Below are 122,755 nucleotides of genomic sequence, written 5' to 3'. Positions count from 1 at the left end.
CAGTATGAATCATTTGAAACCGAATGTTGTACCAATTCAGATTCACGATAGCATGTGGTCATATTTTTGATCGATTAACAGATTTGTGTAATTTGGGATAGGCTTTGAATTTTTAAAATTGATAAATTAAAATGCAAACTTCAAAATTAGATCAAAACTCCAAAATGAAGTTCAATGACTTCATAAACTAGTTTAAAAGAAATATTTGAATATCATAGTTTTAGTATATATAGTTATGAGATTTTCAACTGCTGACTTTCTGGATGGAAAGAGATTACGGTGTGGCTCATGGGATTACGGTGTAAGAAACGATGCAAAAGTGCTTGGAATTAGACAATGGACCCTCGTGACAAAGAACTAAGTAAATTATGAGATTATAGGTAGAATAATCCAATGAAATTTTGATACTTCAATTATTTAATGCACGAGATCAAGACCAAAAAGATGCATTGAGCTAGATTATATTGAGAATGATCCATTTCTTGAAATGCAACATGAACATTTACTAAGCGAACTATAAGATTACCTTACGAATAAAACATTGCCTGTATGGAGTTGAGAGTATCACGGTGTATTAACTAAAATTCGAAATGGGAGACCAAAGGACTAAATATATTTAAAACTTTGATTTAAAAATCGATATTTTGGTCAACCATAAAAAGTCAAATGTGTTCAAATGAACATAAAGCATTTTTAAAACTAAACAATTGAATACAAAACTGCAAAATAGAGTTTAAAACTGCAAGAGTGATTTAAAAACCTCGAAGAAATAAGGCACATGTTAAGGAGTAAACTCAAAAATTCAGCATGCCCAGTTATATTTGGTGACTATACTCATAGGCTCATTCAGGTGAGTATGGTTATTGTTCATTAGGGAACTGCAAGAATATTCAACAAAACAGCGCTTCATACAACATCATATGACAATCATCAAACTAAACCTTATCTTTCTTCATTTCCTCAGTGTAACATAAGCTAACATGATTAATAACAGAGTTAAAAAAAGTTAAGAGAATAAGGAAAGAAAGTAGTAAAGATACGCGTAATATAGGCGCAACCAAACCACATCAATGAAAAAATAATCAAACAATCAATTTGCAATATGATATATCTACCAATCATCAAACAAAAGTGAAGAATTTTTATTTTATTTAAATAGTGAAATTTTTGTCATCTTTTTGTTCCTCCTGTTTATATCACAACTTGCTTGATGACACGCAGGTTAATCGCTGATGTTTGTGTGCTTTCATTCATTTTGCTATTCCGCACACTTCATGATTTATTTTTTATATTTTGTTCATTTCTTCTACATATGTCTATGTCTATTTGCGCAATGAATGGCAAAATTTCACCGCACACGTTGACGTATTCGTACCTTTATAAAAAAAAATTAAAATTTCTCTAACATTCATAGACTTTACAATTCATCAAAAGAACTAATTATGTTTACCCGTTGACTGGCTGATTTTTGTTGATGTTATGAGCTCTTCAAACAAGTCTCACTTAATCTGATAAGTTCGTAGCTTTTTTTTCTGTCAAGTGTGTTGTATTAAAAAAAAAGTTTAAACGCTTAACTTCCCACATATGATTATATTCGATTATTATCATTTTGTTTACTCTTGCCTTGACTGTGGCTGAGTGTCATTTTTCAGGTCTTTTTTCCTAGCACATCCCAATATGAAAGTTAATGCTTTATTATTAATAGAAAGGAATGTTGGCTTTTAATCATTTATCATTGAAAGTTGTGCAACTTTGTAGGTATGTGCATTTCTGGTTGATATGACAGCAATACAGGTTCTCGGTCAACAAACTTAGGTTACTCTACTGGCATTCAAACGTTAATCAATTATTACAGGTTCTGCTTTCCTGCCACAAAAATCAATTTATTTTAGAAAATATCGATTGCCATTTCTGGTCTCTTTTATACATAAATATTCAATTATCTTTACACCTTTTGATCCATCCACCCATCAAATATCGAATTTGTTTCGCAAAAGCAACGCTAAATAGCTATTTAAAAAGTCACAGAAAAAGTACGATTATATCACGTAAATATTGTTGATGTTAATCTTACGATGATGGTCTTGTATGCAATAAGCTATTCCAATTGGCAATAAGATGATATCGAGAAAGCAACGAAAAGCATCCTTCTTGCTATTTCCAATTGAAGACTTAATATGCTGTGTGAAATCTTTCATTGATTTTTGAAGTGTTTTGAGATTGCGTCTTTTGTCGATTTCGGTTCCATTGATGTTCGGATATGTTGATGAATTGAAATTTTTACTTCTATATTGAATAGAAGCTGCATATACAGTTGATGAATTGCTTCCAGTTTGGTCCAAAAATGGTAATGAAATTTCAACTTCATTGACACGCAATGCTGTGCAATTATTTTGTTCATTTACAGTCTTAATACTCTTAATCCATGAATTCAATTCATTTCCTTTCCATTCGATTACTGGCTTTACACAACACCTTAATTGATCATTAAAATAATTTGTCAGATGGTTTTCATTCATGACTTTATCTTCACATTGATGCTCATGTGCATGATAAAATTTTGAGGACTTTATTAATGAATATTCCATGGTTGAATTTGAGTCATAAATTCGGATTACACTCTGAACATCTGCACTTTTGATGATTATAAGAAATGATAATAAATTTATTACTTTGCACAAGCAATGTCGCGCTATTCTGACTTTCATGACTTCTGTGACAATAATGAATGCAATTATTATCGCGTTTTTAATTCTTTATTTCTTCTATTGCATTGTATGCATGTCATCTAGTCATCTATCTACAGCTTATTGTGGGATTGAATAGTTGAAATAGTTGGCTGAAATGTTGTTTTCTGCTTTGTTGCTCTGTCTACATAGTTGTTGCCAGAGCTCGAAGTCGGTTTGGATTTTGAAATTGACTCAACTGCTTACAATATTCAAGTCGACTTCTTGCTCTGATTGCTGTAATGTGTTACAAATTGTTAGGGCTTCTGTACTTATGACCCCATCTTCATTGAACTCCTTAGAATTCGTTGAATTGCTAACTTCGATAGAGTCAGAGAGATATGAGTTTGATTTTAACCTACTTACGTAGGTTTTGTAGGTTACGCTAATCACACGACGTTCCAGGGTCTCAGACCCTAACAGACATTGAGCATTCTCACGTAAATGAGCGTTCTTATGAGTAAACCCAATCAACATAATTGAACATGCTCAATATTGTGAGAATACCCATGAGTATTCTACCTGTCTGTTCGAGAGAAAACACGGTGTGCTGATCGGGTCTGTCCATTAACAAAAAAAATTTACAATTTTGATACAAAATCAACAAATTTTTGCCACTCAATTCACATTTTGCAACCACATTCCAAGTGAATAAAGTTCTCACGTATCTTATACTACATAATGGTTATCAAATATATAAATAAGTATGAGTTATAACTTGCAATGAGTTATCACGTTCCAGCGTCATAACACAAGTCGCTCTAATGCTAATGCATAGATACATATCACATAATAATAATCTCAGCATTTCGAACTTTTTTGTCGTATTTCTATGCATTTTCCTGTGGAAAAACTCAAGTCGTGATCAATTATTATTGCATCAAGCAAGTATGCTGCTGTAAAATTAATTTATTTTAATTTTCATGTCTATTAGACTGTTTTTTTCTGTTATTGTTTTTTAGGGCACTATGTGGGTGCATTGATAAATTGACAATATGACATTCCAACCATGCATCATGTTCCTAATTATGTCTGTTAGTGTCTGCAACATTTCAGCATATTTATATTTATTTATTTTTTCAATTTTAATTTTTCCATTCATATGATTTATTTATGGTGAAAGAATTATCGATAAGAAGGTCAAATGATTTGTTAAATTGCATAACTTTCGCAAATGCCTTCAGTAATGAACTCAAATTTATTACAAACTATATCTATAACACAGATTTATATGCTTGGTCATTATATAAAACAAAAATATACTTTTACCCCTAGGGAATAAAGTTGAAAAATGTAGTATAATTTTTATATTATATCAAAAGCCTTACTCGGCATATTTTAGTGTACAACTTATTCAACTTGAGAGGAAGTTATTGAAATTTTACTCTGTTTGTAAACACCCCAAGGAATTAATTTTGTCTGTTTTCGGACCAATTTTATCGTGATATTTTAATCAAAAATTTAATAAATAATTTATTTGAAAATTTTTTTCATTCAATAATTTATGGCGTGAGAATATCTTTTCGTGTAGATAATTATCATTAAAGACTAGAAATACGATTGAGTGTCAGTTTTGAGTTACTGGATTAGTTTTTACTTTGTAGTAACCGAGAAACACGAATGAAGAAGGCTAAGGTCTTTTATTGACATCAAATGGAAGCTGAATCTATTTAGCAGCTGTATAGAAGCCTCATGGCGGCTGCTTCCATTTAGTATTAATGAATGAGCTTTCGTTAAGACTTAAAAGATTCTTAAAAGCTCCATGGTGGAGCTTTATTCATTTATAACGCTCGGGGAAGTTAATTTGAGGGATATTTTGCTAACTTTACAATCAAAGAGTGTGCTCTCAAGTCCAGAGTAAGGTGAGATCAAAGCTCACGAGCATATCTATCTGGTATGTTTGAAGTGAACAAGGTCTCGAGAGCATGCTTTCTGTCTTTTAGGGTAATAATAATCGATTATTTGGAAAGTGATCTTACAAATACACATAATTTTTGAGACAAAAGTAATGCAGATTAAATGTTCTGGGAGTAATGTGCTTCTAAAGCTTGTTTAAGGGGACACATAGATGTTCTCAATCCATGCTAGAATGACTAGATTATACTCTAATTTTTAATTCATAAATTGCCAACAAACTGTTCCAAAGTGTTCCACCGTTCAATACATAACTGCAAATATTGCCAAAAAAAAACTAAGCTTAATCCACCCAAAACTGTCATTCGCTAAGATATCCCATAATTCAAAATCTGCAGACATCAGCAACACATCAACGACTGTCAACTTATGTCCCACGCATTTTGAGGATTTCCTGAAGATTATTACTTTTTCCATAAACTCTAAATCTATTCACTTTCTTACCAGAAATGCAAGATTTTCTCCTTTTCACTCTTAAAGATGACTTTATAGCCAATAATCATTACTGAACATCTTAAGCAAGTAACATTATTGAAAACATCTTTTATTGAGGCTTAATAAATTAATTATCTTTTGCAACTTTCACAAATTGCTGCTTATTAATGTAAATTATTGGCATTAATTGACGAACATCTTTAATGAAATATTTTTTATTGATTTTTAAATTTTCAGAATTATTTTTCGCTAAGCTCAACAACTTCATTATAAAGTTTGTTTAAATACAAAGTCGTACGATTCAATAAATTATTATTATGATATTTTAAAGTGGTTGTAATAACGGGGTATTCAGCCAGTATTCCGTGTAATTTAAAAACATAGAAGTTGAGATATATAATTAGTATCCAGCTAAATAGGCTAATTGACATTTTGGGGTGTGTTTCTTATCCTAAAGGTAGTTGAATTATAGATTAAACGATGCTATTGCGCTGGGATTTATGACTTGTTGTGTCATTTCTGATATTTGAGTTTCAGTATAGAGTATGATTGATTTTAATTTGTTTACTGTTAAGTTTTCTGACCTACGGCGTATATCAGTGTTTATAAGATGAATTCTGTTACAACAAATTAGATTGTTTGAAATTAAGACATTAAGGAGTCGTTCACTTACGGTCCATTCACTTATTACGGAATCCTCTTAAGAAATTGGTGAAAACGTAGATTTTTAGCGTTATATAAGTGAACGGCCCTATACTGCTTAAAGCCAAAAATTTGTAAGTCTGTCATCGACAGGGTCTATGACTGCTGTTGATCAAATCAGAATTGACAGGATTAGGGGAATTTTGACTTAAAAGGTCCAAAAGGCGGACAAGACTAATTCGGACTCCAGCAAAATCGCTTCCACAATAAATTCCTGAAGACAGTGAAAAAGTTGCACTGACGAAATGGTCTACCGACCTTAACATCCCGGGTTTGCTTCCAGGAAAAGTATAGTCTGATTTGAGTGTTCTTTTGCTGATTCTAGTTACACTACGTGCATTGCATCTGCAAAAACCTGCCATTTCTTGATCAAATACTCAATTTGAAGACTTCTCAAGACCAAAGGCGTAGCCACAAAATTAAATAAATACTAGAGCCTCTCTTGACTACACCTTTATCATAATGTAACCCTTGATATCACCAAATAAGATTGACGCGACCGTTTTACGTGCTTGGATTGCAATAAATAATAATAAGTGTTACTCCTTCAAATTCATGCTGAATTTTAAAAAATACTAAATATTTTAAGCAAAATTCTTGTACTAACGCTGAGTAATTATGACCAACGATGTGTGAAATATGTAATAAGGTGTGGAAAATTAGAGGGTAGTAAGCATGCCAGCAGTTGTTGAATTACATGTCAATATTTATCATAAATATCTAATACAAGCTACATTTATGCTGGTACAAGAAAGGTATAGAATAATTCGACCGAGGCTATACAGAAAGAATTTTTTTTTGGATTTTTTTAGATTGTCTTGGAATTGCCAACATTTAAGAGCAAGTCCACTTGACCAACTGAAGAAACAATTTATAATTTCATGTTTAATGCAAAAAATCGAGTCTATAAAAAGTCAAATGTCATTACAAGGAAACTCAAGTCACAACTAGACTCAATTTGTTAATAGGAAATTGACACCAAAGCTCGCTACGTGAAGTATATGTAACTGTGAAATTTATAAAGATTACTTTTTAAAACTGACATGATGAAATTTTCACCATATGATCTTATAGCTTAATTTGAGAGGTGCTTAAAATTGCCCAAGAACTCCTCATGATATTATAAAATATCATGTACAGTAATGACAATTATCTCTCACCCATCAGATTTATTAAAGAAATTCGATCATGAATTTTGAGTACAGAATTCATAAGCTAATAAGCTTCTTAAGCAACCGAAACCCTTTATGTCAATCGATTTGCTGTGGTTCAGTGAACATGGTGTAATTTCTTTAAAATATAAATTATTAAAGACCCACTCGTGAATCAATAATAATAATTTATATTTTATGTTATGAAGAATTTCTTAATAGTAAAATTAGCATAGCACATAATATAGGGTTCGATCAAATGACCATAATAACGTGATTATTTACCTTAAATATTTCGTAAAACCAAAAAAAATTCCATCACGAACTCGAGCGGACGAGAAAGAATGCAACAGAGAAAAATCGTGTATTGATAATGGCAAAATGTCAAATCAATGGGCAATAAAATGCTGACTTTAAATTTTTATTTTTCTTGTGAAACACTGAGAGAATATGGGGCATGGCACTCTTGGGTTTGTGTTTAAGATTCTCGAACTGATTCGAAAATTGATTTGCTGCTATACTGGATTGTTAATGGATTGTTACTCTGAGAATTATGTTGATTGTGAAGAAGGCATCCTGTGGTTGAGATATCTCATTTCTTAGAATAACTTCTTTGTGTGACTCTGACCTTGTATCGAATTTCAGGCAGATTCTGACTCTGGAGTGGTGTCGCATTTTGAAACGATTGCCAAATTGTGGTTATCAGTCTAAACTTGATTAGCCTGTTGTCATCAGACAAAAAGCATGCTTTCATGGTACATTGGTACAGAGCTCGAAGTCTACTGAGATATTAAATGGCGTCAAGTTGACTTTTCCATAAAAAATGTAAGTCGACTTCGAGCTATGCCTTGGTTGCATCACGGTGCCATGTTAGTATGTTCCCGGTAGTTACACGGCCTTAAAAAAGCGAAAAATCTGGTCTCGTGTCGGAGTTTGGCTGGATTAAGCTGAATATAGCCACAAACCAGTATAATAATAGCCAGTTGCGTGCTTTTTCACCGTTTCTAGCATAAATTAGTTGATTAACTTATTATATAAATGAAAAGCTAGAAGTTAAGTTAACTCTTAAGTTCCCATCCCTTGCAAAATATCAAAAGCCAAAGTTCACCATTTTTGTTCACTCGTGTCTATTGTAAAAGCAACTACTGATGTAGTTCACTTTTTTTTCTAATAAATCCAAGCTCTATATACAGTACACAAAGTAAATCCATAAAAGAGGTGATCATAAGTCGAGTAGAAGGCGGTACTATTAGAAGCAAATTGCGACACTTGGCATAAATGGATTTTAATATGAAATGAGTGAGTGGAAATATAGTTGAAGTTAGTCACTCATAAGACTGATTATTGACCAAGAAAGTAAGTTAGTAAGTGAAATAGTTTAATGTACGGTACGCGGTGCGTATGGACAGTTAAAAAAATGTGAATTTAATGAGCACAATTTTTTATTTGCTTATAAACAAATTGAATAAAATTGCATTGATATAAATGCTTGTATTATGGCACCTATAATTTTTCCATTTATTGCAACCGCCTCAATTTGCATATATACTTACATGTTGCTTGATGCATGTTTAATTGCTTTCCATGCTCGATTGAAATGAAATAAATATCTTTTTTTTCTCTCTCTCTCTCTATACAGTCAGCATATATGCTTTTTTAAATTGAATTTAGATCGAAATCTCAAATGTGTACATAGATAGTTAAAATACTACATACTCTATGCTCCATAAGTAACAATTTTTTTTTTTGTGAAGAAATATTGCGTAAAATATTTCCATACCTTCGATTTTTAATTAGATGATATTTCACTTGATATGAATTTTATTCAATGGATAATGGCCATAGTTAGGACATTTATGCTTGATTTAAAATCAGATTCAAAATTTAGAGAAATTCAAATCTTCAAAATCCGTTAAAATTTGAATTTAAATTTTCAAAAATCATTAAATTTGAATTCTCAAAATCCGTTTAAATTTGAATTTAAACATCCAATTACATTTTAATTTTAGACATTCCGTTGAGATCTCTTAAACCCTTAAAAACATTTGAATTTTTAATTTAAAAATCCATTAAAAAACCGTAAAATTAAAAATTCACAAAATCCGTTAGATTTGAACTCTTGAAAGTTGCTAAATTTTGAATTTTAAAAACCGATTAGATTTGAATTTTCAAAAGCCGTTAAAATTTGAAGTACCAAAATTTGTTCTGTAATCTATTAGATTTGAATTTTTAAAATCCGTAAAATTTTGAATTTTAATTCAATTTTCTATCAAAATTTCCAAACCTTGAATCAAATTTACGATAATTTCATGTCTCAATTCAAAAGGAAATATTTATTTATTTTTGTTAACTTATCAGAAAGTACTTAATCAATTATTTATTTATGTATATTCAACTCATTATCGATCTACTGTAAATGTAACTATTTTTTATTCAAGCCTATAAATATGTGTATTTGCCAAACTCTATTAAATTGCTTTTTAACAGAGAAGAAAAAAAAATTTGCATAATGATTTTATAAACAACTGAGAGATTATCTCAGTCTAGCTCTTTTTTACTGCTTTTTAAGTTCATTGTCAATTCATACGCTGAAGTTTATCATTATAATCTCCTCATTTATTGATTCTTTTATTAAATGAAAAGATATTGCAGAAAAATTACAATGCATACATTTATTTAATGACCCGTTCGTAAGGTATTTAATACAAACAATAAAAATTGGAATAACGACAATGTTTTGAGCGCATTTTGTTATGTAGCATAAGTATTTTAAAGGTTTTTTATTACTAGGACGATCACTTGGCTGACCTAAGAGCTTTTAGAAGGATGCTGTGGATAGAGACAGTATTGAACACAGTATGGGTAAAAGATAGACGAAAGTCAACGATAGAACCAGCTTTAGGGGTCATCTTAGAGAAGTCATGGATCACAATTGATCTGTAAGACTAGCAAAGGATGCAAACAAGTTCTGGTTCAAAATGAAAGTATAATTAGCCTTGGTAAAGTGTCTTAGATGCTGTCAAATTTATTCAAAAATGTTTCAATTCTCTAAAGCATGACACAGCTAAGGCTCTAAGTTAGAGGCTCTGACATCCTTTCCGGATTAAAAAATTTCACTTTCTTTACAATCATTTTATCTTGTCGATGAAAATTAGACAAACATCTGATTGACTTTTGAGTTTTGGATACAACAAGCAAACTAGATTTCACATCCTATATGTAATGACGCAGCAATTTAGGGTGAGAGGTTAAGAGAGCAAGAAATACAAGATTTAGCTTACATACATGCTTTGTTGAATGTATAGATCGATTGTGATCCATGACCTTCCTTATATGACGCCTAGATCTGGCAATCATTTGACAAACTGCTTTCCAGTCTACTCTAAATTTGAAATTTGAATGAAATAGTCGACTTCAAATGAAATTCAAGCCAAATTCAAGCTCTACTGTCTCAAAGAATTCCTGGATTGGATGTGTTACACTAAAGTCCCTAATATCCCGAACTAGCAGAAGGTTTCGAAGGATAGAGCTGTCTTTAGGCATTCCCTACGTGCGACATGGAGCCCTCGTGCGCCCAGCCAAGGAAGTAAGTTAGTGTCTCTAAAAGAAATAAAAGAATTGCTTCAAATTAACGTAACATCCAAACGATTTACCGAAATCTTCACAATTTGGAAATAAATCCTGGAAAGTTTCTTCAACTCCAAAAAGTTGTGGTGGGACAACAACAAATCATAGCACTTGTATTGATCGCATTCAATAATATATTTCACAAATCAAGTTAGTTGCTTGGTCATTGAACTCAAACATCAACTTACGTGAATAAAAGCATTATAGAGGTAGTCATAAAGTATGACCAGACTGACAGACAAAATGTTATTTAAAAATTTCATCAAAACATAAAAAATACATAAAAACATATGCAACAAAAAACTTAATAATCCACGTGTTCACTATTATTATGGTTTCAATATAAAATGTTTTCATTCTGCTCTCGTTTTTTTAAGAATGACAATATACATTGAATAATATGTAATTTTGCATTATCGTATTGAGTTGATTTAATTGTGCGTTAATGGAGCGAAATGTAAGTCCATATGATTAAAATAATTCATTTTTTAATAAGAAATAGGTAATGATTTTGATTAAATCTGCAAAATTCTTAAAATGTAGTTTGACTCATGTTTATTATAGTAAAATTATAACTTTCATGTCCCACTTTTAGCTTAAAAACAATATTTAATTCCAAAAAAAAACAGCTGCTTTAAGCATCGAATTTTCCATATTAAATGAAATATGTATTTACACACTTTATTCCATTTAATTAAATCAACATCTCTCTTTTTCTCCCTGATTTTTACGCAATAACTCATACAGTTGCTTATAACATTTCTGCACTTAATTTTGTGCTGAACTTTTTTTTTTCTCATGCAATACGCAAAAAACAAGATTTTTTGACCCAGATCATGTAATTTAATTATTAATGCGAGTGACTTATGGCGACAGTTGTTGATGCTGGAAAATTATCTATTCAAGTGAAATGCATAATGTCGCAGTGACTTTTCATGCAAAGAAATTGTAAATTTTAAACAACAAAATGTGTATGGTAAATAACATGAAAAATGTTATAGAGTTAATGTGATTTGCTGGAAATGTTTTGAACGCTCGTTCAGAGAAATTTAAATTAAGTTAAGGCTGAAAAACAAAGCAATTTGCGTAGTTTTTGGAATTAAATTGTGAATAAGGGGTTGAAATTGATTATTTAAGCTTAAATGATCATGTAACAAGGTTCGATTTAAATGACGTAATGTAAAGCGATGTGATAAGCTGAAAGCACTGCGATTCTGTCGGTGAAAGAATATTTTCAGACAAATTCTGTAAAAATTCTTAAATTGAAGTAAGGAGCTCCAGTATACTTACATACTTATTTCGGTAGCCGAACAGATCAATTGTGATTCATGATCTCCCATAGGTGTCGACTAAAACCAGCTCTATCGTAGGCTACCAATTATCAATTCCTAATTCTATGTGCATAACTGATTCTATTGAAAGTGTCATCGGAACTCCAGTATTTTGATGTCAAGACTTGGAAATGTTGGAATATATTCAAAGGTATTCCCAAAATATGTGCACGATTATTCACTGTATTTCAAAGTTTTCATGTCTGAATTGGATAGTGTCCAGTAAAATCGTTGCCGTTTTCAGCAGTTTTGAACTAAAAAGCTTCCGTCTATGTTCTGCAGGTTCAAATTAGGCATAAAAGTCTCTATGTTTCTTTGAGTATAAACAGTATTCCATTCTAAAATTTGTTTCGAACATTGAACCCGCATCTTCAAATGGGTGATATAGATAGGAGCTCGATTAGAGATCTCAGACACTCGATCATAGAGGTACTGACCAGTCATGACCAGCTTTAATCCCTCTTCACACTATTCAGATAATATAGATGCGAATGTCACCAAAGTAAATTAGATTAGGTGTTATATGATGTATCGGCGTAGCTCAAATTTGACGGATTCCATGCTGGACCATTTGTTGTTTTCCACTCTTAAATATTTACTAATTCATTCAGTATTACAGCTCAGATTATGAATCAGCTCTATTTACTCAAGATCTAACCTAAGGTGACACCTATTTAAATAAAAATTAAAAATGTCCCTTAATTAACAAAATCAAAAATTCAGTTAAGCTCCAGTTAATTGCTCATCAAAGCTTAATTTAGTCCATCATTCAGACTAGGTCATTTATTTACATGATTTAATTGTGAAAAATTAACAATTCTTCTTAATTTAATTTAATTATTATTATGATCTTCAAGCATTTATATTCCAATTGTCACAATTTTGTGTAAATGAAGGTCAGTGTCAAATTATTTATAACAATAGAGGCACGTACATACGAAAAAAAAAAAAAGAATTTAAAAAAATTATTAAGATTCCGTAACTGTCCTGAAAAATAATGACTATAATGGAATTTTCATCTGTAAACATTATGTTTTTTGTTAAGTTTGTTTATTTTCGTCTGCTTCTTTTCATTTTATTTTTCGTATTCCGTATAGACACTCAAGACAATTGACAATTAGTATGAATGATAAAAAATGATCAATGTCACGAAGCGTGGGACGTTCCATTCATTATTTTTTCTCAGTATCTCGGTACGCGAATAATGTTGACTCTTTAAATGATTGAAATTACAAAGAGCATCGAATAATTGTTTTTGACCGTTAAAAAAAAACGATTTGTTTGCAATTCTAATAACTCTTTTTTTTGTTTTGATAGAATAAGATGGATGTAGATGTAGCTGGTAAGTGATGTTGTTGGAATTGACAAGCTTAAGCGCATTATTGTGAAATATAATAAGCAAAGCTTAGTGTCTTTCTACTGCAATTAAGATTTCGAATACTTGAATTTAATTTTAGGCAGTACAACTGCTGAATACCGGTAACACATCCATTTAGGCATCGAGACTGAAATCTCAATTAACAAAAATGTTACATATTACTTGTTATGACTCTATAAGTACGATCTTAATGAATATTACAAATTCTGCTACATGTTTGGGTATTTGGACTGCATTATTGTAATTAGGAGCTGGTAATGGTGTTTATGGAACGGAAATTGAACTAGAAAAGGATGTTCCTATATAGTCATGTATGAGGAGTATACTCACAAAATTGAGCATGGTCAATTAAAGTAATTGAATAAATTCATGAGCAGGCTCATTCAGGTTAGTCTGTTCGACTAAATCACATCTTAAATATTGGACGCACAATGTTGCTGACCACTACTCGTACACCACAAATCAGCAAATCGATCAAAACTATAACCTCAGACCGACGTTACCCTATCTTGGTGGCAGTTTCGATTTAAATCCGACACCATGCCAGACTAACGTTAGCCTTGATTCGGATTTTGGATCGATCAACAGGCTTATGCTATTCGAACTTCATATGCTCGACATATGCATCGAAAATGACTCTCATGACAGACAGACAACTGAACCAATCAACATCATCCTTATTATTAAAGATAATCCACTAAAAGATTTTTGCGAATGCTCCACACGCTGATGTGAACAGAAATGACAAAAAAATTGAATGCTAATGTTATTATGGCATAAATTATAAATTAGCATGTTTTGAGGTTTAATCTTGTTATTTTCTCGCACGGGACACTTAGAGAGAATGGTTTAAGAGAACAATAGGATTAACATGTGTCTTTTCAACTACATAATGCTGGACCTTGAATTATAAAGCAAACATGCTTGATTTGTTATTACGTCTAGCAATAACATTGTTAGATTATATCCCATAATTGGAACTTATTAATGATTTTTTGTGTTTTTTATAGAAATGAACATTTTATGTCATTTTTGATACAGGCTTCATCATCATTACAGTCTTTTTGAGAGCATAATCATATCCATTCCATTGAAACCAAACGATTCCGCCTTTTGACAGGCTATCGATACTCGGACTTGGACCGTTTAATCCTCGACCACAACTCTTCCACCACCATCCACCCTGTAAATAGAAACAATAATCATAAATAATAATGCACAAGTAACTTGAAATGTATATTCAATGTGCAGCAATGCTGTATGATAATGACAAGTGTTCTCATTACAATCAGTCCTTGACGTTAAGCCTCGAAAAAAATGATTTAAGCCCTAAGCAAATAAACTTTGCTGTTGGCCCTAAAAATACTTTATATGCAAGTAGTTCTATCGACTATAAATCTGATTATATATATTGGTGACAGACAACCAGTAATTAATTCAACGGCAAAAATTCAATTCAATTTTATTAACAAACCTTGAGCATGCTGGCGCAATTCAGTGAACTTCTGTCATTATCTCGATTGTATGTGGAAAATGGGCTGTTATTTGAACCATGCCATGGGTCATTCAATGAGTCGCCGGCATTTCCTTCATATCCATCAATCTCGAGCTTGTAATAGTCGGCTTCTGGATAGACTTTGAAGTGCGAATATTGGGCATATCTGGAATGTTTTTTAATTAATAGACAGTTAATTAATAAAATGTGTCAAAATGCAGTTCGAGGTTAGACATTATTTAATCTGATTTAGTCAAATTAGTGGAATGTGAATGTGATATTGACCTCTTATTGCCCTCAAAGTCCTCTAGTTCAATGCGCAATGCATAATCTTCGTTATTTGTTAACATATAAATGTTTTCATTTCCCATCCAAAACTCCTTGGCCGGATCACCAAATCCATTTTTGTAATCAGCCCAATCTCGATTGAAATTCTCTCGTGGCTCGCCAAAATCATCACGACGTTGAATTACCTGCAAAAAATTATTAATAATCAGTTACTACTTTATCTCTGTTGTTTTGTTCAACATGATTGAAATGACCACAACTTTTCTTCTTACTCATTGTTGTGTACGGTCGTAAAAATACTAAAATAATTTCGTTTTCTTGCATGTCAATATGTCAAAAATGTATCATGTCAAATATTTAAAACTATTTAAAGCGAACTAAAGAAACTTTCATAATTATAAATAAGCAATAATGTTACATGACTACCATTTCGATAATATTCAGAGAATAAATGAAGGAAAGAAAGTCGGAAATGCGACAAATAACTCGACTTTAATAATTGACACCGAAAATAATGCCCAAAAGCATGCCGCAGCTATGTTACATTTTATGCAATTTCCCACACAAAATTTAATTTTTTTTCCTTACCGTCCATCCGCCATCAGCAATTTCTTGTTCACAAAAGACTTTCAAAAACCAATAAGTTGATCCACGGATCTGTAGATAATACACACCGGATTGTCGCATGCCTGCATTCAACAATTCCGTACATGAAAATCCCTGTAAAACATTTCATTGTTCAAAATAAAATTCCATTATGTCAATTCAATTTCTCTTGACTTAATCCCACTAATGTGCGTATAAAAAAAATGTTAATTAATCAAATTACTCACTTTAATGTCTTTATAAGACAGAGTATCACTTGTGAAGGTTGTATCAATATTTGATGGTTTATTTTTAATACTAGGAAATACAATTCCATCTTTACGTGAGACCATTTTCTCACTAAATTGTGATTTGAGTTCATCATCTCTAATAGGACTTAGTTAAGTTTGGAAGGTTGATGAACTATAATTTGAATCATCGATGTTCGTTCTTCTTGTTGGAGAATCCGCTGGAAAAACTGGTAATTTTATAATAGGCAAATTCTCATTCTCATTATTGTCTCCACTCAGTCTGTTCCTGACCATCCTCAATATTTCGTTAATCAACAATGAATGATCAAAAACACGTTCTTTCTTTTGCTGTTGTTGTTGTTGTTGCTGCTGAATCCGATGTTCATTTTGTTGTGTCAAAACACTGGAATTGTCGTTTTTCTTGTTATTCAAATGTTCTGCGATCGTCATTAATTCACCGTAGTTTTGCATTAGTAAATTTTTATTTTGTTGTATCTTTCTATTCATTTCCTCGATTGCGGTACTAAATCCGTTAAATCTTGTAATCATTTCTTCACTCGCGGCCTCGACAATCGAATTAACATTTCGGCTCTTTGTATCATCTTCACTTGTTTTATGGTTATTATTAAGTAATTTATCACCAATCATATCCACAAAATCATTCATTTTTAACTTTATATTGTTCATTTGTTGTTCAATTAATTCAATTTTACTCTCAATGCTTTCCGTTTCTGGTCGCGGCGTTCTGTTCGATGATGTCAAAATGTTTTCTTTAAACATCTTGTCGTGTAAGAGATTAACTTTATCATCCAATTTTGACATACGCTCCATCATGTTATTTTCAAGCATTTTGAACGACTGATCAAGTTTAAGGCCAAGAGATTGTATTGCCTCCGATATTATCTCACAATCGCTTTATTTTTGTTTTCATTTTTTTTAAATATACAAAAAAAAAAAACTTATCGATTAATAAATGAATGAAAATCAGGTATACGTTAGGTTGTTCAATCGCTAAGTTCTCTTTAATGGCAAAAGTATTTCACGAATTGCGCATTTAGAATATCTCGAAGCAATTGAAGCACGTGTTAACCGATCGGCACATATTGAAATGTTTGCCACGAAGCGGCAGAATACTTTGTTCTACGTGGCAGCCTATTGGATAGATTTTATAGTTTTTGGGCAAAATTCTAATGTGTTCTGATCGGATTTAGATGCCTTGCCACGAGGCGACAGAATACCGTTATTGAAAACCCTATTATATTGTTTTTGTACAACATTTCAATGTGTGCTGATCGAGTAAAAATGGTTTATTCCCCAAAAATTAGAATTGAGATTCAAAGAGACTTAAGTGACATTACTGTAACCTCTGGAAGAATTATCTTAACAAGAATCATTTCTTGTCAAATAAACAAACAATTAAAGGTCAACATTGGACATCCATAGTCATCCAGAGATGACAAAAAACAAGGAAGATCAGATATTACTAAACAGGATTTTCCCCAGAATAATTCGCGCATTAGTAAGTCTTAATCGAACACATTTATCTATTTTTTTAATACAAATGCTAACCTGGTTGCTTTTGTTTGCTGTGGATTGCGTGCCTTTCGCAGTCTTAATGATGAAATATTATCCGCTACGCCGTCTTTGATGTTAAGTATCAGAATAAATAGATACATCATTTTTGATATCCAATAGAAGGGTTTCATACTTGACTTTATATATTTTATGACCCTTATCAAATTTTATTGCGAATTTTTTTATTATTGACGATTTAATGCTCTTTTGTCAATGCTACTCGCAGTCGTTCTGTCTATTTCTTCTCTTCTTGATAAAAAAAAAATTAACAAAAAGAACTGTTGTTTGCTATTCAAGATCAAATATCCAACTGGATTCCGAAAATTGACTCATTAAGCTTTTTGTATAAAGGAATATTCTATCAATTCTCTCTTTCTCTGTCTTTTTTTTTTGGCTCTTTTTGGATATCATCATCTCTAATGTTATGTGTTTCATGTTATTCATCTTTGAGATGTCTACAAAAAGGCGATAAATTTTATGACAATAAAAAAAATTTCAAGATTTTATTTATCATTTGTGTAGAAATCACATGCCATTATCTACAAAATAATTTACTACAATTAACATATAAAAATATTTATGCCTGATAGATTAGCAATGACTTTTTGTTAAATTTATTCATCTTAGCCAAGCGGATGTCTAAGACCATTTGCCATTATCTTACTTTTATTTGTAGTAACATTTCACTGCATTAATTTACGATTATTAAGTCATTTCAATTAAAATAAAATTTATCGGAATTCGCATCGTTCATATAAAGCGTTTTAAATCGAAATTTACAACCTGCATTATGACATAAATGTCGATTAATGCAAATCATTGACGAAAATGACTTTTAACTCGTAGCTAAGAAAAAAAATCTCTTTTTTAATTAAAGTTTTACAAATTAATTGACACCTTTATAATATAAAGTCATTTCCAAATCAGCAACAAAGTTTTCTTAATGAAATAAGTAAGGAAATTTTATGTAATTGGATTGAAGAGGCGTATTTTATTGATTTGATCTGCTTTACTTGATGAGAGTAAATACTGTGAACGGTAAACTATGATTACAGTGATTTACTTACTGTAATCATGTTCCTATGTAGAGCATAGGTTACAACAATATGCTTTCTAGCTATCGTTGCCTATAAATTTACTAAAATATATTTAATTTGTCTGCAATTTCTCAAAATTTAAAGCTTTGCTGTTTAATTAAACAACTATTTTCTATAGAACTAAGCCAAATTTAATCGATTTACCAATTTGTGCTATTTGGGATGTCTAATAATTAAATTAAAGTACAATAAATTGCTATTTACACTTTGACTGCTGAAATTCAACTAAATTTTGAAACAATAACAAAAGGGGCACCAACTATGCTAAGCTTATAAAATTCAAACATAATTTGACCGTTAATTTATTCAAAATGTTGTATCTTAAAATAAAAACACACTTAATGACTCAAAATGACCACAAGACTCCCAAAAATTCATGCTTTCAAAAGATTTATTTTCAAAAAAGAGTTTCGCGCGCTCCAAAATGTTGATCGATTGATTAGACATCATAAAAAGAAATTTTTGCAAAATCATTCATTAAATGTATATTGTTACACTTATGTTAACCTTCGCGGAATTTTTTCGGCAGATAAATCAGTTACATGGCGAAATTTTTAATGAAAATTATTCTCTTTAATGACTTTCGATGATATGGTTGTGTCCTCTACGACACATACAAAAAAATGTTCATTAACTGAAGCAGCATGTTAATGCCTTCTTGCCATAAACCCGAATAGCACAAGTAAGTTGATCGATTCAGAGTCCGGTGACTTTACGGCTTGACTCTGACATGATGCCAGATCTGATTTAAATTCAGTATCATCCCAAAGTCACGAGGCCCAGCTGTCGGATTTTAAATCGATTAGCCGACTTGTGCTTTTCGGGTAAGATTTAAGTTTAGATGTTTAAGAGAAATTAAGAAATTCGAGAGGTGTATCAATTCATGCCTCTTTTTATTATGTCAGAAGGTTCCGGTGGATTAAAAAATGTCTCTAAGGCCTCACGAAAGAGAAATGGTCACTAAAAATTTTTAAATTAAGAAAATAAATACCTAAAATTGAATAATTAAGTAACAAAAGTTCATGACATTAATTATTAATTGACTCCCTTGTTGCACTTCACCTAATAATGCTTAATTTGAGTTTGTTTGCCGAAAGCATGTTACATAAATGCTGACATCTTGATGACTGTGTTTAGGGCAGTGATGAGCAACCTGTGTGCTACGACACATCAGTTTATTATGTATTGACTTGTCATAAATGACGTTTTACTTTCTTCCAGCTATGCACAGGTGTATGGCCCAATGAATACGAATACAATATACCTAAGTTAGGTTACCTATTCAAAATTTGTTTATGGCGACTACAAAAACCGAATTGATATGACTTGAAACAGCGAAAAAGCTACAGGATCCGGCTATACTTTCCCAGGTCGTTTGAGTCGATAGGCCGATACTCTAACCACTATGCTTGTACTATTGAAAATGCCATGAAACATATGCCGCGTGCGATTTCAGAAGAAGCTTAGTTCCAAGTTGTGCCCCAAAAAACAAAAGGTTGATCATCACTGGCTTAAACAATTATGTAGGCATAAAAACTAAAATTGAAATATGTTGCTGAAGATGCGGAGGAGATGTATCATCTGCTGTGAATTTTAATTTATTTGCAAAGTCACGATAATCACTTCTCATCACATAATAAATGGATGAATGTCTGAAAATAAATTTATGGCATATCTGTCAAAATAAAATCAATGGGGTCGTTCATTTGTTATGTGACGCTCTTGTGAGAGGAGGGGGGTTGGATCAAGATTTTGTTACTGATCAGAACAATCAAGATCAAAAAGGTATAAGGGGATAAAGTTGATCATTGCGTTACTTGTTAAGTGAACTTCCCCCAAGATAGCAACATATATAATGTGCACCACGATGGTGTCGTTAATGTCGATGTTTAACGATAAAAATCACCTGAAATCTGTAATTTTTTGTTATTCTCTTTTGACGCCACTTCCTATTGAAGATGATTGTGGGTAATAAAAGTTTTCCTTTTAGTTTTTTTGCACAGAAAAAAAAGTTTTTATTTTTTGAATAATGACTTCTTTATTATTACCATCATTAAAAAATCTGATGTAAACAACCATTCAAAAACACACAAAAAAGTGAAAATGGAAACATTGATATTAAGTCATATAAAAAAAATTGTATAACTTATTTAGCTACAGTTTTTCGGTAAGGCGAACGTGCATACAAAAATAAAAATTAGTCAAGAAAATTTAATGATCTACTTCAGTGACTCAGCATCACTAATAGTATCTTGATTAAGTACTTTTGGTGTTGATGTTGCAATTTGGCTGACTGATTCAGTTGTCGAGGGCGATAAAGCTAGGTCATTTTTTGTATATTTTTCTTCTTCGCTACTTGATATTTTTTCAAAGTCAATAAAGTCTCTGTCGGTTGAATAAGTTACACTACTTGAGGCAGCAGCAGTAGCAATCAATGGAACTCTGTTAAATGCCTCTTCAACTTGTTCTAGACTGTCATTTATGGATAATAAGCGTTGTTCAATTTCAGAGTTTAATCTTTCACTTGTAGTCGGTGTGCTGCTATGTGTAATAATTTCTGATGATATTGGACCACTTGAACATTGCTCATATTCTGTACATTCAGTTATTGTCGATAAATTATGATCACGATCATTATCAAATTCATCATGCATTGTGTCACCAAGTGAAATTTCTAAATTTGGAAATGAAATGTTTTCAATCATTTGAATATTGTCTTCTTCCTGATCCATATCAGTAATTTGAATGACATGCGAAGTTGAAAGAGTGTCAGGCACCATTGATAATTCTTCAAACACTTCTGAATATTCATTCGATTCAATTGGTTCCGTGTTTAACATCTGAGATTCTTCCTCAATCATTTCAATTTCTTCCACTTCGGACATGGAAATTTTCTCAGTAATAATTTTGTCATCACGACTTTGACTCTCATTATTTGTCGTGTTTTGAACTTGAAAGGTCTTATCATTAACAACCGCAGCAGCAGTAATGAGTGAAGGTGCATTTAATGGCATGAAGTCATCTCTTGTTTGCTCGTTGTCTCGCTTATGGTCAACAAAAACTTTCATTTGATTCACCATGAGCTCTTGTAATTCATTATCATTTTCTGATTGTGTTGCTGTTTGCTCATTTGTATAGCTATTGGGATATTCCTCTTCTGTTTCAATATTTGCAATTGAATTCATCGTATCAGAGTGACTTAAAGCTTTTATCTCTTCCTCATCATTATTATCCAATTTCGTTTCATGTTTTGATAAAATTACAGATGTATCAAGTAATTTTTTCAAGTCACTTTCAAGAACCGCCTCTTTTGCATCTTCATAAAACTTTGCAATTTCTTGTTTTGTTAAATAATAAATTTCTTTGGACATGAATTTTTCCTCATTCAAACCTGTTAATCGATACCATAATTTATTCATCTTACGGCCAATTACATCAACTTTCTCATCTTCTTTTGCAATTACTTCACTGTCGAGTATTTTGATGCTTTTATCAATGGATTTAACCATTTCAAATGATGTATTTAAAACATCATGTGATGACTTCTTTCTTGGACTTTTCACAGGCTTGATTTTATTTGCATTCAATAATTCACGTTCCAATAATTTAAGCTTCTTCTCTTCATCATCCAATCGACGTTGCCAGTTAACAAGATGTTCTATTTTCTTACGACGTTGTATAATCTTTTGTTCACGTTGTTGTAAGATTCTGTGTAGGAAGAGAAATAATAAAAAATGATGATGATGAATAATGTCGACATTGAACTCAATGTTCAGTTAAATATTTACCTTTCAATACATTCTTTAACATCAGACTCATTACCAGTAACATCCATTGATGTTTCCAACTGTGCAACTGCCTGATCAATTAAATTATCATATTTTGATTGTACTAATGATTTTTCTGAATTTTCTTCACGCATTTTAATCCGTTCCTTTTCTAATCTTAACAAAATTGCACGCTGTTGCTTCTTTATTGTCGATACCTTCTCAACATGACCATGTTTCTTGAAATTAAGCTTCTGTAACTCGAGCCAAGCAATTTGACCACGTGTCCGTTCAATTAATGAACGTTCCCATGACTTTATCTCTGATGTTGACTTAATATAAAGCTAAGTTGGAAAGGAAAAGAGAAAAAAAATGTTATTTAATTAATTAGCGACTCACATTATGCACATGATAATTAGCATCGTACTGAGAAGTGAGATTTAAGAGATAAAAAAAAAGTACTTACATTATTTGCATCAGGCTGATCTGTTACGCTTTCAATAAATGATACTTCAGATTCACTCAGCCTAAACATACTTATAAGTTTACTTTCATTCAATGTATTTTCAAATTGATTTTTCCTTGAGTCGATTGTTGATTCTTGATAATTGTTATTTGTTTTCGTGATTGTGGTTGTAATTTTTGTTGTGCTGCTTGTTAATTCTTGAGGTTGATCTGAATGATATACAATTGGTGGGTCTTCAATTATTTCCGATTCAGCAATTAGTGTACGAATTGAGCTATTTTGATCACTATTATCTTCAATTATGTTTGCCTTTTGGTGCTCCTTTGTGTCTGCCTGTATCATATTTTCAATCATTTCGCTAATTTTTGACGATTTTTCACTCGATTCGATATTTTTTTCAAACGTACTCGAGTATTTATCTTGATCGGAATCTCTCTTTGAGCTCTCACTTAATTCGGCAAAACTTTTTCGTGATGATGATCGAACTGATGAAGAGGCATGCGATGATGTTGTGGATTTGCTTATAAGAGCATTTGAAAGCAAGTGATTCACCTCAACAACATGTGATAAGCTTTTATTAAATGCCAATAACATCTTCTTAAATTCTTCCTCTTTTTCTTCATTTACTTTATTATTATTGTCTAAATCGTTAAGCTCGACATTTGTTGGTGTTTCGGGTTTTTTGAAAATTATTTCCTCATTTTTGGAATTTTGATGAGTCGATGATAAAAAGTTGTTCTGTTTTTGGCTCGTGTTTGGTGAGATATTTTCAGGACCAAGTGATTGTAGCTTCTTATCGAATGATGCACGATCAAATTCACTATTTATGCTCTCGCGTTTCTTTCCCACAAAGTGATCATCGCTTATTGTATGGAAAATCGATTCACTAATTATCGTTTCATCATCATTTATACTAATCTTAACAATCGATTGTCTTTCAACACTTGGAGACTTTTCAGGCATAATATCAGACTTAATTGAGCTGATCTCGGATATTGTATTTGCCTCCGATGGTAATTCAATTCCTTCAGATTTGGTATTTGTGTCGGAATCGTTATCATCTTCAATTATCATGCTATGATGAAGCCTTCGAGCTTTAGATGTTTTCTTATTTTTCTTTATTTGTGGTGTTTCTAAATTATAATGCGTATATTGCTTATTCTTAATGCTGTCATTTTTCTGTTGTGATGTAATTGCTTCCAATTTTTTACGCACGGCCCATATAAAATTATATGGATATGGTTGAACGACTGAATTTTGCAGCCAGATAGGAATGTTGTTTGAAAGAGGCTTGACAAATGTTTGATTATGAGCTGTTGAGATATCTGATCTATTTAGTATTTGCTTTGTTGATGTATTAACCATGCTGAGCTTAACATCCGGAACTATTAAACGTAATTCGTCGTTGTTATCTGATTTTTTGTTTTCCTTTGCTGACGAAGGTCTTGTTGATGGCTGAGATGATTGACGTTTTACTTCTAAACTACGAATTGGTGAACTTTGTTGGATTGGAGATAGTTTCATTGGGCTGATACATGCTTGTGGCTGTTTAATCGGTGAGTTAGGTATATGTGTATTACTTTCAACTGGAATTTCTGTTTCATCTTCTGGTATCGTATCAATGTAAGCTGGCATTGGCTTTAACCGTAGTACTTTTATTTCCTTCATATTATTGTTGCTCATCGAATAATATGATGAATTAAAGTCTATAGGTTGAGATGGCTTTAATGGACTTTTTTTATTCTCAGGCTTTTTCACTAATGCATCTTTTGTATGTAGTCGTAGTTCCTCAAGGCGTTGTTTAATAACAAATGATTTGTCGATTTCCTTCTTTACTTCCATCTTTCTCTTTTCACGTTGCTTCTTCATAAATTTTCTTGCTTCGCTTCGTACACCTTCATCCATTTTTGATTTATTCACAACTGACGATTGCACTGATGGTGCTGCTGCTTGCTTCTGTATCTGCAAATTCAAGGTCTTCTTTTCAATAACTGCTTTTGGTATATTTACACGTTCAAGTTCAATGTCTTGCTTCTTCATCAATTGATCGGCATCATCGATTTTATTTTGACCATTCGTAAATAAATTTGCTAGCGGCTGTACTGGCAATACTGATATTTCAGATGCTTTTGACTCTTTCTGTTGATTGTTTTTAATCGGACTTTTTGCTTTTGACTGAACTGGTTTCGGCTTTAAAACGAGTTTTGCTACTTTAAATTGATTTACTGGCGATTCCTTTATCAATGATGTTGGTTCTATTAGCAAGTAATCAAAAGGGAAATTTCTAGATTGTAGAACAAGATAGCACGTACAATTTAATTATTCTTTACCTTTATAGACTGGCTGCGGTCTGGTGATTTGAACTGTAAAAAATCATAAAATTAAATATTTAAATTAAGCCAAATTCAAATGACAGGCAAAAATTAACCTGCAGTAAAGTATTTAGGTGTTTCAGGCGAATTAAAATCTTTAATATCCATTACCGGCTTCCGTCAGTGTCTCTTTTTATTGTCATTTATTTTTGGATCTGTAAAAAAAGAAAGAAAGACAGGGAATTAATACAATAATTTATTACTGCAATTAAGGTCATTTATCGTAACCGAAATAATAAAAAATTTAAATCGAAATGTTTTTGGAATTAAAATTGAGTTCCTTTTTACTTCTCATTAAAGTTAATTAAAAACGATGAGAAATGTCAGTAGAAAATGAAAAATAAAAAAAAACATGCAGCACGATTACTGCCTAAAAAATTACATTAAAATGAGAGACAAAATTCTCGTGATGGAATCTCGAAGAAAAAGTTGCAATTGCAGGTTGCATTATTACATTCATTACGGCAATCAAAACGACCTGAGAAAATTTGATTGATCTTGCAGCATTTCAATAAAGAAAAAAATAACGATATCTGTAATGACTCCAAAAAGGGTTTGCATGAAATTTTTTCTCTTGAATTGAATAAGAGTTTTGCACTTTTCTCTTGAGATAGTTTTGGGGATCATTTCTAAATGATGTGTATCGAGAAATGAGAATTTGGGACACTAAGCTGGCCTGAAGCTGACAACGTAATGTCATATTTGTTGGCTTCTTTACGCAATATGTAAAAGTTTGAAGAAATGCTTCCAGACAGTATGACTCTAGATTGGGATCCAATTTTGTAAAACCCGACCAAGCCAGAGTCAACTTGACCTGAGAATATTAATTTTTGAGTTCAGCTTTAGATCCAGGAGACAACAATTCCGAATAGCACACATTGAGCACACATCAGTTAAAATTCGGATCCTTTGTGACTGTGACTTGAAGTCTGATTAAGTTTAAATCTGGCACCATGTCAAACCCTCGACGGCCTGGTACCGGATTTTAGACCATTGACATCAGTTGTGCACAAACCCATGTATTGGCAATTTTGATTTTCAGACCATTTATATTTTTCCCAACTTTTGCATTCACAATTTTCCCAATGTGCAAGTGTGTTTTGTGAGCTTTTTTGTATGAAATGTAATATTGATCACGTTTTGCTTGATTGTTTTATATGTAAGTAGTTCTAGTCTTACTCAAAGCTCGTGATTTGACGAAGAATATTAAGTATATATTCATTATGTTATCTAATTTGAATTATATAAGAATTTTGAAAATTTTGAGAAATGCTTTCTCAATAAGTGGGGTTGGATGGCTTCAATAAGTATTGCAATGTCTGAGCTCATCGTTTCATGATTTCAGTAGAGTTGCCAAATTTGTTAATTAGCATGAAAGTTGATGTAATTCAGAGCATGCACCAATACATCTAATTGCAAGATGACTCAATTAAGGTTTCACTAGACCGACACTGACCTATACCATGACTTACTAAAAAGAGTTTCCTTGTAGTTTCTTCATCGGTCCAGGTTTTGGTCAAGGTTCCAAAATCAAGACAGTGGAAAACCCATGCCTCAATCTTAAGTATGCTGGCTGACTGCACGACAATTATATTGCACTGGTAGCATTTTTAAAGACAAAAGCTTCAAGTTTTCTCTAAGTCCATTCAAAATTTATCTTTTTAATCCACAAGCCCCAAAAATTTAAATAGATCATTTCATCAAATGTCAAAAAACACAAAAGCCATACCTTCAAAAATAAGATATATAAACATATTCTTTATGTCTTAATAGTGTCTATAATTCTTTTTATTATCAGTAATAATTATTTTTTCTCATAAAGCCTGCATATAATTCATATTTTCATTCAAATTTTTAGTCACTACAGCCACTGTTTATTGCGAAGATTACGTAAGATTTTCTCAAATCTAACAGTTAAGAGTAGAAACAAAATGTGTAATAATGCAGCTGTTGCGGTTGATATAACTCAATTTTTACTTGCTATTTTCATAAATGGTTAAAGCTCGTCCAATAAATCTCGAACATTTTTTTTTCACTTTTTTTTCGCATGACGCTGGATTATAAATTTTGATTTCTTTCATTTTTTTTCGTGTCAGACATTCATAAAAGGAAGTATTAGGGAAGATTTTGGATGTGGAAATGTCTTGTTAAGATTTACTTTTGAATCCATGTCACATTATCATATTTTGAATGAAAAAAAAAAATCAGTAATATCTAAATGATTATTGTGTCAATTCATCAAATTCATATTGACGTATGACATAACGGCATATCAATCTATCTACGTGCATGTAAGCTTCTCAAATGTCATTTTAATCTCATTGTCACATAATTTTTTTAAAAGACAAAATAAATTCATATCAAAAAAATGTACAAGTATTTATTTTTAAATTGCATAACTTTTCACTTTGCACGATAAGATAGTAAGCGACGATAATTTCATACAACAAGAGAAGAAAATAATTGCAATGTGAAGAAAAAAAAAAACGATACAAGAGTGCAAGACACAACCTGTATGTATGTAAAAGGCAGAGCAAAAACGTAATCGACTTTATTGACCCAATTTTTGATATTATCAACAAGTCAAGAGAGACATTCAAATGGATAATAATTATCATAACTCGCTCACGGTTTTGAGATCATTAAGTTAAAAGTTGTGGCAAAAAAGTCAAGTAAAAAAATATAAGAGTTCATAATCACTTCTTGAATATCATGGGAGAAATAATATCGATATGCATAATTATTTGTCAGTTTAAAGCCTGATTCACGCGATATTAACTTAACGGGTGCATTACTTTTATTTTTTGGGACTTTTTGCACGCAATTTCTTTTATTGAGAAAGAAATGGAATGTTTCAATCAGCATGTCGTATGTCTCATTTCTTATGATAATCTGAAGTACTCGTGAGGGGTGTCTTAAGATTGCAGGGATACTCTTAAAGGTATTGCAAGTCTTATAACGGGATCGTTGAGTATTGAAGGACATTCTTGCTTGGAGTGACAACAAAGCGTCTTTAAAGTCTTGATAAGTGGACAAAATGAAGCTTAGATTGAGGTCTAGGTATTGATTGGATGATATGAGTCAGACTCAAGCAACTCATACAACAACTGAACTAAAATCCAGAGCTCGAAGTCGATTGAGGTCGGCTTTTCATATATAGTCGAGTTGACTTGAGTTTATCCCTAACAGGTTAAGAGCATGAACTTGAGAACAAACTCTGAATAAATATACTAGTTGAGCATACCCGCGATCGTTGCTCACAGCTAACTTTGCTCTTAAAAGCACTCTCTTTTTCTGCTAGGGTACTTCATCACATAAAGTTCATGTCGACTTCAAGCTCTGCTAAATTCAAACAGCATCTCCAGTATAGACACATCCATACAAACTCTCCAAACGATCAATACAATGGAACTAAGCAAATTAATGTCTCAATATTCTTCATTTGATTTATATAATTTCCCATAAAATTGCGTCGTAGAATTTTTAATTATAGCTTTACGTCCTCGCCTAAACAAGCATTCTGCACATCATCCACAATTGCAGACATTACAAACAAATACCAATTTTTAATGCTTCAATAGCTCGACACGTGCTTCATCAAATTGCAAATTGAAAGTAGTTTTTGCAGACGATAATAATCTACAGTTTCTTCTTGCTATTTAATTTCTGCATAAATAATATTATTTAAACTTGAATGCATTGAATACAATCGATTAATGTAAATATGGAAACATAATGTATTCGTCGCGGAAATCAATTTGTTTTTTGGGGAGTGTACATGCCCACGATGAAAAATCATTGGGATTATAAACATCACATGTTAATTGATTCATAAAGGAGACGAGACATAAGAACTCAATCTTTTTTCAATCAAATTGAATAGGGAATTTAAAATTAAATCAATATTAAAATGTAAAGCTCTTGTCAATATCTTTTTCAACACCATACTATTATCATGCTAATTTATTGAATTAAATTACAAATTTTCTCTTAATATCAGACAGAAATTAGTTATCATATTTCACATTTTATAATGGGTAAACAACGATCAAGTCGCAACATCTTTTGTATATTATTATAATCTGTCAAATATCGCGTTCACTCGTGCCTTTTGTTATCATACAATTTGACATCTGTACAGCAATCGATTTTTGATAAGGTTATGCAATAAATTGAGATTCATGTCACCTTTTTTTCTTCAACGTTAAACTTCCAGTTTGTGAGACTTGCCATGTGACCATATCGTATGCTTTGGGGTCAACAGATCAAGCGATTAACTAATGCCAATTTAAGAGATATATCATTATATTTTTGGATATTGTGAAAATTGAGTTTTGGAGGTATTGATGTGGTGAAATTGAGCGCATTAGTGGATGTTTTTTGGTGATGTTGGTATTTAGTGGTTTAAGGTTAGAAGCTCTGAGATATAGAAGCTGAGAATTCATCCAAATAGCCCAGTGATGACCCCAAATCGACCCTAACAGAAAGCTTACTCATCTTAAATATGCAAGATGAGCATAGCATGCAATTGAGCGTTGCCCTGAGCTTACTCTACTCTTAAGATCATACCATTTGCTTGCTAGGGGGAGGGCACAGATGAAGTAGCCTAAAGTCCATGATATAAATCTATGAATATCATTAGAATGTGAAAAATCACAAAATCAATTAAAATCATATCAAAGTCAAGAATATCAACTAAACTTCATGTCAGCCAGCAAGACAAAATTAACCTCAAAATAATTTTAGCACAAAATAAAGCCTCTGCATAAAATTTTTTTCACACTGGTATCGAATGGTACGAAATGCTTTAAAGCTGTAGAAATCAATTTAAAAGAATGTTTTGTGAAGAAGTTTATACATTTTCTCATAGCAATAACAATAGCAATAATATGCTTATTATGTGGTTTTTCGATAGATCTGCGGCAGTTTTTGAAACTCAATCATATTTTTGCAATCCCATATGGCGTGTGTGTATCTAAGTCTCTGTTTTTTACGATTTTTTTTTGTATTGAAACTGTATTATTTTTTCTTCTTTTCAAAATTTCGCACGCGTTCAAAAAAAGGCAGTATTCCATCATATGTATAATATGATAGCGATTTAATGGATATTAATGTCGTTGAATTAGCTAAGCCAATAAGTGAGCAAACAAGCAGCTTGCATTCACCAATTGTGGCAAATATAGTATATTGTATCTTCACATACTGTATTATGTCGTATGTATGATTATTATGGAAAGTTGCTCTTACAAATTCAAACCGAGTCGGGTCAGTTTTTCCTTCATTTTATTACATTATACAGTGGTCAGCAGTTTGGGAGGCATTGGGGATTTAAAGAGCATTTTGTCTTGGCTGGATGGATTTTGAGTTACCAATCTTAAGCAACAAATCAATGAAGACAGCTTGTAAACAATGGAAAATGCGCCTTGTACCATGAAACTCAGTGACTTTCTTACTTGCTTCTTCAGTGATATGTTTCTCATTTTTCTTCGTTTAATTTGCAATTATTTTTATATTTTTTTTGAATTTTATTTCATGAATTTTTTATTTCATACACAGCATGACATACATCACAAATAAGTCTATTGCGGTATAATTTATTTTGATAAAAATTGGTTATGCGACCTGCCTAATAATCTGTTGATATTGATCAATCGAATGAATAAATTGTAAATCAGATTTTTTTTTCTCACAGCTGATAATCTCAAAAATTATCAAAACATTTATGGAAATTTTATTTCACTTTTTTGCATTTTTCTTCTTTTATTTTAACTCATAAAATTTTTTTTATTGAACATTTTTGGTTAAATGTCGGTAAAAAAAATTAAATAAAGTACAATATTTCATCTTTATGACACTATTCGACCTAAAATCATAACAAGATTATAACATACACAAAAACCATCTGATGTCACCAATTCTGTTTCAAATGAACTTTCAAATTTATTCATCAATGAATTGTGTCATAAATTCATTTAATAATACATATATATAAAATGTTGTGAGGTGTGTGAAAGAGATGAGAGAAAAATTAAGAAAGGTAAGAAATCTTCACTCTTTTGTCGCTGTTGTTGCATTTTTTGGCTTCCGTGCGAAAGTATAGAGCAGTGTTGTCTAAACTTTATTGGACCATGACACACTTAGTTATATGCTATGGCCGAAATCGTTCTAGTGGGTCGCGTTACACAGCTTGGACAATACTGGCATAGTGGATTATTGACTGTTTTAGGGATAAAGGGTATCTTTAGTGGATCCATATTAAGAGAATCTAGAATAATTTTATGATTTAATCAATAATTGCTCATTATTTTAGCTTCACAATCTTTTTTGAGACTTAATTAGAAGAATTGGCAAATTTCGAGATACTTTTTCCAAAAAGACATAGATTGTCAGTCTCCAGGCTGAGAAACTAGACAGAAATGCCGCAATATCCATGCAAATACCGCAATATTAATGCAAATGCCGCCGATACCGTTTATTTTCTCAGCCTGAGTCAGACATGTCATAGGATGTATTCCTAGAATATTTGAAAATCATTCTTGATTATTGGCCACAAATCATGATTTGAGTATCTGGCCCATAAGGTGCACCTACCCGATTCTCATTAATATTCTCCAATTTCAGGTTAATATCTAACACAACATGGAAGCAACATGACGTAGAACGGTTCTAAGAGAATGTCAGTTAGATGTAAAAACGTAAGTAAGTCCAGTTAGTAAGTAACAACAGCATGGAAGTCCACACTCAATGTCCATCGTCTCAAAAAACATTTTGTTTTTGTTTCTATCGGCTTTTGTTTTTATGGCTACTGACATACGACATACATTTATGAGTATCAACAAATTGCGTAATAGTCTAATTTAACCTCAACAAGATATCATAAATTTTTAAGTCAGCAATAAATTTTAGATGTAGAAAAAAAAGGCGAATAGAAAAGAAGAGAAATACAGAAGTGCAAAGTGCTTTTATTGAATAATTGCTCATTGAACGGAGCATTTTTTTCCGGGAAATCGCGTGTAATTTATGGATCGATGACTGAATGAATAGCTAGTATTTTTCTTGACGGAGGAGAAAGCACACAAAAGACGAGTCGTAAAGAAGAAGGAAATTTTTTATGCACAATTGACTATTGCCAGTTGCGTTGCTTCTTTCTATTCATTATTACAATTTATGAAATATAGTCATCAGGTTGCATCTAGGTAGTTTAAAATAATTACCACAAAATGTTACTTTTCCTAATCAACAGCCATACACGTCGCTTGTTTGCCATCTTTTTTTTTCCACACAGTATCTGTCTTTCAATGCAAATGGTGAGAACATGTCGTTATGTCACATTCATTCATACTGTTTGAAGCCGCAATTCCAAAATTAGAAATGCTTTTTTATGCCATTTATGACATTTGGAAATTTCACCGCAAATTTCTTCTCTCTTCCTTCTTTCTTTTATATGAAACGTTTCTATCTTCTCAGTTTCTTTCTTGTGTCTTATGTTTCAGTTTTCATTTCTCTAGCCACGGCATTATTGCCTTTTAAAGTTATGATAACAACATTAGTGTTAGGTCACTTTTCACTTTTAAGGTAAAATTTAATTTAAAATCCATTAAAATGTTCAGAAAAAAATGTTGAAATGGTTCAGAGTGTGCCGGGAAATTAAATTTTTATTTTTATGTCTCATTTACACGATTTCGTTATACGGCGCATGAGCTATAAAATTATCGTGATGCGTGTTCCCTCAACCTAGTAATGCTGATAAGTTTATTTGAATATGAACAAATAAATTGAATTTTAAAACATTCAGACAATTTCCTACCATGTTCACGCATTCAAGTCTTTTGTAAACATCGTTATTGAACAGCTCGTAAAGCTTTTGTTTTCCTCATTCATTCTACTATCGAGCAAGAAAATTATTACTTAAACTTCAATCATCAATCTATATTGTATGCAATATAGAATTTGTATTTCAATATGCGGAAGGTATGTAGTCTCGTGTTGAACCCATTTACATCGATAATGAATGTTAATCAATTAATATTCATTCGAGTCACTCGTCGGAATCGGTTTTTGTTTCTTTCCAAAAACATTTTCGTGGATTGAATGGAGAATAACACGAACTGAATGCACAATTTTAAGAATTGAATTACAATTGATGGAAGTTTGATGATTTATGGGGTGCGTATTGTGGCAATACTACTAATTTATATCAGAATTCAGATAGAATACTTAAGTCCTTCAAGAAAATTATAAAAATCATCAGAAATAATAAGAACAATTTAACATTAACCACAAAAGTCAATGAGTCTAATATAATGACTCAGATGCCCCAATTTAGAAGCAATCTACTTAGCTACTGATCAATTAAGATAGTTCCACGCACAACATTACTGTTTAACACAACAAAGAATTAAAAATAATTCTAATAACAAGGAACAACTCAATTATACACTCATATATGTCAAGCGTTAATGTTACACAATTTTCAGTCTAATTTTATTGCCTGCTTATGATTTATATTAGGAATTGTTCATACAAATTCAATTTGTTTTGCATCTTGTAAAGTTAATGACAGCACTTAAATTTGTTCTGATTTTTTCAGAGTTGTTTGTTGTGGTTGTGTTGAGCTTTATGATGTTAAAATCGATTATTTTGATTTAAAATGCTGGTCATGTTCAGAAGGCGGGTAATTAAGTAAATCTGGGTTTATGCTAATCATACTAGAGAATATGAATACGATGCTCAAGCCCAGTGGACAAAGGAATCTTAGCAGGCAAAGAACTTGCCTTCATGAGCAGAGTGAGTAGAGAGCAACGCTCACGAGCATGCTCATCCAGTATATTTAATGTGACTCTTTGACTGTTAGAGTTGCATCGAATTTGTAATAAACATATGGTAGCCAGCTATAAAATCAGCTTCAAGCGCTAACTAGGATAGATCATGTGCAGATCAACGGTCAGCAGAGAAGTAGAAGAAGACTTATTATGATTGTTAATCTAAACTGTCGATAGAATTGCATTTGGAATAGGAAATTGTCAGACGGTAGCCAGCGGACTTTAGGCGACATCTGAAAGGGGTCATGAATCACAGTTGATCTGCGCGGCCAGCAAAGTAAGTAAGTCATTTATTAATCACAATTTGACAATTCAGACCAGATTGCATTCTTGTGTAGCAGGTTTCTTAGGCACACCTTAGCTAACCATATTCTAGTATAGCTGAGGAATGCTAAATTGCATACTTTAGAAATCAACTCTAAGTAATGCCGCATATATTACTAAATTATTTAATCAGTTCTTGTGGTTAATGGGTAGTTTAGTCACAAGATTAGCTATTAAAATACCTCCGCTAATTTATTTATTATACAAATAATTTAAATAATTATTTTTAATAGTTTCATTGAATAATGCTAATTCAGTTTATAGTAAATAATTATTATTTTATATATTCTCATTCATCTTCTTTAATTCACTTTATGCAATATCCATAAAAAATTTATTTAATGAGCTGAAAATTATTTAATTGACTGCGTTAAAAGAAAAAGGAGAACATTGAGTCAATATATGATGGGAATTAACTGTTTATTTTTCATTAATCCCATGCACGCTTCCATTAATTTTAATTTTATTAAATTCAAATTTATCAATTTGCAAAGAGATAAATCTTTCAACATATTTTAATCTCATGGATTCAAGAGAAATTCCTCTCTCTTTTTTAATTTAATCTCTCAACAATTGCCGTTGGTTTTTCACGTTGGAAATATGTAACGTTAATCGGCTTTACGTATACGCATTGCAATTCTTTTATTCATATATTTCATCGTCTCACATCTTTGTCTGGTTGATAGTGAAAGTAATTTTAAGGTAGATAGTCTCTCACTCTATCTCTGAGCTTTATTTTTTTCTCCAATCTCTCTGTGCCTTATTCATAACAGTAGACAGTAAGCAGACATTGTGTATGTATATCATAGAGCGTAATTGTATACAAATCAAAAAACTCTACAAAAAAAATTGGTATGTGCAATGTGAATAAGCATAAAAAATATCTCTCACGACACTCACACAGACAATAATGTTGTAATGATCAGCTTTGCTTAAAATTTTTTTTCTTCTTGTGTCTTTTTCAAAAGTTTTGCACGATTCGCTCGCAGACACGAGAAAACAGACTCATTCATAGTGATATTTTAACTACGAAACTGAACGGTCGTGTTTTAAGATATAATGCGATAAAATATAAAAATAATAAAAAAAATTGCAAAAATTTAGTCGATTTAAACGGTAACAAAATTGTGGATATTTTTTCTATCATTAATAAAGTGAAATTTTTCTTTAATTATATTTCTATTGTCGAAGAAAATTAGACAGTTGCAAATAATAATTGATTTTTAACTAATAGCACGTGTGTGCCGTAATTGATGTGTAATATTCAGTCATAACAGGATTAAAACGAAGAAAAAAACAAATTAAAAGCTTCTCGCAATCGATCTTTACTTTTTTTTTTTTTGCAAGCGAACATCTATACCGCCCTAAATTATATTATATGATGTGATGTAATCGAATAAAAAAAAATAATAATTATGAAAAATTTATTAATAATATGAGAAGCAATTAATGTCGTTAATGCAAAGTGCATGTCGCTTTTTATTTCGCGCGCACCATCAGAAGAGAAATAAGACACAAAAAAAAAATAAAATAAAATCATAAAGAGACCAGCAAGTGTTCCAATATTGTTAATTTATTGTTTTTTACAATTTTATCTCGAATTGTAATTCATGATTCGTGAATGTGAGGAGAACAAGAAAAAAAATTAAGTTCCATTTTTTTGCTTCAACCTTTCATCTGAGTGCTGAGTATAACAACAATAAAAAGACATTAAATACAGTGCACATTGGTTAACAGAGTAAAAAAAAAAATTATAAAATTCACTTTCAGTGATATTGAAAATAAGAGCAAAAAATATATAGAGATAAATCAAGGATTTTAAAAGTATTCGACAAGCGCGGTGTGTGCTATTGAAATTAAAATTAATTTTTCAAAAAATAAATATATATCACTTAAAAGTGTTTGTCGTAGGCATTTTTAATGTTCGATTTGCTTGAAGCTTTAATTAATATCTTTTTTAATTCCTTTTTTTTTTGATGTTTTATGCATTAAAAGGAGCAGAGATTTTTGATTTAATTTCACCATCATTAATGTTTATTTTAGTCTGAATTTAAAGAAATTTTTGACATTTTTGGACTTAGACTTTCAAAAAAATTCTCTGCAAGGTGAATTGTAAGGAATTTCATTTTACGTGCAATAGTTGAACGATCAAGACTCATTTAATATTTTCTTAAATTTTTTTCTAAGTTTGACTCAAGATTACTAATAAAGATTATCCTAGTTTTTAACCAAAGTTGTTCTTATTCCACTCTAAACTGTAAGTTTAAATTTAAGGACAGTGATTTAGCTAACATCCTCATTGGTGCTTTGACTGAACAAGTCACATTTTTTTGTACATCACGTTTGTACATAAAAGCATTTTAAAGCATTAAAATTCTCGAAATCGTGCTAAATAAAGTAACTCAACATAACACCGCAAATTTCATTTTTCACCGTAAAAATTGACCGAAAACGGCAATCACGGTGTCGTCAGGAAATTCTCAATAGCAATAGTCACGATTTTGACTACTTGCACAGGATTGCTAGTCGTGATTGGCTCTTACTTAGCTTAGAATCTTCAAGATCTGAACGGCTAAGCATTTTGTTCCTATTCACTACTGATTGTGAAAACCCAATAAGCATGCAATAGATAATTTTAGATTTAAAAGGTGCAATAAGAGTTCTCCTAACACTTCGTCTCTTCTATGAGATATTACAAAGTCACCTCAAATATGTTAATCGTTACATGAAATCGATTACATTCAGATTCTTTAAATCTATCTCATATTGCAATATTTGCTCATTCGCAAGATAGCACACACCGGGCACACAGAGTAATCGCAACAATATTGGACAGATTTCAATGAATAGCTCTAGAAACAATAAATCAATTAGTTCGTCAAAATTAAGTTATAGCAACTTATCCTACCAGGCAAAGAGGCCTTCATCTTACCCAAACGGTACCTAAACGCGGTCTCTTTACCTCTTAGGATTATTAAAAATCTACTAATTTTTCAAATTAACTCTTCAAAAAAAAGAAAAAAATCAGATCAATAATAATTGATTAAGTTGTTACAAAATTCGCGTGACTGTAATAATCATAACATTCTTTAGATAGTTTAATGCTGCCAATCGTTACAAATTTCAAAAATCCTATATCATAGCTTTCTATCAAAAACTTCATTAGAAATTTCTAAATTTCTCATATCAAACAACTGAAACTATCCCTCAATAATAATTTCACTTTACCCAAGTGCACACATGCTATTAAAAACAATCGAATGAAAATTAACCAGTAACAATATCGCGAGTGTATCAATGAAAATAACAAAATAGAAATTACACATTCGGCATGAACTGAATTGACCAGAAATCTATCTAATAATATTTCCAATATCTTTTCTCCCTTTTCCTTTAGTAAATAACGAAAAAAATATAGTAAAAATTCAATTCCAAGTTAGATATTGAATTCAATACAAAATGTTAGTTACGCTCAGCAGAGCGCTATATAGACATGTGAAGATTGAGATGAAAAAACAAGTTCTAATAATAATGTAGGAAATAATGCTACATTTATTTATATCCAAGTGACATTTTAAAAAGAAATATTTCATTGCGTAGCAAAGTGAATAAATAAAGTTTAAAAAAAATAAGAAGAAGAAGCAGCATAACGAAATAAATAAATTAAATTGATTTGTTAATATTTGTGCAATAAGAAAAGAAGAAATAAATATATAAATTAAGAGGTTGGAGAAGAAGAAGAAATTGCATAAGATACAGTGAGTGACTAAAGTAGAGTGACATAAGAAGAAAATACAGATAATAAGAAAATAGCAAAAGAATTCCATTTAAGTATTAAGAAGGAGTGAAAAAGAAACAAAAATAAGAGTTTTTAAAAAAAATTGCCCATTATGAAGGCCTTCTTGTTAGCAATCGTATTGCTTTCATATGCTATAAGCATATTTGCCGTGTCACCTGTACGGCCTGGCTCCGGCACTTCATCGGCTCGTTTGCCGCGAACTAGTGCAAGTCAATATCCAAAAAATATTACATCAAGGAGCACAACAACGAAGCCAGCTTTTCGAACGAGGTTAGTTGACCATTAGCGACTGCAACATTTTTTCTCAAGTCTGTTTCCCTCGACTTGCGACTTTAACATATTCCCGATATGACAATTATTTATAAAATATATATATTTACACAAAAATATATGTTCATATGCAGCATAACTGTGACATTCAACGGGGCAATTAAAAGTGAAAGAGACTTGACGGCGACAACACAGACAAAGATACAAAATAATTTAAATATTATGAACGACAGGACTAAAATGTTGTGAGAAGAGGAAGTTTTTGTAAATGATTTAATAAACACTAGTTAACATTAAGAAGCTCTTCGGGTGATAAAAAGTCAATTTATGTTGTAAAGACCAACATGAGTGCTTTCTTTTGGGACAGTATGATCAGAAGGAAATTTCATAATAATTGCTTAAGCTGCATGTCTTGTTTTTTGGGGGAAATGTTTTGAGAGAAAAGTGAATTGATGATGTCACTTTGGGTGACTTAATTTGTAGCACTAGCATTGAGCTTTAGTTTTGTGAATTCAGCACTGAAGCTTGATTTTAGGCTTTATTAAGTTAGATTTGAGTCCGACTGTTTAATTATCATGAGCGAATCCAGCTATAATAGCTGCCAGTTTTCATTCCTGTCTGAAATTTCCTTCAAGTTATCATTCTTCGATACTGACAAATTTTTGGGTGTGGGGTTATGAAAAAGGGTTTAATCAGGACAAGGTTATGCCATGTAGACACTATTAGGATAATAAGTGTCACAGACAGAATTGATCGACTGCTGTGCATTTAAAGTTTCAATCTGACCCACAAAAATTCATTGACATTCAAGTCCAAACCCCAAAAAAAAATCACAATCAACTTCCCCTTTAAAAAATGCGCACAAAATCATGTCCCGCAAATTAAAAAGACATTTCTCAATTCTTTCTTCTTACCGTAAACGAACAACATGAAATGTCCAATAATGCCGAAAAAAGAAGGAATGTCTATTGAATTGTTGTCTTCATTGAGCACAAGCAGATCATACCTCTCGGCCACAATGTGCCAATATATTTTCCTTTTATTTCGTAATGAAATATAATAATAATAAACACGACCAGCTGAGCCCATATACGATACACGGCTACAATACAGTAATGCAAAGAAGAAAAATTTAAATAAAAAATGTGCGTAGAAAGGAAAAACTTTATTGTATTAACCGTAGCTGTTTTTTTTTTTTGCAAAGTCATTGCCATTCTGTTACAATAGTGAGTAATAAGCCTAAAGCCATAAGCATGAGGTGCATTTTAAAATTAACAAAATGAAAATATAAAAATTTCTCTCATGTACGAATTGATAATAAGTAATAAAAAAATGAAACAATCGATAGCAATTTTGTTCGATATATGTAAGGCAAAACATAAAAAAAATATATATAAAATTAAAGATCATTGCTGATTTCTTGTGTGCTTTATTTCCTTCGAATTTCATTTCTACGACTTTCGATCTTACTTAAAACAATGATTAATTAATAAATTGTTGTATGCGCGTGAACGATATCACCTTTTATGCAGTATGTCTACCAATTTATCAATATATGGAGATAGAAGAAAAGTTTTTTTCGGACACAAAAATTATTGGTTCAAAAAAAGAGTTTCTTCTTATGTAAAGAAATCAATTTTTCTTATAAATTTCACAATTATTAAGTTAGGGTCGACCATTGATGATGTGTAGCTTAATTAATAAGAGATTATGGAGCTTTATGGTCATTCAATCCATATGACACAAAGAGGATAAGTCTGATACAGAGCTCGAAGTCGAATCGAAGCTTATATGGAGTCTAGCCGACTTGAGTTATACAAAATCCGAGTCGAAATCGAGCTAAGATCAGTAAAATCATAAATTTAGCTTGACATCACTTAAGAATAACCCCAAAAGGCATTAATGTCTCGAAAATTACATTTTGATGGACCCGAAAAAGCAGCTTAATTTACACCAAAATTAACCGATGTATCGATTTGTTTAGTTAGTCTCAATTCACATAATTACTTAATGCATACATGTTAAAAGATACAGAAATGCAGTGAGATGTATGCAAGACATAAGAAATTTCAAGTTATCAGACTGAAAAGAGCTTAAACGATTTTATTTTTTCTTTTCTTTTCTTTTCTTGTTCCTCCTCAGTTGAAGTTGCTTGCTGCTTGTTATAGACTATTGTGCCCATGTTTAAAAATTGATTTTCATTTCATTATAATGTTTCTTAATCAGCCGAGAAAATAAAGAAAAAAAATCAAATGGGCCATTGACTTGCGAATGCGAGATATTTGTCGAATATTAGTTTCGACTACGTATATGTGTATTTCGGGCTTGTAAGCATTTTCATGCTTTCATAAAATAAAAAAAAAATTATGTAAATAATAATGAAAACAAAGTATAAATGAGATAAAGAAAGAAGAAAAAAAAAATGCAAAAAGGCAATTTTAACATGTGTGTAAATCGTCAAGCAATTGCCATTTTGTGGCTTAAAGGGAAACTTTATTTTCGCTACATAACTTAAACTAGTGTAGAAGCAAAAAAAAATATTCAATTTTTATTCGATTAGTGAAAAGAGAAATATCTAATGGCATTCCTTAGACTCTTTTTGTGGCGAGACCTGTGATTATAGACGTGTCTTTAAAGAGAAATAAAAAGTAAATATTTTGTTCATATTATGGGAATTGAATGCCCAGCATGAATGAATAACTTAGTGAATGAAAAGCCATAAATGCTTTGGTTGGAAAGAAATCTGAAGAGGCTATGAATGAACGATATATCGATGGTTTGAGCGCTTTTTTTCTCACAAAGAATATTAGCTTATGAATGCTAATTCTCAATGGTGCAATAATGAAGGTAACAAAGAGTTGAGTGACATGTCACGTTTAAGAATTGAAAAGCTAATGACTTGTTATTGAAATTTGAAAAATGACTATAGAAAAGTACTTTGCATGCTTAATTTTTTATTTGGAGAGTTGTGAAAAAAAACTTCAGCAATTCATTTAGAATGTGAATTTTTAAAGGTTAAAATGTTTAAACCAGGATATAATTTCTAAAATAATGTGGATAGAATCTCTTGGAATAACTTGAAGCTAATTATTTTGCATTAAAGAAAAAAAATTTCGAGATTTTTGTAGATTGACAAAATGTTTGATGGTGAAAATCACTTAACCTTTATGGTGGAATTTTTGGGATTTAAAATGTTGAAAATCAATTTTAAGTCTTAATCAGAGTTTCAAAGCTCAAATTTTGTGGTATCTTTTGGACTTTAGAAGCCGGGGCTCTCAAAGTTCGGCCAACTCTGGTCTTAATTATAAACATCCTTGTCATACTATGAAGGATAACATCCATAATAGAGTCCTACTTAAAGCCAGCCCAAATTTGACAACTTTTACGCAAAAATCTTGACTACTCAAAGATATAAGCTGTACCATGTTTCACATTAGCCACAATTAAATCGATTATTTGTCAATTATTGTTTCTCACGGTACTAGAGGATGATAGGTTCAAGTGCCCTAGACTTCCCTCATAACACATAAAGACACTCAATTACTCAATAACAATCACTCTACTAAAGCATTAAATAAGTGCTCATGCAAATAAATTCGAGTAAAATGTAAATTACAAAAATTTAGTTAATTGAAAATTGACCCAAAAAAATATATCTAAGTTACTATAACAGGCTACTTAAGTGCAAAAACCATGAAGATTCAACCTTTTAATAGTAAAAATATTGACATGTACCCAGCAGAAATTGTGTACACAATACAGCACTTCATATTAGGAAAAATCAGCTGTAAATATTGTGTCATTTTACAAAAGAAAAGAAAAGACTTGAAAACCACATAATACAGATTTCAAGAAAGCGCAATATGTACACAGCAGCAACATATTCATGTGCAGAAAAAAATATGTACAAGTTATGCTCTAAATTATACCATTCATACACTTTTTTCTCCGTTTGACACATCTATCTCACTTGATGCAGTAGTTATGGATTATTGAACACAATTTTGCAATATAAAAACCAGTTGCGAATTATTTGAACTGCTGAACTACTTATTACTTACTGAATAAGCATCATTATTATCACAATTATTCATGCGAATAAACGATTTATGCAATTTAATGTGAATTTTATTTAATAATAATTCTTTTTTTTGCGCAAGTCAATTCATGCTTTCTTCATGAGCAGTTTTTTAGCTATAACATGCGTACAAAATCAATATTATGAGAGTTATGCACTCAATTATTCACTCAAAGTTTTTAACTCATTTCATTTACCGGAACAATAAATAAAGACCGAACACTGTGTAATTTGTTTGAATAAAAGAAGTAAGAAATTAAAGATTCAAAAGTGTTGCTGTTAATGCCTTCTTTTCTTTTTGTGTTTTCATACCTCATCATCATCATCATAGACGTATTAATCTTACTTCTTTTGTTTTTCATCGTTTCTATCTTGAATGGAAATTATTAGTGCGTGTTTCTGATTTGCAACATAATAGTTATACATTATGCATAATTATTGGAATGTTGGCAAGTTATGTTCAACTTTTAAATACGAATTTATTTGAGGCAAAGTAAATTGTAGTAAGAAATATTCTCACGATAAGTTACGTTATGATTATTAAATTGCTACTTTTATTGTTCACACATGAGCCTGTTATTATTTATGCCATAGATTTTTATGTTATTTTTGTTAAATTCCGGGGAATTATTCAATAATAATCAGTGCATTTGATGACTATTATGAATAAATGTATACTCCTTAATGCATACATAGTATATGCATCACTAAATTTCAAGTCACGATGGAACATTAGCAAATATAAAATGAAATTAAGCTCAATGCCCCCTAAACTCGCTAGTCATTTAATTATTGTTATTACATTAGCATTGTATTTTGCATACTGGACTTATTCAGGTTTTTGAGCGAGTTTTACAGCTAAATATGCTTTTATTCATACTTTGCATACTTTTTCTATTCAAATTGTATGTTTTCTAATATTCCAATTTTATTTCAAATTCATGGATACAATTTGGCATGCATTAATCTACAATAGAGTCTAGGACAAGCATTTACTGAAGATTAGAGCTCATTGTCATTTTGCTACTGGCTAAATCACTACTAAATCACACTTCATAACAGCCTAAACTAGCTGTAGTGTCAAATAACTATGATAAGTACATTAAGACATGCTAAAACTTCAATTTAATACCTCATTAACACTTTTAGTAAATTTTATTATGATGTCGCAATTAATTCAGTGTCAAAAATGAAAAGACGACACTGCTTTAGGGCATACCTTAGGGAACACGCCTCATTTTTTGGTACTTTGCATTACAAAAGGAAATTTTAGTACCATTAATGTAATTATTTAAAAATAAATATATTTAATAGGTTGTCTCCAGTTGGTTATGCAATTCCTTGAAAAAGGTATTGAATTTACTTAAATTAAATTATTAATGGGTCGTTTACTTAATAAATAACAGTAATTGATGAGATTTTAAACCATCTGTCAAACAACATATTCTTAACAAAATTCAAACCCGAGCGACTCAAATGACTATAGAAAGTCATACGGATGCCAAATGAATGCAGCTTCCATTTGGTATTAATGAAAGAGGTTTATAGAAGCCTTCTTAATTTGTGTCGCTCGGGAAAAGTTTAAGCAACTTTGCAACTTTGCAACTTTGTTAGTTGACAATGAAAGCTTGCTTTTTATTTATGTCTACATTTTCACCATGTAAAACGCAACTAGGAAAGCATAATTTCTCAAATTCCTAAATTAAAAAATTTAGCAACAATGTTTTAATCCAAAAATGCATCCAAAACACATGCAACAATTTTACCGACCGTATCAACTTCATAAACAATAAAATTAATGTTATACACTCAATATTTCACACTTTTTATACATAAATAATTTAATTCACAACTCATCTGCAAATTATGTCTTAAGAAACATGCAGTATGAGTCTAATTTCCGCATTATTAATATGCATAATATAAATAATAAGCATTACAAACATTGCAAAATAAAAATCATAAAAATGAATCGTGTCAAGCTTAAGGGCTCATTAAAATCTAGTTTTTTTTTTGCATCAACTCCCACAATGTTCGTGATTATTGTCAGTGACTTTACAAAGATTTTCCACTAACCAATTATTATAGTAATCTTAATCAAATAATAGTAAATAGCAATAATAATAATAAAATGATTTACATTGAACCAAAAAAGTAAGCATAATCTAGAGTGCCTCTCAACAGAGATTCGTGCCCCCCGACAAGCAGCAAACTCGTTGCAGAACGGGAATGGAAATGAAAGACAATAGTTAATTTTTTTTTTAAGTTTCAAAGAAGAAAACAGATCGACAAGAATAAACCTACATTATTTTCCTTCATTAATTATCTGATCATGTTAATGACTTTAAAGTTTTGCGCGAGCTCATTCAATATTTTTTTTTGTGTTTCGTATTTCGATATGTTTTAAATGATTTTATTTTATTCACCCAAGGTTTATCTACTTATTTTGAAAGTGCTGGCATTTTTTTTTTATCGTTCATAAAAAAAAAGTTTTTATTTTGCGGGCTTTTTTTGCTACACATTTTGATGCTGAGAAAGGAAATTAGCCGTTTTTTTTTGCCGCTTATTCATTAAAATTGAAAGTTTCACATTAGAAGCAATGAAAAATTGTACGGCTATGATAATCATATTATTGCTTACTTTTTATGAAGCCGTAATCATTATTTAGATTCAATAATAAACATAAATTATAGGACTTGGATCTATTAATCAAAATGCTGAAGACTAGGTCGTTAGGTAGAGTAAATGAGCGAAATAGAAATTGTTTTAGATTAATTTTTATGACTTAAAGTTGCGTTTGCAGGCAAATAAATTTAAATTGTGGAGATAATAAATTTTTTGTGTTGAAACTTTCAAGTTTAAAGCTTGTGTAAAGGATGTGATCTTAAAGTTTTATTGAATATTGAATATTTTTTATTAATTAGTACAATTTATTTACTTCTTAATATTGAAATTAATATGCAGAACTAGCAATGCTAGTAACTTATGTGTCTTAGATTAATTTATGGATACATTGAATTATGTTGAGTACATTAATTTAGGTTAAATGTTAGAATGCTTCTCAAATGAGCTATACACATACAATTTAGATCATAAACTGATCGAACTAAAGGTTTTGTTTATGACTGCTTGATTAATGTTTCCTCAAGAATATTAATTATATTGATCGTACATGCAGTGTTCTTAGAATTCAAATTCTCAGCATCAATTTAAATTGGAGCGAATCATTCAAATTAACGCTCACTTTTATGCCAGATCTAGAACTGTTTGAAACTCAGTGGTTCAAAATGTTTGATATTCAGACCTTCTCAGACATCATTTGTGAACGACTCTAATTTTGGTTTCTGTTTTGGATACATTTTAATGTCTTTATTATGCCATTCTCAAGGTTTCCTTATAATTGGGGGTTATGAAGTTCTTCAAAACAATTCCAACATCAATACCTTGTTATCTTTTCCTCATATTATTAAGTGATCAATTTTTAATGACATGAAATCAACGAAATATTTCAAAAATTCTTCAAACACCAAAATTTGGCTTTTCTTAGAAAAATAAATGATTTGGGAGTAATTAAAATGTTTCTTGTATCTTTCTGAGAAACACGAAGATTTTAAGGTTCTGCAACAGCTTTTTCATTAACACTAAATGGAAGCTGTCTCACTGTGGAGCCTCTCTTAAAAGCTACGCGGAACACTCTTCAATTGTGTCTTAAAGCACTGAAATCAAATTAAAAGTCTCAATAATATTTGATCAATTCATCACCTTTAGCCTGTCATTAGCACTTAATGCCTTCACATCCTACTTTCCCTTAAAAATCAACAAGTTTAAAAACCTTTTAATGGTCAAAATCAAGTACGTCTGTAGTTTATTTTTATAAACATATTCAATTAGTCGTGTCAACCCTTGTAGCCCTTACATCAATCTATACGAACTATGACCTAAATTGACATTCATCATGACTTTTATCTGCCAATGTTCAAAATATAATTGTTACCTAGTAATTGGCGCCTTCGCGTACAGTGTTAAATTTTAATGAGACATAAAGAATGGACAAAAAGAAATTCGATTCAGTTGTGGCATAAATGGAATTCGACCTATGTGGTATTTGGTCTGTTAAATTAAATGTATATTTAAACACATGTTAATTAAACAAAGTAATATAAGTCATTGCTTAACTGAGCTCAATATAAACTTTAGCTGAACATAATTCATATGATTTTGGTAAGACACATTCCTTCTGGATATATTTTGAACAGAAAAAATAAAAACAAAACAAAAATTATAAAAGAAACCGCAAAAAAAAAATTTTAGCGTGTGAATACGAACATAAACTGCTGATTTTTTTCTTCAGTTGCGACAAAAACAAAACCAAAACAGAAAACCTGTTTTGGATTAACTGCATTTTTTTTTTTGCTCACATTCATTGGCTCGCTCTGTATGTTGGTCTACTACTACTCTGCATTTTTTATTGTTGACATAAAGTATCGAATGTTTCATCACATATGAATGAATGAATGGACGGACATCTACACAAAATACCACTGAAATGATGTTAGGAAATCTCATCATTAGATATAATGACAAATTAATCCATTGCACATTTTTTTTCGCTTTTGCTCTTTAGGATTTATAAACATGTGTAGATAGATTTTTTTATCGCAAATTTATAATGTTGATATTTACTAAGGCATTGGAAAGGAGTTGACTTTGAACAAAAATCTTCAGAAATTTTAATTTTGATTGATTTTCAAATTTGATTCTTGAGTGATATTCAAATTATATTCAAGGAATGCAAATGATCAATCTGTTGTTTAGTTCATGATATAATTCTAGAAACGTCAAGTTGTATTACTAGGTCTTGAGATCATGATTGCTATGTCGACATTACAATACCACAGAAAACAGCTTGTATTGTGCTAAGCATTTCAGAATTCAATATGCTGTGAAATTAATTAAATTATTGAGCTAAATCTCAGCTAAACCGAACATATAAGCATGGAATTTGCAGTATTTCTAAATTAACTCTTAATTGTGGTATCTTGTGGTTGTCAAGAGACTAAATTCCCTCATACTCGAATGTTTCAAATTGCTTATAGAGCTTAAGATCCTGAAAGTCTAAGTTTCTAAGATTTTCTAGCTCCAATACCAATTATCATCTCAATTTTAGAGAATGTTAACTTCAAAAACGTTCCACAACCGCCTCATTACTCTCGCATCCATTCGAGACGAGTTCATCATCATCATCATCACAGTTTCTTCATAGAAATATCATAAAAGCATGAAGTGCATTAAAAGTCATACAAAATATCATACGAAAAATAAACAAAAGACACACATAATGATATGGTGTTGAGAGATATACGGCCTAGCGACCTTGTCATGTTCATGAAACGAGAAGAGAAGAAAAAAAATCACGAAACAATAAAACCGAGTAATTATTGGCATAGAATGCAAAACGATCAAGGCGCATTTGCAAGTTATCTTAATGTCGATGATCAAAATTCATAAAGAAGTAATAAAATTTGAAAACTCACAGAAGCAGAAACATTTTTTTTCCTACATCATACAATGTGTATAAAATTAGCATTCTCGTAAAATCAGGTGTTGATTTTAATAAATAACATTTTATTTACTCAATATTGAGATACGCTAGACTATTATTATTAATTTTCAATAGCCAAAATGAATAAATGAGTAGATTTGTTGTGCTGAACTCGGGGCAGAACTATAGCAAATAATTATAATAAATTTATGTTTCCACAATAGATCAAATTTAAAAATATAGAATATATTGAGGTAGATAGGGACTGTTGAAAATTAAGTCGGTCAGAAATTGGACTTGTTGACCCCCAACCGTTTCTTATTCACTTGATTCAGTGTTGTCCAAACTATTTTATGATTTAGCGCTAAAATTATTTCAATTATTGTACTACATCCGCTAAAGACTCAGTTCACATGTCTCTACTTAGTTAGTTGGTGACTACTTCTAATGATTTACATAATGATTAGTGTCATGCAGTCGTTAAAGATCACGCCTGTCCTATAATAAATGTCTAGTTGATGACTAAACAGTTTTTGGTCCACTCGGATTATTGTCAATCGCTACAGATCACACCCGCCCCCATAACAAATATCTACCGTCATTTATAAACAACCCCCCATTAATATAAAATTCAAAAAATTGAATATGAACAATGGAACAAACGGATAAATTTTGAGGATTACTACAATCACAGAAATAAATAAAAAATTTGAATCATTTTGCAATGTCATGATGGCTGGTCTGTGCCTTTTTCCATTGTTCATTTTTCAATAAATAGAAAATGCAGTCAAGAAGGAAGTAAATTTATTGCTATTATTAAATTTTTATTGCTTAAGTTGAAAAATTGAAAAAAGCATTTAAATGAAATTGTACTAAAACAAATTTTGCCAAGTGTATAACTGGAACATTAAAAAAATATATTTAAATTATGTAGAGCGCTTACCACAGGCTCGAAATTCATTAATCATGCATGAGTTGTGAACAATAAATGTTAGATTGAGATCGTGGAGGAAGGGAATTTTATTTTATGTTATTTATCATAAAATTGAAATCCTATTTGCCGTCAATCTTCTGACAACTCAATCCACTTGTCACAAAAAACTGAGTTACACCTGAATATTATGTAAATTGAGTAAATGTGAAATTATGTTTGAGCTGATTAAATTTGAGATGGATCTAATTTTGGGTTCAATTAGGTGATATCCTATTGGCATATTATGTGGATGAACTATCTAAGCTTCCGGTAAACAAAATTTCGAACCTCAATAGTTTAGAACGACTTCTTTAAATTTTTAACCCTGATAATTCGAAGACTTTTAAGATTTGGTATAGAAAAGAATACTCAAGTCAATTCAACTACTCATGACACTTAAATATATTTTTATATGAGTCAAATTTAAGCTAACTCGAATAGCACAAGTAGGTTAATCGATCTATCATCCGGTACTAGGCCAGTGTAACTTTTACATGTTTTTAAACCAAATCCGCTTCAAACCGGTTTGAAGTCAGATTTTGATCGATTATTCGATATGTGCTCTTCGGGTAATTCTTTGTCTAGATAATTCTTTGTCAATTATTCTACAAATGCATTTAAATGCTTTGTCAATGCCTACATTAATTCTTATACACAACCTTTGTTAAATTCTAGAGCAAAATACAAGAAACAAGTAACTCAATTCCTAATTTAGTCTTGATTTAGTCATCAAATACAACACAAATTTGACTAAATTACATTTGAAATTATTAAGGAAATCCAAAATTGTTTGAGAAATTGCCAATTTGTGCCAAATTTCTGCAAATCTTTTTTCACTTAATCAAATTTCAAATAAGATCAAAAATCAATAAAACGATCATACATTTTAGGTAAAATGCAATTCAGCATCTACTAACTACCAACAATCACTTGAATTTTTGGATCTTTTATATTATTCACGGTGGACCTACCTTGATTTTTATTTTTTACCCATTATCGCTTACTACTGAGATGAAGTTTTTTTGCATTTATCATCAACAAAGAAATGTTTATAAGATTTCAACACCTGTTAACATTTCATCTGATTTTCTCTCATTCCCTTTTTCACGCAAATGGAATTTTTTGTCTCTCCATTTGATATTTTTAGACATGCGGTCAAATCTATTGAATGCAATCTCGTGACATTGTATAAAATGTGCCTCGAATCAAGGATAAAAATCCAATTTCATTAATTTTGGATAAACAAGAAAATAAAGAAGCAAACTACTTATTTATGTATTTCAATCTATTTGATCAATAACAAGCACAACGAGTTGAACTTTTTTAGTATGCAACGCTTTGATAAAAGTCGTTCACATTTCAATATATAAAAAATTTTGTGAAATGTAAATGTCAATTGATTCGTATATCTATTAACAGAATGAAAAATTAATCTCTGAAATAGGCATAGACCGGCATGGAAAAAGTTTGCATGATCTTTGACTTAATTTAATAGACATTTGTGCATAAAATCAGCAATAGATCATTAAAAGAAGAAGAGTTTATGCAAAATACCAACATGATCTTTTGAATGACATTATTTAAATCATTTTAATTTCGAGACTACAAAATGCGGTTGGTAGCGTACGCATTGACATCCATAAATTTGATATTTATTTTCGGAAAAGTCAAAAACTATAGTTTTGCACAATTTGTTGATATTTTTATCGACAAGTTCATCCAAAATATTAAATAATTCAGATAAATAATGCCTTACCTCCAAAACTACTTTTTTATTTAAATTAAGTTATGTCTTCGATATAAAAACTGGGCTATGACTTGAATTTATAATCTGATTAACACGATTTGGCATTTCTAATGCTTCTTTTTTTCTTAGAAAGATGCGCGGAATATTTTATTAAATATATCATTGAGAATTTCGTTAATCCTCGGGTCATTCGATTGATTTAATTCAAAATTTTACGATTTTTTTGTACACCGACTATGACATTGACCCGTGCTAATATATTTTATTCATGAACAAAAATATTTTTGTTGATATTTTGCAATAAATTGTCGTATTTCATACAAATTTTTGAATAAAAGAGCCTTAATTGAATATTGATGAAATAAGCATAATATACAGCATATGATTGTATTTTTGAGGAAAAATGACGAAGTTTTTTTTCGAGTATTCGATCTTTATAGAACTGAACGTTCTTCTTGATTTTGAATTTTTCTAAGATTTTTGAAATTTTGAAGCATTTTTCTTCAATCAGATTCATCAAATCTGGATTTTTGTAAATTAAAATTTGAGAAAATGTCAATTTGAGACCAAAGTTTTGACAATATCACAACGAAGTGATGTCATCCTTGGTACAATGATATATCTCGTGGGGTCTATAAACGCCTCTAAAAATAGACATTTCATATTTTTATGGCCTAATATCAATAAAAAACCGGCAGTTATCAATGATTTAGTCTAGGTTCTTTGAAATATCAAAAATATGTTTAATACATCAGCTGACATTTTCAATTTTTTCTAATCCTTCTAACATCATTGATTTTTATTTGATATTTCATATCAAAATCTGAAGATTCATTAACATCTGCTGCAATATGCAGAGATTATTTTGACTTATTTTTTATCGTTTTTTTGTGTGACATTTTAAGTATGCCACGAATACGCAAAATAACATCAAGTTTATTAACAATCAAATCAGCCATATCTGCATTTATCATGGTGAAGTCAGAAGTCGTAAATATTAGTTCATATTTGCAATTTTATTGATCATTGATGAATTCGAATAGCTTAGCTAAATCTGCATTTACTATTCTTCTATTTTATGGATACACACTCTTGAATATAAATTCTATGGTATAGCAAGCACATTCCATTCTATGAGGAACTCTAGCCAAAAAAAATGCATAATCTTGTAGTAAAAATATGAATATATATTTTTATAAATCTCAGTAATTTAAAAGCTGCTAAATTGGAGTTTCCTATTTAATTAAAATTTTTATAACTTATAAGGAAGCAATTTGTCATTTTGAGAACTACTATTTTTTACATTTAATCATTTTGAGCGTGGAAACGATGAAATAGCATCATGAATATGCATCACATGGCGCCTATCACAGTTTATACTTATTAAATTAGGCATAATGATTTTTGCAAGGTAGATGGTAATCGAAGTATTTTATAAAACTAAGTGATTAAGGAAAGCCATAAAGTAACATAAACCATAAAAATTTGATACAAAATTGAGTCACGATTGTTAAAATTTTCTGTTTCTGAGAAGGAAATTAAAAGCTAATTTATGCTTAAAAGCTAATTATGCGTTTTTTAATATCTTTTATTTGTTAAAGAATCTCAAATTTTATCAGGAATATTAAACATCCTTAGCAGGCAAAGAGCATCCTCTCAAGAGAAGAGCAGGCAGAGAGGAACTCTCGCAAGCATGCTAATTTAGATTTGAGATAACCAAACTTTGGAGAGCACGCTCTTTCCCTGTTAGGACAATCCATGACAGTCCCTGACCTATCGTTTGCAACACTGTTCCATAAATTTTTAATGCGATTATTAATTTTCTTTGAACTTCTTTTGAAATCATCCATAAAATATATGCTAAATTTATTCGAAATTTCGGCAACATACAAAATTGTAAATCGATATGATCGCGTATTTATATTATCATAAGTTTGTTAAAGTAAGCATATAGGTCACTAATATATCATGTTTAAAGATCACACAAAAGTTGAAAAATATCAACAGTAATCATGTTCATAGTTATTAAAGAGGGATGATGAGAGTTAATATCCACAAGCTCTAAACGATAATGGACCGTGTCATAAAATTGAGTATCTTCAGTAATCTATGCAAGATAGAAATATGATTCGGTTGGATAGTAAATAAAAATTAATAATTTGTATGGACACACACGTTTTATATTGCTAAACATAACAGAAAAATCAGAAATAAAATATCATCAGCTTGTAAATTGAAGCCATCCAATTGATTATTGTACCATTACTCATCATAAATCTTTTTGTCTTCTTCATCTTCTTTTTAACGTCGGTAGACTTGTGTCGTAATAATTCACACAAGCTCCTCACGGTTTCTTCTTCCACATGCAGCATCTTTTGACACAGTTTCGGATCATAGCGTTAGCTTGCTGACTAATTCATTTAAGCTTATTCAGATACGATACATGAAATGCTAATTTGAACATGATTGAATAGAGCGCATTATTTATGATGTTATCTTTGATCTTCTAGATTGAATTTCTAGTTTTTAAGCTGTTTGTTATTTGAATTTTGAATGTAGATTGACATAAATCAAATATTTTTGAATGGAATCAGTTTCATGTGATCTTGAAGACATTGACTTGATGTCAATCATGGGAAGGAAACTAGATCATTAATGCCTTCCGTGAATATAAACCCCAAAGACCTATTGACAAAATAAAGTCAACCACAAACGTTTCCACTTCTTTAATTACGCTAAAAAACCAATTGATTGTTGACATCAACACGCTGAGAGACTCGAGACTAAAAATACACACAAATCATATTTGCTATTTTTGTGCACACACTGTGAACTCCACCGATATTGTTGCTTTTTTTTAAAAGCTATGAAACCATAATTGCAATGTTTCAAATTGCTTAATAATATCCATAATGAATGTATGCTAAGGTAGTAAATAGCAAGTACAAATAACACATTTGCCTTTCATGCGCATGTCACAATTAACACAAATGACAAATTGATGACGAATTAGACAGTCAATTTAATTAAGTACTTAAAATATTTTCACATTTAATTTTCCCTTTTTGATAATCTGTTAAGTGCTTCTAGTCTTTTTATTCAATTTCAAATTTTCTCTTTTTTTTCTTCCTCAATTTTATGTATTTTTTTCTTATATTTCAATATCATGAATTTTGAAATTATAGAGAACAGCAATTGCTGTCGATATTCGAAGCTGTAATTTCAACACTTGAGGGAAAATTACAGCGAATCGATAATCTGGATAAAGCTGTTGAGCATATGATGCGACGTGTCGAGTCATTGGACCATAAAGTGGCCGACAATATACTCAAAACAGATGCCATTATAACGAGATTAGGTGATTTAAATACAAGACTCTCTGATGAGGATCCATTAATGAGAGATAAAGTTGCCTCAAAAGCATCATCAGCGGTGCTAAATAATCGATTGTTGTCATTAGATCAGAAAGTGTCTGACATTGACACAAAATTAGTTAAAATTAAGACACAAATTGACAATAATTTCTTGTCAGTTGATGACATTAATGCTGAGGCAAGCGAGAAGAAGCCAATTCATATGAATGTAGCTGACATAACTAGAGCAATGAATAGTGAAGTTATGAGCCATGTAACTAAGGATTTAGATATATTGAGAAAAACCACTGAGGCCATTGACAAAAAGCTACAATTTCATGTAAATTTAGTGTCACAAAATGTTGGCAAGATGCTTAATTTAGTTCAAGATGTACACGAGGCAATTGTTGTTGAGCAAAATGTCAACGCTTATAACACGACGACAATACCGCCATATCTGAAGTCAAGTAAAATCGATTCATTAGTCCATCAAGTTAAACCAATTCTGTCAGTGTCGGAGAAAATGGATGAAGTGTGGAATGTTGTCGTTGGAACAAAAAGCTCCATTGATGATTTATTGCCAAAATCTGACAAATTGCTAACACAAACACAACGACAAGAGCGCGCAATTGGTCAAATACATCAAGATCTTCGCACAAAGACTAATTTAATCATTGAAAATCTCGATATGGTAGAAAGGAGACTAAAAAAGCAAGAGGATGATGTAACAAATCTCTCACAACGTCCAGTTCCAGCTGATTTGCTAATTGACCCAACAATAGATCGACTTGTTGAATACAATCCAAATAGATATTCAGTTTTTCAAGAATCAACTGAAAGTCAAACGACAACATCAACTGTTGCACCAACAACACAATCATCAGTAACGAATACGCAAGCAACAACCAATTCAGTTGCAGGAAGTGGCATAAATAATTTCATTAATTCAACATCAACGAATCAACCGAATTTGACGAAAAATGCGGCACCACGCAAAGGTGGCGTTATATTTCCAAGCATTAAAAATAAGCCATCAAAACTTAACACAACCTTCACAACTGATGCTCTCAGTTTTAAAGACGTTAAAGTGAGTAATTTAACTAATTAACTTTTTTATATGCACATTAGTGGGACTTTATCAAGTAAAATGGAATTGACATAATTAATAAATTTTCTTTTCTTTCACAGGGATTTTCATGTACGGAATTGATGAATGCAGGCATGCGACAATCAGGTGTCTATTATCTTCAGATTCGTGGCACAACTTATTGGTTTTTGAAAGTCTTTTGTGAACAAGAAATTGCTGATGGCGGATGGACGGTAAGGAAAAAAAATTAAATTTTGTGTGGGAAATTGCATAAAATGTAACATAGCTGCGGCATGCTTTTGGGCATTATTTTCGGTGTCAATTATTAAAGTCGAGTTATTTGTCGCATTTCCGACTTTCTTTCCTTCATTTATTTTCTGAATATTATCGAAATGGTAGTCATGTAACATTATTGCTTATTTATAATTATGAAAGTTTTCTTTAGTTCACTTTAAATAGTTTTAAATATTTGACATGATACATTTTTGACATATTGACATGCAAGAAAACGAAATTATTTTAGTATTTTTACGACCGTACACAACAATGAGTAAGAAGAAAAGTTGTGGTCATTTCAATCATGTTGAACAAAACAACAGAGATAAAGTAGTAACTGATTATTAATAATAATTTTTGCAGGTAATTCAACGTCGTGATGATTTTGGCGAGCCACGAGAGAATTTCAATCGCGATTGGGCTGATTATAAAAATGGATTTGGTGATCCGGCCAAGGAGTTTTGGATGGGAAATGAAAACATTTATATGCTAACAAATAACGAAGATTATGCATTGCGCATTGAACTAGAGGACTTTGAGGGCAATAAAAGGTCAATATCATATTCCACTTCATTAATTTATGTAAATAAGCTAGTTTCAAACCAAACAGAGTCAATTTGAATATTTATTGGCGTAGACTGAATTTTTGCAATTATCTTTAATCGATTTATAACAGTCTATAGAAACCTTTCATTAAAATAACGATGTTTTTTATTGTTTATTAACCTATTATAGATACGCTCAATATTCACACTTTAAAATTCACTCAGAAGCTGATTATTACAAGCTTGAGATTGATGGATATGAAGGAAATGCTGGTGATTCACTAAATGATCCATGGTATGGCTCAAACAACAGTCCATTCTCAACATACAACAGAGACAATGACAGAAGTTCGCTGAATTGCGCCAGTATGCTCAAGGTTTGTTAATGCTTACTTAAACTCAAATTATGATAATGAATATTTAATTTTCTATCTTTTTTTGTGAATAATTTCAATACAATAGGGTGGTTGGTGGTGGAAGAGTTGTGGACGAGGTCTTAATGGTCTCTACCTTCACGATCCACAAGACATAACAGCTCGACAAGGTATCGTCTGGTTCAGATGGAGAGGATGGGACTATACGCTTAAAAAAGCAACAATGATGATTAAGCCATTTGCGAAGCCGCTCAACACAGTAACAAATACAAATTCTTAGAGTGTACATAAAAGCTTTAAACAAAAAAAAGAAGAAGATGAATTCCGTTGAGAGACTTCCACTCGCTATTTCTTTAACTTTAACAATTGTTTGTCAAGGACACTATTTTATTTCTTTCCTTTTCAATTCTGTAACTAATTGAAAGATGCTTTTTGGATAAATGAATTCCAAAATTATTTATTCATCGACAAAAAGTCCTCCATTAACCATACTTCATGCACTTTAAAAATCAATTCATTTATTCGCATACAAAAAGAAATTATGGACTGATCTTTTTATGGAAATACTTCTCTATGTGGGGTCGATCACTTGTTGTGTAACTTGACTTCCTCTAGTAGAAGCTATGCGGGTTAATCGCAATTTAATTTAATGGGGATTCAGCGGGAGGAAGAGTCTGAAGCTGAGTTAGTGGCTCTGAGAAATTGAATTTCTTGCGTTACACAACCAAATGAATGACCCTCAATCATTTCTTTCATATTTTTTTTGGAGTAGAAAGATCTTTCACACAGTATGCGCCGCACTTTCATTAGAAATCAGTTTGTTTGCTTATCGTTACTTAAAAAATCTTTTCGTTTCACAAATTTAAATTTAATAATAAACTGATGACAAAAAAGGAATGTAACAATAATTTATATATTATGTTTGATAGTTAAATTAACTTTTTGAGTAGTTTTTTTTTTGTTATTTCTCGTTCAATGCTTTATTTCCCATGACTTTCAAAAACTTCAAGAACAAAAAATATTAGTTTTTGTGTTTTTATGAATTTTTCTTCTTGAAGTTTTTCAAAAAAATAACTTAAGTATTCATCAAAAAAAAAGTATAATTATTATATGACTGAATGCAAAAAAATAAAAAAAATCTATAGCTCTTTTGTAAATAAGATTTCATCCAAAAAAAACCACACACATTCACACATTTTCAAATGCAATTTTGGAGATTCCCATCATTCATCAATCATTTAATGTTTGTAAATATTCATTTTTTTTTTCGTTATATGATGATTTACGATAATTATTTTAAATAAAGATTATATTTTTATTAAGAAGAAAAAAAAGACTCACCGTTAAGATTTATTAATTTATTCAAATTTTTTTTTTGTTTTGTTTTGCAGAGAAACTTTGAATTTTTTTTTTTTTCGTTCACTTGTTAATGCTTTTACGCTCATCCATATTTTTTATTTTTATATCTTCATTCACGAGAGCTACTAAAGTGACACAAGCATGAAATTTTAAGCACTTAATTAACACTTTTCACTTCCAATTTCCTTATAATAATATTATTATATTAAACAAAACAACTTCACAGCAGTAAACAATACTTTTTTTACCGGTAGAAATGTGAATGCGGCTTAATATTCTGAGCGCGTTTAGAAGTTAATTCTTATAAGAATCGTTCTTATTGCCAAACAAAATGTTATTCAAATGATTCAATTTAAATAATATATGATGTAATAAAATTCAAGTTTTAATCCAGACAACAGCAATAAATTATTGATCTACCATAAAAGCTTCAAATCTAATCAGTTGTTGTCACATCATATCAATAATTACGGTTTTTATTGTAAAAAAATACATCAAAACTTTCGTTTAAGAAACAAAAAAAAAAACGAGAGAAACGACCGGTAAAGCAATGATTAAATGTCAAATATTAGATAGGGTAAATATGCTTTTCAAAATCCAATCAAGTCAAATAGTCACATTTATTGGTGGATTCGTGAATGAAAAAATCAGAAAAAAAAATGAAATGAGATAATAAAGTATAATAAAATGCAGAGTTGAGGCTGCTTAGCGTACTTGTTTAATGAATAATATGAGAATCTAGACTGATAATAGTTTCGAATATTCTTAATGGTATATACATTTTTTATGTACCTGGACTTGAAGTTTTGTGAAACTTTGCAAAAGTAACATTTATTTTGAGAAACTTAATGTCTTTGTATTAAACCAAAACTAGACTGCTGTTGTTCAAAATTTAGTAAACAAATTCCTAAATCATTCGAATTCATGCAATAATGCATTTGAGTCAAATAGCTTTAATTAGATTATTGATGATTACTTTAGGTCAGTGGTGGGCGACACTAGTATGCCGATGAAATTTTTGGAAACTTTATGAATCATATGACATGTGTGGTTTCGGTGGAGGTTTAAAACCAACCTGTGCCTCGAAAAAAGGTAGCCATCACAAACTTAGGCACCATTTGCAGTCTAAATGCTAAGCTATTGCCTAGACTAGGGATCAATCCTAAGATTCAGTAAATTTAAATTCCAGAATTGAAATCCCAAGGCCATTCTCAAACTTCAGTCCATTCATCGTCATCAACTCTGCCTAAATTACCGTATTCACAAGCTTATATATGAGACAATAAACGGATGATATCAAAAAATGTATGTCATTTCGGCCAGTCAAACAGAAATCCGTTCGTTCACACAATAGATACATCTCTATGAATGCTTGTAAATATTATTCATTTTAAACGCGATAATGACCTAAGATACGAAGATAATTTATGCCGAAAAAAAAGAAGAGTATACCTTATCATGATTTAATCAAGACATTTTGCGAATGCATTGGTCAACGCCGAGAGAAAAGATTCCATAGCAATTACGAAATTAAGCATCATCGAATGTGAAATTCCATTAAGTTGAGTTATTGGCAGTCTATTTGCTAATGGACTCTCTGTGTGTTGATATTTTAACCAACAGTGGCAAGAGCATACTAATGAAGCATTTAATTTTAAGCCTTGTTATTTTTGCTGTATTATTTTTTGGTTAATTCACAATAGGATTTCATTTTCAAGTAAAGTCAAGACGCATAGCTGTTTACTGATTCATGTAGCGATATTAAACCACTTTAATGAATAATAATAAATTATTCAAAAACTAAATATTTTCTTAAGAAGCTTCCTTAGATCTTTTTTTATGAATAATTACTTAATAATGATATTTTCATAATATAATAGCTAAGAATTCATCGAGAATTCTACTTGACGAAGTTTTTAGCGCGAAATTTTATTAAAATGAGTGCTCTTGTGAATAATATTTTGAATAGTTGTCCGGCACACGTGGTAGATGTCAGGGTTAAACATTGAAATTTGCAAGGTGCACATTCCAACAACTATTTTGAATTAATAAGTTTTTATCAAAAGAAGAAAAAAAAATGTTATGGTCAAATTTTTTGCAGCTTCCCGTGGAAAAAAAAAAACATTGATGCTGTTTGACGGGAAATTGCATATTGATCTTGAATTTTAAAACGGTATAATAACTAGCACAATTTCCCGTCAATTATGTCGAGAAAGATTATTGAAATTGGATTTTGAGTTTTGGTGATGTTTAGGGGTGTATTCAAGAGGAACGGAGTGGTTTGGGGTCAAAAACTTTCCTGTGTCCTCTACTTTGCTAGGGTTTTTCATGAAAGTCATTAACCCCTCAAATTGTTTACCTCCTCTATCTTCACAAAAGTTCTGTTTGCGCTTCAGGTGAGGATACAAGACTAAAGGTCCCCAATGCCGAGACCGAGACCGAGACTTCCTGGGCAGTCTTGGGAATTGAGAATTGAGAATCAGATTTGAGATCGAGAGTTCGGGAAACCTTATACAGGACCTAATTAAGCATACGATGCAGATTTATGATGCATATTATATCATCAACTAACCTTCATTTTTTGCACATTTTTATTCAAAAATTCAAATTCTTAAACCAAAAAAATGCGTATCTTTCAAATGCCATAATCACGAATCTCAAACTTCAAAATAGCACGTTGGCACGTTTCAACAGCGCTTGATCAGAATATTAATTAATTTGTAGGACTTAAATGAAATGACAAAAATTAAATCATCATAAAGAAGAAGAAAAAAAAGTTAAGTTTTATTTATTCGATAGCGATTTATGGTGCCCTCAAAATTAAATTAAATAAAAACCAGTAGACTCGAAAAAATAAAAAATTATGCAGACGACCTTGATACACAAAAGAGATATATGTAGAGAAAGAGAGAGAGAAAAAATGAGATAATACGGCATCTTTTGTAAGTGAACCGTTTTACGACGTGGGATATTGAAAAATTGGAGTGGAAATATCGTGTGACAAAATAATAAATAACCGAACTGTTGCATGCAACTTCTTCATCAGCATTCTAATGGCATTTCTGGTGTCTTTTCAGGGGCAAAAGTAATCAACGAAAGATATTTGAGACCCCATTTAATAAATATTATGGCTTTGTTTGGAGACTTTATGAGCCGTAAAATTAATGTGAATGACAAAAGATGATACATTTTATAAGTTTATGCGAAAAAATTGATTTAAAAGCTAGATGATGATGAATATTGCAAATAAAAAATAGTTAGAGACTTAATTTATTCACCATTAGTCCAAAACAATACAGCAATCTAATAAGTTTTATGATTATTCGTTGTCTAAAAAAAATTGATTGAAAAATTTTCATATATAATGAATGAGTGACTGATCATATCATATTTCAAGGACGTGCTTTAAAAAAGCTAAAAAAAACACACAAGTCACTCGTTGAGTCAAAAGATAAAGTAGAACTTTAAAGAGAGAATTTACGTGTTGTTTAAAGTGTATTACACAAACATCGATATCACTTGTTCCTTTAATGGTTTATGTACGCTAGTGATACGACCGTGACAACTAACATGGAGAGAAAAAAAAATATAATAATGGCCTTTAAAATTCTAATTATAAAGCAACCAGTTACAATATTATGCAAAAAACACTTCACTCGTCTCTTGATCTCCGATCGTTCTCATATGAATTGTAAATGCTATATATAAAGGCAGGTAATACAGTGGATTATTAGAGAAGGGTTTTATCATAATAAATTTCATTATAGTCGAACGAGAATTGATTGAGAAAAAATGGAAACGACATGAAAATGTTGTTTCATAGTTAGTTGAGCTTGTGGGATGTCAGGGGCGCATTTTACAGATTTGAAAAATGGTTGGGAAAAATGGAGGGGCGTAGGGCTGTCATAACAGAACTTTGGTGGTTGTACACTAGTGTACCCTTCAGACGTAACATGAAGGTATCCAAGAAATGCTAGAGAGAGTTTTCTTGATTTGTGTCAGCCAATCAAGATGTTGCCTACTACTAGTGTATCACAGAAGGTGCTCAGATTTATTGTGTCTCAAAAATGATTCATTTTCACTGTTCTAGACAAATTAAATTGCAGTCAACTGTCTTTCAAGGCACTGCATCTGATTAATATTCTCTTAAACTAGATATGATTCATAAAATACAGCAATTTAATTACACATCAAATAATCAAGAACAAAGTGAACACCCACTTAACACCAGACAATCAAATAATCTGGCTAAAAATAGAAACGAGAAAAATCACAGACCAAAGAAACTGGAATGTGGCCGCAATGTATATAGATGCATTATGCAATTTAAAAACAAAGCCAATAATCAAAAAAAAATCTTGCATTTTTTTCAAATTGAACTTTGGAGTTTTGGGTTTGGGAAAAATTTCCTTGACATTTATGATTGTAAAATTTTAATTGCAATTCATATCTAACTACATGCTACAGAATCTTGTTAATCTGGATTAATAGATTCTAGAATTAATCGATGAAAGTGCACTTGCGACCGGATCAATAACAATTTACATTCAAACGACCTTCAATGATATTCTAGAGAAGGAATTACATGCTTGAATGTATTTTATTGCAGTTCTTTCAATTAACAACAAGCCGCTATTGTGTCTACGCATAGATCTTTTGCCACATAATAAATTAGCTGTTAGATATGTAATAAAGTGTGTGAGCAATTTCATGGTCCATAATTAGTGCGATAATTCATCATTCATTTAATAAGTAAACTGCAATACTTCTTTTGTTATTCACTCATTTACTTATGTCGATGCTCACTGCACATTGTTTTTTGTGAGACAATAATTAAAACATTACATAAATAAAATTCATTATAATAAGCCGACAAATCAATTTACACACAAAAAAAAAACTATGTAATTAAAACATTGAGATATAACAATAACAAGCTAAAAGTAACAGCAGCAAAAAAAAAACATAGATAGATATGGTGTGTCTGGTTATACTTAATAGAAAAAAAAAATAATATAACTAAAGAGGTAGAGAGAATACGAGACAATTAGGGAAAATAAATAGACGCCAATTTACAATGATCAAATTGTAATTGCGTCACGTTTTCTATTCCGTCAAACAATAGATTTTTTAAAGAGTTTCAATTGAAGTGGTAAAAATAAGAGACATAAAAAAGGTAAAAGAAGAAGAAGAGGTAACAAAAGAAGATCTTATTTTGTTCCTTCAATGTGCTAAGCTTCGTAATGCACCCGAACTGTGCATGATTAGGTGTGAAATTGCAAATGAGCAAATGCACTAAACTTTATGGCTTTACAGGTGTCTAATGCACTTTATCGTTAAATTGATGAAAACAAGAAGCAGAGAGGTTGGAGCAATCAAGTTTTTAAATAAGCAAAATGAGGTATTTACATCAAACTTAGTGTTTAAGGACAGAGATAGCTTGATTCCGGAGAGTTCGGACTACACAAGTCCAAACACAAACATCCAGGTTAAAGAAGCTTTCTAAATGGAGTAATTTCAGCTCTGTTTTAGGATCTAATACTCTTTGGTAAGGTATAATCTATACCCTTTACACAGCAACTAAGAAGATTGCCGATAAGTCAAAGCATTGCAAAGTATAGACCACATAAATAAATTCCTTAAGAAGCATTGCTGTTCGGGATCAATTGGTAAATATGCGATATCTTATTAGCGTCATTACATACGCTTTTTTTCTTTTCTTTATTTGCAACTTAACAATATTCACATGTGTAACTGCATATTTCTATAAACGAAGGTTCATTGTGGCAACTGTTTTTTTTTTTTCGATAATTTTATTACCTTTTGCATTGTAAACATTTCAAATTTCTTAAAATCATTATTACGCATTGTTAGATAAAGCTAAAAAATGTAAAGTACTTGAGATATGAATAGAGTGGTAAAGCTACTTAGACGTAAAGGCTTTCTAGTGGATTATATTTTTTAAAGAAAGGAAAGGCGTTTATGTCCATGATTTGAAGTCTACTCGACTGTCACACAGGTTAGTCTCATGAAAAAAAAAAAAGTTCAATGAATTTATTAAAGCGTTCGCATTGTAATTTGTTTTTTTGTATCTAATATCTGTAATTAGGATTGATTTAGTGATAAATGACTTCCTTGAGGAAATTAAAGGTGAAAAACTGGTATAGTTTTAATAACTTTCGGAAAGTAGCGATTTGCATAATTTGAAGTTGGAGGACAACACTTTCTAATTGATTTAATTCTCATTAAGCAGTCAGGACCCATATAACACACCATATACCCACACTTTCAGACTTCCAAAATATCCAACTAATTGAAACATTATCAATTATGCCCAAACGATTTTTACGAGCGGTAATGAGACTCCATCATCATAAACATCGCGAATGTCCATCACCTAAACATTTCTACATAACACGCGTAATTTAGCTTGCGCCATGCGTATCCGATTAAGCTCATCCGTAAAGTAATTTTCAGCTCATTTATTAAATTAGTCAACAATCGAATTTGACTGCATTAAAAAAAAAGTCAAGCTAGATCTGTGAATGGACACAGCCACATATGATTGCATCATTAGTGTACATCTAGTTCAGTAATATCTTAGAAGGAATATAACATCATGACTACTTACAAAATGAGATTAAAATTTACGTGTTTGCAATAAAATAAATTACAAATTTAATCAACTTGATTGACATTAACAAGCCAATGAATCTTGTACGCAATAAATATTTTATTAATTTCAATAAATTAAATCAATTGATTTTTCTTCCTGTAAAAACCAGTATGTAATCTTCTGAAGCTTCTCAATGGCTAATCGTCAGGTAATAAAAAGTCATTATGGTGAGCTTTACGCTTTTTAATAAATAAAGGAATAAAACATATTTTAGTGTCACATCTAAGTGTGCCTTTCTCTTAATCTATTCATTCGACTCACTCATCAATGGCAGTGAAAAGATTTATTGGAATAAACATTATTGCTTAACAAATTTTTTTTAAACGGTTTATGAGAATGTGTGAGTGTTAAATGTTAATTTTCAACATATTTCACTGTTGCAATCGTGAGTATCTTTCTAATCTTGCACGATATGAGTCACGAATATCATTTGCATCACTATCGGCATTTGGGGTTGCTGCTGTAATTTTGAATTAATTTGAATTTATGAAATGATTTGATATGTGTGCATGATAGTGAGATTAGTTGATTTTGATGAAATGACGATCGTTCTTTATATGGATATATAGACATTTAAGATTTACTGATTTTCGAGATTATTTGCTTATAATATTAAACAATTAAATTGCAATAAGCCTATCTTAACGAGTTAATACTAATCAATGTAGCTTAATAGCTATTATCCATGCTAGTTCTAGTTTAACACAGCTTATCTACTTCTTATACTAACATTGTAAGCTTAATGATGGACTTCACAAGTGAATGAACTCTAAGTCTTATGACCCACAATCAGCAGTCAATAAAAATTCGAAACAACTGAATTTCTCTATCCAAAAAGACCGACAAAAGCACCAAACGTACGTTTCATAAATATAAAAAAAAATATAAATTTTTATTGTGTGAGCATTAAAACTTACAACCTTTATTGCGTTAATTTTAATTGAGTTATTTTTGTTAAGGTAATTTCCACTGAAAATTATAAATTAAATAATCTTAAATCAAAAGATCTTTTTGTCGCTTCAACACTTATTCATTACACGTTCCAAACAAGCATCGTGTGTCATCACATCTCTTTTTTTTTTCATTATTTTTTTCATTTCGAGTGCGAAATCATTTCAACAATTAATCTTAAAATCACTCAGCAAATAAATCTCAATTATAATTTCTTAAAAAAAATCCGCATAAAAGTTTTTCACAATTTTGCACGCTCATAATAATCATGTATAATGTGTTGGCAACAACTGCGGTAAGCTTTAGAAAAGATACATGTTTTCTTGTGATTAATATCTAATCCTGATTTTCATTAACTAGACCATGCAAAAGTAACTGCTCTTGCAGATCTTAATTTTTCATAATTGAACACGCAATGAGACTTTATGCCTTTTGGCGTGCAGTGCTGCTCAGACTCTAATCAATCACTACCGTACGAGACTGATCTCCAACTTGCTCTCTTTACAGTATTTTTTTCTCGTGGAAACGAACGAAGAGATTATGCAATTTTATTTACGTACAAATATGAAAAAAAAACTTAAAAGAAAAGAGAACGTTCAATAGTTGACAAGAACTGTTGCCGTTTATGGCATGCGAAATGATAGCAATTAAATTTATATCGAATGGATCGTTCGCGCTTGCACAATGTGCTGAGACTTTTTTTGGTCGCTAAGCTAGGGACGGATACATTAATGGACTTTTGAAGTTTTATTGAACATTTCCAGTTGTAAATTTTTTTATTGAATTTAAAGTTAGATTTTTTGTCCGTGATAAGCTTTTATAGAGTTTGTTCAGTTGTGTGCTTAAATAATTAGTACAATTTATGCGTAGACATCATTTTGAATTAGTCAGGCTTAAAGCTTATAGCTTATTGACTGTAGCTTGATTTTGAAGGATTCAAATCCACTTAGCCTGATCAGATAAGAAGCATGCTCAAAAAATTGAACATGCTCTTGAAAACACTAATTTAGATGAGTATGCGTTTGTATGTTAGGTCAAGTTCACAAAAAGCCAGGAAATCTAGTTTATAGATTGAATTTGGTAAGCATATTGAAGGCTCAGCTTTCATTCACTTTAATTAATATTTCTCAAAAAACAATCAGCCTCCGTAAGCTTCTTTAATTACCAAACTAATTAATTCAATCCACAATGATAACCTCAAAAAAACCAATAATTATTTCCAAAAAACCCCGACGATCCCAGAAATTATTAAAAATTTACAAAATTTCTTGAAGGATTGAGTTCAAATTTCAGTCCTAAAACAAAATGTGTCTAAATGATGCATAATGTGTTTACTAATTGCTTCCACAATTCGCACCTTTTATCTGTGTTGATTATCAAAATTGATATTGACAGCGCCCCTACACTCCTTGTCACCAGATTAACACATCATAATCATGACAAAAACAAATGTTGCAAAAATTAAATTAAGAAAATTGAATACCGAGACATTTCACAGGTTACAACCCTAGTGTGAATTGGAACTGATTGCAAATTAAGAAATCTCTAAATTTGTAAAAAATAAAATAAAGTTACAGAGAGCGGTCAACCAAAAAGAGAACTTAGACGACATTAAAATTATTGATAACATATTTCACAACGCAAAGCATTGGCTTTAAGCATCAATGTCAAATTTATAGTCATTTTAACAAATAGTTATGTCTCTTTAGTATGAATGTAAACAAGTTCCGAATGAGAGAGACATTTTCTTCTTTCTTAATTAGCACAATCTGCGAGCTGCCTAAGATCGTTAAAAATCCATCAAGTTGTTTCGGAAAGTCTTTAATTTGCATATATTAAATTGATTTTCTTCAGTTGTGTGTGGCACTATTAAGATTTTTGTCAACAACAAACTATTAATTTAATTAATTAAAGTAATTCAATATACATTTTAATTGGTTCAATGCTCTCCATACTAAATTAAAAGAAATGTGTAATTAAATTGTTGTGCACAAGTTTTTGTCGTAATTACATACAATCCAACTAATGGCCTGTCATCATTCACTCATTCATGTGAAATAAACGTCAATTACAATGCTGCCGTTTTCTTCCTCCGTGGTTGACGATTGTCACTTTTGTTGTGAATCATAAAGATTTTTCGTTGTTTTTTCGACCTAAGTCTCTTTTAGTACAAGTGGGATACTCAAAAAGTCTACGCCAAATGACTTTATGTGGTTATTGCTCATTACTGGAAACTTTATAGTTTTTGGCTATTTCATTAGAAAAACACCATCTAAGGCCAAATGCTTGTGTCCAAAGAGGCAATTTGGATGAAGATTGTTGAAAATTCATTCAGCAACTTACTGAATGTTATTCCTATGTTGTTGTGTGACCTGAACATGGCTAAGTTACAGGAAATTGATGTCGGATACTATTTGTTTGATTTTTATGAGATTGATTGTTTAAAATTAAAACTTTTAGGAGCGTATTTTGAATTAAGTTGACTCTTAAGTCATCATTTTGGTCAGCCCGAGTGATACAATGCTTGTCTTGTAAGGTTTTCATGTTATGGTCATGAAAAATGTTACAGTTTTGTTTTACAGATTAGAAAGTTGACATCTTCTTTAAATGTCATGGCGAGCGCCAGTTCTGTTTTTAGCTTTTTTAGGGCTATTGACAAGTTATTGCTGTCTATAAAATGTGTATCAATATCAATCCTCTCGTTAGTTCTTTCAATAGTTCTGTAGTGTTATTTAGATTCATTAAAATCACAGTTTACCATTCGTCGTCGCCCAACAGATTCCTCATTTACTCTCTCAAGATTGTTGTTGTCAAGATAACACTCCTAACATTAATGAACGACTACGCTCGCAATTTTTCACTGCTATTTAATTGTTGTAAACTAATCTAACAGATGGTCATGATTGAATCTTTCTTAAAGACCTCCTTAAGAGCTTTTTAAAAGCTTTTGTAAGTAAGTAAGGAAGATCTAAAAGGTTTGATTTGCTATTACAATAATCTCAACAGAATAATGCGGAAGATGAAAATTTCTCAAGCATATCTTCGATCTTTTCGTCTCAAATTCACTAATTCAGGGTTGTCTAAACTTTTTTGAGGAAAGGGACACTTGGGTTGCAAGCGATTTTTGCCTGAGCTTGTTTTGCTGCATATTTGACCCTAGTATGCAAAGAGGGTGCTTTCAAGAGCAGCGTAAGGTGACATCAAAGCTCACAAGCTTGCTCATCTAGTGTATTTAATGTGGACAAGCTCTCGAGAGCCTTCTTTTTGTCTGTTAGGGTGAGTTTGCTTTAAGCACATGTGTCGCATCACACAGTTCGATCAACACTGCACATGAAGTAAATTTCATTTTATGATTTCTAATTCCTTTGTTACGTACGAGAAATCTTTCTTTTTTTGTCAATCAGATCACAATGAAGTGGATCATATGAAACCAATAATTATCCATATAATTCTATATAAAAAGCGGTAAGCCATTGAACACACAAAAAAATGTTAAATAGAGATTTGACCGCTGCATTGCGTGATCAATTGTGATTAAGACAACAATATAACCTCACACTTATACTTTAATCCAATTAATTTATTATTAACGGCCAAGCAAGTCATTTGAAGTACAGAATTAGTAAAAAATTGCATAGCTATTGACTTTTTTTTCTATGAGATATTTTATTAAGATCAATAGCAACCAACATGTATATGTTTAGAGCATTTGAATACTATGGGTTTAGAAATAAATAATCTCAAATTTAATTGATTGCATAACACATAGTAAATTGGTGCAAGTTTCATACACTCGAATTTAAATTACTGTGTGTGGCAATTTCAAGGCTGTTGGAAGTACATTACAACCATTTTTTTTATTTTTCTCACTTTGCAATTGAATGAATAGAATATACATGGTACGTATCGATTTAAATACCAATAATAATAGTAACAATAATGCAATGAAATGAAACAAAAGCAGCCTCCGTACTTTATATGAAAATTCGAATTATAGTACTTGGAAGCTATTGTCTATTTTTGTACCTAAGAGAAAAATTGTAAATGGAAAAAAAAATCCGACTTGAATTAATTTTTCATAATGTAACAAGACAATCGAAAAGTGCGTGAGAAATTAATCGCAAAGCAGTAGTTTTATTCAGGAAGTTAAAGTTCTTCTAATGCTCAATTCAGCAACAAAAAAAAATGTTGATTCACGCTTCCATTCGGCATAGCATGCTGAGCATAGTTGACATTCCACGTACTAAAACGATTTATTAAATGCACCACCGGATAAGACTATTAGAGACTTCACGAGACCGTAGCTCATAAGTGATTATTAGAGCCTTGAAATGTATGCAAAGGAAATGTTGTAATTTTATAAAATTTAACCCAATTTGCATTGTTGAATGGCAAATTGAAACTTGCTGCTCTTGTCATGATTATTTAGCTTTTACCTTTCGGGCATCTTACTATTCAGTTTATGCTTTATGTATAAATAATTTCGTATGGGTAATGACGTTTGTATTTTTATGGCGAATTATTTGGATTCGTGGAAGTAGAAAATTTATGTACATTTGTGGAAGTCGCAATTGCTTTATATTTGCTCATAAATGTTCAGTCATTAAGCTTACCTTCTGACAAACTATGTAGATGATTCACTGGATGTTTGCAGATTTCATTTGTTTGACATGTGTGTTACTTGAGTAATTTTGATGATCTGTCGAGTTCAAGCACATTTCAGAAGATGATTTTTTTGCCAATTTTTACTATTTGTTTATGATGCAAGCTTCAGTTATAACACAATTTATGAATTAAAGTATGTAATACTTAGTGGATGTTGTTGATTTGAAAATGTCGACTTCTTTTAACATTTTAAACAGAACTAAAACACTGATTTGAACACAAGAATCAATCTTGAAATGAATATTTGTTTTCAAAGATTGTTTCGATGAGTTCTATAAAAAAAATCGTTCACTAATCCAACTTCATTTTATTTCAGTTCATTCAAATTCAAGAATTTAGCTAGCAAATTTAAAATTCAAAAAATCGTTATCCAATGCAAACAAATTTTAATGACTTTGAATAGAATATTAATTTTTTATTGCTTATTAAAATTAATGTCAAGCGATAAGGCTGCAGATTAAATAAATTAAAAAAATTTGGCATATAAGCATGCATCAATCTTAATTTGCGTATTTAAAAAAAGGATTTTGCAATTCTAAATGGCGTCAAATTAAGTCCACTGCTCTTTGTTTTAATTTACATGCGTTTAGTGCTCATTTAGCACATTTAAGTAGTTTAACATATTCATAATGTTATGGTGCTTAATGAAAATTTACTGCAAATATTTTTCTTTTTTCATTCGTATCTCGATTGCTTTCATATACAAAACTTAATTTTACTTTATTTGCTCATGTACCGTTCGTGTTTCCAAATTTGTTTCGCATTTCATCTGTCACTGTTTGATTGGTACTACAGTTAATCGTTAGAAAAGAAATAATTATTGCTAATGAATGTGGCCACATACGTGGATTTTTCAAATGCAGCATATGCTGTATCAAACAGGTGAATGTGCTCGGTTTGGATGAAAGGCTTGGTTAAAGTAATGCATCTGATTTGACTTTTTGAAAATTTGAATAAATTTGTAGAATTTAAGGATATGAAGAACGATTATGTTGAATTAGGAGGCAACAGAGGTGTCTGATCAGACCATTCTCAACCCCATAGGTACGCAACTGCTACCCCTTAATTAGTTGCTCATATTGATCGACCCCCTTAAAAAATGCGCTCAAGCTTCAACATCCAAAACCATTCTCAATTAAGTTTCTTTTCATATTTCAATTCGCGATTTCCTTTTTAAACTGTATCTCTTTGGATATTTTGTTAATTTATTGTGGAGCAATAAAAATGTATGACTTGTAGGTTGCAAAATTAGTACAGCAAGCACTTGAATTGAGGAAGCAGGTTGGACTTTTAATATTTTGATTTTATAAATTCATCATGTGGGAATAAATTGCTGTAATTTCAATTTACTAAATGTTTTCAATTATATCTAATAAAGCTCATCATGTGGATGCAAATTAAAATGTAGTAATATTTAGGGATTTTTTATTTTATTACAGAATATAAGAGACAAACAGATTAAAGCCAATCACCATTATGTCAAATAATATCCTGAGCGACACTAATGTAGAAGGCTCCACCACAGAGCTTTTAGGGTTCCGCTAAACCTTTTTAGTACTAAATGAAAGCCGTCCAAATTTGGCAGCCATATGGACGCCAAACGGAGGTGACTTCCGTTTGAATTAGTAAAAGCGGTTTAGCGAAGCCTTAAAAACATCAAAGCGGCCTTCTTCATTTGTGTCGCTCGGGTGTATGAAATTAAAAATTCCTCAAAGAATCAATAATCAATTGATTCTTCCATCATCGTGGGCATGCACTTTCAGGAATACATCGTTTAACGTTATCTCTAACATAACCTTTAATGCATTCGCATGCTGGAGGACCGCAAACCGAAGGACAGATCGGATGACGATTAGCGCATGATGGCTCACAAAGATTTCCACATTGAGAAAGCTCTGTATATCGTTCTCGGCATCTACGGCGTCTCCCGTCAACAAAAGCAGAATTGACTGAAAAATAGATTTAAATATTGTTAATTAATTTAATTGATAGTTAAATCGACTTACAAGTTCCAATTAATGCCAAAAGAAGCACAAAAATTATTAATTTGTTCATTGTTTAGCTTATTGGATCACTCAGTTGATTGAATATGATTGATTCAAATAAATATGTGTAGGTGCTTACGAGTGAAAATGAAGTAGAACTAATGAGCAAAACTGTTCTTATCAACTATTTATACTCTATTAGCTAAATAATGACATCAATATTTCAATATCATTTGATTTAGCAGCATCTTATTGTCAACTATGCAAAAATGTGGACTTTCGGATTACAATAAAATAGAAATGTTTTAATTACAAGTCATAGACATTGAATCAAGCAATGTTTGCATTATTAAGCATAACATGAACTGAATTCTGTGTTTGTTTCTCTACAATGGTGGTCTAATAATTAAATCAGGTTGATATTTGAAACGAATGTAATTTTATCATGCTTGTTATCTATAAAATTAGATTTGGCGGTTAAATTACACTTTCAAAATCAAAATTCAAAAAAACAAGAAAAAATTCATCATCCCTTGGAAAAATATTCAAAATTGTCGAAGACCGTTAAGGAATTTCGAATTTTCGAACAACGGTTGATTTCAAATTTTCTTATTCCAGAAACAAAACATTTTAATTTATTTAATTTATAAGGAAATCTAAAGTGATGGTAAGTTATTAACACATTATCAGATATATATCATAGTAATCAACAATTCTTTACAAAAATCTATAACAGGAACGCAATCAAGGACATAAATTTTTGAATCCTAAGGAAGCATCCTGGAACTTTGATTTGAGTGATATTAAAAATGATAAAACACAATATTTAGATAAAACAGATCAACTAAAAAGTGCACCAAATTCACCATTTGAGCCAAAAGAGATATCTGCAAGATCTACGCACATTAAATCAAAGCAAATGCTTGATCAATTAGATTTTGATCAAATAATGAAATCCAGCTCGTCGGAAGCTGTAAGAAACAAATATCGTGAGAGTTTAGCTGTTGGACGAATAAGTAACTTCCCAAAAACGAATGAGTCTAGTTTTAGATCATCAATTAGCAGCAAAAATAATGAAATAGTGAGAACAACATCAACAGCCAGTCGAAAAGATTTTTGGGATGACGCAAATCCATCATTTTCGAGTTTTACTGGAAAGAACATAACATATTCAAATGAGGAATTCACACCAGCTGAGCATATGGCATTTCAATTAGAAGAGGACGAGAAAATGCAAGAAATGGAATATGCTGTGATTCCTCGAGTCAATAAAATCCAAGAAGAAACGATAAATTGGGAAAACAATGTATCAAGACAACCGGAAATGTCATTTGGACAATATTGTATGGATAAAATGAAGCAGAGCAACATCCGAGAAGTTTATAGCAATATCAGTCCACCAAAAAGACAAGATAGAATTCCATTAGTAGAATTAAGTGCAAATGACAGTTCAATAATGTTAAATGAATTGAAAAAGGATGGAAAGTACGACACTAAGAATCTCGAGATGCTAATCAGTAAGTTGATTTTATATCCAGCTCTGGATTTTCATTAAATAAAACCTCTATTTCACAGAAAAATGCGACCCAAATAAAGCAACAAACATCCTGTTCAAAAAAGACGTCGAAAAGAGAGTCAAGGAAGTGCAAAAGGACGTTTCAGAGCTGTTTGGCAATCAAAGGACCAGCAATACATTCCCAAGTTCTGTTGCACGAATGATGCAGGAACTGGATGTCGATAGAATTATGGAATTAGCTGAAGAAGAGAAAAATAAGATGAGAATGGAGCAAGAAATGGACATGCTCGATGATATTCCAGTTCAGGACGAGAATATTAGTAATGATGAACTCCAAAGAGGCAGACATGAATTAAATACAGAAAATCGTGGTACAAAACGAAGACAGTCATTACTTTCAAATGAAACTCCACGATCAGCACTTGATAAATGCCTTAGATCAAGATCGCCATCAAATTATAGAGAACTTGAGAAAGCAGCAGAAAATCTTAAACCAAAAATGGTCAACGATGATGATATCTTTAAAAAGCCACTACCAAGTGATACCACCCATCTAAGAAGCTGTCTTAAATCTCCAACAAGCACAATGAGTGAAAATTCCGATTCTCAACAATCATCCAGAGAATATTTTACAGCTATGCAAGGATTGTCAATTCGATCACCAAACGAAAAATTATCCTTGCCTAGTTACGGTCTTAAACGTCCTGACAGAACCTTAACATCACCAACATCATCATCATCGATTCGATCAATTAATTCACAAAATTGGTCACCAGAACATAGACTGAGACGAAGTGCCTCACAATTAAGTAACGACAGTGAATTTAATGATGACTTCTTGCCAATTAAAATTAATAACATGGATAATAGAAAGATTTCATTTCCATCTGTGAAAATTGACAAGTATGTCACTAAAAGCATCACAATACAAAATGGATCTAACAAAAATTGCCATTAAGAGTTAAAGTCATCGGTCCAGGATTCTCAGTCTCACCACAAGAAGAATTCCGAATGGTTCCAATGGAAGCTCGAACATTTAAAGTCAAGTTTATGCCTAGCATTGTCGGCCCAGCACAGGGAAGCTTGATTTTTGAACTTATTACGAACAAGCAATGCTCAAAAGCAATTCCTCTGTATGCATATGGTGGACATTCAAGTATCAGCATTGAGGGTGTCCAGAAAGGCCCATTTGGGCCGCAATTCCTCACAATGGGAACTGTTAAGGATCTTCATTCTATGATCGAGTCCAGAATCAGATTGGTCAATAAAGGAACACTTCCAGGCTTTGCCAGTCTTGCTTTTGAAAGAACTAAGCTCAGTGATTTTGTACTGTCAGATTCAATATCTGTGGAACCAAAGCAATTAAGAATTGAGCCTGGAAGATCAGCAGACGTGAAAATTAGATTTAAGCCATCAAAATCTGAGGTCCGAAAAATTATTTCCTTTAATAAGGATGTGACGACAATTGGTGAAATTTGCGTCATTAGCGGTGACGAACCGACGAGATTAAGGATCCTCAAAAATCAGCATTTTGTTGAGCCAAAATTCCTTAGTCATCTACCAAAATTACTTCCAAATGAGACAGAAATTCAAATGCGATTGCAAAAATTCAACGAAGATCTAAGTCGTGATAAATTGACGTCAATTATGGAAGAGACTATTCGTACACATGGAATTGCACTTACAGTTAATAGAGATTTAGAAGATTCAATAATGCTGTCTACAGAAATGTCAATGGCTGATGATACACGAATGAGTTTCAAGACTTTCCTAGATCAAACTAACATGCCAAATGCTATGGATACACTTTATTTTGATGATGTTCCAGGACATGGCGAGTGAGTATTTATTTTGTGCATTTTGGCATTTCCCATTTTCGGAAGCTGAATTTTGCTGTAACTTATATGATTTATTGCTTGATCTTGCATCCTGATGTTGATTTTAAGTTACTTTGGTAGATAAAGCACGACTTGTTGTTTTTCAATTAAATACTCGTACAGCTGGAATGATCCGTTAGCGGATCTAAGTAATTAATCAAGCGCGCATATTATCAAGTCAACATTTTTTTCTTGTGTAATTCAATGAATTTACAATCTAGTTTAATGGCATTTCTTAAATTAAGTAGCTAATAAGTATGAAATTTCAATGATGTTTTGTTGGAATTATATTTTTGATTCTCACAGTAGTTAAATAGTAAATATGAACTTTTAAGCCATACAAAAGTTAGTAAATTTAGAAACATTTGAAAGGTTTTGAAGCTGTTATTTGGATACAAATTACTGTTGTACGGTTTTAAAGCATTCATATTAATATAAAACATTTGTAAGGTTTCAAAAAAATACTAAACATTTATATGGATTTGTTTGAAAATCAAATTTAAAATTTCCGTTATTTTTTTCTAAGCTTTAATTCTAATGCTTGACTAAATATAATCCACTCAATATGTACTAATAAATCAATAATTATTTAATATACAATTATTCACGCCACAGTCGTTCTACATTCTAAATTTGTTTCCCATCGTACCTTTAATAATTAATTACAAATCATTCTCTAATTCCTTCAAACAGCTTTTTGGAAAGCAAAAACTTCCGCATATCACCATCAGAACTATTTTTCCATCGGTCAACAGACAATCATAATTCAACGAAGGTCATTCGAGTAGAATCCTTAAACAATGAGTTCATGTATATTGAAGCAGTTCCATCAAATCATAAATTAATTTCGGCAATGCGATCGTGCGGGAAGTTGAATCCTCGAGAATCATGCGAAATTAAGGTGTCACTTACTGAAAAGGCTTATGAAACTCCATACTCTGTTACTGCTGTTATAGTTGTAAGCATAATTAAGATTCTTCAATGACTAATTTTTACTTTAATTGCTTTAATTCTTTTTTTTAGCTTATCGTTCATGGGTCACGCGTTGAAATTCCAGTAAAGCTTGTAGACTGAACATCAAGGATGAGAAATTAAAAGAATTTATAAATATTATTCGTCCATTAAATTAATTATATTAATTGTACTTAAAAAAACCTTTTAAAATCTCCAATACAGTTGCACTTTTTATATATTTGTAGCTATTGCTGTGTAATCAATCAATAAACATTTTTTATAATATTTCATTATTTTGTAAATTTTTATTAAATTATATCAAAAAATTTACAATTTATAAATTAGAAATTACATCTCAATTTGATTTAAAAATATAAAAATATTTTTTTTAAGGATTTTTGTGGCTAATAGGATTGGAGCAATGATATTTTTAGGACTGGCTAATCATTTAGCTAGTCAATAGTTTGGGTAATGTGCATTTAATTATGATTTAAAGGAAGTTTTAAAATTTATTAAAATTTAACGGTTTTTTGGAATTTAAGTAGCAAAGACACATTTTGAAAATTAAGGGCTTTTTAGGTTTTGAATTCAATTGAAAACCGTACAATTCCATAGAAATTTCAAATATTATTTGACCGTTAGAGTTTGAATTTTAGCCGTTATAGAAAAATTTTAGAACTTTCGTACAATTGCAGCACAATTCAATCATAATTAAAAAGCACAATACACCACTTTGAGCTCACGAAAATAACTTGAATACACCAATGTGAATACTCAATTAAACAATTTTAAATCGTTAATTAACACTGATATTTTAACGATTATTAACAAGCGGAGAAAGAAAAATTTCTCCTTTCAATATTCTTCAAATTAAATAAGTTTTGATAAAATAATAATTAAAGTTGTTGGTTGAGTGATGCTACCAAACTAAAGTAACTGGATTGTATTTTTGGAAAATATCAAAATGTAGCTTGTCGGAACCCTTCGTTTCCAATTTGAACTGATTAGATAAAGGAAAGTCGATTGTAAAATTACAGTACGATTGATCGTCAACATGTCGTTCCAAACTTGTATCGTTTACATCGAAATCAAAGGTACATTCAGTCTGATTATCATGATTACATTTGTCATTAAAGGAGATCATCACATCTGTTGGTAAGGCGTTTGGTAAAATGGTATCTGTTGTATGATTGTGACTTGAGCTGAGTTCTTTACTAAGTTGTACAGGAATACTCGTCAATATGATACTAGATAAGGCAATGGTCATTATACTACATCCATAAATGAACATTGATACGGTCGCATAATGAATTATTTGTTTTGCTATTTCAATCGTCGGCATCAGCATTTCTATTTCTGTATACGTAAACCAATTCCGCGTCAATCCTTCCTTTAGTGCTAGTAATCTCTCGACAGTCTTTAATTTCTCATGAAATTCATTATCACTTACAACCAGATTCCATTGTATCGCATTAAGGAATGAGATCTCCAATTGCTTAAGTCGTTCCAGTGACATTTCACCTTCGTATGCCCAATTATTGACAAATACTTCCGTTTCATCATAATCACTATAGAATTTTGCCGAAACCATCTATAAACAAAGATAACAGGTGTTTCGTTAGTTAATTTCGTAAGAATTCATTACAAGGTCATTAAATGCTTACTAGAGTAACTAGGAGTAATTCCGATGGGCTAATTAATCGTGCATATGCTGGATCAGATTTTAAGAGCCTTTCCAAGTAAATCATCGACAAAATCATTGAGCAGGGTGTTTGTTGGCGCAGTTTTGAGATAAATTTAAGATCCAGCACATTCAAGTCGTAGTTCCTACGACTTTCATTGAAATGCGACGCAACTTGTTGTGCCAGTGGCTGAGAAATCATCCGGTTAGGATTTGATGGGCCATAATACAACGTCTTCTTGATTCTCTTCAAGAACTCTTGATGCTTGATGGAAATCTGTAAAAATAATGCCCAAATTTGGTTAATTATAGTGTGTTTTGTTACATTGTAATATGAATCATCTGACCTTATTTGGATTATTTGAGGATTTCGCTTTATTGAAAAGCGACACCATATTGCTTGCGTTTTATGCTACTTCCACAAGAGTATGGATAAATTCGAACTCGATATCTCCTTAGTTAAAATATTATTTTTAAAAAGTTTAGTGAAATCTGGTTTGACAAAGTGAAGTTGGCCTCGACTCAAAATGTTGTGATGAAAAATTCGAATTCTTTTCGACCGTTATTTTATGTTGAGAGTGTAACGGTTACATGAAATTCAAATGACTGCAATGTATTCTAGCAGATTTTGAATTCAAATTTTTTTCAGCCGTTTCTTAAAATTGATTTCATTGTAATTTTTTTATATTCACAAATCTTTTGATTTAAAGCCACTTAATGCGTTCATATAAAATTCATCCACATAAAATTTTAATTTTAATTACTTCTTCTTAATAGTGATACGATCATGACTTTCAAGTAATTTAGAGCACTTAATGCCCAAAGATATTTATCAAAACTTCAACTAAAATTTACGTTATCAAACAAGAAGGAAACTTGCTCTAGGCTATTTTTAAACTTTACAGAATGGACAGTTTATTATGCTTTTAGATTGTTTGCACTAATAAGCTATCTATGCTGCAATCTTTACATAAAATATAATGAAACTCTTAATGAGATGTAAAGAAGCTTTCTATGATTTGTTTATTTTGTAAACTTACTATTTTATTCTGGAAAATCAATTTCAAAGTGTTTAAAATTTATCCACAAATTTTCAAATTTAACGGTTTTTCAAACTTTAAACTTTAACGGTTTTCGAAAATTCGAAATTCATCAGAATATGTAACAGTTTTTAAATAAATTTTGACGGTTTAAAGAATAAAAATTACACAAATATTCAAAACTTTAATTGCCAAATTTGTGTAAATCAGCTTTGCAAAAAAGTTGTAAAGGTGCCAAAAAATAATCTCATAATTTTCAATAAAACATTTCACATTCTTAATAGCTCGTTCAGATTATCGCAGCAATTTATTTTAATTTCTGACAAATGAAATGAAATAAAATTCATAATTAACTTTAATTTTTTTCCTCTTTAAAATGCAAATTTGTTAACTTAATTGAGAGAATTTGTGCAGCGTTGGTTGCGGGGTTTACCCTAAACAGCATATGTCAGCACAAATTTCAATTACGCACACCCACACATAAAATTTAATTAATGTTTTGCTAAATTCATCGCCAAAAACAGCCTCATAATAGTAATGGCAAATTGGTGCTGATAATTGCAAACAATTTGCTATCAAATTAATGGATGTACAACTGCATCAAGTGATTTTCGCATTGGAACTAATGAAATTTTAACTGCATACATATTTAGGATTTAATTTTCAATGAAATTTTAATAAAATTTTCAATGTTGCAGTTGAGGAGATGCTGCAATTGATACAAATTGATTTTAGATGCTGTTAGTGATTTAGGAAGTCTGGTTGTTGCTGAAGTTACAGTAATTTAGCCATTATAGCTTATACTTTGCAAGATAACCTGAAATTGATAATTTTTGAAACAAAAACATCCAGATCAACTAAAAATCAGACTTAAATGAACATAATCCAAGTTCAATTGCTTTACTCAACTTCTAGAATCCCTAAAAACAACTCACAACATCCATTTCAATCCTTTTAATTGCTAAATTCAACAGGAAATGTAATTGTCGTTCTGTTAATCTGTTTACAAGGATGATTTCTATGACAACATTGCTATTCATGCTTTTCAATATTACCGATTACACGACAAATCACCTGATAACAACATGTTACGATATTGTGTCAATTTCAGCATCAGATTTTCACATAATCCATGCGGAAGAGATTTCAATATTGAGGAACACTCATCCATAAATCCAAATAACATATTTCAAAGATTTTTTCTATCTAAATCCTTTATGGCATCAACAGAAATTCTATAGCTAACAATTTTACATGAGCTAAATTGCATCTTAAATGGTGCTTTAAATTTAACTATATCTTACTATAAATTGTACAATGTCAGAGGTAAAGGTGAAAATAAATAGCACACTTGTTGCTTGTTTCCTATCGTTTTTTTTTTTGTGGATGTTTGTGAATGACGGAAGTAATCAATTTCAAATCGTTCAAAACTGCGATGGAAATTGTGAAATATGATCGGGTTGTGTGAAGGAATTGGGATGGTATTTTAGTTTTTCAACAAGAACTGGAACTCCTTAATGTGACGGTCAAGAGCTAATGAATTTTATAAAGTTAGAAATATAGAGAACGAGTTGTTGCTAAAATTTGTAAGAATTTTAATTTTTGAAAACAAAAGAATTTGAATTTTTTAATTCGTTAAAAATGAAAATTTCGAAAATGATTGTAATTTGAATTTTTGAAATCAGTTAAAATTCGAATTTTTAAAAATAAATAAAATTTGGATTTTTTTAAAGTAGTCAAAATTCAAATTTTTGAAAATGATTGAAATTTGAATTTTTGATATCCTTTAAAGATTGGACACAACCGGAAACAGTTTGGGATTTAAAATTTACAGCAGCTGTGATTTAAAAATACTTCCGGAATGTAAAAACATGAAAATTTACATAAAAATAGATTTTTTTATCCACATGAAATTTCAAAAACATTTCTTTTTTTGCAAAGAATAATGAATTCCCGTCCATCAAACGAAATATGCAGCATAATATATTATGCAAAAACATTGCAAGTGTGCACTCAAATGCATTCATCAAAAGCGTCCATGCTGTTTATTCAATGAAGATTATAAATATATTTTAATATTTTTTTTAGTGTTGATATTGTTGTATAAAGGATAGACATGCAGCAGTGATGAATATTCAATTCATACAGAATAAAGGAAAATATTATGTTGAAAAATAAAAATAAATTTATAGAAAAAAATTCTTAAAATATTATTATAAATTTTTGCATGAATGATTTTTATATGAATATGCATATTTTTGCTGAAAAATTGTGATGTTTGTGCAGCACTTGGGAGGATGAATTGTTATCTGAGGGAACATTCTGAGTAATTATTCTTGAAATATATCACAAAAAAAAACTTTAAAAACTTTTCAAAATTCTCAACAATTTTGAGAAAATATCTACAGAAATTCATGAATTATGCCAGATAAGCACATGTTGAAATGCTACCTCCTACGAAGGGGACGAGGTGGCAGTACTCTTAGAACCAAGTGACAGCCAGTTAGAAAATATGTCTGAACCGACAAGAAGCATGTCTTTTAGGAGAGTATAATCCGGTGTAATCACTGTCTGCTTGGGAAGATTGTTCGTGTCAACTGGATGCCACTTGGTTCTACGTATCCTGCCATCTCATAACCTCATGGTAGCATTTCAACATGTGCTGTTCGGGATATAAAATTGTTCATTTCTTGATTCATTAATTCCAACAAATAAACTTTTCTCTGTTATTTTCTTTAAAAATTACATGAATAGTTTGTGCATGCACAAATGTAAACTTGATTTTAGGGATTTGTGGTTATGTTTTGTACTTTAAAACTTTTGCCATCCAACTTTGTCATGGAAGAAGCTTTTGTTGAAATTTCATGGAAAATACAACAATCCCCTTTTGAGGTACATTCATAAATGTGGTTTTGCTACTTGCTTGTTAGATAGCAGAGAAGAAGTTTGATCTTTGGATAGTTTAAGCTGAATAGCTTTCAGAGCTCGAAGTCGACTCGGATTTTGTATGAAAACGTTGACTCAAGTCGGTTCTACTTCATATCAAGTCGACTTCGACCTCTGATAGCATTTAAGATCCGTTCTCTTATTACGTTAAGTTCCTAGACCGAGCGACGCAAATCTAGAAGGCTCCAACATTTAACTCCAAATAGAAGCAATTATTTTTATTTTTGTCATACGAGTAGGGGCTATAATGGGTGTGTGATTCAGATTTTGTGGACAATAAAATCCATGAATACTTTTGTTACAGAAAGAGGGGATCTTTTTTATGTTACGTAACAAATGAACGGACCCTAATTCCATAAAGTTAGAAATAATTGAAAATCGTCTCCCATTTCATACACAAAAAGGAATATTTCCATCGTTTAGCACTCGAAGAACATGGAAACTAAATTTATGCATTTATTCATATGGACCGCACTTAAAAGTTTCTTTGGGAAACTTTTCTGTAAAAACGAAATGAATTGAACTGCTAGAATTCACGTCATCGAATCGATGAAGCATTTAATTTTGAACTTTATTGTATGATCTACACGGTGATTCCACCGATGAATTTTTCCACAAAAAATGATATTTCTCTTAATTTACTCACTTTTTCACTACTTTTAATTTCCTATATCATATATTTACCTATTTACTATCGTTATATGTCATCTAGTACCTTTAATACACTTTAATTATGGAAATATTTCCATTTTTATGCCCGTTACTTATACTTTTTTTTTGGAATTTGTTGTTTTTGACATCATTCAAAACCCAAATTTAGACTATTTAAACACTTTTAAAGCTTCTTTGATAGTCTAATCGTTGGTTCCTTATCTAATACATCTTATGTTGTGCTTATTACTGCTCAAAACCAAGCTATTAAGCTAAAATTATTAAAAATTCTCATTGTCGAAAAAAAGTATACCCTGAATTTACGTTATAAGCCACAACCCGTTACTAAGCCACTGGCTTAGTAAAGGAATTTGACTCTGGAAAAATTTTGTATCCGTTAATAAGCCACTACCAAAAAGTCATTAATTAAACTAGATAAAATAATTCAATCGTTTAAAAATGACATATTTGAACATTGGCAATCAGTTAGGACTAGAAGAAATTACTAATTTTTAAGATTACCATTAAATTTTCGTTTTTTCTTCATTTGTTTACATTTTTTTATTAAGCCATTACTCGTTATTAAGCCTTTTTTTATGATTTTGACAACTTTTTTCTTCCGATAAGCCACTGGCTTATAACGTAAATTCAGGGTAAGTAACGAAATTCCTAATCCGCGTGAAAACAATTTTTTATATTCACACCGTTTTCACGTGTGAATGTATTGAATTTGTTCAGATTGAAAAATCAGTTTTTTGGATTTTTCAGCAAAACTAAGCACAATTGCAAGTTTTGTTATATCGCAAAAAGTTTGTGCCTGGAATTCTTCACCACAATCAAAAAACAGATTTGAAATTGGTTGAGGCATTGCTGAGAAAATCGAAAAATTCGTTTTCTGTAAGCAAGCAAACAAGCAAACAAGCAAACAAGCAAACAAGCAAACAAGCAAACAAGTTAATCAGCAAGAAATCTCAATAACGAGACATCGTAGAGACTTCTAGTTTTTGCTATCGATCCGTGCTGATCTATAGAAGAGCTGATTAGATTTTGGGCTTGGAAGGTGCAGCCGTTGCTTCTAAAAAAGCCAAAAACTTTCGTTTTCATACAAAATTTCAAAATCAATGGTTATTATGATTTTTGAAACATTGAACATTGTATGAAAAGTAACAAACAGTATCAAACGAAGCTTGGCCTACCCGCTGGAGCCTGATCCCTCAAACATTTGCCAAGCGAAGCTTGGCCTACCCGCTGGAGCCTGATCCCTCAAACATTTGCCAAGCGAAGCTTGGCCTACCCGCTGGAGCCTGATTCCTCAAACATTTGCCAAGCGAAGCTTGGCCTACCCACTGGAGCCTGATCCCTCAAACATTTGCCAAGCGAAGCTTGGCCTACCCGCTGGAGCTTGATCCGTCAATTATTTGCCAAGCGAAGCTTGGCCTACCCGCTGGAGCCTGATCCCTCAAACATTTGCCAAGCGAAGCTTGGCCTACCTGCTGGAGCCTGATCCCTCAAACATTTGCCAAGCGAAGCTTGGCCTACCCGCTGGAGCTTGATTCCTCAAACATTTGCCAAGCGAAGCTTGGCCTACCCACTGGAGCCTGATCCCTCAAACATTTGCCAAGCGAAGCTTGGCCTACCCGCTGGAGCCTGATTCCTCAAACATTTGCCAAGCGAAGCTTGGCTACCCGCTGGAGCCTGATTCCTCAAACATTTGCCAAGCGAAGCTTGGCCTACCCACTGGAGCCTGATCCCTCAAACATTTGCCAAGCGAAGCAGCCTACCCGCTGGAGCCTGATCCCTCAAACATTTGCCAAGCGAAGCTTGGCCTACCCGCTGGAGCCTGATTCCTCAAACATTTGCCAAGCGAAGCTTGGCCTACCCACTGGAGCCTGATCCCTCAAACATTTGCCAAGCGAAGCTTGGCCTACCCACTGGAGCCTGATTCCTCAAACATTTGCCAAGCGAAGCTTGGCCTACCCGCTGGAGCCTGATCCCTCAAACATTTGCCAAGCGAAGCTTGGCCTACCCGCTGGAGCCTGATTCCTCAAACATTTGCCAAGCGAAGCTTGGCCTACCCGCTGGAGCCTGATTCCTCAAACATTTGCCAAGCGAAGCTTGGCCTACCCGCTGGAGCCTGATTCCTCAATTATTTGCCAAGCGAAGCTTGGCCTACCCGCTGGAGCCTGATCCCTCAAACATTTGCCAAGCGAAGCTTGGCCTACCCGCTGGAGCCTGATCCCTCAAACATTTGCCAAGCGAAGCTTGACCCGCTGGAGCCTGATCCCTCAAACATTTTCCAAGCGAAGCTTGGCCTACCCGCTGGAGCCTGATCCCTCAAACATTTGCCAAGCGAAGCTTGGCCTACCCGCTGGAGCTTGATCCGTCAATTATTTGCCAAGCGAAGCTTGGCCTACCCGCTGGAGCCTGATCCTCAAACATTTGCCAAGCGAAGCTTGGCCTACCCGCTGGAGCCTGATCCCTCAAACATTTGCCAAGCGAAGCTTGGCCTACCCGCTGGAGCTTGATTCCTCAAACATTTGCCAAGCGAAGCTTGGCCTACCCACTGGAGCCTGATCCCTCAAACATTTGCCAAGCGAAGCTTGGCCTACCCGCTGGAGCCTGATTCCTCAAACATTTGCCAAGCGAAGCTTGGCCTACCCGCTGGAGCCTGATTCCTCAAACATTTGCCAAGCGAAGCAGCCTACCCGCTGGAGCCTGATCCCTCAAACATTTGCCAAGCGAAGCTTGGCCTACCCGCTGGAGCCTGATTACTCAAACATTTGACAAGCGAAGCTTGGCCTACCCGCTGGAGCCTGATCCCTCAAACATTTGCCAAGCGAAGCTTGGCCTACTCGCTGGAGCCTGATTACTCAAACATTTGCCTACCCGCTGGAGCCTGATTACTCAAACATTTGCCAAGCGAAGCTTGGCCTACCCGCTGGAGCCTGATCCCTCAAACATTTGCCAAGCGAAGCTTGGCCTACCCACTGGAGCCTGATCCCTCAAACATTTGCCAAGCGAAGCTTGGCCTACCCGCTGGAGCCTGATTCCTCAAACATTTGCCAAGCGAAGCTTGGCCTACCCACTGGAGCCTGATCCCTCAAACATTTGCCAAGCGAAGCTTGGCCTACCCGCTGGAGCCTGATTCCTCAAACATTTGCCAAGCGAAGCTTGGCCTACCCACTGGAGCCTGATCCCTCAAACATTTGCCAAGCGAAGCTTGGCCTACCCGCTGGAGCCTGATTCCTCAAACATTTGCCAAGCGAAGCTTGGCCTACCCGCTGGAGCCTGATTCCTCAAACATTTGCCAAGCGAAGCTTGGCCTACCCGCTGGAGCCTGATTCCTCAATTATTTGCCAAGCGAAGCTTGGCCTACCCGCTGGAGCCTGATCCCTCAAACATTTGCCAAGCGAAGCTTGGCCTACCCGCTGGAGCCTGATCCCTCAAACATTTGCCAAGCGAAGCTTGGCCTACCCGCTGGAGCCTGATCCCTCAAACATTTTCCAAGCGAAGCTTGGCCTACCCGCTGGAGCTTGATCCGTCAATTATTTGCCAAGCGAAGCTTGGCCTACCCGCTGGAGCTTGATCCCTCAAACAGTATCAAACGAAGCTTGGCCTACCCGCTGGAGCCTGATTCCTCAAACATTTGCCAAGCGAAGCTTGGCCTACCCGCTGGAGCCTGATCCCTCAAACATTTGCCAAGCGAAGCTTGGCCTACCCGCTGGAGCTTGATCCGTCAATTATTTGCCAAGCGAAGCTTGGCCTACCCGCTGGAGCCTGATCCCTCAAACATTTGCCAAGCGAAGCTTGGCCTACCCGCTGGAGCCTGATTCCTCAAACATTTGCCAAGCGAAGCTTGGCCTACCCACTGGAGCCTGATCCCTCAAACATTTGCCAAGCGAAGCTTGGCCTACCTGCTGGAGCCTGATTCCTCAAACATTTGCCAAGCGAAGCTTGGCCTACCCGCTGGAGCCTGATTCCTCAATTATTTGCCAAGCGAAGCTTGGCCTACCCGCGAGACTTTTTATGGACGGTGTGAATATATCCGCATTGGGTTTCTACCCGATACACTAGTTAAAATCAAAATTATAACTTAATTAACAGCAATTGCTTTGGTTAGAATGCTGTTTATGATATTAAGTGAGTAAATAAAGATGTTTATCTGGTATTCTTGAAGTGTCAACTGAATTAAATATCATTTTGGAAATGATTGAATTTTAAAGAACACGGATTATTCAAGTAAAAATTTTCAAAATTCAACCAATCGGTGGAATCACCGTACAGTTTAAGAAAAAAAGAAGAAGAAGTCTTTTGAAGTTTAAGAAAAAGTTGTGTCATTTAGTTTTGGATTGAGACGTAGAAAGTTAAGTAATGAAGTTACTGAAAAGTTGCTGTAAAGTAAAGTGTAAACTTTAAGTGCTTCGTTTGTAATGAAGATATTGAGTTGTACAATAGAAAATTGATGAAGTTTTAATTAATATTGATAATTTAGGCATAATATTCGGATTGTTACCTTTGAATTCAAGCTTTGATGTTCTTTTCAGCTTTTGACTCAGCTTAACCTCTTTTAATAATATCAAATGGAACTCTTCTAAGTATAGCGTCCATTTATTATCCATTTGGGTTATATCAGTGTGGCATCCAAATGTCTTCATGCATATGACTACATCCGTCATGTAAGTGTCCGTCATATCAGTGTGGCATCCATATGATTGCATCCGTTTGACTGATATGACTGCCAAATGGATAAAAAAATGAATATTACACTGAGGTACTTGCATTTTGGTGTTAAATTAATACTGTTAATAAAAGAGCCTTTTAAAGCTCTAAAGCGCTTGGGATTGTAAATTAAAATACATTTCAGATTTTTAGGTTTACAGGTTCAAAGTTAAAGATATTATGAACTTCAAGAAATTATGTACTTGAAGTTCAAAATCTAAAGCTTCTCAATTTTAATATCCGTTGAAAGTCACCAGTCCGAGCGACACAAATAAAACAAAGGTTTAGTTAAAGCTAAAGGAGCCTTAGAAGCACCATAGAGGAGTTTGTCATGTTTGTCAACTCTGAATCAAACTATTGCATACCAAAGATAGAACAGACACAAAATAGGTAAAAGTAGGAAGAAAATCATCATCAAATCACTGAAATTTGCAGAAAAGATAACTGAAATATTTATATTAAATAGACGAAAAGAAAATAAAAGAATAGAAAAAGCAATGAAAAGGTCTCAGATGTTCATTTATATATTTAGAAAAATTTCAAGCAACTCAATACAATTTTAATCAATTCCTTTAGGTTTTGTTTTTGTAAACTTTTTCCATCAATGCCTAACGAGACTTCGCTTGATCTCGAACAAAGTCGATTCACAAATCTCTTTCGATGTTCATCAATTATGCATTGTTCGACATTATTTGATGGTCTTGAGAAGCCAAAAAGATCAATTATGGCAATCTCATGAAATTTTTCAACAAATAATTCCGATTTGATATTGAAAAGATTCTCAATGGCATTCAATTGTGCTGAATCGAAGATTTTGTCAATATTTTCAATCGTTGAACATAAGTTGATAGCAATATTTGTCAATAGCTGTACGAATGTTGTTGTATGCATTCCAAAGCTTCTTACATGAATGCTATAAGGACTATTATCAAATTCATCATTTAACACAATTTTACTTAGTTCCAATTCTCTGAATAAGTCATTCAGGCACGATTGTAATTCGTTTATAGATTTATTACCGTCTGTTAAAATTACAGCCAATACACGCTCATCGCATACAGTTGTAATGACATTATTGTTGAAATTTATAATTCCTTTACATGATTCCATCATGCTATTGAATGTGACAAATTTTGTTGGATAATAATTGTAAGCGATTGCTTTTAGAAATACTTCACTGACATTATAAGCTCTCAATTGATTTATTGTACATTCCAATACGTCTTGACTTTCATTCCAATGATTTTTCATCAAATTTTCCTCTAATGTATTGTAAAATGAATTCTTAAAAGTCCCAATCTCATTATCACAAAACTCATCATGATTATTGTCCTCACCGACAATGCCGAAGGAAGTAATATTAAGGTTGTGGTTCGGATGATCCCTCGATAGATAATGGACGATGCAATCTTCTTTAAAATCGGTGTAATCAATCAAATTTGTTATTATAAAGCCTGAGGTGAGAGCTGGTGTGAGACTAAATACTATAATCAATCGTATAACTTCCATTCTAATGGCGCTTTACTATCAAACTGTCTGTGCATATGAATGCATTAGTAAAATGAAAATGTGCACATCCATTAATTACGCTTGAATTGAGAATATCAAGGTGTGGCTATTTTAAATAATTTAAATTAAAATTTTGTGGTTCGAGATGCGTAGTTAGGAGAGTACGTTATGGGACGTATTCACGGAAGTGGATCTTTGGAGGTCAAAGCAGGAGGAACCGGTTCACAATGCTCACTTAAGCCGATTTCTTTTTGCAAACACGAGCGGGACAATGCAGCGAACCCCATAAAAATCGGTCGAAATCAGGCGTCGTGGTGCCGTCAGGGCAACATTACGTCTAACCGTCAATACTGCAACTTATCCGTACCATACCAAACACGGTGTGCTTATCGGATATGCTCATGTGACACAGTTATTATTGATGCCCTGCAACAAGCAACAAATCCAAAAGTTCCCACACCTTGCATCAAATACATATTAAAGTTGTTATTAAAGCTGTAATAACAATATTGATAGATGTGAGAGCTCTTGATTTGTATATTTATAAACAACTTAATTGACCTACTAGGTCGAACTCGAATGTATACTACAATTTTATAAAAATAAATATATGCATACAGAACGTTCACATTAATCATTTAAATAAATATTTGTCACAATACTCTCTTGTGAATGTTGCTGTGTATGAATTTATTATGCAATAAAACTTTGTTAGAATATTTAAATGAAATTAATTTGCTTTAGAGTTTGTTAGACTGTAAAAATAAACAAGAATATTCTTGGACATGAAAAAAAGAACGAATGACATGATTAAAAACTAACTTATTTGATTATATGAGCGTAATTAAGTTCGGTCTTGTAAAAACAGAATGGATGGGCTACAAATGGTGATACATCCTTCTCAGAATTTTCTTTAACAATAAATATATCAAATTGATACCTTTTTGGAAAACTTATGTTAAGTAAAGGCTGATAGTTGACTCTTTTATGGCATGAGACATCTCCGAGTGACACAAATGGAGAAGACTTCAACACTGAGCTTTTAAACAGAATTTGAAGTTGACTTGATATTTATATGGAGTCTTATCGAGTTGAATCGCCTTTTTCATATAATATCCGAGTCTACTACTTAAGTTTTTGATAAAGCTCTTATGTCAGCACTAAATGGAAGTGGCCTTTATGATGGAATCCTCATTTCATTTGTGTCACTCGGGATCTTAATAGTTTCAATCAAAATTGTTGCAATAAGAAACGTCTTTTGTGCCTTTTACTTACATATTGTGTTACAGAATAAAGAAATTTTCGGAATTTGAGGAATCCCCGGAATTTCCATTTCAATTACTGAGTAAATTCACATTTTAAAAATTCATTAAATTTTAAATAGATTTTCAATAAGCTTCTATCTCTGATTATAGTTGTAGATATTGACTATAAATGTAGATAAAGACTAAAGTTGTAGATTCCTCCTAAATCAATACAGTCCAGTATTTTAAGTCAAATGAAGGTCATTGAAGCAGTTGTAAATTAAAACAGTTAGGACATGATGAAATGGATGAAGTTGGAATGAAAACAGGTCCAATTTTATTCAATTTATTCCATCCCAACCATAAAATTTTGACAAATACTTAAGAAAGTTATAAATTATTGATTTTTAATAGTTTCATTATAATTTCAGAAATTTGAAAGGAGAAGGAAATGATTAAAAACTCATTTTGGAATGAAAGAAAAGTTTTTGCAGAACTTTTATTCAATCCAATTAAAATTGAAAAGAGCCATCGATTGCCAAATGAAATAAAAATATATTAACAGACAATCCAATAAAATGTTATGGACGATGTTGTCATTAAGTCTGATATAGTAATAATTTATGTTCGTTTATTGGCACTTTGCTTAGTTAAAAATAAAGGATTTTATTCTTTTCAAACTTTAATAGTTAGTTTGAGTTTAAGGAGGATTTCATGAAGTTTATGATTGTGTTTATTCCACACAATTTGGTCTCAGTAATCAATTTGCTAATTGTTTTTCAGACAATTGTTAACTGTCTTTTAATCCCGAATAGTACAAGTCTACTAATCGATCTAAAATCCGGTTCCAGGCCTATGTGACTCTGGAATGGTGTCAAATTCAAAGCCACGTCGCTATGAGACCGGATTTTTGATTGATTACCCGATTTGCGCTATTCTGAAACGGTTTTGGTTATTATTTATGAAGGAGGCACCACCAGGTAAGGCAGTGGGTCGTCATTTTGTATCAAAAAATGTTAAACTATGAACCTAGCCACTTAAAAAGCTTAAATGTGTGAATTCATGAATTCATATTTCTTCCATTCTTCAAGTCAACCCATTTTCTCTTTCTTTTATAAGAATGAAACTATTTTCCAACTTTTTCTCTTCATTTTCAATTCAATCAGTTCTAGTGTGAAAAATCATTCAATGTGTATCATGACAAAGGTACAATGACCACAAAACTTTGTCAGTTATTGGATTTTATTCAAGATAACGCTTATTGATATTCATTATGCAAGCGATAAAGTGAACAGCACAGAAAAGCTTCGAATTGTTTGAAAATATTCCTGATTTTTCTTTTTTTATCCATTTTCCTGTTTTGCATTGACGAAAACAGTGAATCAACAAAAAAGTATCTTTTTTAAAAAAAAAAAAGTTGTGAAGTGAAATTGAGCATGGAAACATTGTACAGCAGTTATGGTAAATTGATACAAAAATTATCGAGCTTGTTGACAATATTTTGTATAAACGAAAAAAGGAAGAGGAAAATCAAGGAAATTGTTGTTTATTATTTAACAAGTTTTGAAACTATGAACAATTTTGGTAGCTTGCCGGATATCTAATGACTCTTGAATGATATTTGAAAGCTTCTTTTTTGTCGTCAATGTAATTTTATGTGCTGAATAGAAACTTTAACATTGATAAAAGGGTTTACAAAATTATATGTTGCTTTCTGATTACAGGATTGTTGTTAAAAGTTAGTTGATAGTTTGTGAAGAAGTGAATACTTCCAAATGATAGGGATAGCAGGAAGAGTTGTTACAATTTGGTATATTGTTATATTTTGAAGAACTTTGATTTGAAGTAAATTCAAAAAACTTCATTTAAGAGCCAATTTAAGACATTCTAAGAAGATAGTAACAACATTTTTAAATCTATTTCAATCTATTCCTTTGTTCGAATTTCAAATGAATTTAAGTCTTTTAATTTCTATTTCCAGTTTTAAAAATCAAAACTCATCGTCATATCCATGGCATTCAAAGAATATTTTCCAAGAATTTTTCCTAACAAAATTATTCAACAGAAACGAAATAAACCCAAAATAGGAAAAACAATTCTCCAGCACCAAAAAATTTGTTTCCATTTTCCACTCGATTTCCTTTATAGACTATGAAAATTTTCCTATCTAAAAAATTAAGCTCGCTTCGTTTGTATGTAAATGTCTATTCTGCATCATCAATTAATAGAAATTCAACTCTATAATTTCGTACTCTATTTCGTAGAATTCATTTACGCAGCATTTCTGTCGACATCGAGGCGTAAAATGATTAGGACAACATTAGCACTTAATATGCGAATATTCATGACATAATGAATATTAGATGGACTCTCTGCAAATCCATAAACAAAGCAATCCACAATTTGGATATCAAATTCATATTTCTATTTTTAAAAAATCTATAGAAATGCGACTAAATTTTATGCTTCATACTTGAGCATAAAGTTTCAATAATAAAGTACAATAAATTTTCTCTATGTGCCTACATGCAAAAATGAATGACCAAACAGCAATTCATTGAAAAAATAAATTTATAGTCTAATTCATTTCTATAAAAAGGAAACAGCACAGACAAAAAAAATTGTTCAGAGGGTCGCTCAATCCTTCTTTTTTATTGCTTATTCATACATACGCAAAGCATACGATATTGAAATCTATTCAAATGTTTATAGAAATGCAACAACAGATTGCAGAAAAATAAATGCTACAATGTTGAAAACAGCGTTAAACGGTCTCTAGATTTCTATTTTATATTCCTTTTCGTATGTCTGTCTGAAGACATAAATTTTATGGATATTGTGAAAAAACAATTTTAGGGGTTTAAAGGTCTATTGGGATGATTGAATGGAATTGAATGTTTATCTCTGTGAACTGAATTGAAACGGATTGATTGGGTAGTGGTGATGTTGTGCTTGAATGAAGTAATTGTGGATACAAATTTCTGAGAATGGAGACCTTCAAAGAGAATTTTTTGAGGAATTGGGGAAGTTGAAGTCTTACTCCGAAGCTGACCAAATGCCAAATGTATACCTACTCGTTCCCTGATATCGCTAAACACAACACTGGCGACCGAGCTATGTGTCGAGATAAGGCCATTAAAGGATAGAGTAAAAGCTTATCAAAAGCACCTTATCAGAAAGATGGCAGCTCCACAATCAGGGATGGTAAGACTAGGGGTGGTAAGGCTTACAGCTGATCATTTCCGAAATTAACAAGTACAAAGAAAGCAACTTAAGGTAAACAATTTTGATACTTAATAACTTAATTATTGAGACTTTATAGCATTTCCCTAACAAGTTGTTTCGAATATGAATTGAACCTTCATCCTACAATTTCCGGTTGTATGCTCTTACTACTATGCTATTGAGGTTGTTTGAAGTTCTTGGCAGAATGCCAATTTGAACTGATATGCTGCTCTGAAGGATTCAAGACAACGTATTGTCCTTTGTGGCTTCCCTTTGAAACTCTTTTATCAAGGTCCCTTCATTATTGTTTCACAGAACAATTTTGGATTTTGGATTTATTAACCAACTCTGGTCAATTCGGGTCATCTCGTCAATTCTTCAACAAACCACCGCATTAAGAACCCCTAAACCCCATCAATTTCAAATGTCTATTTGATGCGCATATATTTTTAAAAGAAATATTTCACACTGCACTCCACGATTGGCTGCAAATTGCTCACATATATGTGGGATAAAAAAAAATTTAAAACGAGTACAGCGGATGAGAAAAATCAATAAAGGAAGTATTTTTTTTTTGTTTTATTTCTTAATTTAAATTCATTAAATTAAATTAATTCATAAAGTGAATTGCATTTTTTATATTATTTTATTTTCCATGATTAAATTAGCTCCATTGCTCTAAGTGAATTTCTGTTTCAAGAGGAAGCATAATGAAATGCAAATTGCAATTATTCTAATTGAGGTAGATAGTGAAACGGCATCCAATGTTGTATCTTCTGTTTGGGATGTTGATGTAATTGTTGATGATGATGATGTTTGCTCTTCCTCGGCACCGAACCACTCTTTGATGTTCTTCCACTCATCATCCTCAAGTTTTTCTTCGATGGTCTTCAGCTGGGATGCAATTAGTTCAGGTGATATAGCTAGATTTTGAATTAATTTATCTGTGAGTGATTTGAACTTTTCGAGATGTTTCGGTGAGTTGATTAACACGTGGGTCTTTGAGACTACATTAGTAATGTATTCTGGTTCTCTAGAAAAGTTTGGATAGTAAAATTAATAAGGTTAGTATGCCCGTTCAAGTGCTTTGTTTAGTACAAACAAAATCCGCACCCTAAAAATCATAAATCACTTGACAATACTTACAATTGACTGATTAACCACCACTTATCACTAATCAAGTCCATAACAGTCTCTAATCCAACAACACTATTTCCAATTGCAACTTCAATCACATTTGTCACAAAATAGGAACCAACTCCATTATTTGGATTCAAAAATGTGTTAAACATTTCTTCAAGTAGAGTTCGATTGAAGGAACAACCAAGTCCAACTACTTCCATGTCAAGAAACATTTCAAAGTTAATAACTTTATTGATAAAGTGTCTGTAAATTGTCTCATTGGCAATAGTTAAGGCACTGCACAAGTCTGGCTTGTCTCTTGTGGCATTTGTTTGCATGTATATAAGAAGCTGTTGCAATTGTTGCTCCAAAAATTCAGGATGTTGACTCACAATGCTCCACTTTCTAATCTCAATAGGAAATTCCTTGTCAACATCTTTTGATGCCTTTAATACCTTCATATGAGGCAGAAGAATTTTATGCATTTTAGACTGAAAATTCTCATAGACATCGCTAAATAACAGAAAGTTATGAAGTTGTTGAAGATAATACGATGCAGTCATCCAAATAATGCCAGACGTTTCATATTCTAATACACTCATGAATTCCAAGCAGTCACTTGCCGTCTTTGTATTTAAGACTTTCCATCCAAGATACAATTCTTCGTGCAAGGCTCTACGATTCACATGATGAATAATTTCATAGTTTGTCGTATAGCCTTTTATAATGACATCCCACAGCTCCCGACTGTAATCAACACGATAATATCCCACTAGTTGAATATTAAATATTATCCATTCATCCGTAGTTGTTAAGATTTCATTAATTTTTATTACTTCCGATGTCATCCACACTTTTGCTGTCTTTTCACTAAAATTTGAATTTGTTTTTGTCGCAAATGTAAGTGGAATCGCATAAAAGTCACTGATTTTCTCATCTGGAAAGCGCTTTTGTGTTAAAATGACATCATTTCCAGATTTTTTAACGCTTATGACTGGATATCCCGGCTGCTCTTCCCACGATGACATGAGCTTGCTAATATTTAAATTATTATCTGGATTATCATCATCAAATGCTTTCTGTAGGGCTTTGTGGAGATCAAGAGAATTTGCAGCTTTATATCTCATTTCATTTAAGAAGACAGTAAGTCCTTTTGTAAATGTTGATGGTGATAGTGCCTCGTAAAACATTCGAATAATAACAGCTGACTTTTCTACAATAAATGAAATGAGTTTTTGCTGAATTTCTGTTGGTGATTCTACATAGTCATTTATTGTATCTGTACGTCCAATATCAAAACCAAATAGTGGCTGAACAATTAAATCTTGAAACAAACCCATGTAATCATATTCCGGATATAGTAGATTTGAGATGTGGTATTGAAAAAATATCGTAATTCCTTCATTTACCCACAAATATTGCCACCAATCATTCGAGACAATACTTCCGAAATATTGATGTGCTATGCAATGTGTGATTGTGCCAATAATTTGCGGTTTAAAATATTCTAAAACTTCTTCGGCAAATTGACACTCGTCTAATAGTAAGGAACTTTCCTCATAAGTTATCAATCCATAGTGCTCCAATACACCGTTAAAAATCGGAATAACTACGTGATCGAGTTTAGTTATTCCAAGTGAAATCGGAAGTACTTCAATGAATTTATTCAGCACTTCATCGACTGTTTTAAGTGCAAACTTGGCGGTTCCGTTGCGAATTTTAAAAGGTTCTCCATAAATGTTTTGTTCAAATTGTTCATTTTTATTGCTGATAAAATCGAGATCTGAGACAACAAAAGACAATAAGTGTGTTGGTATTGGTGGAGTCTCGACAAATGTCGTTGTGACGTAGCTAGTTCCAGGTAGTGCTTCAATTTTTGACATTTGCATATTTGATAATGTATGATAAGACTTGTCATGCTGAATATTTAATTGGATTGGCACTCTAATTTGCGGCTCATCATAGCACGGAAATGCTTTACGGGCACTGATTGGAAAAAAATAGGTCGATGCTAACCAAATCTTCTCTTTTGCTTCATTTTGATACGATGTCGCATACAATCCACTCATCTCATTGTTAGTCATATTACCATTATAGTATATATCCAGCATAATTTCATCATTGACGTTCAGGAGTGATGGCAAGACGATAATAAGAAAGTCTTGGTTCTTTGAACTCTCAAATTCTAAACTGGATTTACTTAAATTCTCCGTCTTATCGTATAAATCCACCTTATCGATGATGATGTCACGTGAATGTATTGTTATTGTCTCACTTTCCTCGATAATTTTGATCCGAATTTTTACACGTCCATTGAATTTTAAATCACTTTTATGGATATTCGTCATAATCCATAGATCATAGCTCATTGGAAGTGAGTTATTTGGTAGCCTGTAATTTAATGATTGATCACTTCTTTTGGTTCGTTGACTTAATAATTCATGCTGTTTGGTGGCTAATTTACTAGCAACGGAAGTAATAAATATTAAAACCACAATAAGGCACACGTTTTGTACTGTCGACATTTCGATTTGATTTCTCAATTTGCACTGTGGCCAGATGGTAAATAATTCATTGTTTTACTTTTATTTTGAACGCCAATTAATCTTATCTATCGATTATTAGTTTTATTAGTGAAATTGTCAATCGTAATCTCGATAACACAATGAAGTGTACAAAACTAGATTACAATGATTTTGTGTGAGAATAGGTATTTTCGGTAATATTTGATGTTTCAATAATCATTGATATATTCCCTAACAGGCAATGAGCATGATCAGATGCGATATTTGTGATGATGAAACTGAGTTTTGATCACGATAAATTTTCATCATCACTCCATACATTATTTGATGACGGTACGGTACCGACGCGATCGCGCTTTTGTGATTATGATCACTGATCATGATCATTATTGCGTCTGATTATGATCATAACTTGTATGCAAGTGCAAACTTGCATGCAATTTTTTCACTTTCATAGTCACTGATCGTAATCAGACGCAATAATGATCATGATCAGTGATTGCAATCACTGAGCGTGATCAGTGATCATGATCACTTCGGGTTAGTGATCATGAAAAAACAAAAAAATTAATTAAGTTAACCAATTTTTTTTGGTGTTAGATGAATTTTTTTAAGTATTTTTTTCTATGTGTGTTAGTAGAAATTATTAATTTTTTTTTTCTGAAAATTTTAAACTTAGAATTTTTTTTTCGGTCACCCATCTTTTTGCTGCGTTGCTTAACTTTCGAGATCTCACGTTTTTCCTTGAAGCCACCATCTGTAAATATATAATAATAAAAATATGGCAAAAGACATATTTAAATTATTATATTTTTTGATGATGCAAATTTCCAGAAGTAATGATTCTTTATCACTTCGGATACCATTCGGGTTTTATCAGTTAACTTAATTAACTTTTTTACTTTTTATACTCACTGATCATGATCAGTGAACATAATCATGTGATTATGAAAAAAGTAGGGTTCGAGAAATATGTGCTTACATGTGCAAGCATAGTTATGCATACGTATGTATACAAATTAAAATTAGTGATTCCTTAAAACCATTATTTAGTCAAATAAAGGAAAATATACTGAAAATTGGATTTATTAAGGTTTTTCATCCTAATTTGAGAAAAATTATGCAAAACCTTACATTTTATAAGGTTTTCTTTTTAACTTCAGAAAATTAAGGCAGAAAATAAATTTTTGAAGGGTTTTCTTACAAGCATAGGAAAATCGATATCAAAAATGTATTTTCAATCGTTTTTCATCCTAATGAAAATCTTGCGAATATCTTTGCAAAAATTCACATTTTTTCAAGTTTTTTTTTATGATAGTTCCTTGAAAATGACTCAAATCTTTCTGGATCTTGCTTTAATGTCTTTCTGGATCTTGCATGACCTTACTGGATCTTGTTACTTGATCGGGAAATTATTTTTTACCTTACTGAATCTTGTTTTTAGTTCGTGGACATGACTTTGGACTTTCTGGATCTTTTTTTAGTCACTTAAACGAACTAAAAACAAGATCCAGTCAGGACAAAATCATTTTTACAAACAAAACTCCAGATTCAGTAAGATCAAAGTCATTTCCACGAACTAAAATCAAGATCCTGTAAGGTCAAAATCACTTTAACGATTAAATAACAAGATCCAGTGAGGTCAAAATTACTTCCACGAACTAAAACCAAGATCCAGTAGAATCTAAGTAGCTTTTACGATCAAACACCAAGATCCAGTAAGGTCAAAGTCACCTTTACGATCTAAAACCAAGATCCAGTAATGTCAAATTCACTTCCACGAACTAAAATCAAGATCCAGTAAGGTAAAAGTTACTTTCCCGATTAAATAACAAGATCCAGTAAGGCCAAGTAATCTTCCCCCTGATGGAAGTGATCATGCTCAGAACACATTTGATTATGTTCATTGATTACAATCAGTGAACATGGTCATATGATTTTGAAAAATTTCGAAAAGTTTTGCAAGTGATTATGCTCTGATTACGCTCACTAATTACAATCAGTGAACATGATCAAATATCACGATCATTGATTACAATCAGTGATTATGATAATTTGAAAATAAAAATTTCCAGTAGTGATTATGATAAGGTCACATCTGATTGCGCTCATTGATCGCGATCAGTGAACATGCTCAGATATTTTTGGAGTGATCGTACTCAGATGACTTCTGATTACGCTCAGTGACTATGTTCAGTGATTATGATACGGTGATGATGAAATTTTTTCAGAGCGATCACGATCAGATACGATAATGATTGTGATCACAAGCTGTGATCATGAAAAAACACTTTGTGATTGTAATGTGATTGCAATCACAAACTAGTGATCATGATCATTGTCTGTTAGGGATTATGATGAGTAATCCATAAATAGAGATAGAAAAAGATTTGATAAGGGTCACAAAAGTATTTTATTGCGATTCCACTTACGTTTCTATTGTTATGGAATTATAATTTTGTTTACAAACAGGAAAAATAGATGATTTCGTCATAAATATTGGATGAAGTATGAATGTACATATGACTATTTTATGATGACAATTTTTGACGCATATTTAAGGTATGGTGGTATTTATGGTGATGGTAATGATTAATAGGTTTGTTTAGGTGATAACTGACCTATATTTAGTTCTAAAATGATGATGGAACTGATATTTCAGAAAATCACATCCGTCACCAATTCAATTCAATTTATAGAGCAGTGATGTGAGAGATTCAAATGACAGTATCTTTAAAATTGCCAACAATCCCTATAAATATCATGTTGTATCTGACTCCTTGGTAATCTACAAATAAAATGAGTCGAGAATTGAGACACATACTCCCCTGGCTATGCACCAGGAACAACAAATAATCAATCAATTTGGTTTTAATGTGCCTTTAAATTTTACTGTCCTCTATAAAGAAAATTGTTTGTGCATGGGTGTCGGTTGCAATAAAAAAATGCGCACCTTACAATATCAAAAGTGATAATTTTGCAATAATATTGTCCCATTTTTTTTTGTCAATACAAAATATTTAGGGCTTCCCGAAGTCTCGGTCTCGACAAATTCCCCAGACCGAGAATGAGACTGCGATTACCCAGAAAGTCTCAGAATCATAGAAGCATTGCATGTTCACGTGAAAAATGTATTATAAAACCTGGACAACACACATGAAGAATGCTACAAGTCAGAGGCTTCCATTTGGTGCTAATAACAGAACTTTGACTCGTCCTTAAAAGCAGCCGTGTTGGAGTATTCTTCATTTGTGTCACTCGAATCAGTAAATTATCAGCAAATACAATTAATTTAATAATAGCACCTACCATAAATTCAATTGTAAAATGTAATTAAAACAAATTTTGCCAAAATATTTACACAACTATTTATTGGCAATGAGTTAATTATTGTTAATTACACTCATAAATTTCTTCATCACTAAACATTTAGGTATTAACAACAGAAGCTTTGATGTTCTTGGAAATATTCTGAACTTAATTTTAGTAGTGAATTACGGTTCCAATGTGGTCTATATGCTAAAGGTATAACTCGTAACACAGTAAGTGATATCAGCAAGAGAAATCAGACCCAGACCTCAAAATTATAGCAACTGTGAAACACCAAAAAACATAGACGACTGCATTGAATAATTGAATAATTTTTACAGAAATACATGATGTCACACCACAACATAATTTTTGCATCATGTCAAAATGGTTCTTCTTCACTTCCTTATCTCCAAAACTTTTTCCTAAATATTGCAATTTTGTCACAAAAAATAATTTTTTTTTGTGTCTACATGATGCATACGACAAAAAATTGCTTCTGTTTCATATTTGTCTGTAATGAGATTCGTGCATACTGCATATAAAACTGCTATTCTTGAACACAATCACGTAGCTGATTAAGGGAGGCTTATTGCTGCTGATGCTCCTGATACACAGACTCATTTCATGTTGCTCTCTTTTTACTTAGATATATCCACAGAAATTTTTCAAAGTTTTTTTTTTTCTCATTCACTGATTCAACAACAAAAGAACCACATCATATGATACAAAAACGTCTGAACTGTTGCTGAAATGAAATTTAATGAACATCACAGAGAGAAGAAAAAAAATGTAAATGTGTGTGAATGGAAAATAAAAATTTAGCTTTGAGCATTTACATGATGTTTTTTTTTTATTTTATTCAACTCGAAAAAAGGCAGGATTGAAAAGAATTACAAAAATTGTGAAAATGTTTTCGTAACCTCTCAAGTTGAAACTGATGCAATTTACATAAAATGCAGTAATCACAATTTTACTCTGATGTGAAGAGAAAGAGAAGAGATGGAAAAAAATGTATAAATCTTCAGTTAGTTAGATTTGCATCGTATGTAGAGAAATGTTCAAGTCGCTTTGAGTGATGGAAACTTTCACTCTATTTACATTGGATTGGCAGAAAGTCTATTTACTGAGTGATAGTTTAAAAAAATATATTTATCAATCGATTGGATTTTTTTTTACTTCATTTTTTCTCGTTCATTCTCTTTTTAGCGCATTTTTGAAATTTTTTTTCAAAAAGGTAGCTTATTCAAGCACTTTGTTTTAATCAATGAACACCGTTTTTTCCATAGTGACTATGAACCTACTGGGTCTTGTGTTTTAGGACTGGAAGGGACCTAGATCTTACTGGATCTTGGTTTTTAGGTCCGAAAGTGACCTATTAATCAATTACTGATCACTGGGACAAAAATGCCATTAAAATTTTCTTTTTTTAATGCACAATTATCATTCACAAATCATTCTACATATATTCTACATTCAAGAAAAATTGTGTTACACTGCGTAATGCGCAGGAAACAATAATTAAAAAAAAATTTCGCAACGGAGAACGCAAAGGTTTTTTACTTTTTCCAGGAGCAATTTCCATTAAATTTTTTTCTCTTTGATGCAAAATTATACATGAAATCATTCTACACATGTTCTACCTTCATGAAAAATTGTGTTACACTGCGTAATGCGTAGGAAACAAAAATTAAAAAAAAAATTTCGCAATTAGCAACTTAAATTTAATTTCTGCCGAATACATTTTGTGCTTTTTGTAAACGGAGAACGCATGTGTGGGTGAGTCTCAGAACGTTTGAGAATACTAAAAGTACATTTTTTTTCATTCATTTTTCTTGGGTTCGAATCCCGTCAAATCCAAAAAAAGTAAAAAGAAAAATTTTTTTTCCATACAAAATCACCATTTTTTGCCTATTTTTCACTTTTTCCAGGAGCAATTTCCATTAAATTTTTTTTTCTTTGATGCAAAATTATACATGAAATCATTCTACACATGTTCTACCTTCATGAAAAATTGTGTTACACTGCGTAATGCGCAGGAAACAAAAATTAAAAAAAAATTTCGCAATTAGCAACTTAAATTTAATTTCTGCCGAATACATTTTGTGCTTTTTGTAAACGGAGAACGCCTGTGTTGGTGAGTCTCAGAACGTTTGAGAATACAAAAAGTACATTTTTTTTCATTCATTTTTCTTGGGTTCGAATCCCGTCAAATCCAAAAAAAGTAAAAAGAAAAATTTTTTTTTTCACACAAAATCACCATTTTTTGCCTATTTTTCACTTTTTCCAGGAGCAATTTCCATTAAATTTTTTTTTCTTTGATGCAAAATTATACATGAAATCATTCTACACATGTTCTACCTTCATGAAAAATTGTGTTACACTGCGTAAAGCGCAGGAAACAAAAATTAAAAAAAAATTTCGCAATTAGCAACTTAAATTTAATTTCTGCCGAATACATTTTGTGCTTTTTGTAAACGGAGAACGCCTGTGTTGGTGAGTCTCAGAACGTTTGAGAATACAAAAAGTACATTTTTTTTCCTTCATTTTTCTTGGGTTCGAATCCCGTCAAATCCAAAAAAAGTAAAAAGAAAAATTTTTTTTCCATACAAAATCACCATTTTTTGCCTATTTTTCACTTTTTCCAGGAGCAATTTCCATTAAATTTTTTTTTCTTTGATGCAAGATTATACATGAAATCATTCTACACATGTTCTACCTTCATGAAAAATTGTGTTACACTGCGTAAAGCGCAGGAAACAAAAATTAAAAAAAAATTTCGCAATTAGCAACTTAAATTTAATTTCTGCCGAATACATTTTGTGCTTTTTGTAAACGGAGAACGCCTGTGTTGGTGAGTCTCAGAACGTTTGAGAATACAAAAAGTACATTTTTTTTCATTCATTTTTCTTGGGTTCGAATCCCGTCAAATCCAAAAAAAGTAAAAAGAAAATTTTTTTTTCCATACAAAATCACCATTTTTTGCCTATTTTTCACTTTTTCCAGGAGCAATTTCCATTAAATTTTTTTTTCTTTGATGCAAAATTATACATGAAATCATTCTACACATGTTCTACCTTCATGAAAAATTGTGTTACACTTCGTAAAGCGCAGGAAACAAAAATTAAAAAAAAATTTCGCAATTAGCAACTTAAATTTAATTTCTGCCGAATACATTTTGTGCTTTTTGTAAACGGAGAACGCCTGTGTTGGTGAGTCTCAGAACGTTTGAGAATACAAAAAGTACATTTTTTTACATTCATTTTTCTTGGGTTCGAATCCCGTCAAATCCAAAAAAAGTAAAAATGAAAATTTTTTTTCCATACAAAATCACCATTTTTTGTTTATTTTTCACTTTTTCCAGGAGCAATTTCCATTAAATTTTTTTTTCTTTGATGCAAAATTATACATGAAATCATTCTACACATGTTCTACCTTCATGAAAAATTGTGTTACACTGCGTAAAGCGCAGGAAACAAAAATTAAAAAAAAATTTCGCAATTAGCAACTTAAATTTAATTTCTGCCGAATACATTTTGTGCTTTTTGTAAACGGAGAACGCCTGTGTTGGTGAGTCTCAGAACGTTTGAGAATACAAAAAGTACATTTTTTTTCCTTCATTTTTCTTGGGTTCGAATCCCGTCAAATCCAAAAAAAGTAAAAAGAAAATATTTTTTTTCACACAAAATCACCATTTTTTGCCTATTTTTCACTTTTTCCAGGAGCAATTTCCATTAAATTTTTTTTTCTTTGATGCAAGATTATACATGAAATCATTCTACACATGTTCTACCTTCATGAAAAATTGTGTTACACTGCGTAAAGCGCAGGAAACAAAAATTAAAAAAAAATTTCGCAATTAGCAACTTAAATTTAATTTCTGCCGAATACATTTTGTGCTTTTTGTAAACGGAGAACGCCTGTGTTGGTGAGTCTCAGAACGTTTGAGAATACAAAAAGTACATTTTTTTTCATTCATTTTTCTTGGGTTCGAATCCCGTCAAATCCAAAAAAAGTAAAAAGAAAATTTTTTTTTCCATACAAAATCACCATTTTTTGCCTATTTTTCACTTTTTCCAGGAGCAATTTCCATTAAATTTTTTTTTCTTTGATGCAAAATTATACATGAAATCATTCTACACATGTTCTACCTTCATGAAAAATTGTGTTACACTGCGTAAAGCGCAGGAAACAAAAATTAAAAAAAAATTTCGCAATCAGCAACTTAAATTTAATTTCTGCCGAATACATTTTGTGCTTTTTGTAAACGGAGAACGCCTGTGTGGGTGAGTCTCAGAACGTTTGAGAATACAAAAAGTACATTTTTTTTTCATTCACATTTCTTGGGTTCGAATCTCGTCAGATTCAAAAAATTTAAAACGAAAATACTTAGCTCGTTTTTGAAATTTTTTGCGTAGAAAATGGAATTATTTAATGACTGAACAACACGACGTAGCCAAAATATCAATTTATATATTATTGCCATAATTAAAAATGGATTAAAATCTGTCGGATTGCTTTTTAAACTTCATGAACGTTTTAAAAAGTTCTACAGAATCATTAGAACTTCAGTTTCCAAAATGCGCTCTTTACCATTAAATTCTATCGCTGAACTATCATTATTATAACTTGTACAGCTTAAAGCACTCTTTTATTGATAATGTTGATTTTACCAACTCATTCATTGAGTCGATGAAATATTTAAATTCATTTTTATTGATGAGAATTTTTTTTCTTTGATATTTCAATACTCCCTCATCAATATACATGAAGATCCATATAAAAGTTAAAAGTAAGTAAGTGAGAAACGAGTAAAATGAAAAGAAAAATAAATTATGCAATATATTTGATTTGATTTTATCTGTTATATAATTCATGTTGAAAGGAGAAAATTCAAGAAAATGCCGGAAGATGTGTAGAGAATTTAAAATGAACATAATTGAACATCATTATTCAGGGAAAATAAGGAAGTTGGATTTGCATAAAAATTACTCGACATTTTATATTTGATTATTTTTTGTTGATAAAAAAGTTATATTATTGCATTTTCATGTCTGACTAATCTAAATAAAGCATCAGCTTTGCGAACATGATAAAAATATTTATATTTTCAGCGGAGATTAATATCAACTTGATGCATTTGCATAATTTTAAAATTTATTTAATGCTTTAACAATTTTGGAAAGGATATTCATGTGAAATATCATTGATAATCTGGGCAACTCTGTAGATTGAATTATTAGGATACACACAAAAGTCATTAAAAACAATCAATTGGAAGAATGGGCTCGAATCCTGAAACACTCCTGTTTATATCCACCGAACATTTTTTGGGGTGTTCTAGATACGGACTCTTACAGACTATCAGACTTTGAGCATGATCACCTAAATAGACGTGCCCATAAACATGCCCAATCAGTATAATTGAACATTCTCTATATTTTGAGCATATTCAGGAGCATATTTCATGTTTGTTCAGATGAATAGCATAAATAGATCAAAAATCGAGTCGCAAACTCTGATTTGTCGGATTCATTTTGAATCCAGAACCAGGGCTTAGCCAAAAGAAAGGGATGTTCGGGCTCAATATCAATTATTCCCTAAAATCCTAAATAAATTTTGAATTGAAATTCATGAGCACCCTTCTTTAAAAATTTCTGACTAAACCTCTGTCCAGAAGCATGCCAGATTCACTGATATCAAAATTGTAAATTAATGAACCAACTTGTGCTATTCAGGTTTTTTTTGAATACATTGATAAAACTAGTCGCATATTCAATAAAATATATTAAAATATTCAAAAAAAAAAATTCATAACATTCTCATCTGTAGATACGACAGCATAAACAGTTCCACATTAAAATTATCCGCAGTGGTTGGCATAAAAGATAATAATTCTTTCCGTCTCATTGATCACGAAAATTAATTTTTTCCGATATGCAAATAATAATAATAATTTGCAAAAATAATACATTTTATTAATGCATAGTGCAGGATGACCTCAAGCACTCTATATTTTTCCTGTATTCATATTTCAATTTTGTAGATGAATGCCAAAAAAAATGTTATTAATTAAAGGCATTTTTCGTGATATTTTTACCCTCTTAACTGTTGATGAAGTGCTGCAAGCTTTGATAATATAAAGCTAGTATAAAGTTAATTGCGAAATATTAAATTCATGAAAATTGATATTTAAATTTTTTGTGCCGTAATTATAATCTCGTCCAAAAAAACAATTTTTAAGCATCGAGTATGCAAATGAGTCTGCTTTTTCCCTTTTAAATTAAATTTTTGTGCCTCGTTTCATCAAATAAATATTTCCATCGACGTTAGTTATTCAAATCAATTTTTATCATTGAATATTTAGAGTGAATCATAAATGAAAATTGAATTTGGAGCTTTGTGCTTGATTGCGTGTAGAAATTTTGGTGCTAATTTGTACGAGATTAAAAATAATTTAATTGAAGCTTAATTCACAATTAGCTGAAACATCCGTTCATTTTCATTCCATCCATTCGCTGTACGTACACTAAAAAATTTGTTCTTATCGTTCCTTTTTCTCTATTAACAAACCAAATATTTAGATTGGCTTTTTTTCTGTTGAGAGCTTTCAAGGTTTGATTGAGGATTTTGTTTCCTTTGAACGAGTTTTTTTGTGTTTGTGTTCAAACATTTTGAATCTTTGTCAAACTTCGCCTTACGCACAATTTGATGAAATCTAGTTTAGGAAGTTTTACTAGATTGCCAATGTCGATATTTTGCCTTGATGAAATGAAAATATTTGCTTTATCTTATTACAAGTTGTGAACCTTCAGATGTTATTGAATTTTTTATGATGCTTTAATTTTTGATTTTATCTACGCAGTTAAAGTTTGTTCATTAATTACGTTATAGCTTCCTCGTTTTAAGCTTTTAGCAAGCTTTTCATTAAATTTTTAATTTGCAAAAACAGAGAAAGAATTTGAAGCTGTTTAAAGAGACGTAGCCAGGTGTTTGTCCGGCACCCAGAGCTTTGGAGGGTATTTGAGGTTTTTGTCTCGAAAAATTGAAACAAAATTAAGAATTCTGTACAAAAAAGAGGTTTTGACATCAAACTCCACTCTTGAATACCCTCTTAACTTTGTGGCATATTGTTTGAACGTTTTGCATATTATTTGACACGGGAAGATAAAGGTTAACCTCTTGTCTAGTCTATTTACTTCAGTCAATAACAAATCTAATATAATGGTGTGTCGTATAAAAATCTAGCTCGATATAGTTTGCCGCGAAGATTTTTCTAAGACTGATGTATGGTAAGTTCCATGGTGGAGCCTTTTTTATTTGTGTTGCTCGGGTTTAGTGCCTTAAAATTATCAAAATTTTAGCTAAATTTTTAAAATCATTATGTTGCTAAATTATCATATCAAAAACCCTAATGTCGTTGCTCTCAAGAAGAAAAACAATCCTCAGTTTTAAGATATTTAATAACAGCACCTTAGTCTTTGGTGAACTTTCTTAAACCAATATTTCTCCCAAGATATCCGCAGTCATAAATTTATTATGAATAAAAATTAATTCAAATTAACATAAAATTTCATCAAGAATACATAATCTTCCTCATTCTTTACCTTTTTTTCTTCCTCGGCTGATGCCAACAACAATGACTATTGTCGCTGTATATATCAGTCAGACATTATCTGACAGCATAAAATTATTATCGCTTATAAAAATAAATAAAGAGAAATGACACGACCAAAAGAGAGGAGCAGAGAAGAGCTATGACCGTAAAAATAAATTCTCTGGCTGGCTTAAAATATGAGAAGGAAAAGAGCAATGGCAAAGGAGAAGTAAAAAAAAAGGTTTTCTATCCACTTAAAGATTAATATCATAGCAATTCGTGAAATACAGCAAAAATTCATTCGTGTGGCTTTCGACATTCCTTATGTGGATGGTAGAAAAAGGGAAATACATGAGAGACAAATCGCATTCAATAAAAAATAAAATACAGTTATGGTAAATTCGCGTCTAAAAAAATTTTTATACCATTTTCCTGAGAATGCTTACATTGCATTGCATAAAAGTGTTGGATTGGAGGGATGTATTCTAGGAATGCGGACAATTTGGCAGATTGGCTTTTAAAATAGGGACTCAAGCTCGGATATTACAAACTAGGTAACCAATTCAGAATCCGGCACCAGTCTGGAGTGACTCAGACATGGTGCTGGATCATTACTAAATCCGAAAACAAATCAGATTTGCTCTAAGCTTTGCTAATTTTGACCAATTAACTGATTTGTGCTATTTGTGAATATCACAACTAAGGATTTCAATATGGCGGTCTGCGGTGAATACCTTATCAATCCCGAGATTCAGGACAACTGCTCCGTCAAAAACACAACTGCTCCACAGTGTGCATTGCTCTTAAACTCGTAATACATCGTAAAACTTTTCATTCAAGCTTCACTCTTTCCGAAAATCCACCTATCCAATCTCTCCGTCACCCAACTACATTCCTGTTGTAAGCACAAACGTGGAGATGTAATGATTGATGAAAAAAATCATTCAAGCATTTTCCCACTTTTCTTATTAAATAGAACTTATTTTGACCTAAATTTTATTTACTTTTATCCTTATCCTATGAAAATCACACAAAAAAAAAAAAAACATTTCATCCCTAGAATTCTCCTGTCCACAATTCACATGACGCACTGTTAAACATTTGTACACAGTCTGGAATAGAAATTTAGAACATTATATATCTTTTTTGTGTGCGTCACGTTTTAACGATTCGTCGACGAGAAATTTTTATTTTATAGGTATGAAAGAAGTTGCGGCATGGACCCATTTACGCGCATTGGATGCTTCAAAAAAAAAGGATCAACTTTATGCTTCAAATAAATAGAATTGAAAAACGTGTGAGCTTTGGGATGTAACGAAGATGAAATTTGTTCTCATAAAATATCATTAAAATATCATCATCATGACCAAAGCATGTACAGAATCATGTAATTCTATGAAAATATATCTTAAACATTTTTGGTGTGCTCAAAATGCAGAGTACCTGAAGGCGCTTAATGACACCATAAGCACGAACTTTATCACATGCGTTTTTTATTCGGATGAGAAAGTTTGACATTGTAGCTGAATGTTGAAAGACACTTGAATGTTGTGTTCGAATTTTGAATATGGAATGGAAATTTTGAGATGGAAATTTGATAGACAGAGCTTTTAGAGAGCTTTTAACAACATTTTGGAGGATAGTTTCTATTAATGGTATTTAACAGCTAGCTTATACCTCCAGTTATTAATAGAGTCTTATATCGTGAGGAAGATCATGGTGAACAGGCTCTGATGGACAGAACATGTTGTGATCCGATCTGTTTAAGCTCCATTAAATAAGGTATTTAAGTCCAATTTTGTTGATGGCAAGAGAGCGTTAGGAAGGGCCAAAAACACATGAAGAAAAGCTGTCGATAGAGATAGCACTGCATTTGGTATCGATAATTGGTAGACGGAAGCCAGTGGTAGAGCCAGTTTTAAGAGACGTCCTTGGAAAGTCATGGATCGCAATTGATATGTACGACCAGCAAAGGAGAAATAAAATCTTATACCTTAAATCACCTTAAATTATCCTGATTCTCATTTTACAGCAAAGAATGCTATTTCTTCCGTCACGTTATATTTAAACGATACTCGAAACTACAAAGCATCGACAGCATCCTTCACAATTAAATTAGTATCAACGACACTGATACTAAAATATCCTCTTATTTTTAGAAATCATTTCAAGCAAAAAACTTTTCTTTTTTCAACTCGTGCAGTCACGGTAAACTTTGCCATTACCAAAAAAACGTGGATGATGAGCTTTTTATTGCTTTGTCTCGTTGCTTCAACTCTTTTGATTAGTTTGTTTTGCTACTTTTTCATCTGATGCATGTGAATATATTAGAAGTTTTATGATTATTCCATTTTCTCGTATTCCTTTCTCCTGATATTGATATTACGTGTCATGCTACAAAACAAAAGTGATTCTTTCTTTGAAATGTGAATTGCATTAAGGTTGAATTGTAGATTGCACGTAGTTAGTAAACTGTAAAATGTACAAATAAAATTGTTTCATTTATCATCGAGTCGTTGTAACTTCTTCATGTCGTTTTTAATAATAAAACCATTCTTTATTGGAATTGTAAGCAGATTTGTTTATAGTGTTTGTCACTGAATTATTGTGCTGTTTATTAATGTGGATTTGTGGATCATGATGATTTGCAGATGCACTATGCATAGTTCAAGTAGATTTCACACCGCTCATTGCATAGCTAAATGCTTTTTCAATTCCAGACCATTTTCATCGAATTGTTTAGCATGAATAAAGTACTCGAGAGTAGCAACCACTTCAACTAAATCAATATTGAAGCTTCATTACATTTCCTCTTCAAAACAGTGCTTTTTTGTTTATCAGAGGTTTTAGTCGGAAAATGGAATTTTAATTGTAAATTGAAAGGTTCAGGTACCCTTAAAAATATTTGAATTATGATTGAATTTTTTGGTAAGGGTTAGACTATGTAAAACGTAATTGAACACGTTGAGACTCTTTGATTGAACTGTATCTGACACCATGTTGCCCCAAGGTGGCCATAATGATGAATGAATGCTTGAAGTCGACATGCATTTCTTATGGAATCGTGTCTAGTTGGGTAGACTTTTTCATACAAAATCGATGTCGACTTCTAGTTCTGTTTGAAATCAATCGTTAATTGCTTTTAATTTGTTTGCAATTTACCTGTCACAGTTGAAAGTATACTGTTTATTTGTCTGTGGTATCGATTTGGACTGGCGTACCGAAGTCTCGATTTCGAAGAACCTTCAAGACAGAGATCGAGACTGAGACTATATTGGAATTCTTTGAAGTTTATCGTGACTGAAACTAGGAAGTCTGGGAAGTCTTGTTCTCGATTTCATGAATTCTGAGTATGAGCAACTGTTAAACTTGTTTCAATTGGCTCTTTAAAGATAAAAACTCAAAAAAACCTAGAATATATGAAAACAAAAAGTCTGACTATACCCCTAGCAGCTAGACATTCCAAAAATATGGTCGATAAAAACAAAAATTCCATCCAATTTCTGACTACACATATCATTTCAATAATATTTAAATTTTTACCCCATTAAAGCACTCAATAACAATAAAGTTGTACGAATAACGTAAATATTTCCTATGGAAATGTCCATGTGACATGAAAATTTTATTCAATTTTCAATCCGTATCTTTAAAAAAATAACTTGATTTAATCAACAAAAAAAAAGTAAACTTTATCAATAAAAATAAATCGATAAATTTACATTTTTCCATTAACTTATTCGCAAATAAAATTCCTTTATGCTGAATATCTCGGCAAAATACGTGACATTACAATTGCACAAATCTTAATTTAATGTCTCTTTTACCTTCCATCATTTTATGTCTGTATAAAGGAAGTGAAGATTTTCAAGATTGAATTTAAATGTTGAATTGACATTTTCAAAAAAAAAAAAATCCATCCAAATGAGCAAATTTTGTATGCACAGTCAGTATGTCAAGTAATGCTTTAAAGACATTTTTTCTCCACCAATTGAAGAAGGAAATTTGACTTAAGGAAGAGATTCCGATTTCTATGGAAATAAGCTGAAGGAGGAAAATAATTGAATTTCACTTTTCACTTTTTCTATCCTCTTTTGCATTTTCAAATTTAATACCTTGTAGGGAAGAGAAATGATAAAAGCACACGATTGAAATAGTGAATATATTAAGGTTGAGCACAGAATGTAGCAGTAAAGAACACAACTGTGCATTTCATCAAGTTTTGTGGGGAAGGAAAACTGACCTTTTCATGACTTTAATTTTGCTGATAAAGCACTCGCTGCGGATTTCTTGAAATAGAATAAAAGAGACGAGAGATGAGAGGAAAATTCTCAAGAATCTTAAAATATGATGCCTTTCAATTTGTTCTTGCTCATGCTGCAGATAAAGTTTTATGATATTTTTTTCTTCTGTGCTTTCTCTCAACATGCTTCAGGTTTTTTTTTTATGTGGAACTTTGTAAAGTGGGAATTGTCATGAGCTGTTCGTTGCCTGACAGTTTGTCTGTTGTGTTAGGATAATTTAATGGATGACCTGTTTGAAATGGGTTCTTTGGTTATTCAGACACCATTTTGTTCTGTTTTGACTGTCGATTATCGTAATTTGAACACTAAGCTCCACTAACTATTGATTGCAACAATTTAGATTTAAGAATAAGCAGCAAAATGGCTTGATGGTCAAACTGGTAAAAAGCTGGGCTCAAATATGGAATGATAACATGAAAATCGTAGGTTGAAGCTTAGTCATATCCAAATATGTTTGCTGTGACCTAAGCTTCACATAGGAACATGACATCGTTACAGTAAATAACTAAGTAAAATCAAATTTTACTTACCTTCTATATTAACTATACATGCGCCATAATTCTCAGTCTTTTCATTACCACCAAATATTTCTTCCCCTTACTTTTTTCACTTAAGCATCAACAGAGTTTGCAAAAGTATTGCAAATTCATTCTTTGTAGGATGGAAAACACTTTTTTAAATTCACGAGAAAATATTCATCGTCATCACTGTGAAAAAAAAGGTAGGAAAAAGTCACTTGAGCTTTGAAGAAGAATTTTATTTTGAAGAAGTGAAAAAGAAAAGTTTTTTTTTTGCATCCTGAGATTTTTGCCATCAATTTGCGTCGTCTTTCATTATATTTTGTTGAGGAATACAAGTTTTTCAATTATATAAACTTGAAGTTTAATTAAACTATAGTGACATGACATGAAGTTGTTGTTGAAATTGGATGATTAAATATTGATGGAAATTGAAGTGGATTTTGAGTTTAAATTTGTATTGATTTGATGAAATTTGATTTATTTGAAGTGTTTATATGGATGCAGCTGCAGGTCGTCTATATGCTCTCCATTTGCTCGTCATAGAGCTGATCCATACAGTTAATAATGTATGACAATTTGATGATAAATTTTCAAATAGAAAACCCAAAAAATATCAAAAAATTAAATTTTTTCTAAACTTTTCAGCACAAACCCCCACTAAAAAATTCTTTCAACATGCTGAAAATTTAACTTTTTTTCTGTTTTCAAAAATGCTTCCGGCATAAGAATCAGTATGCCTTCATGAATATCAAAATACAACTCTTCACTAACAACAATCAATCATGATATGCGTATATCTTCGATAAATATCAGTCTTACATAAATATGAATATAACAGATGTTAAAGTGAAGAGGCGTACTGAAACTTTTCTATTATTAAGTTTTTCTTTCTTGTTGCTATTGCCTTGGAAGAGACGGCTGATAAGAAAATATGAAAGAGTTTTAGGATTCTTTTTATAGAACGGAATTATGAATTACTTTATGTCATGTTTTTCTTAGATAGTCGACTTGATGGTCAGTTGTCCTTGTACAGATGTAAGTCGTTAATGTGATGAATTTGGGACAACTAATTGGGAATTTGGGAACAACAAGCTCTGTTTGTTTCTAATGTCTAGGTTTTTAGTATTGTTGCTTACAAAGCTAGTTCATGTGTTCTCATTCATAAATGAGATCGTTCAATAATAAAGGTCTGAGCGACACAAATTAAGAAGGTTCTGCTACAGAACTTTTAGGTTCCGCTAAACCGCTTTTATTGATTCGGATTAAAACTAAATGGAATATCGCCCTTATGCCTCTCAAACAAAGGTGACTTGTAGATCCTAAAAGTCGATCCCCAGTAGTTAGACTGCAACACTAGCATAGCTTAGACTAGTCTAACTTAGACAAGCTTAGATCTTACTTAAGACTTACTATAAATCTAGCTTTGAGGGTATTTTGAAGAAGTTCGAAACACGATTCTGTCAAGTCGGCTCAGATCTAGCCTAGATTGATTTAATATCTATTTGGTTCTAGATGCTACCCGTCAATAAACTTTGAAGCAATTTCAGCTATCTGCAGAGCAAAAAATTTAAATTTTCCTTGAGATTCTCACAGCAAAGAATCCAAACTGCTTTAATACACAAATTTACAGTCATGCCTTTCCATTCACTGAACTTTCATGACTTTTCGGCAAGTTTCTCCTTCACTAATGGATCAATAAATTTCCTTTCACTGAATATTTATTATTTACGTACGCCTAAAAGTTTTTGTACATCTTTATATTTAGCTTCCTCCTTTACCATATTACTGTACAAAAATATAAAGCTTAACGTTTTAATTTTATGCAACGAATTTTCATTTTGTGGCTGTTGTGTGCTTATCACATAATATTCTGGAGCTTTTATAGTCTTTTAATGACAATTCTCTGTGCAAAATGAAAGTATGTATCGTTTTTATTGCATGTTGCTATATGTGTAATGAAAATCCTCTTATGGGGTCGTTTATGAGTGACGTCACAGTATTAAAATTGAATTTTTGCTTGGTGTTCTATGATTTTGACTAGATAATGCAGATTATAGTGGGTTTTCGTCTTAAACGAACCCTTCACTTTGTTTTATCTATGCCTTATCAACTAGTCACCACATGCACCCCTCCCTCTCTCTTACTCATACCGGCATAAGCATGATTAAGAATTTTAATGCTGATAAAGACAATAAAACTGCAAAAATTAACAGAACATGTTCATAAATATATTAAACGACTCATAAATAATTATTAATAACTCAGTTATATCCGGCCTTAATTTACGCGTTCCTTAATAATCTCCTGTTAAGTAGTGACATAATTTCCCTAAAATATTACGGCTTAACGATTTCCTGAATTTTAAATTATCCAATTACATTCATGTCGGTCTGTCAATGCGCTCTAATTCTTCGTACTCTTTGCGTTCAAAACTTATTTTAGTTCTTTCAGTTGACAAGTACGAGAGCAATTCGACGCGTTTATTCCGAAACGATTTGAATATAATCTAATCCTTATAGGAATTATTATCACCCACTAGCCCTGAAATATATCAAATGAATTGATAATAAATTAAATGAAGTAAAACGGAAGGCATTGTGAGTGATTTTATTGATCTATATCTTTTCAAACGGAATTAGGGACCACTTGTTGAGGTCTAGCGTCGAAAGTCAACAAAATTATATTCAAATCTACGTCAATTAAATATTTCCACATCGTCGAAAAACCAGTTCCAGATTCGAGTCGCAAAATAAACAAAGTTTTTTTGTAAAACCTAAAATTTTTTGAGAAATAAAATTTATTGATTTATCTAGAAAAATTAAGCTTATTAATTTTTCTGCAGTATGTCAGCGATCATAAAATTAAATGATGATGGAATGCCTGTAATTCCATACAAATGTCTCATGAAAAACTGTCCTAATCCTGAAAATCCAGAAGTTGGAATTAAATGTAGTTTTTGTGAACGCATAGTTCATTTAAATTGTTCCAGTAAGGCAGGAGAAATGGATATCGATGAATGGTATTGCGTCAATGATTGTCTTAAGAGGGCAAAAGAAACGAGAAAAACGAAAGACGAAATTTCATCTTTAAGGAAACAGTTGGAGGCGAATCGATTGCTTTTGCAAGGCATAACAGAACGTTTTGCAGCTAAAGAGCGTGAGGATAATGCCCGACAGGCTGAACTGTCGAAGTGCATTGATAAAATTAAGCATTTAGAGGAAGAGAATCGTCGATTAAGTCAATTTCATAATAGTGCGACAAAGGTAAAAATTTTGGCCTCGACATCTACACATAATGTCGGTCTGGAAGAAGATGCTGACGATAAATTTACTGAAAAGGATGCCCTGGAAGTATTTACGATTAATGAAGGTGATGAGGAATTTAAACGGCGTTTAACAGAAATATTTAAGCAGCCGACTCTGTCAAAAAGCGACAGCAATATGTCCTTGAGTCGTCATAAATCGAAACAAGATATCGATGCCATGAGTGAGACTGAAAAATTGGCTTATTATCAGCGTCTTCATGTTCAAAGACTCGAAGCTCCCAAATTAATGAGATATTCAGGTGACCCAGCTGAATGGCTTACATTCAAAGCAAGTTACGAACGAATGAAAGAACGAGGCGAGTATGACAATGAGACGATGGTGGATAAGTTACGAGACTCGTTATATGGCGAAGCTGAACGGTATGTCAAGCCAAGACTTAATCAACCTTTCGCAAATGCTGATCAAATTATGGAAAATCTTCAAAAAAGATTCTTTCAACCGAAGGAAGCTGTCGCCAAGGCATGGGAAAGACTTGAAAACTGGACGCATATTCCAGACAAAAATCGAAAGTCTTTAGAAAATTTTCTCGTTGAAATCGACAGCTATATATTTCTCTGTAAGGATCTGAATTTCCAGCCGGAATTGCAAATTGCCATAAATTCCCGAATCACGAACAAATTGCCTTACGCGATCGAATCTAAGTGGCATTCTCACATTCATGACAAAGATTTACGTGGAAATATCGTAGAGTTTTCTGATTTCATGTGGTCGTTCGTACCAAACCTTCCAAGCCGGGAAGTTTCAACATCGTCTAATGGAAATCAGTCGAAGGCAAAAGCAGCAATCAATGTTGTTCATCATGAAGGATCAGATAAATCCAAATTATTTGCGCAAAAGAAAGCAAAAAAGGATAAACAGGACTGCTGGTACTGTGGGAGAGACAAGAAACATCAGCTTTATAGATGTGAAGAATTTAGAAAGCTGTCATACGAGGAGAAAGCTAAATTTCTCGCAAGTAATAAGATATGCTCAAAATGTCTTGCATCGAATCAACATAATTGTACGTCTTGTCCGAGATCCAGTAGGATTCCAAAATGTTACAGAAGAAATTGTACTGATCCTGCTTCACACACAACAACAATGCATCCGCCATCGTGCGATGGAGCTAAACAGCCTTCAGAACCGTCAAGCAGTAGTGCAACTGCTAATCTTGCATACAAATCGAACTCAACTTACTTTAAAGTTGTTCCCATCTTCGTGATAAATGGATATGGTAATAAGATTGAGACGACGTTGCTGATGGATAGAGCAGCAAGTGCCTCATTAGTCAACAAAGAACTGTTTGACAAGCTTCACATTCCTGGTACGCCACATAAACTCGAGTTAACATGGCTGGAACCGGAAACAGAACGTTTAGAGTCAAACGCATTTCTTCATGACTTAATAATTGCCCCAGTAAGTGATCCTGATAAACGCATTAGTTTACATGGAATGATTGCACTGCCAAAGCTTTCATTGCCAATTCAGGAACAGGATCCAGATGCAATAAAAGCGGAATATCCATATCTTAGGAATGCTTTAATTCCAAAGATTACAGAGCAAAGACCGCAAATATTATTAGGGCTTCCTCACGCCAAATGGATGATCTCGCATGAGACCATAGTTGATTTTACGCAAGAATCTGCGCCCATAGCAGAGCGTACGCCATTAGGTTGGACTATTTGTGGCGGATTGGTAGCCTCTAATTCAATTTTTCATTGTTGTACGTCTGATACGCCATGCATTCACAAGCTTGAAACTGATCAAGAAAAGGAATCACTGCAGGAACTCCATGATCTAGTTAAATACTTTAATAGTTTTGAATCATTGGGCGCTGTAGACGCAAACAAGGAATATTTAAGTATTGAGGACATCCGAGCGAAAGATGTCATGACAAAAACAATGAGAAGACAAGGATCCAGATATGAGATCGGGTTGTATTGGAAGGATGATAAATGTTCATTGCCAAATAACTATAGCACAGCGTTAAAACGTTTGTGCGCAACTGAAGCACGTTTAAAGCATTTAGGAATGACTCAATGGGCCAACGATCATCAAAACTCTTTGAAGGAACAAGGTTTCGTGAGAGAAGCAACTCAAGAGGATCTTAATCCGGAGGTCCCTCATAGTCGTATAAATTATGTAGTTGGATTTGTTACATTCAACAACAATAAGCAGCCACCAAAGCCTCGGTGGGTGGTAGATACAGCGTGTAAACACGAAGGTGTTTCACTTAATTCAAGACTGCTCAAAGGCCCTGACAATTTAGTTCCACTTACGCAAGCTTTGTTCCATTTTCGAGAAAGGAGAATAGCAATAGTAAGTGACGTTACGAAGATGTACCATCAAATCAAAATAAAACCTGAAGATCAGCAAGTACAGAGATTGCCACAAGAGTCAATAGATCGAGATGTACTGCTGGATCTAGGATCAGATGAAGATGTCACATCAAGAAAAGTTCTTGGTCTTTTTGGGATCCAAGAAAGGATATTTTTACATTCCAAATGACTAATAATTTGGAATTATTAAGTTTATCATTAGAACATGATTATCGTCCAACAAAACGCGAAGTGCTTAGCTTCGTAATGAAGATATTCGACTGTTTAGGTCTAATATCACATTTTCATATCAGGGGACGAATAGCTCCAGTCAAATATGCATCTGTTCCGAAACTAGAACTTATAGCAGCTGTAATTGGTGCTAGGATTTCTATCGTCGTTAAATCGCAGCATAAAAGAATCAAGATACCTTCTACTACGTTTTGGTCGGATTCAATAAATGTCCTACGATGGCTCTACTCTCCTAGTTTGAAACTACAGCAATTTGTGGCACCAAGAGTCTCAGAGATACATGAAATTACAAATATAAACGATTGGCGCTATATAGCCAGTAATCATAATGTCGCAGACGATGGAACAAAATGGAATGACATCGATCAAATCGATCAAAGCGATGTCAAAGATCCAGTTATAGACGTAGAAGAGCTTGACGATGGTGAAAAGCTTTTATTTTCATGCATCCAGATAGCGACTCATCACACGAGTACTACAATTTTAAGCTCAATTAATTATTTAAAATTCAGCAGGGGACGGTGTTAAGTAGTGACATAATTTCCCTAAAATATTACGGCTTAACGATTTCCTGAATTTTAAATTATCCAATTACATTCATGTCGGTCTGTCAATGCGCTCTAATTCTTCGTACTCTTTGCGTTCAAAACTTATTTTAGTTCTTTCAGTTGACAAGTACGAGAGCAATTAGACGCGTTTATTCCGAAACGATTTGTATGTCACAATTTTTTGAATTAATTAAATGAATTATATTAATATTAAGTAACATTATACTCCTCAGGAATATAATCTCATCCTTAAAGGAATTATAATCACCCACTAGCCCTGAAATATATCAAATGAATTGATAATAAATTAAATGAACTAAAACAGAAGGCATTGTGAGTGATTTTATTGATTTATATCTTTTCATCCGGAAGTAGAGACCATTTGTTGAGGTCTAGCGTCGAAAGTCAACAATCTCCAATGACCAATAAATTCTTCCTGACTCATAAAATTTACGACACATTAATTGGAAAATTTTTATTTTTTATTAATAACATTCAATAATTGTATTGAGGTAATTATCGTGAAAAATCAACACAGAGGAAAATTTTGAAAATATTTTTCATGAAAATTCTTTATGAATAAAATAAAATAAAGATTAAATAAAATATGAAAATTTAATTTTTTGTGCATATTTATACATTCGTGAATATTTAAAAATGTCGAAAAAATCACGTTACGATATAATTAAAAACAATTAAATGGACATTTATTTTTAAATAAAAATTCACTTAATATTTAAATAAGGAGAAATTATTGTCCTCGATTATTGACTGAATGGGATTCTCTCAATTAGATTAATAAATGTATTTATAGAAAATAAACGAAAATATATTCGGAGCATATAATTATTGTGTTGATGAGTATTAAGTGTCAATCTGGTGTGTCGCTTAAGTGTCGTTTTGTCGTTCTGTCTCTCAGAAGTTGGTTAGTTTCAACTATTGAGTGGCTGTATTGTGTCCACCGCCAGAATATGTTAAAAAGTTCAGATAAGGACCAAGTGCTCATTTTATTCTTGTATGAGTTTTGTCTAAGATCTTCTTATGGGGTACACTCGACTTTACCCTAAGTCACTCATGATGAACCCTAATAAATTGAATAATTCGTTCCAAAATATGAAAAAAGGGGGGTTAGTCCCTAAAAATACACCCCTACTTTCCAGAAATCTACCTCGTTACGTCAAAATCTAATTAAATGCAACTTAATCTATGATTTACAAGTTATAGACCACAACATGCCAATATGTCACGTTGTATATTTAGCCATATTTGTAAATTTGTTTGACTAAGGTTACCTAATATTTAGAACACTCCAAGGCATCAATTATGAAAGAATCAACAAAGAATTATTTAATTGTAGCATACTTAACTCTACAAATTCCACGGAACCGACCTCAACAACCATCCAAGTGGATACAACACATGTTAATTTGCAGTATTCCGTCTGCTTTTTTTAATTTAACCCTCATCCTCATTCAAACTGTAAATTCATAAATTTCAAGTCATGGTATTCATGCAAAATTAAGTAAAAAAAAGAATCAAAAAAGGTTTAATAGCTGTATCAATCTGAAAACCCCATTTAATATATAAATCGTGAATAACCTTTATTGAATATGAAAATGGATCCAAATGATTTATGCACGAACAACAACAATTTGATATAAAATGAATGAATAAATTGAAGATAAGAATAACAGATAAAGGCACCAAATCCATTATATGAAGAAGTTTCCAATAATCCAATAATGATGAATTTCTTAATTTTATCTCCTTCATAATAAATCACAGTAAATCGCGATGAAAAATTCCATCCCTTCCAACCTCCGATATTGGGATGTTAAAAATTAATCTGCAGCAATAATATGATATGTGCATAATGAATTATTATTGGCAATGCTAAATGACATTCTTTGATTTATTATTAATGTGCTGTGTTGAATTCGGGAAGTGAATTAATTGTAGATTGTGATGAATTGCGTATTTTTTGTGAGTTGAAAGTTATTGAGGCCCAAGCTTGTTAAATCCTATCCGAATGGACAAAAACAGAATAACTGGTTAAAGGCAAGCTAATGCGCAATTAATGACCAAAACTTGTGACGCGATACGCTAGTGTGGCAAAGAAATCTTTTGGAAATACAATGGGGTTGTATGCGACTTTGTTCAAGGCTTACCAACAAGGAGCATAAAATTTTGGATACAACTGCAAAAATTAAGGGAATCCTAAAACTGGTTAGAGAATGAGTTAAGACAGTTACTTCCTAGCTGTCTTACTAGAGTCTCACGAAAGCTGATGGTCAAAATGAGGGCAGATAATAATTAACTTTTTGAATTACGCAGTATGCATCCGTAATAATTTTTAATATCAAGTATTCCTCAGGCAATCTCAACATAGACAAAAGTTTCCATAGTAACATTTTCCGACTGAGGAAATTGCTTAATTTTATGGATAGTAAGATTATTAAAATGAATTTCTTGAGCATACACAATAAAAAATTTTTATTTTCTTGATAATGAAAGGGTTTAATGGAAGGAATAAATATTTGAGAGATAGTTTAAAAATATGAAAATTCTTTTAAATAATATGCAGCATATACAAATGTTCAGCATCAGACTAAGACGAAGATAACAACAAAGATGCTTCGAAAATTATACAAACAACACTGAATAATGAATTTAGATGCACAATGAAGAAATTAATAAATATTCCATGCATATCTTAAAATCTTTGAGAATTTTTTGTTCGCTTCTTCTACTCGTATTATCAGTTCTGTTCTGATTGAACAAAAAAACAACAAGTTTGAAAAAGTTTTGCTGAAATGTTTTGAAGTCTTTCAATATCAACTTTATATGTTCACTATATGGCATTTGATAGTTTGAAAATTAGATTAGAGTCAAGAAGAAAAAAACTTAGTTAAAACTTTTTCTTCGTGGTTTTTCATTTCGTATGAAAATTTGATGTGAACCTGTTGTTAGATGATATAGTTTTCTAAATTTTTTATGATACTTGATACTCTTTTAACTTGATATTTAGAAATTATTTAGATTTTTAGAGATTCATTTAACGAAGAAATTATAAAGTTATAAATTGTTAAAGGTAGTGCTCAACATTACCCTAACAGACAAAGAGTGTACTTTCATGGTATAGTAAAACCAAAACGTTACCTATAAGAGTCATCTGTGTTTATTTGGGTTCCTAAATAGCACAAAACGGTTGGTTAGTAAATCAAAAATCCGGTTCGAGACCTGCGTGACTCTGATTTGGTACAAGATTCAGTTTATTCAGTGTGCATGTCAGAGTAGATCTGAATCTGACTTTGTAGATGGCAATTAGAAGAAATCTGTAGATAGAGACAGTATTGCATTTGGTATTGGCAGTTGACGAACGGAAGCTAGCGATAGAGCCAGCTTAAGGCGTCATCTGAGGGAGGCCATCTATCACAATTTATTTGCAATTTATTCGTTCAGCCAGCGAAGTAAGTAAGGGATTCTTGCATCATGTTCACCTAGTGTTTGATTTTTAATCAATTAACCTATTCTTCCTTAAGGTAACCACTTCAGACTTTGTGGATGGCAAGAGATCGCGTGGAAGACCAAAGAATACTATAAATC

At 31.9% G+C, this 122,755-nt stretch overlaps 7 protein-coding genes across 8 annotated transcripts; 3 read left to right on the top strand and 4 right to left on the bottom strand.

Moving 5' to 3' along the window:
* Positions 1–12,615: 12,615 nt before the first annotated feature.
* LOC139087695 (techylectin-5B-like) lies at positions 12,616–17,736 on the bottom strand. Of its 2 annotated transcripts, XM_070636586.1 has the most exons (6): positions 17,453–17,736; positions 15,881–16,796; positions 15,636–15,767; positions 15,045–15,232; positions 14,739–14,925; positions 12,616–14,447 (listed from the first exon to the last, which is right to left on the bottom strand). In XM_070636586.1, exons 2-6 carry the CDS (start codon positions 15,983–15,985, stop codon positions 14,286–14,288), a joined length of 774 nt encoding a protein of 257 aa, XP_070492687.1. In that variant the 5' UTR covers positions 15,986–16,796; positions 17,453–17,736; the 3' UTR covers positions 12,616–14,285. The 2 variants fall into 2 exon arrangements, with proteins under 2 accessions (XP_070492687.1, XP_070492686.1); XM_070636585.1 differs by lacking the exons at positions 12,616–14,447; positions 14,739–14,925; positions 15,045–15,232; positions 15,636–15,767 and having other exon boundaries at positions 16,002–16,796.
* A 2,954-nt stretch (positions 17,737–20,690) lies between these two features.
* On the bottom strand, positions 20,691–57,919 carry LOC139087701 (putative leucine-rich repeat-containing protein DDB_G0290503). The gene is made up of 6 exons (XM_070636593.1): positions 57,692–57,919; positions 25,217–25,315; positions 25,119–25,151; positions 22,789–25,043; positions 22,344–22,666; positions 20,691–22,263 (listed from the first exon to the last, which is right to left on the bottom strand). Exons 2-6 carry the CDS (start codon positions 25,266–25,268, stop codon positions 20,775–20,777), a joined length of 4,152 nt encoding a protein of 1,383 aa, XP_070492694.1. The 5' UTR covers positions 25,269–25,315; positions 57,692–57,919; the 3' UTR covers positions 20,691–20,774.
* Positions 35,339–57,334, top strand: LOC139087696 (angiopoietin-4-like). The gene is made up of 7 exons (XM_070636587.1): positions 35,339–35,422; positions 37,704–38,375; positions 53,901–55,155; positions 55,257–55,388; positions 55,795–55,982; positions 56,167–56,353; positions 56,439–57,334. The coding sequence occupies exons 2-7, from the start codon at positions 38,197–38,199 to the stop codon at positions 56,628–56,630; spliced, it is 2,133 nt and encodes a 710-aa protein (XP_070492688.1). The 5' UTR covers positions 35,339–35,422; positions 37,704–38,196; the 3' UTR covers positions 56,631–57,334.
* Positions 57,920–72,586: 14,667 nt separating the features above from the next.
* LOC139087697 (uncharacterized) lies at positions 72,587–74,460 on the top strand. The gene is made up of 3 exons (XM_070636588.1): positions 72,587–72,653; positions 72,723–73,503; positions 73,562–74,460. The coding sequence occupies exons 1-3, from the start codon at positions 72,651–72,653 to the stop codon at positions 74,458–74,460; spliced, it is 1,683 nt and encodes a 560-aa protein (XP_070492689.1). The 5' UTR covers positions 72,587–72,650.
* Positions 74,461–74,513: 53 nt separating this feature from the next.
* On the top strand, positions 74,514–76,590 carry LOC139087698 (uncharacterized). The gene is made up of 3 exons (XM_070636589.1): positions 74,514–75,340; positions 76,073–76,337; positions 76,403–76,590. Exons 1-3 carry the CDS (start codon positions 74,514–74,516, stop codon positions 76,451–76,453), a joined length of 1,143 nt encoding a protein of 380 aa, XP_070492690.1. The 3' UTR covers positions 76,454–76,590.
* A 28-nt stretch (positions 76,591–76,618) lies between these two features.
* LOC139087699 (protein CNPPD1-like) lies at positions 76,619–78,530 on the bottom strand. Its single transcript, XM_070636591.1, has 3 exons — positions 78,362–78,530; positions 77,998–78,291; positions 76,619–77,924 (listed from the first exon to the last, which is right to left on the bottom strand). The coding sequence occupies exons 1-3, from the start codon at positions 78,407–78,409 to the stop codon at positions 77,253–77,255; spliced, it is 1,014 nt and encodes a 337-aa protein (XP_070492692.1). The 5' UTR covers positions 78,410–78,530; the 3' UTR covers positions 76,619–77,252.
* Positions 78,531–93,954: 15,424 nt separating this feature from the next.
* Positions 93,955–97,013, bottom strand: LOC139087700 (aminopeptidase N-like). Its single transcript, XM_070636592.1, has 2 exons — positions 94,495–97,013; positions 93,955–94,381 (listed from the first exon to the last, which is right to left on the bottom strand). The coding sequence occupies exons 1-2, from the start codon at positions 96,993–96,995 to the stop codon at positions 94,027–94,029; spliced, it is 2,856 nt and encodes a 951-aa protein (XP_070492693.1). The 5' UTR covers positions 96,996–97,013; the 3' UTR covers positions 93,955–94,026.
* Between the last annotated feature and the right edge of the window lie 25,742 nt (positions 97,014–122,755).

Source organism: Chironomus tepperi, unplaced genomic scaffold (genome assembly GCF_022539635.2).
Source record: "Chironomus tepperi strain 1889 unplaced genomic scaffold, CSIRO-AGI_Ctep_v1 contig_130, whole genome shotgun sequence".
NCBI classification, from domain to species: Eukaryota; Metazoa; Arthropoda; class Insecta; order Diptera; family Chironomidae; genus Chironomus; species Chironomus tepperi.
The sequence above is the reverse complement of the archived record's forward strand: the minus strand, read 5'-3'. Positions and strand labels throughout refer to the sequence as shown.

What these genes read in the sequence shown, in the direction of transcription:
- LOC139087697 (XM_070636588.1), top strand. An exon ending in GAATCTCGAGATGCTAATCA is followed by an intron (nt 73,504 to 73,561) that starts GTAAGTTGATTT and finishes TCTATTTCACAG; the next exon opens with AAAAATGCGACCCAAATAAA.
- LOC139087700 (XM_070636592.1), bottom strand. Translation starts at nt 96,995, where the DNA reads ATGTCGACAGTACAAAACGTGTGCCTTATTGTGGTTTTAATATTTATT. An exon ending in TGGTGGTTAATCAGTCAATT is followed by an intron (nt 94,382 to 94,494) that starts GTAAGTATTGTC and finishes AAACTTTTCTAG; the next exon opens with AGAACCAGAATACATTACTA.
- LOC139087699 (XM_070636591.1), bottom strand. Translation starts at nt 78,409, where the DNA reads ATGGTGTCGCTTTTCAATAAAGCGAAATCCTCAAATAATCCAAATAAG. An exon ending in CCTCAAATAATCCAAATAAG is followed by an intron (nt 78,292 to 78,361) that starts GTCAGATGATTC and finishes TTATTTTTACAG; the next exon opens with ATTTCCATCAAGCATCAAGA. An exon ending in AATTACTCCTAGTTACTCTA is followed by an intron (nt 77,925 to 77,997) that starts GTAAGCATTTAA and finishes CTTTGTTTATAG; the next exon opens with ATGGTTTCGGCAAAATTCTA.
- LOC139087698 (XM_070636589.1), top strand. Translation starts at nt 74,514, where the DNA reads ATGGTTCCAATGGAAGCTCGAACATTTAAAGTCAAGTTTATGCCTAGC. An exon ending in GATGTTCCAGGACATGGCGA is followed by an intron (nt 75,341 to 76,072) that starts GTGAGTATTTAT and finishes TCCTTCAAACAG; the next exon opens with CTTTTTGGAAAGCAAAAACT. An exon ending in CTGTTACTGCTGTTATAGTT is followed by an intron (nt 76,338 to 76,402) that starts GTAAGCATAATT and finishes TCTTTTTTTTAG; the next exon opens with CTTATCGTTCATGGGTCACG.
- LOC139087695 (XM_070636585.1), bottom strand. Translation starts at nt 17,589, where the DNA reads ATGAAACCCTTCTATTGGATATCAAAAATGATGTATCTATTTATTCTG. An exon ending in CAGCAAACAAAAGCAACCAG is followed by an intron (nt 16,797 to 17,452) that starts GTTAGCATTTGT and finishes ACAAAAATAAAG; the next exon opens with CGATTGTGAGATAATATCGG.
- LOC139087701 (XM_070636593.1), bottom strand. Translation starts at nt 25,268, where the DNA reads ATGGATATTAAAGATTTTAATTCGCCTGAAACACCTAAATACTTTACT. An exon ending in ACCTAAATACTTTACTGCAG is followed by an intron (nt 25,152 to 25,216) that starts GTTAATTTTTGC and finishes GATTTTTTACAG; the next exon opens with TTCAAATCACCAGACCGCAG. An exon ending in GTTAAAGAATGTATTGAAAG is followed by an intron (nt 22,264 to 22,343) that starts GTAAATATTTAA and finishes CTTCCTACACAG; the next exon opens with AATCTTACAACAACGTGAAC.
- LOC139087696 (XM_070636587.1), top strand. Translation starts at nt 38,197, where the DNA reads ATGAAGGCCTTCTTGTTAGCAATCGTATTGCTTTCATATGCTATAAGC. An exon ending in TTGCTGATGGCGGATGGACG is followed by an intron (nt 55,389 to 55,794) that starts GTAAGGAAAAAA and finishes TAATTTTTGCAG; the next exon opens with GTAATTCAACGTCGTGATGA. An exon ending in GACTTTGAGGGCAATAAAAG is followed by an intron (nt 55,983 to 56,166) that starts GTCAATATCATA and finishes AACCTATTATAG; the next exon opens with ATACGCTCAATATTCACACT.